Source organism: Neolamprologus brichardi, chromosome 7, assembly GCF_056152115.1.
Source record: "Neolamprologus brichardi isolate AB-2024 chromosome 7, ASM5615211v1, whole genome shotgun sequence".
In the NCBI taxonomy this organism is placed as follows: Eukaryota; Metazoa; Chordata; class Actinopteri; order Cichliformes; family Cichlidae; genus Neolamprologus; species Neolamprologus brichardi.
Genome location: NC_142110.1, coordinates 68690125 through 68832366, shown reverse-complemented (window position 1 = coordinate 68832366; position 142242 = coordinate 68690125). Strand labels below are relative to the sequence as shown.

The window sequence follows — 142242 nt, the reverse complement described above, 5'->3', positions numbered from 1 at the left end:
CAGAACCTGGAGTCATTGTGTCCACCTCAGTCAGGTCTTCGGCTCCCTGCTGAGCTTCTGCCATCAAGTCCAAACTGCTGATCTGAGGCAAGAGAAGCTCGCTTATCCTCCCGATGTTCACTCAGTGATGGGCAGCTGTGTTTTCTGGCTCTGCTTCATCTCTTTTGGATTCTTTATTCCTGTAAAGATCAAAGCTGCCAGTGTGGCTCCTGCAGGTGAGTGAGGGGTTAAAAAGGCCCGAGCAGGCCTGCCGAGTGTCGCGAACAGAAGAATGTGCTGCACGTTTGCGTGCTGACAGACGAGTGCAGGCGGGAGGAAGTTGACTTCAGCAAACATGCTGAAGAGGAAGTGAAATGAAAGACCAGTGTGTCGTAAATGGTGTGTGAGAGAGGTGCTTGTTTTATGGCTGCGCAGCAGCAGGCGGGTGGAGTTAGCTAGCAGAAAGCAGAGTGTTTTGCATGCAGCTCCTCTCTGCTCCTCTAGGGGGAGCTCTGAAAGCTCTTTAAGCTTTAATGTCCATCTGCAGGTGCACAGGCAGGTCAGAGGTCACAGGCAGGTCAGAGGTCACAGGCAGACACCACTGAGTAGTCTTTGGCTGTGTCCCAATTCAGGGTCTGCAGCCTTAACGGTCCTCAAGGGCCGCGTACTCAAAGACCGCTAAGGCCGGAAGTGCGAGGCTTGTGAAATGGGACGGTCTAGCCTCCGTCGCGCTGCCCAGGTTGCCTAGCAACCATGATACTAACAGCTGGAAACGTGTCATACAGCTTTGTTTGACAGAAATGAAGGAGAAAATCTTTTGTTCATTTGTTTGTTTCTACATGAGCTTTGACCATTCTCTGATTAAGCTCAGCTATTGAACGGCGTTTTAAAGTAAAGGCTGTAAAACCAAGTTAGTACAAACGTCACTAATGTCACATAACCAGTGTTGGGAAGGTTACTTTTAAAATGTATTCCATTACAGATTACAGATTACATGCCCCAAAATGTATTCTGTAACGTATTCCGTTACGTTACTCAATGAGAGTAACGTATTCTGAATACTTTGGATTACTTAATATATTATCATGCTGTTTACAACTACATGAATGTACTATTGCTGTGATTTATTACTGTTACTGAAGGTCCGCGGCTCCGAACCGTAGTAAAGGGACCTCTGGCTAATACGGTGGGTTCTGTGTCGGCTCGTAGCTCAAAACTAGCTTTACTTTGTTGTCTGGATCAACTTTGCTAGCAGAGACAGAGAGAGGCGTTGAAAGGCTGCTCCAACAGAACTTATTGTTTCAGAGGAAAACACGAACACGGTGTACAGTCGAGTCTTAATAGCTTACTTACAGCTGGGCTCGTCAGGCTCTCTTCTTGGCTGCAGTGGTTATTATTATATTTACATGCTTCCAGCTCCCGTTTCTGCTCGATGACAGCTCGTACTTTTCCTTTTTCTCCCTCCCTCGCTCACAGACACATAACGTGTATGGCAGTCCATTCTCCCTGCAGCACGGACTACACTGCCCATGATGCTACATTCTTTAGAGCTATACCTGTAGCATTCTGCCTGTTAGCTTAGCACAACAACAAAAAGGCCTCTCTCACCCAGGAAACACACAGAGAGAGAGAGCGTCACCCTGTAACCATGGCAACCGTAACGCTGCCTGGAACAACAGAACGTAGCTGTCAAACAAAACCCAAACAGTCCTGACCCGCCACAATATGAAACAGGGAAGTACCGCCGTGTAATCCATTTATTTCAACAAAGTAACTGTATTCTAAATACCACCTTTTTAAACGGTAACTGTAACAGAATACAGTTACTCATATTTTGTATTTTAAATACGTAACGGCGGTACATGTATTCCGTTACTCCCCAACACTGTGTATAGTGAGTCTAAAATGTCAATTAAAAAAAGAAAAAGAAAAAACTCGTTGTCACCGTCTCCTGTCTGTTAAAGTGGAGTATTTTCAAAATGTGCTTCATCAGTTACACTTTGCTAGTAGCAGGTTGGATCTCCTTTTGCCTTCAGAGCTGCTTCACTTCTTCGAGACAGAGTCAACGAGGTGTCAGAAACATCTTCCACATATTTTGGTCCATATTGACACGACAGATGCTGCAGACACATCCACGATGTGAAACTCCAGCTCCACCACGTCCCAGGTCTGCTGACTGTTTCTACCAGATTCTGACCCGATCACCTCAATGTTGCAGCAGACATTTCAATTCAGTTTCATTCAATACAGCGCCACGTCACAACAGCTGCCTCAAGGTGTGCGACATAGTAAGACCCTACAACAATACAGAGAAAAGCCCAACAATCAGATGAGCAGCACTTTGGCGACAGTGGGAAGGAAAAACTCGCTTTTCAACAGGAAGAAACTCAAAACACTGTTTTTAAATCGGGATCAGGTCAGTTGTGTATTACCTGCTGCTTATTGCTTCATGTTCCTCCTTTTAACTTAGTTTGTGCCTTGCATCGTATCCTCTCTAGGCTGAGGTCTGAGCAGTTTTACAGTAGTTTAAAGACCCATCTGAGAGCGAGCACAGCAAATAAGCCTCGGCTATAAATGTGCTTCTATAAAGTGAAGCAGGAACAAAACTGAAATCCCTGAAATAAGTTTGCATTTTGCAGCATGCAGGCTCTGCGGGGCTGCGGTGACATGTTTGAGAGGTCTCTGATACCAGCTGTCAGCTGACATTTTCATTCAGAGGTGATGCAAGAAACTATTGAAAGTACAAACGTGAAACTATTCACCATCTTTATAAAAACACTTCCCTGTATATGTAACTTAAGCTTCGAAACATTTGGAGCTGCAGCAAAAACAGATCTTTGCTTCAGTCTGCGAGGCAGCAACATCACAACAGCTTCACCTACAACCACTCACCTGTGCTATAGCTCCACCTACTGGACTTATTGGAGCAGACACATTAAAAATAAAACAATAAGAAATCATCCCAACCTTGACTGTGATGGCGATGGGCGTCAGGTAGAGCATTAGTTCTGCTTTTCTCTTCACGAGCGGACACGAGCGTGACGGGCGTCGCGTCATCTGCTGTTTTTAAATGTGCTGCACAAATAACTTTTGAATTGAAGTGAATGTTTGTCCATAAAGCACCACAGCAAAAACGCTGCATCAGTGTTTTGCTGGGATGTGTTTGCTCCTCTGGCGTTCCTGTTAGCAGTGAGTGCAACGATGTCACAGAGGATTTAGTGCAGCATAAACTCCAGCAGATGTTTGTCACTCTGGAGCACATTTCAGGAAAATGAAGCGCCTTGAGGCGACTTTTGTTGTGATTTGGCGCTATATAAATAAAATTGAATTGAATTGAATTGAATTAACAAGAAGTAAATGAAGGAAAGCGACAGAAGCAGACAGGATACGACGAGCGTCACATCTGAGACAATAACCAGGACCGTTTCTGACACCTCATCATTTTTATTGTGCAACAACACGGCAGCAGAGGACGATGTGATTTTGTCTTGGGAAGAAATCACTACTGGAAATCACAGGACTCAGATCCACACACGTCTGCTCTCCAGAACCAGGACGACGCGCTGAGATCACGGTGGGCGACAAATGTTCATCAGCAGAACGATGAGACAGAAACACAGAAGAGCCGTTTGGAAAGGCAGGAGGTGCAGTGCTAACAGGCTGCAAGAAATATGAATACTGACTCACGTCTGTCTCTATAAGTACTTATCATACAAAAGATACGACACACATGTGTGCAAAGAAGTGTCCAGGTTCATCCTGACCATCAACCTTTCTGACTGAAGGTCATTTCTGCCAGCAGGACTTCAGATATAAGCAGTGACGTGATATAAGACAATAACACTGTCAGTCATGGTCTGGCATTCCCAGATCACAAAGCTCAGCAGGACATAAACCGTGTGGAGTCATCAACATCATCAACAGAAGGCAGAAGAGCTTTGAATCAAGAAGTCTGGAGAAGTGTTCCTGCAGGTCCTCACAGAGACACCAGAGAGCTGCTCAGAGAGTTCAGAGTGAGCTGAAGGATGAAGGTCAGACCGTAATATTCCTCCAAAACTGCCTTCATGGACCTGCAGCCGAGAAACCGATGCAAAGTGTTTATGCAGGTGAGAGAAGTTCACCTGAGGGCTCTTTCAGCGTGCATGCCGAGCGCTGAGAGACGGAGGTTGTGCTGCAGGCAGACGTTTGGACAGCGACTCAGACTTGTCTTCTAGACGTCGTCAAATATTTGTCTACGAGACGACGACAAGACAGGTACCGTCCTCCCGAGTGCACAAAAACACACAAGTGAACACAGCAGCACACGAATCCACACGTCTGTGGACACGTCAGTGCCTGCAGAAACGGCTGTGCTTCACTCCAACACTGAGCAAATGAACAAACTGACAATTTGAAAAATGAAAGGATCTCTCTGCTGCTGAAAAGTGTGAAATAGCTAAATGCCTTGGACACGTAGTGAAAACCTGAGATATTTCATGAAAACTTCATCGTGATCACCGTAACGTTAGGAGATCTGTGGCCGAGTCAGAGCACACACGGGTTCGTGCAGATAAAGACACAACGAGGAAGGTTTCTGCAGGACAAATACATCCGATTAAGAGAGCAGCTGCTAAAAGACAAAGCAGCAAACACATATTTTAGAATTAGAATTAGAATTCAACTTTATTGTCATTGCACATGCACAGGTGCAGGGCAACGAAATGCAGTTTGCATCCATCCAGAAGTGCTTTAGTGATATAGATATATTACAGTATATATTAGCAATAATATAGATATGTAAGTATGTTACAGAAATGGGTCTATTATGGTATGTTATAATGTACACGGTATGAAGTATGTTATGAATATTCTGTAACTATAAGTATGTACAGGCTGTAGTGAGTACAAGCTATGTACAGCTATGTACAGCTATGTACAGGCTATGTACAGGATATAAATATGAAATAAAAAAAAACTATACAGAAATGTGAACTATGCAGGTTATAAACAGTTGTAGGATTAAAAACTATCGTATGTACAGAATGATTATTTACACAGAGCTATACAGCAGTGCAGTTAAGATCAGTGAGATATGTGGATAATTTCTACAGAGGCTATAAAGTGCTGGTGGTTGTGAGTGGTGGTTCAGTCCATGTTATTATTGTGTGTTTGAGGGTACAGTTGTCCATGTGTGTGTGTGTAGGTGGTTGTGGGTGTGTGTATGTCCAGTCCATGAGTTTAACGTGGGTCAGATGTCAGGAGGCAGAGTTCAGGAGTCTGACAGCTGTGGGGAAGAAGCTGTTCCGGTACCTGGTGGTCTTAGTCCGGAGGCTCCTGTAGCGCCTCCTAGAGGGCAGGAGGGTGAAGAGTCTATGTGATGGGTGACTGGGGTCTTTGATGATTTTCCCAGCCCTTTTCAGACACCGCTTCCTGTATATGTCTTTTATGGCAGGAAGTGGTGCTCCGGCGATGCGCTGGGCAGTTTTCACGACCCCCTGCAACGCCTTCCGGTCCGAGGCAGAGCAGTTCCCGTACCAGACTGTTATACAGTTGGTCAGGATGCTCTCGATGGTGCAGCGATAGAAGTTCACCACGATGTCTGAGGACAGGTGGTTCTTCCTCAGAGTCCTCTGGAAGAAGAGGCGCTGGTGAGCCTTCTTGACCAGCTTGGAGCAGTTGGTCGTCCAGATGAGATCCTCGGAGATGTGGACTCCCAGGAACTTGAAGCTGCTCACACGCTCCACAGCCGTCCCCTTAATGTGGATGGGTGGATGTGGGTCAGCATTCCTCCTGTAGTCCACGATGAGCTCCTTGGTCTTCTCTGTGTTAAGCAGCAGGTTGTTTCTGTTGCACCACTCAGCCAGACGATCCACCTCCTCCCTGTAGGAGGAGGTGGATCGTTCGATATTTGAAGCTGCTGGTGCCTCTGGAACCCCACCAACATCAAGCTGTAGGATATTTTGGACAATCTATAATCTTCTAACACAAAAACATACAAGTGTTCACTGAAGTAAACACACAGAGCAGTAGCAGATTTTTTTTAAATGTGTTTTATTTATTTTCATTTGCTGCTAACTGCCTTGTTTTCATTTGTAGTTTTTGTAGTAGGAAGAACTACAAAATCTACAAATAAAAAAGTGCAGTTAACAAATGTAGTGTTCTCCACTATGTGAACCCCTCAGCTGAATTTTTAGGTTTTTCAGTTCAAGCCAATTGAATGAAATCCAAAAATTCAGCCCCAACAATCAAATGATCCCCTATGAGCAAGCACTCTGGCAACGGTGGAGAGGAAAAACTCCCTTTTAACAGGAAGAAACCTCTGGCAGAACCAGGCTCAGGGAGGGGCGGTCTTCTGCCATGACTGGTTGAGAGGTGAGGGGCAAAATTAAATCAAACAAAGGAGAGCACAGCGTATTTATGACAGGTCGGTGGACTGTGGCTGGAAAACATCATTACTGTTTTTAAAGGGTAACTGGTCCACATCCACAATTACAGCTGTAATTGTGGATGTGGACCAGTTACCCTTTAAAAACAGTAATGACATTAAACACTATTCATTTAAGATGTGATGGAATCAAAGTAATTATTTCCAATCAAATGCTGCAAAGGAATATTTTCATGTGACACAGCGTAAATGTTTCCATAAACATAAACAATCCACAATTGTCGATGGGACGTGTGCATGCAAGCACACGCAAGCGATCCCCGCTCTGTGAGGTCATGATAATAATCATGACCTCACAGAGCGGGACATTCGCTTCAGCCGAAAATCTTACAGGCGACCCAGAAAGCAGCTGCAGGAAGAACAAAGACAAATGCGACAACAGTTAAACCTTCTTCAAGTAGGTTTAGACACCACGAACCAAAAGATTCTCTTTCTGTTGTCTGCTGCACATTTCCCACAGTTTGTGTGAGTTCTTCCATCTGTTGCCTCAATTGTCTGTTTTCTCGACTGAGTTGTCTGTAGCTTTGACTGAGTTCAATGTAGTTTTGACTGAGTTGTGCGTTTCTTACCCTGAGTCGTGCGTTTCTTACCCTGAGTCGTGCGTTTCTTACCCTGAGTCGTGCGATTTCATGCCTGAGTTCATCTGTCGTACGCTGCAGTGGGTCTGCGTGATCTCCGCTTCTCTGTGACATTTCTTTAAAGGTTTAAAGCTCAAAAGTGTCAAAAAGTTAAAACTGTGAATGATTTAAATGCAAAGGTTAGCTTTGTCTAAAACAACTGGCTCTTTCTGATTAAACTGTTAAACGAGCTCCTCTATTTAAGGTCTTGGTGGGTGTGGCAGAGAATGTGATGTCGACCGTGACGTCACGATGATCATTTAAGAAGATCAAAGGATCAAAGGAGCGCTGTGGCTCATTCTGCGCATGCTCAGATCAATGAACGGGAGAATTATTTGTAAATACTTTGCTATCTAACAAAGGTGCTTTTAGCAACAGCTGCTGGTGATTCATCGTTATCAACCCTTAAACTCGACAACAAGGCGCTCTCTCTCACCCAGGAAACAGAGAGAGCGTCACCCTGTAACCATGGCAACCGTAACGCTGCCTGGAACAACAGAACGTAGCTGTCAAACAAAACCCAAACAGTCCTGACCCGCCACAATATGAAACAGGGAAGTACCGCCGTGTAATCCATTTATTTCAACAAAGTAACTGTATTCTAAATACCACCTTTTTAAACGGTAACTGTAACGGAATACAGTTACTCATATTTTGTATTTTAAATACGTAACGGCGGTACATGTATTCCGTTACTCCCCAACACTGCATATGTATTATTTGGAACCCAGCTTACCTGTAAAAAAAGACAAACAGCAGGTAACAGGAACTACTCGGTGCACCAGCTCGGCACCACTCTTCTTCTAGCGAGGTGTCGGCTACTGATGCGTAAGACACCGAGCGCCCTCTGCTGGCGGAACCTATATTACAGACATTAACAGTAGTTTTCCCCAAAAGAGACTTGAAGCATAAAAATAAAATGGGAGGCTGCAATTTTCATGTATTCATCTATATCATAGTGCCACACATGCCCAAAACTTAATTTATCACATTAAGTAAATGTGAATGGCTAGAAAAATCAAAATCAAAATATGAAACTCCAAAATAAAGTTTATTAAAAGCCACTGAGGTTACAGTGATCCTGAATTATATGTGCATGTGCTTTGCAGTACATTAGGCAGGTCAGTTCTTTATTAACGAGGCCACATATTACTGAATAAAGTGAATAATATATGGATCCACATCCATAAGCACATTTCTCCATTTGTTTTATGTTTTTAAACCAGGAAATATTTTATTCTACACAATGAAACCAGAGTCTGCAAGCTTTGTTTTGAAAGAAGAACCCTTTTTAATCTGAGCGACTCCCTCCTGCCTCCCATCATCCCAGGACCTGAAGACGTTTCACAGCATCAGCTTCTCTCTGGTGTTTTCAGGGAATAAATGAGGACACTGAGCTCGAGCGCTGCTCCACCAGCTACAGGTTTAATATCAGATCAACAACAGTAGAAAAACAGAGGCAGAGACTACCAGACAAAAAGAAGAGTAGGAAATCCAACATCATCCAACAGCTCTTTAAAATAATTCCTCTGTACAGTATTTACACACACACGCACACACACACACACATGCACACACAGAGCATGTTTACAGCTACACACTGAGGAGGAGGAGCCTGTCACTCAGTCAGTACAAGGAAGCAGTCTGAATACTGCCCTCTGATTGGCCGGCCCTCCTTCATCCAGTGTTCTCTTTATTTCACATGAAGCTGAGACGCATCCAGGTAACGGTGTGATGTCATCCGGAGCTGAGCTCGTCCTTCTGAAAGAGGTCAGAGGTCACCCAGTCGTCCCTGCAGGTACGTCACTGTGAGCTCTGCATCCCAGCAGCACCTGTTGGCCAACGGGACCGCCCAGAACCAGCAGAACCCAAAGGGACCAGGATCCGGTCCAGCGAGGGTCGGAGCAGTTGGCTGGACGTCCAGGCAGAGATATCAAACATACACAGAACACCACTGAACTGATGTCACAGGAACAGAAACGCTTCTTCACGTGATCCAGTCACATGACTCGGAGAGGCGGAGAGGCTGGCCAATCAGGTGTGCCTGTGGAAAGTGAGAGGAGATCACGGGTCAGAAGATTTTACCAGGGAATGGTTTGAAATTAAAACAAAGAAGAAGAAGGTGATGATGAGGAGGAGGAGGCTGATGTCCTGTTCAGTAACTCTGGTTTTTTTACACTGAGATTCACTGATCTGACCAGTAGGTGGAGCTGCTGCACTGAGACGCCTGAAGCAGGTCCAAGCATGTTCATGGATGTGATGAGCACCTGCGCAGTCCTCACACATAACTGCTGTGTGTGTGTGTGTGTGTGTGTGTGTGTGTGTGTGTGTGTGTGTGTGTGTGTGTGTGTGTGTGTGTGTGTGTGTGTGTGTGTGTGTGTGTGTGTGTCTTACCGTTCTCACCTCCGTGCGGGCGGGTACATGGACGGGGCGGACGCTTGCTGACTGGCGACGATGGCGGAGGACGAGAGGCCTGAAACAAAGACAGGATGTCAGAACTGAAACAGACTCGCACGCGCCGCTCATTAAAAGCAGCTGCAGGCTCAGTGGGGTGAAGTGGGCGGGCTCAGAGGATCCTTTTCCAGCTATGAATCATGGGAGGTCAGCTTCACCACGGCTGTGTGGCTGGTCACTAAGCTGAGCAGGTTGTCCTCCAGTCCGAGAACACCTGAGCTAAACAGGCAGCAGGCGAGGCTCACCTGAGGGGTAGGACAGGTCGTACAGAGGGTATCCCAGGTGGTGATGGGACTGCATGATGCGCTGCGAGGGCGAGGAGCGTGGCCGGTCGCCCTCCCTTTCTCTCTCCCGCTCATGTGGCGTCTTGCTGTCCTGGATGGACGGCGACTTGCTTTTGTACTGGCTGGCGTGCAGCTGCAGCAGGTCCAGAGCTTTGGCCTCGCTGGACGGCTTCACAGACGGACTTGACCTGGAGGGCTTCTCGCCGTCCTCGCCCGCCCCCACCTTCCCGCCGTACGAGGAGGCGTAGTAACTGGCTGGCAGGTACGAGCCTGGAAAGAAACATAAACAAACAACATGATGTTTATGTTTGAACACAGGCTCGACGTGATGACGTGGCGGCAGCTTGAGGCAGTGACGTTTCAGGCAGCAGCTCTAAAGGTCAGCACGCCATTTCTCAGGTGATTAGTGAGTAACTGTTCTCCAACAAACTCAGAATGAATCCACTACAAATACTGCAGCAGCTCCGTGTCACCAGCTGTGAACACAACAGCTGAGACGGATCCAAACATCACATTTTATGCATGTGGCTAGAGACCGCCCACAAACGCATGACGCCAAAGGCAGAGGAGAGAAATCGTAGGCGTTTAAATTCATGCCTGCATCTTCAGACTGGAGATATGAAACACGAGAGTTTTATCCTTCACCAAACACACAACAGGAAGGAAAGAGACAACGCCACCTTAACTAAACGCCATCCTTTTACTTCTCTCAGTCTATAGCGCCGGATCACAGCAACAGTTTCCACTTACAGTGTGAGTAAAGACTACAACAACAGAGACTTTGATGCGTCTTTGTTGACCAGCATGTTTGTCCCACAGTGGCCACCGTAGCCAGGATTACACATGCAGTGGTGCTTAAAGATCTTTGAACCTGTCAGAGTTCGGCTGAGCTCTCAGCATCGACTCCTCTACAGCGCTTTGAAAGCGTCACGCTTCTTTCGGGGGCCAGTGAAAGTCTGATCATCCGGGTGCGTCGCATTCGTCTAATTTTATATTAACCCTTTAAGACCGACCATAGAACCAAGTCTGCCAGAGCTTATATTATATGTTTACATGCTGTGGAGCCATTTTTGGGAGCATTTCAAGTTGCTATACATCAATACAACCATTACAGCCCAGATTTTAATAATATGTCTGCATTAAGTGCATAGTAATTACATAAATTGCAAAAAAGTGCAATAAACTACAAAAAAATTGAAAATCGTTTTTGTTTTTTTAACATATATTTCTAGTTAGAGAAATTTAAGAGGCTTATCCCTCAAAACTGTAAATACATAAAAGTTGCACAAAATAGTTTCCCACCACAGGAAATTTATTTTGAGTGTCTTCATAGTTTTATTTTTGAAATACACCAATTTTTATACACTGCAGGAAAAACGAAAATAAATATTATAATGCAAATTTGCAAAAAAGCAGCATATGCATCAAAATAAACTATTTCCAGCAGTGCAATATGAGTCCTAAGCATCCCAGAAACCACACAGAAAGTCATAAAGTCAAACATAACTTTTAAAAACACCAGTATAGGCTCATGAGGCCCTGATGGTAAAAAACTACATTTCCGCAAAATGACGTCACTTCCGGTTTCGGGCAGGTCATAGAGGACATGTGATAGTTCGTGGTGACGTCTAATTCAACGTAGGAAGTGTTACAAACAGCTGATTGGATCGGCAAAGCGTGTTTCTGGAATATTATGTTTTTGTTGCTGCAAGTGCTTTTTATGCAGTTTTTGCAAAACTATATGTGGAAGGAAACTGTGACCGAGGACAAGCTGATGGCATAAGATGTAAGTACAACTCTTCCGGTTTCATATGCAAAACAAATTATTGCGCTAGCTCACGTGGTTGCAGAGCTACCGGGATTTAAAAATAGTTACGTAAAACGGAGCGTGCTGCTCTGACCGGCTTTAAAGGGTTAATTACGTGAATGAAAATGAACAGAAGTGAAGTTGAAGCGTCAGCTGGTCTAAAACAGCCTGATCTCATTTGTTTACACAGAAATGTGGAAAAAAGTGAAAATTGGTGGATTTTAGAGGAAGTTGAAGTTCAGCTTCCTGAAGTCGTCACCGTGAACAGCTGGCAGGTTTGACCGGCGAGCTTAATCAGAAACCAACAGCTGGCGCTCGCTCGTCCCTCGGAAACCACAAAGAAATGCGGCTTTTAATTTTCGGTCAAACCAAAACGCTCGCGCTCCTCGCTGGTTTTCACTCGCCGCCCTCGCGCTCTCTTTGCTGCTGCGCCTGCTTCATGTTTGCGTTTCTCACCTGGGTAATTCTGCATCATGACCGAGGGCATGCCTCTGTACCCGGGGTGGCTCGGCTCGTAGCCCTGGCTGTAGGCGTACGGTGCGTGCATGTAGGGCACGTAGCCCTGATGCTGGGCCAGCGGCGAGGGGAATTGCATGTGAGGCGGGCGCGCTTCCTTCCCGCCCCCGCGGAGCTCCTCGGGGGGCAGCTGTGTCCTACCCTCCGCCGCCTCCTTCGCCGCCTCGTCTTTCTCCTTGGGCCGCGGCCTCTCTTCCTTCACCTTCCTGTCCCGCTCGTCCTTCCACCTGTCGTCCTCCTGGAGTTTCGGCGCCTCCGAGTATTTGCTGGGGTAGACGTAGGACCACAGACGCGCGTCGGGCTCCTGCAGAGAGGGAGAAACCGTCATCAGCATCAAACTAACCTCAACCAATCTGAAAACACAAGCGAGGAGGAAAGTGCCGCGACACCTGTACCTGTCTGTACCACATGGCGGCTTCGACGCTCGCCGCTCGGCCCGACTCCACCCCCGACTTTGGCTCTTCTTTCCCGTGATGCCCTCCTTCACTCAGCTTGATCTTCAAACCCTCGGGCTGGGCGCCGGGCGCCTTGGAGTCCTCTCCCTTCGCCATGATGACCGACTTGGCCTGTTCCGAAGCCGTGGCGGGCTCTTTGGGCTTCGCTGGGTTCACGCCTCCCCTGGCGCCCAGATCCGTGAGGCTGGGCGCCCTTGACAGAGTGGGCGGTACCGATGCCTTCTGCTTCCACTCTTCTTTCACGGAAGCCTCGCGCTCTTTGCTCTCCGCCTTCTTGTCGGCGTGGCGCTGTCGCTGCTCCTCGTACTGTTGACGGTAGGCGGGGTTAGAGGCCAAGAGGTGGGCGTGGTAGGCCTGCTCGTGGGAGTAGGAGTAGGGAGGGACGTAGTACTGGTTGTAGTAGAGCGGCTGGGTGTACATGTTGGAGCGCTGCTGGATGACCGATGGCTGCTGTGGCCCTGGCTCCGCCTTCCTCTCCTCCTGAGGCTCCTCCTTCAGTTTCCCCTCCTCGCCCACCTCTAGCTCCTCCTCTTTCTTCACTTTCACTTGTGCTATCTCACCATGAGGTGGTGCTGCGGGCGCCGGTCCCGGGCTGGGGTTGGCATAGGTGGGGGAGTAGTAGGCGTCGTAGCTGGGGTAGTACGGCGACTCTTTATTGGACGGGGGAAACAGCGCCTTCTTGGCAGCCTCACGAGGTCCCTGCTCAGGCTCTGGCTTGACCTTCACCCCCTCTGCCTTACCCTCGCCGTCCTCGCCAGCATCAGAGATGTCAGAGTAGGCGGGGCTACCGGTCTTGACCGACGTGTTGTCGGCTCCGTTCTGGGTCATGTGAAGCGCGGGCGCCAGGCCGGCCTCCATCCTGCTGGCCACGCCGATGGACGGGCTGGGCGCGTTGTCGGAGAAACTGTACACCTTGTCGGCTTCGGCTTTGATGCTGGCGAGCCGGCTCTGCTGAGCTTCCGAGGAGCCGTTGAGCAAAGCGTCCGACGCCTCGGAGTACGGGCTCTTGCCCTCCTCTGGCCTCGCCGCCTTACCCGTGGCCTTCGGGCTGTCCTCTTCCTTCCCGCCGTCCCTCTTCTTTTTGTCTTTCTTTTTCTTGTCCTTGGAATGGGCGGGGCTGGAGGCGGGGTCAGTGAGGGGCGCGGGTTTAGGCTGGACGTTTTTCAGCTGGGGGCTTTTGGGTACGGACTGTACCACTGAGCCCAGAGCGGGGGAGGACGCTTGGAGGGAGTACGGCGAGGGAACTCCGGGCGCGCCGGCGGGGCGAGTCAGCTTCAAGCCTTTCTGTCCCAGTTTCTCAGCTTTCGTCATTTTCTTGACCTTCCTGTCGTCCATGCCGTCGTTACTGGCCTCGTCAGTCAAACACGCCCCCTCCTCGCCGCCGTCCGTCACCTCAGGCTCGGCCTCGCTCGTCTTCTTTTTAACCTTTGATGTCAGCTTGCCTGGTGAGGGGGAGGGCGCGTCGAAGCCCCGACCCTTCGGTGTAGTGGAGCGAGCGGGCGAGATGGCGGCGCCGTTGCAGGAGGTGGGTTCGGGATGGTCGTCCCCGTACTCGCTGTCGCCGTCCTGGTCCAGTCGGACGTCGTGGTCGTTGTGGGCGCGGGCCTGGTGGTACTTCAGTCCGTTGATGTGCTTGTACTTCTTGTTGCAGTTGGGGTGGGGGCAGTCGATGAGGACGGGGGAGGGGCAGGTCCGGTCCAGCGGCGGCGGCGGCAGGGAATCGGCTTTGCTTCCAGGCAGAGGCGTCCCGGCGCCGGTCGAGTTCGTTCTCATGCGCTTTGACGCTTTGGTGTCCTCTGAGCTGGAGGTGGGGTCCATATCCGAGGCGGGCTTCGTCTTCCTCTTAGCGGAGGACGGGCTGGCTTTGGCGTCTTCGCCGCAGCCAGCCGTCTGACTCCCACGCCGCCCTTTGCTGTTGGCTGCGGCGCCGCGCGTCTTACTGCTGCCGCTGCCTTTGTTGTCCGACGAGTTGCTGTTGTCGTTCAACGGCGTGTTGCTGCTGGGACGCATCCTCTTACCCCGACCGCGGCCGCTCCGCATCTCCACGTCACTGGTGGGAGACTCGCAGAACCTAAAAACACAGAGGTGGACGTCAGCGAGCCGAAAGACACACCTGACCTCACCTGTACACAGGTGTCACACAGCTGACTCAAACAACCATCGTACACAGAGCTGTACGATCAGTAATCGAGTATTGATTACTCCATCGAGTAACTGGATAAGACTTATTGTCTTATTAATGAGCCAGGAAGGTCTCCATGTTGTTTTTGTTTACCTGCATGACACCTGCAGCCTGTCACTGTGTTTACGTCTGCAGGTATCGACCTGCAGACGTATATCTGTATATTTTTCCCTGACACGTTCATTCGTGTTTACACGGTGGCGACTGAGCACAGCAACAACGAGCTCGTTTTATACTCGAGGTCTCGGCCGAACGGCGTGAGCCGGAGTCGTTTCTGTACCTCGGCGGCGCCCAGTCGTGCCGCGTGCAGTCCAGCAGGGTTCCAACGTACGTCTTGTTCCTCCAGGTGACGTTCACAACCAGCATACCTGCAGGAAAACACACAGGCGAACCATGAACACGAGACATGTTTGAGCGACTCGGCCCAGCGGCCCAGTTAAACTCAACCTGAGTTTGAATTTCTTACAGCTTTAGTTTAAGAGTGCTGGGCCTGATATGAGCTTACAGTGAAAGAAGCAACGCGGAAACACTTTGCAAACATTATTATGGTGAATTATCAGAAACCACATATATTGTTTAAGTCAATTGAGACAATTTTAATCTTTCTGCTCTCAGTGTTGAGTCTTCACATGAAATGTGTGAAAAGTTTCTGCACTTCTTTATAAAGAAGGTAGCCTCGGCTAGGGCGCGGGTTATTTTGCCCACATCTGACGCCTCTGATCCTCCAATCTGCTCGGCTGTCTTTCAACAGTTTGAGTCGGTTACTCTTGCTCAGCTACAGGAGGCGGTGGATCATCTGAAGCCTGTAGGCTCGCCCTACGATGCTATCCCTCCACGTTTTCTGAAAGAAGCTTTTTCTACCACAGGTTCAACTATTTTAACCATTTTAAAAGCAGCCTTACTTCAGGTGTGGGTCCAAAGAATTTCAAAGATGCAATTGTGCAACCACCTCCTCCACCTCATGATGCTTAATCGATGTAATCAACTTTAATTTGATGCAGTGTGAAAAAAATGCACAGAAATAAATTATTTTTCAAGAATAATTAAATAGATTCAACATCTTTCTTCAACAGAATTGCAGACTGCACAGATGGTTCCCAAAGGAAAAAGTACTATAGCTTATTAGGGTATATTAGACTTAACAGTTACTATATACAGTAATGGACTTCTATACATTTTACATCAGATTAAAACTTTGGGTGTAAGAGTCAGATAATTATTTATTAAAAGCTCGACATTTTAAATGAGAATAAGAAAGAAAAGTATGTCTTTGTGCCCCCTTTTCCCTGTTCATGCCCTATCGGCCCCCCTGGCTAAACTTTGCTAGATCCGCCCCTGCACAGTGACGTCAGCTGTAGAAAAAGATCCTGGTGTAGAAATAATATTAAATAAATTCTAACAACAGCTGATCAAGCTTAAACGTGCTGCTGTTGTTCAGCCGCTGGTTTCCTCTTTCTGGTGCAAAGTGAGACAAAAACAAAGAAGAGAGACGATCAGCTGATCATTGATCAGTTTATGATTGAAGTAGCAGCAAGAAGAGGCAGTCGCTCCATATATCGGTTGTTAAGCTTAAGGTGGGAATGCTTTACAAACATTCAGAGATGAACTTACACACTTGCTTTACTTCTCTCTGGGAAAACTTCCTCGGAGATGAAATGCTGGTTTGAGGCTACAAACACACACAGCCGCTCTATCACGTGACCACACTGCTGCTACAGTTATGAGCTGAGTTACGCCGTGTCACAAGTTTTGTGAGGTGCTTTTGTGATATTTAATGGATCGATTACATTTTTTATTTCTCTCCGATATCCGATCCAGTGATTTACGTCAGTATCGGACCGACACCGATACGTAATATCAGATCGTCCATCTCTAGTGCAGTTATTAAAAACAAACAAACAAAAGAAAAGACTTCACATTGAAGTACAAACATCATTTTATGTTGGTTTTAAAAAGCCAAAGGTTTTCTGACCCCACAATTAGAATAAAGGGATAGGAGTTAAGCTCCTCCCCCTCTGGGGTCTCCACACAAATGAGTCGTCAGAGTAATCCCCCACACTTACAGCTCGTCGATGTGCTGACACGACTGTATCAAAGCACGGACGCTGTGAGTGCAGCAGGAAGCAGACATGTAGATGTGACTTTCCTCCCCGGCTGGGACGCAGATGTCGCACGCTTTCATACCAGCGTCACGCTCAGCGGGTTTCTGAGGTCGAACCACATCAGTGATTGGCTGACAGTGGAGCTAATTAAAGAGTGAGTGCTTCAGCAGAACTTTCCACTAACAGGAGCGCATCTAAGAGCGCTGCTGATGAACAGCTTCCTGCCCGAGTCTATCACCTCCACACAGGTTTTCCTGCAGCTACACGCCACCCTGCATTCGGCGTCCGCAGGACGGGCAGACGCGCTCACAGGACCTCACTGAATAAAAACTGAGATGGGCCGTAATCCAGACAATAAACTGATCTTTTCACAGAGCTCCACACCGGCTCAGCATCAGCAGCTCTGCACGCACAACACACCTGCTCAGATTCATCTCCAATCATCTGCTCAGAGGGGCGGAGTCATGAACGTTCAACCCAAGCTGATAAAACTGATGCATGTGTTTGTTAAAGTATATCAGACGGTGTTTTTTGTACTGATGGACCAATCATTTCATTTTTGTGGCTGAGTTATTGGTGCCAGATTATTGAGGCGATCTCGGGCCTCTGATGAACCTCTGATGATGCTCATTTTGATCTTCAAATAAACACACGTAACATAAAACAGCCATCTACTGCGATAACGCTTTTCTCACCGTCCTCCGTCTCCTGCCACACGATGCCCTCCAGGTTCACGCTGGTTCCCGGCTCACAGGGTCCCAGGCACTCCGGCTCGGTCGCCAGCGCCGCGTCGACGGTGTTCACGGCGATCGAGCGCGTGCGGACCATGATCTGCTCGCAGGGAGACGAGATGTCGCCGCTGCTGGGGACGGAGCCGAGGAGGTGGAGAGGGGGAGGAGCTGGGGTGGAGACCGGAGACTCCATCTGGACGGAGGACAGAGAAGACGACAGAGAAATCAAACACGTGAGTGCAAACACACCAACGTAATGTTTAGTTGGTGCCAAAACAAAGAGAACCACTTATCACGTTAAAGAAATAAAGATCATTTATTCCCCGTGACGGGAACAGCACCTTTGACCTCCTTTCAATCCTTGGCTGCCCATCAAGGCAGCACTCAAACATCTACCGTCTCTCTCTGAGGTAAAATTGCAGCTTTTGTGAATGAAGTCTGGTGCAGAACATCTCCACTTCCTGTCTGACAGCAGCTTAAATGTCTATTTAAACTTCACGCCTTACTTTGTCTCTCTGCTTAGGGGTGTGGCCTACTGCCAAAACACATCCCCAACTGAGAGGAAGCCGTTTTAAAGTCCCACCTTGAGCCACCTGCAACATACACGTTGATTTTCAGGTAAATTTGCTGAGAGCCGATGAAGACGTTCCACACCGTCCTCTTCTTTAAGAATGAGAGCTGCTGCCTGGATGCAGGGAAAACTTCTGAGGAGCAGGAAAACCTCAGCTCTCAAAGACAGAATGACAGGGGGCGGGGCTACACCTCCACTATTGGCCACAGACCATCCTTGCTCCTCCTCATTCAGCCGGAGCAGTATTTATTACAACCCACATTCCTTTCAAGGCCACAGGCAGACCGGCCTCTTCTGGATCTCAGACGGAGGCAGAGGGCTGATGAGTGACCCGACAGAACCTCGGGTCACTCCGCTGGCCGGTGGGTTGACACAGCGCTAGCCTGAGGAGTGAAGACGAGGAGCTCAAAGGTTTCTCTGTTTTGTTGTACAGTCTTCACCTGACAGCATAAACCGCCTTGAGACGTCTGCTGTTGTGATTTGGAGCCATACAAATAAAACTGAGTTTAACAGGAATCAGGCTTTAGGGTCTGGACTAGGGCTGCGCCATATCATACCGTTCACGGTAACACCGGTAAGATAAGAAAATGAAACATGGCGATAGAATATGAGTAAAACGCACATGCGCAGAGCCTTTGTTTTCATACGCACATGGTGGAAAATGGCGGCGAAAGCGGATCGTTGAATGAAACAGATGAACCAGAACTGGTTTGTAAAAATGCTGCAACTTCAATGGTGTGGAACTGGTTTAGCTTTCATCCGTCAGATACACAACAAAGCACTATTTTTGGTAGCGCATGCTAGTGGGCCGTCGTTCTTCATTCTACATGGTTATGCTGAGGACATGTCGGCCAGTTTCCACTGGAAATGCCTTTTGGTTAAACTGCCAGCAAGGATTTGCATTTGCACTGTTACATTTTTTATAACTTTAATGCACATAAAAAACAGCTGCTTGTTTAAGTGAAAATACATTGATGGAGGTTTTTTTGGGAGAAGGGAGCCGGAGATCGACAGACGGATTGGTGCTGCAGCTGCAGTGATGCAGACGCTGCACCGGTCCGTCGTGGTGAAGAGGGAGCTGAGAGTAAAAGCGAAGCTCTCAATTTACCGGTCGATCTACGTCCCTACCCTCACCTATGGCCACGAGCTGTGGGTAGTGACCGAAAGGACGAGATCGCGGATACAAGCGGCAGAAATGAGCTTCCTCCGAAGGGTGGCTGGCCTCTCCCTTAGAGATAGGGTGAGAAGTTCGGCCATCCGGGAGGGGCTCAGAGTAGAGCCGCTGCTGCTCCACATCGAAAGGAGCCAGCTGAGGTGGTTCAGACATCTGACAAGGATGCCTCCTGGGCGCCTCCTGGGTGAGGTGTTCCAGGCATGTCCCACCGGGAGGAGGCCCCGGGGCAGACCCAGGACACACTGGAGAGATTATATCTCTCGGCTGGCCTGGGAACGCCTTGGTGTTCCTGCGGACAAGCTGGAGGAGGTGGCTGGGGAAAGGGAGGTGTGGGCTTCTCTGCTTAGGCTGCTGCCCCCGCAACCCGGCCCCGGATAAAGTGGAAGAAGATGCATGGATGTTTTTTTTTTTTGCACTAATAAAGTTGTGGAGTTGTAAAGTATTTTGTCTCGTGTCAATTATCGTTAGCGTAAATTTTCAAATGTATATGGTGATAAATATTTGTGGCCATATCGCCCTGCTCTAAGCATCGTGTCTGTGAGCCCTCACAGCTTCTCCTCTCAGGGGAATTTGGTGCTTTTTAGACTGAATCCAGCATCCAGACAACAAAACTACAAACAGGAAACCTAAAAATCTAATTTCTCTCGACTCGGAGTAAAGGCGTCCATCCTTTAAACGCTGCCCTGACCGTACGACACGATCAATCTAATCTTGAATTAACAGCTCACTCAGGACTTCAATCCACTGCAACCTTTAATCACAGTTTAATCTTGAATTAGCAGGCTCCGTTTACTCCCCACACCAACTCCAATAAATGGATGAATTTAAGACTTTTTAAGGAACCACACCAGCCCCGAAGCTGAAGCTTCCTGAAGTTATTCTTAAATCCTCTGATGAACAGTCCAGTTAGCTGTGAAGCAGAAGTGTGTTTACCTGAAATCAGCCCTGAAAAACACAAATGATGAGCGGTAGAACCGAGAGGTCCAAAGACTCCTTTGTTAATGACGACATGGCTCTTAGTGCAGAAGCTTTAACAGTGGGATTATCTAAAAACAGAAACTGGGTTAGATTAGACCAAGTTTAACTTAGCTTCACACGGAGGCATTGTCCACGCCGACCGGGTCAGCAGTGACGAGCGCTTTGCTTCTTTGTTCAGAGCTAAACGTGAGCACATTTAGATCCTTTGACCACGAGCAGCTCACCGGGCACGGCGCTCACATACATGTTCAGCGAGCAGCTTCCACTCAGCACGCGGCTCCATCAACAAGGAGACACGATCAGAAACGTTTGTTCAGGCGTCGGCTTTCTTACCTTTTCCCCACCGATCGCTTTCTTCAGATTTCGGCAGTCGCCCCCATCCACCTCCTCCTGCTCCGTCGTCATGGCCTGGCCTATCCCGGCTGAGTCCAGCGGCGTGTTCCCGAGCTGCTCGGCCGTAGCGAGCTCGGGGGCCTGTTGGCCCTCAAAGGGTCCGCCTCGAGGCGCTCCTAACGGCAGCACCGAGGACTCTTTCTCAGCGTTCGCCGCTCCCGCCTCCATTTTCTCCTTCTTGCTTTTCCCAGACACCCCGTCCTTGTCCTTTTTCACCACGGGGAGGATGCGGGAGGGCTTACTTGACTTGTCCGTCCCCTTGCTCGGGGCCGAGTTGGCGTTCTGGGGCGGCAGGTCCCCGGGGACCCGGCCCTGAACCTCTTTTTTAGCTCCGTCTGAGTGCGGCGTCTTCACGCTCTCCTTAGAGTTTTTACTGCGCTTGGATTTGGATTTGCTCTCTTTGCCCGCCGTGGCGGACGCAGGGCTAACGAACTTTATATTGTCAGGTAAAGCTGCCACGGCGCTGGGAGGGGCCGCCATGCCCCCTCCCTCCTTGCTGCTCGACATCTCTAGCTTGTCCTTCTCTAAGTCGGCGTCCAGGTCAATGATCAGATTGCCAACACCGATATCCCACTCATCACCGCTGTCGTACGTGTCCACCGCGTTGGAGTCCACACCTTTCCCGCCTGCAGGGCCGCTGCTGAGGGACATCTTAGTAGGAGCGTCCCGGAGCGCCACAGGAGGGCTGCAGGAGGGCCGCGCTCCTCCCAGCCGCAGGACACCTCCTCAGGGCCGGACCCCACGCCTCCACCCGGCTCCCCGCATCGCCTCCTGCAAGGACAGGTGAGACAAACCAGAAAAGAGCAGGTTAGATCAGCTTAGCCCCGCCTCCTGAGACATTCAGAAGTTATTTTTAACTTGATGACAACACTGTGATCGAAGGCCAGGAAGAGAACCACTTTACATTTTGAGTTGCTCCTCCCAGTTTCACTGTTCAGGCTGGGGAACAAAGGCACATGTTAGGAAGACGTTTAGTCGGAAACCAAACCGTCAGATGTCAAGTCTGGATTTTTTCAGCCTCCAACGAGGGAGTCTGCGCTTTCACAGCGATTTACACCAGCACAAAAAGCCTGAACCCGTCTGCACGCTCGCTGGTTGGTAGGAATCATGAGGTTGCGAAACAAAGGCCCTGAGTGACAGCGAGGACAACGCCCCGGCTTAGATCACACAATAAGGAGGCGCACCTGATTCACAACGAGGGAAAAAAGGTGCAAGAATTAATCTTAATGGTTTGATCATTTTTAGAATATCCATAGAAGAGATGTAGCTGAAAACATGAACTAAAATGAAATGTTTTATTCAGGATCTGAGTCTCAGGTTCATCTTTGGTCCACAGAGCATCTCAGCACCACTGCAGGCGGCGACTTCCTGTTTGCTACTCGTCAGGATAACGGCACGCTGAGGGAGAACATGCACACCTCCTGCTCTAAAGCCTCCTGCAGGCCACTGATCACAGGACAGGAGCTTGTTGACCCCTGACCTTCTGACAATGCAAAGCAGCGGGAGCAGATGTGGGGAGGAGGCGGTGCAATGTTAACATCCTAAAGCCCCACCAACTCCACCCTGAGGCTGAGGAGAGGAGGCGGGCTGAAGCGCTCTTGTTTTATTAGTCACTGAAATATCCGTGACGTGAACGCCCACGATACCGTTCCGCTGCCGCAGCTGATTTTTCAAGTCCCAGCACCGTTTACGAAAACAGGAAGTCGTTCCCGCAGGAGGAAGGAGGGCGGCACACTGCAGACGACCCAGGAAAACAAGTCCAGCAGAGCGACCGTTTCCCTGGTAGCCTGTTGATTAACACTCATCCTGCCTAATTACACCATCGTTCAAGAAACAAACTGCACAAACAGCTTCACAGCTGTGGGTCTGCTCCACCTTGTTTTTGCACGGCAGCCTGCGCACCGTCGCCCTGCGTGCAGCCTCTAAAGGTCAAAGATCGTTAAACAGATTCTGCAGTGATCCTACAGGATGCTGCAGGGCGAGCAGTCTTTACAAAGGTTAATCTTATTATACAGTTATTGAGTAAAATGAACAGCTGCACACCTGCAGGTAAAAAACTGTTAATGGAAACTCTTCTGCTTTTAAATCAGTGTGGTCCAAACTTACACAGATAATTTAAATTAATCATTTAAAGAAAAACGTGCAGATGATTCATGACATGAAGCGTCCAATTATTAAAGCCCCTCCTCACCACCAGCCTCCACACAGACAGGTGAACTCCAGAGTGTTTTAAATCGTGCAGCATCGTGAAGAACCAAAGAGTAAAAGTTACTTCATCTACACCCATCTGAGGACAAAATCAAAGAGGAACGAGACGAGCTCCACCTTGCTTCTCTCAGCTGAGCTTCACCTGAGTTTAACTGCATGTCTCACCTGTTGCTCACAGGTGTTTTTACCTGCACACTAAATTGTCCAAATGCAGTTCGTTTCAGAGCTGCATGAGATTCAGTCCCGACTCCGTGACGCGCGTTTCCTTATTCTTAATAATTATTTGTAAAAAGACCCAACAGTAGATTAGTTTTGTTCTGGTTCTGTGGGTGTTTATGATTACATTTTCCATGAAGGCATTAAAATGTTATTTATTCTAATAATAATAATAATAATAATACCACATACTATGAATATCACAGTATCTCCTGATAAACACAGGCACAGCTGCTACCTGCATTCAGGAAATAAAACTCTCGTCTTATTATCGCCACACCTGCCCCCACCTGCAAGAGCACACACAGAGAAACATCCACCCTTCAAAGCAGCGTTTCCACCCACCACCGAGCGTCTGTGCGTCCGCAGGATAACAGCAAAACAAACACGTTGTGAAATTCATCCAGATTAAGGCCTGACTGGGATTTCCACAAGTTCACAAAGATCTGATTCAAAAATCGTCAACAGAAAGCAGAGTGATGTGTCTGAGGTTTGTGTGGATGGCCGTACAGACGGAGCTCACGTTTAGTTCAAAATCTAACTGCAGCATTTAGAGAAACTCCTGGGATTCACACTTCTGTGACTCTACTTTACACACTGGTTAACCTTTAACCCGTCTGGCAGCAGTGCTACGAAGCACACTAACCGAGGAGGCAGATGGACAGACAGGAGCTGTGGACATAATCCTGCTGCTAATGATTCAACTGCTCTGAGAAAACACACCAGCAACACCGAGCCGAACACACCACGACCGAGGCCGGCGCCGTCAGACGCTCCTCCATCCATGACTCAGTTCAAACTTTACCAAGTGATTATTTTGCAAATGTCACATATTACTATAAAACAGAAACAGAGTCTCAGTTTGACAAACATTCAACCATCGATCACTTAACTGGAAGAGAAATGCTTTTGTCTTATTAATAAACAATAATAAACACCCAAAACCATGTTTTATCTGTCAAAACAACCACTAAACCTTTGTATTTATGCACCATATTAAAAACATTTTCTTAAATGCAAAAATATATAAATAACGTTTAGTAGAGTCAAAGGTCAAATAAAATAAAACAAATATGCAGTCAAAACTATGGCATAAAAACTGACCTGTACCGTCTTCTTGGCTTTCTGACTTTAGTGAAGTTTATGCTGCTGTTACAGCAGCCGGGCACCCCACGCCCACCTTTAGACTCACCCCTGTTTGCCTCTCTGTAAAAGCCTGCCGTCAGCCTTCATCAAGCTTAAACTTAAAAGCTTTCACGTTTCCACAGTAAAGGTTTTAATAAAGCTGGGCGATAGAACGATAACGATGTGTATTGTGAAATAACTTTTTCTTGATAGAAAAGTTAAACTATTGCGATAGGCCTCACCGCTCTTGGTCTCTTAAAAAAAAGAAGAACAGCCAATCCAAATTAAGTAGTGCAGAGCCAAACCAATCACAGCCGCAGCGTCACGTCACGTGACTTGTTACGTACAGCACAAGTGCCAAGCCGCACATGTGTATTTGTTTGGGAAGCAGCCAGCCGCCGTGCCGCCGAGTAATGGAGGAAATGAGTGCTGACTAGAGAAAAACCAACCGAGAGCGTGAGCGAAGGTTACCGAAGAGAAAACAGATGATGGTTCCAACGCCGGAGAGATTATTGAACGGAAGAGCCACAGAAGTTCAGTAGTGTGAAGGTATTTCTGCTGTTTCAAGTCTGACAAAAACAGAGTAGCGCGCTGTAAATTGTGCCGAAAGCAAGTCTGGAGATACAATAAAGCGGTGCATGCTCAGTCTCTGACTGGAAGCGCTAATTCGTCATTCGGCTTCTGTCAGACTAAAGTAACTGTTAAACTGTTTGAAAAGCTCAGCTATACAACAAGGAGAGAATTTCCTTTTAGTTCTCAGTTTATTTGATATTGACAAAAGTTAGTCAATTCTGTCTGTTCTTCTGTAAAACAAACTAAGATTTATTTTTAGAATTAATATTTTGTTTCTAAGTGGAATTGACAGTTTAGTAGTTTTGTTTGTTCTGTTTTGAAACTTAAAGCTTTAGCGGCTGCCTTTTGTGTAGTTTGCAATATTTGTCTTTATTTATCTGAAAAAGTCTCCTTAAGTACATCTACCCTGTTGAACTTATTATGGGAAATAAATATTTAAATCAAAACAAGCTGCTGATTATTTCACATTTTACTTGTGAGCAACGGCACATTTAAATCTTACAAATATAGTTATTTGACTTATATTGTGATATATATCGTTATCGCCTGAAATGAAAAAAACATATCGTGATATAAAAAAAATCTCATATCGCCCAGCTCTAGGTTTTAATCACAGCAACAGCGCTGCTGTTTTCTTTCACTCAGCCTCAACGCAGCGTGACAGTACGCGGTGTGTAAACAGTCTCCGCCCCCACGTTAAACTGTGCCAGCGCCATCGTCCCTGCTGCTGTTGTGTTCTCAGTGTTTCATAAAAATGTTTCTCCTGCAGGTCTGCTTTTAGCAGATGTGGGAGAAACGCTCGTTTTAATAAAACGGCTTAAACGCAAAGAGAATTTTTTATAATCAAATAATTGGAATTACTCGATGAATCACTGGGATCGCACAGGTCGCCTGACAGAAGGGAACCATCTGCAGACAGACATGAGGCTCTGTCACCGAGCACAACTCAAGGGGACTCGGCTCGGCAGCTGGTTGTATCCCGGTTGTATTCCTGGAGAACAGGAAGAGTTAACTGCTGAATAGGTGAACATCACATGCACAGGAAGTCACATTTATCTGCTGTAGTGTCACAAACGTGGCCTCTTTCAATCGCTGACTGACGACAAAAACCAAAACTGAGATAAACTTCTGTTATGGAATAAAACAGATGCTAACCATGTTTAGCTTTGAGGACGTAACTTGCTGTTGGAAAAAAGTGATAAATCTCATGTTAATGCAATATTCGCCATTCTAACATTTTATTCTAACATTCTAACAAAACACACTGCAGCAAACAGAAGCCTGGCTCAAAAACAGAATATGATGAAATCTATTTTACACGTGATGACCTGTGGATAAATAAATATCTGACCTCTGAGGTTTGTCCTTGATGCTCACTGGGCTGTCATTCTCAGCTGATTGTTACTTAATTAACCTCTCATTTCTGATGTGTTCTCTCGTTTGTTTGAGTGTAAAACTGATTAATAAAGCTAGGAAAGCCCTGCTTTGGAGGCCTATCGGGGGTCCTGGCTGGGGGTGGGGCTCTCTGGAGGCCTGGGAATGGCGAGGAATCACCCAGGAGTAACTGAAAGACATTTCTGGAGACAGGAAGGTTCCTTCAGATCTACAGAGACGACCCTGAAAAGGCTAAGCCATCTGTTCTCCTGCTACGGCTGATTGTTGTTTTTTGTTTTTTATCAGTAAAAACAATCAAACTACACATTAAAAAGCTGTGACGTTACCCACGCTGCACCTCCAAAGGCAGCAAACACCATTTTTCACACAGACTCCTAATCTGCCTGTGCAAAAATGACTGAGTGGATTAGCTGCTGGCATTCATACCGCCGGGCTCCTCTCAGATCAGACTTTCTGCTCAACTGCCTCCAATGCCACACTTAATTAAAGGCGGCGAGGTGGCGAGGTGGCGAGACCTCCAGCGGCTGGAGAGAAAGAGGAGCCTGATTTCTGAAAATCCACCCTGAGAAGCTCCGGCACAGAGCTCAGCCAGCCGGGCTTTTCCTCAGCAGCAGGACAGAATCAAACCCGCCGTTCTGACGGAAACTTGGCCCGGGCGTCGCTCTCTACGCTACACGTCCCACACAGGCTGAATCCACGCCGCGGTGATTAACAGGCTGCCGGGCATCCTCTGAAGCACTGCAGGAGGAGGAAGACGAGGCTGGGAAAGCTAGCGTTGCCCCCACATCGGCGGGCGTACTTTGCATCTATCTGTGATTTAAAGGTAAAACTAGGGCTGGGCGATATGGCCTAAAATCCATATTGTGATATAATTTGAAGCACGTGCGGTAACGATATATATCACAATATATTCTTTTCTTCTGTATAACGTATTTTCCACACTTAAAATCCTTTAATTTTCTCAAAAATCGAGAGTGTGCCTTATGTATGAATTCTGGTTGTGCTTACTTTATCGGGTGTAACAATTAAGTTTAACATCCATGAAAACAGAATTTATTAAATTTAACGGAGTTAGAAGTTAACAGGAAGTTAGCTCGCTAGCTTCCACCTAAACATTTCATACCATGTTCTGAGAGATTTTTGAAACCAATTCAAACGTACAGCTCTGCTGTCACTTCCAACATAAATGAAGACAGAAAACTAAACAGCAGTGGCGTTTGTAGGGTTACTGAAGTTGGGCTAGCTGGTATATAATGATGTGCTACGTGATTGCTAGCGACACAGCTATGCTAGCATAACATTAGCACAGTGAAGCTGGAGGATGAACGCCAACTTTTTTTCCACTCGATAAAAGTTAGCGTGAGGGATTCTGGTGGTCAGGGACAAATGCAATCGCACAGCAGGATGCTATACACGGGCCAAACTTCAGTCAGGAGAACAACTGAGATCATTCATCCACAATACGAGGTTAGTTATTAATATACTGCAACAACATGGGAACAGAGCAGCTGGAGAGAATTCAGCATTAATGAATCAATGTTACGGAAGTGGAGGAAGCGCAGTTTTTGGCTTTCCCCATATTTCAAAGTGCTTCATCTCTTTGCTGTGACTGTCGCCATAATTTGCAGATGATAATGGTTGTAGCCGCTGCGATGCTTTAGACCAAAACAGGCGCAGCTTGATGACATCATCAACATGCACTATCGCGATAGAGCGATATAGTCAAAATCTCTATCTTTGGCCAAATTTATATAGTTTCTATCGTACATGGTTTATATCGCCCACCCCTAGGTAAAACAGAGACTTTCCTGCATTTAAACAAGTTTCTGTCTCCACTAGGGCTGGGCCATATCATACCGTTCACGGTAATACCGGTACAATGTTAGACAACGATAAGAAAATGAAATATTGCAATAGAGTATGGGTAAAACACGCATGCGCAGTGCTTTTGTTTTCATACGCACATGGCTGAAAAAGCACGGCAGATCTTTGAGTGAAACAGATGAACCAGAATTGGTTTGTAAAAATGCTGCCACTTCAATGATGTGGAACTGGTTTGGTGTTTGTCCGTCAGATACACAACAAAGCACATTTTTTTTGTAGAACATGCAAGTCCTATTGCCGTATCTGTCGGACTAAGGTGCTCGTAAATCTGGGAGTAATCTGGGTCCTAAACTCAGTCCACTTCAGGTCCCAAAGCCAAACGAACATCACAGAGTTTAAAACTGTCTAAATTCTTTCATCTGTAATAAAATGATCAGCGTTGCTGTTTTACCAGGTGTAACTATGAAGTTTAACATCCAGGCATCCATGAAAACAGAATTTATTACACTTAACGGAGGTAGAAGTTAGCAGGAAGTTAGCGGAAGTTAGCTTGCTAGTTTTGCTAGTTACCTAAAGATGATATAGCATGTTCTGACTGAGAGATTTTTGAAACCAATTCAAACGTACAGCTCTGCTGTCACTTCCAACATAAATGAAGACAGAAAACTAAACAGCAGATTTAGCTGATTTAGATTTAGGAATTTGCATTTGCACTGTTACATTTTTATATAGCTTTAATGCTCATAAAAAACAGCTGCTTGTTTAAGTGAAAATAAATGGATGGGGTTTTTTTTGTGCTAGTGAAGTTGTGGAGTTGTATACTGTCTCGCATCAATTATATCGTCAGTTATATCGTTATCAAAAATGTTCAAATATATATTGTGATAAATATTTTTGGCCATATCGCCCTGCTCAAGTCTCCACTGAAGACATACTGAAGAGAGGTGAGCATGGACATTCACACTCCAGGTGTAGGGATGGGTAGGTTCTGACATAAACGGTAGTAACCAGTTCGGTGCTTTATTTTGGTGCTTTTTTTTCCTGAGATGTCATACACTTTGGATTCTAGCCAATCACTGAATCTTTCAGTAGGCGGGTCCAGGTACATAGGTTCTTTTAGAGCAGAGCTACAGATTAAAATGCCCAAGGCGAAGCGGTCAAACGTCTGGCTGTACTTCACAGCAAAAGATGCAAACTCAGCAGCTGCAACAAGTGCTTTAAGCTGATACTGTGCAAAGGCCGAGAAATGCACCGTATTTGATAGCTTGCTGCGAGACCTCACACCGAGCACATCTACTGCGGGTGTGGTGCCTGTTATCGACCCGGAGTTAGCAACATCTCCCAAAAACCCGAAGAGGAGAGTCCTGGCCCCTAGCCCTGCCAGTGTAGCAGAAATGATGAGGATGATGATGCAGCAGCAGCCGTTCTTCTCTGCTGAGTAGCTTAATGTTGTTCGTGTGTAATTTACGTTGAGTAGGCTAACCACGTTATTACATTAATGCATGTAAGGTGAACTAGCAAACACCATCATAGCTACATGCAGCTGTCTTCTTGTTTGATAGAGTGATACCATATATGCCCTACAGCTGCAGAAAAGGCTAACATTGTTATCTTTTTTGCAGAAAAAATAAGAGACTGCTAAAAATAAAAACATGAGGTTTTTGGACCAATTTTGTGTTCTCCATTCTTTAAGCACCGGCACCGTTTCAAAAGTACCGGTTTGGCACCGGTATCAGATAAAACCTAAACGATACCCATCCCTAATCCAAGTGTCCTAACAAGACACTTTCACAAACACACGAAAAGCTGAACAGTGTGCTTTATTGTGTGAACTCATTATTGTGCAAAGTAAAACTGACTTAGTGATCATTCATGTGTTCAGACTGACGGGGATTCAGCTCATAAATCATGACCCGGTGCTCTGCCCACAGCTGCCTTTATAAGATAGTTACTGGTATCAGTAACTCTGGCTCTGCATTCACATGCTGTCGCATCCATGCTGCACCACACAGCACCAAGTTTGACCGTCCAGTAAGAGAAAACGACAAAATCTGTCACTGACGTAAAACATTTTTTAATTAAGGTTTCATTTATTCAAGCCAAGTTACATTTGGCTTGTAAAAATAAAATAAGTTCACATTTTGACCCCAAAAACAAAGACAAGCCAACTCTGATCGATACTGATATCAGCACCCACGAGGACATCGGTCACCACATATTCAACATTAATCCTGATACTCAGTTTAGTCCAGATGTTTTCCACTTTACGAGCTTTAAATGTTCTTATAGAATCCTCCTTGCACAATTATTAGTGATTACACGGCCATTAAAGCAGGATTCAGGCGTCATTTATCTACAAGTGCTTCAGCTGTTTATTATCCTCTCCTCTGCATTTAAGAAACAAAAATGTGTGGCAGTCTGAAGACGCTATAAACAGAAGAAAAATTCCCAGGCAGCTAACAGCCAGTTCATGTGAAGGCACGGTGCAAACACCCAGCAAAGGGATTTACAGCCAGTGAAAACAGGTCAGACACTGAGGTGCTTACAACAGACACACTGATGATGACGACAACACAAAGTGCTCCTGTGAGGGACAGCTGGCAGAAACAACTTATACTGACAGATGAAGCCACAGACAGGGTTCATTCAAAACCCTGAAATTCCAACTGAGGAACAGAAGCTCTTAAACATCTTTGAGCAGCGTGACGACATCATGTGGTTAAAAACACCTCGAGGCCAAAGGTTCAACCTCAAGCTAAACAAAACATCCCCAACACAACACGAGACCGTGAGGGCGAGCGCACCGGTACAGGTCAGAGGTCAGCCCACGCGGTTCCAGCCCTGTTGCTGTCCACGCCTGATTTCTACCGATTGACATTATGGGTCCTGATACAGCGGCGCCGTGGCGAGCCGCAGCAGCTTCTGCTGTTTTTACAGTTTTCTTGTTCTTTCTAATAATTTCACGTGCAGTCGTTTCCATGCTTTACAGCAGTTTGTTCCAACCCTGTCCATTAATCATGTTTCCTTTCTGGTGTTAATCAGTCCTTTGCTGTGTTTCTCTCATAATTTCCTCTAACTTTGAACAGTTTCCAGTCATTTTAGATTAGTCATTGATTATTGTTCCTTTCATAATTTTCTTGTAGTTTACAATAATTTTCCACCTGCTTTCCAGTTATTTACTCAGTGTCTGTTTTGTTGTCTGTGGACAGTTTGGGAGGCTGACTCTGTTTGTTGACATGCTGCACACGGACGACCACGTCTCATGCACCTAAACTGTCTCTAAGATTAGACTCAGGACGGGTTTGTGACTCCTCCTTACTTACTTTGAAGAATCAAACATCTCTGAACCGCACGTACAAACCTTCATCGGTTTAGTCACAGTTCAGGTGATGAGGGTGAGCAGCAGCGCCTCCTGGGCCCGATGCAACAACCGCCAGAAGACAAACTAAACACAGAACGGTTCACCTGCAGAGCTTTGTCATGCAACTGTCAGAGCCAGAAGTGGAAACACCCGCATCCTGTTTAACCGCTAACGTTTTCAAACATTACAGCGAAAAGTGACTTCAGTCAGAAAATACACTTCATACTCGACATGCTTCCTCCCTGAGAGACAGACCTTTACTGCAGGCGCCTCAGCTGCTGCCCGTCTCTGGGTCTTTCTGTCCACGGTGGCGTCTTCTGTTTGATGCCGAGCCGGCCTGAAGTCCGCTGATCGACTCAGACATTTAACACTACCGCCCTTCCTTCTCTTGGGCTGCTCTTTGGTTGCTTTCTCAGCATGTTTTGGGTCCTTGTTTACTGTGAAGCATCAGCTTATCAGGTCTGAGAGTCAGCAACAGAGCAGTAACTGCCCTGCTCAAGATAACCAATGAGGACAGGGGTTACTAGAATAGGTCTGCATGTTAAATATACACTGAAAAAACTTTCATGCTGTGGTCTAAGGGTTTTTCCTCTAGATAACTTTAGCCACACACGGCTTACAAATTTCTACCTGACGGCTGTGACTAACGTCAACGGTGATTTTGTATAAATCAGGACTTTGGCTGTGAACAAACACAGTGGGAAAAGTCACTCGCTGTGGGCCGGCTATGCATCATCGTACACTGAAATCTCACTTTTAACCAGGAAAAACTTGCAAAACAACCGTTATTGTAGTACATATATACACTTTAATGATTTAAATAAGATATTATTTCATTTGCCTCGACAATGAATTCAATGGGGGTTTCCAACAGGGCATAGGCATTTTTGCAGGCTATATATGGTGAATTTATATGCATAGGGTGCTAGGGCTGGGTGTCACTGATTTCTAGAATCGATTCGATTCCGATTCACAAGGTCCCGGATCGATTCGATCCACAATTTGATTTGAATCGGGGAAATTTTGCCTCAGACAGTCAGAAACATTATAATTCAGATCAGTACATTTACATATTTTTGTATCTATAAAAAGGAAGCTGACACTTTCCAGACTTTATCAAAGGTGTGAGCATCACAGCAGAGGCCTTTGTGTCAAAGTAGCTGAAGATAAAACACAGAAACACATGAAGGTGATTTTCTAACCCTAACCCTTTATCAAAATATTCTGCAGTAGATCAAAAACGAAAGAAACCCATTAACCAGCACATGAACGTTACTTCTGAGTTACAGCGGTTTTATTAGAGACACAGCTGAGCGTTTTGCATAGTTTTAAAAAGTTTACATTTGTTCAGTATTGAACGGCAGAAATGAGGTTTTCTTTTCAGAAGTAAGTAAAAGGGAAAAAAAAAGCGTCCGACAGGCTGCAAACAACGGTAGACTTGTGCGTAACAAGCAAGCGAATAATGAAGAAAACAGATTTTTAGACGGGAAACTGTTCTTGGAGAGAGAGCTGTGCATGAAGTGTGATTTTATCCTGGTCGAAGCAAAACAGTAAAAGTCACAGTGAGTTGATGACGATGTTTATGTGAAGCTTAGTTTGGATCTTCTTTTGCTGCTGGTTCAGTCAATATTGTTTGGAGAGAGATCAAACTAACAGCTTTGGAATCAGCGCAAAAAGGGCGTGAACACAAAGCTCGACCTGCCGAAACATCAGAATCAGCGAGCTGTCGGCTTTCAGCCCCGAGCGTGTCCGTGCCGTCGGGTGAGAAAGGCGACATCTAACTGATTCTGATGCGTCGGTGCTTTGTTTTTACGTCTTTGTGCAGATTCCGTGTTCCTGCTCTCATTTACTGTTTTAAATGTTTGGTGGTTGTTGAAATTTTGTGAGGTTTAACCTGAGATTCTGGCGTTTGGGGCAAAATACATTAATATTAAAAAAATCGATTCAGGATTTTAATGAATCGATTTCACGTTATCCAAGCCAGAATCGATTTTAATCGATGATCAAAACACACTCCTAGTTTCCAACCTAAAACCATCTGGTTCCAAAATTACGGTTGTTCCAGTGTCACAGACGCAACATCGCAACTGCCCGGCCGTCGTTTTTAGACTTCGCATCGAGAAAAAGTTGGTTTGATTTTGAACTAATCAAGAAAAGCAGATTATGTAGCAGGGATGTGTGGGACTAGTTTGCTAGTTGTCACTATTATCACTAGTCAGCACTGGCCATGCTAGTCATTTCAAAAAACAAAACAAGACCTCGGATGCAAGCAGTGGAAATAAGCTTCCTCCAACGTGTTAGCATAGGGTGAGGAGTTATTCTCAAGCAGCTGCTACTCCTCCACATCGATGGGAGCCAGTTGAGGCTCTCAGCTCCGGGGTAAGGAGTTCCAGCTGGGCAGGAGGAAGCCCCAGGGTCAACCTAGTAATGGAAGACGCCTGCCTAACCACCATGGACTTCCACTGTGTGTGTTTTGTCCAGGTGTGCTTTCGCTGCACTGGCAGTGTGTCTGGATCATTATCGTGCTGAAAATGAAGCAGCTGCCGATCAGATGTTCCCAGATGTTACTGCAGGGTGGATCAAACTCTGACAGTACTTTTCTACGGTCACAAACAGGCTGAACAGCAGGCCAAACCACGACAGAGCCTCCACCGTGTTTCACACACGGCTGCAGACTCTCACTGTCGGACCTCTCTCCTGACCACCTCCGTACATACGGACCGTGATTTGTATCTTTCGCTCCATCAGACCCATTTTCAGTCCAGTTCTTGTGTAACTTTCATACCTCAGCCTTGCCTCCTGCTTTACTTCTTTAAGAATGGCTTCCTGAGAGCCGTCCTGCCACTGAGACCATTTCTGATGAAGCTTCAGTGAGCAGTAGATGATCAGCTGAAGGTCCAGATGCATCTCTCAGGGCCTGCTCAGGTCTTTGCTGGATCTGTTCCTCTTTCTTAGGAACAAGAGTTTTTAAAAACCTTTTTTTGCTTCCACTTATCCAGTTTTCTCACATTCATTCACAGGGGTGGCTCTAGCTCAACCTTCCGATCACCTACTGGGTTGGTGGTTCAATCCTCGGCTCCTCCAGTCTGCATGTCAAGTATCCTTGGGCAAGATACTGACCCCAAGTTGTGTCTGATGCATCCATCGGAGTATGAATGTGTGTGTGTGTAGTTAGACAGCACTAAGTATAGAGAAAGTTCTTGTGAGAATGGGTGTGACTGGGAGAATGTGACATGTTGTATAGAGCGCTTTGAGTACACCGGGAGAGTAGAAAAGTGTAGAAAACACCGCACACCACGCTGAGATGTGCAAAGTTTTCATAAACGCTATTATATGTCAAACTGGTATCTTTGTCATAACAAAGAGCTTTAATATGTAACTTAAAACATCCGAGTTATCTTTGCTCAGGCGTCTTATGTACACACAGACACAACACTGGTTCACCCTTTCAGCCCTTTTATGCTTGAATGATTCAGAGTAGAAATGCTCAAAAAAACAAAACAATAACACAATAACAACAAAAAAGCATGACTCTGAAAATGGTCAGGTACAAGGACTGGATTTAAAATGAGTGAAGTGAAAAAGCAGCTAATGTCCAAAGAAGAACTTTGCAAGACCTTCAGAAATCCCAGAGAACAATTTCTCAGTACGGACTGTTTTTTAAATTTTAAACCAAAGTCACTGACAATCACGAGATGAATAAATTCCAGATTCACACTTTTGGAAGTTGCTCCTTTCATGGACACAACAGGAATCAGCACATGTTAAACTCGTGTTAAGGACACAAAAACAAAGGTGGTAAATTCACACCCGTGAACACACATCAATAGATTAGAAGCCACGACCTCCTAATCTATTGATTTCCCCATCAGATTAACACACCTCCCATTAGTGTCAGTGTACTTACTACAAAGATAACGATGCAATGCCTGCTGTGTCCTTTTGTGTGTCTCCACACACGCAGGTGTTGCTTCAGAGCGACATTAGAGCACTACAGTGAGTTCAGTACAGCAGGTTAGCCCACATACAGTACATTTATAGGCCTGCCGTCACCTTCTAATGTTACACCACCACAATAATGTGACATTTATCGTGCTGCTGCTGGAGGTTTAATGAACTCATGCCAACTACAACTTTTCTAGGAACTGTGCATCACAGTGACAAACAAAGCAGATCCAGGAAATCCATCTGAGGGGGGTATTTACATCATGTGGCTAGCTTTCAAACATCGCCTTCGCTAGCACCTCCTGTACATTTGCATGTGTGTGTCTTTGGGGCAGCAAGTCGTACGGTTCTGGGTGTGTGAAGCTGGGTAAAAGAAGGATATGCGTGCTAGAACTAAACCCGGAGCCACCTGAGCTAACTGGTGCTAGCTCATGTTAGCTGGGTTTATCGGGAGCTCAGTTCACTGCATGCTAGCACAAAGCTAACACGCTAACACCGCCCCACAGCGGCTTTAAAGCCCTGAAACTGTCACCAGCCACACTCTGGGGCATCAGGGCTTCACCTCCAGCACCGATTAACACGCAGGTACCGAGCACAGCTTAACTAGCTAATCCGAGGCCCACCGTGGCCCGCTGCAATGCTAGCGAGATCCATTATCGGACGCGGGCTACTTTCAGCCCAGCCAGGTAGAATTTAGCCTTCTCTGCTGAACTTTAAAACAATCATGACGGTCCGCAGCCCTCACAGCAGCCACTGAAGCTGGACCCAGCCCCACCGACAGCACGGAGGACACACTCAGTGCGTGTAACGGGTAACCTGACGTCCTATTGGTCGCCTGGTGGACACAATTACCGATGCGGCGCTTTCAGCCTCCCCGTGATCCATTATCGGACAACCGTTGAACACCACCTCTCGGCGGTTGGCGTTTTCTCATTGACGGGGCAGCTTTTATAAAGCAGCAGGCTACAGTGTCTGACAGGACACCAGAGCTCTGATCAAATCACTCATCAAGAGATAATGAAATACTGCAGAAGCTCAAAAACATCACAGCGATGCTTCAAAAGCTCTGTGCATCAGAGGCAGCTCACTGCGAACAGTTTACCCCGTGACCGCGACGCAAACCGTTAAATATATCCGCAAATATGTCTGGCTTAATACGGAGGTTTTAATTTTTGCTGCTGGGTAAAGGCGAGGGTCAGGCGAGGACGTGTCCGATGATGGACGCATGCTTCCCGGTCTCTCCAGACAAAGACGGCAGTTAGCCTCCTGAGCTAACCCCCAGGATAGCTAGCAGGCTATCCCGCGTTTTAAAGAAGTGGATCCAAAACCCAGACAGGGTGCCCCTCCGAGGCCCCCACTTACCCCGATTGGAATCCCTGTCCGACCAATATTCATGTACACTCCATAGGTTGCGATAAATCCCGGTGAAACGATGAGGACAAGCTCCGAAAGCTGCTGGGCAAACAGGCGGACCAGTCAACGTGCTCCCAGCTCACTGGACCGCAGCCATCACACGGTCACATCCCGGAGAAAAGCGGAGAGCGGCTGCGAACGGCGACGTTTAACGGGCGCTTCTCCGCGCTGGCAGCTAGTTCCAGGCATTCCGTGAAGCACTGTGATATTCCCAGAGTTCCCACATCGGCGATATTCCTACTAACAGAAGCACAGACAGCGGCAGACAGACAAACAGCACCGCGGGGCTAAATGGCTGTTGAGTACAATGCAGCCAAAGCCCGGACAGCTGGATCTGGACCTGGAGTCAGCGCATGCGCACACAACAGCCGTTTTAAGCTTGTATTTCATTCTTACACCTCAGGTTTACAGTAAGCCATATTTTACTTCTTACACATTAATGATACTATTCTGAATATACAATCACACAGTAATTTTCTGAATCTGGGTTAAGTATCTGTTTATAATTAAAACACACCCACACTAGCTCAGAGAGCAACTCCCCCTGAAGGCAGCGGCTACACTGAAACTTCATGAAACTTCATGAAATGTGTTTTATGATGTTCTTAACATGCTGCCATCAGCCTGCTTTGTGGAATTCTGCATGTTTTCATTGGTTATTTGTGCTGATGTCAACACTGGTAATATGTAAATCTGGTGTAGTATATGAATGTTTGTGTTATTGTGAAGCCACATAATGTTTTGAAATAATAATGTTGTAAAGCATTAAAACAAAGAAAGTTATTTTGTGTTTGGAGTTGATCCAGTGGAAACAAAAAGTTTTTTTCCAATTCTTGTGAACCTGACCTTTGACCTATGACCATGACCATGACGTAATAAAACGGTGTAGTGTATTTTATTATCTTTACCTACACGATTGAAGAGAATGGCTGAAATCTTTGGTAAAAATCTGAGTTCAAGATTTATTTATGCAGTGTGTAATTCTGAAAAATGTTATGGTGTTATTGTGATGACGTGGGGCATCTACCATCACACAAAACTTAAAAATGACCTCTACATATTAAAGGTTTTAGTTATTCAATTCAATTTTATTTATACAGCGCCAAATCACAACAGCAGTCGCCTCAAGGTGCTTTATATTGTACAGTAGATCGTACAATAATACATACAGAGAAAAACCCAACAATCATATGACCCCCTATGAGCAGCACTTTGGCGACAGTGGGAAGGAAAAACTCCCTTTTAACAGGAAGAAACCTCCAGCAGAACCAGGCTCAGGGAGGGGCGGGGCCATCTGCTGTGATTGGTTGGGGTGAGAGAAGGAAGACAGGATAAAGACATGCTGTGGAAGAGAGACAGAGGTTAATAACAGATATGATTCAATGCAGAGAGGTCTGTTAACACATAGTGAGTGAGAAAGGTGACTGGAAAGGAAAAACTCAATGCATCATGGGAATCCCCCGGCAGCCTACATCTATTGCAGCATAACTAAGGGAGGATTCAGGGTCACCTGGTCCAGCCCTAACTATATGCTTTAGCAAAAAGGAAAGTTTGAAGCCTAATCTTAAAAGTAGAGATAGTGTCTGTCTCCCGAATCCAAACTGGAAGCTGGTTCCACAGAAGAGGGGCCTGAAAACTGAAGGCTCTGCCTCCCATTCTACTTTTAAATACTCTAGGAACAACAAGTAGGCCTGCAGAGTGGGAGCGAAGTGCTCTAATAGGGTGATATGGTACTACAAGGTCATTAAGATAAGATGGGGCCTGATTATTTAAGACCTTGTATGTGAGGAGCAGGATTTTGAATTCTGGATTTAACAGGAAGCCAAAACAGGAGAAATCTGCTCTCTCTTTCTAGTCCCTGTCAGTACTCTTGCTGCAGCATTTTGGATTAATTGAAGGCTTTTCAGTGAGTTTTTTGGACATCCTGATAATAATGAATTACAGTCGTCCAGCCTGGAAGTAATAAATGCATGAACTAGTTTTTCAGCGTCACTCTGAGACAGGATATTTCTAATTTTAGAGATGTTGCACAAATGGAAGAACGCAGTCTTACATATTTGTTTAATATGTGCGTTGAAGGACATATCCTGGTCAAAAATGACTCCAAGGTTCCTCACAGTGTTACTGGAGGCCAAGGTAATGCCATCCAGAGTAAGAATCTGGTTAGATACCATATTTCTAAGCTTTTCAGGGCCGAGTACAATGACCTCAGTTTGATCTGAATTAAGAAGCAGAAAGTTAGTGGCCATCCAGGTCTTTATGTCTTTAAGACATTCCTGCAGTTTAACTCATTGGTGTGTGTTATCTGGCTTCTGAGCTCCTGAGCCACAAGGTAAACTTACTTGGCGCTCAACAGTTATTTAGCATCAATTATTTAGTTGTTTTGATTATTCGTTTGCAGTTTTGTCGTTGATAACTGCGGCGAATTGTTCATGTTTGAGTCCACAGATTCACCTCACCTGGCACGCATCAGACTAAATAAAGGGCGAGAAAAAAACTGCTTCCGCATCCTTCTGCCCCTCGGCGGGGTGTTTGTGTGGGAAGACGTGATTGATGAGTTAATCACGTGCCACCTGAAATCAGACTGTGAATCAATCACGATCATGTTTGCGTGGTGATTCGGAGTGACAGTCTGCCAGCGTGGCGAATTAGAAATAGAGTGAACAGATAAAGCCCGTGGAGCTGACACAGAGCTCTGCGGGGCTTCATGAGGGAAACTCCAAACCAAATCCATCCATCGTGACGGCTGAGTGAAAACAGGTGGCCGTAAGCCCCACTGTAAGAGGCACTTTCATAAGTCGGTCGATTTTCTTGTCAGACTTGTTGATAATAAACCTGCTGCTCCTCTTCCTACACAAGTGACGCTGCAGCAGAGCTAACTGCACCGTTATGTTCTCACAGATTTGAGAAGAGCATCAGCTACGGCTGTGAAATAGATGACTGAGGTTCTGGTTTCATAGCAGCCGCACCAGCCAAGAAACACAATCCTGTTCAGAGGCAGAGCGCTGGCCGATGCACACTTTCCCCCTTCAGCTTAACTGGAGCTGACGGCTCAATAAAAGGAGAGAGCTGTTTGTCTGCCGTCATTGTTTCCGTGCTGTCTCTGGGCTGCAGCCCGCGGAGGGATCCACATGATCTCCTCAGAGTTTAAACTCCAGCTCTGCTCATGCTTTACATCCCCATCTGCTTGCTGTGCAGCAGCTTTCTAAAGCTGACCGCTGAGAGAAACAGGTGAATGGAAGGGAAACTTATTAAAGCCCGGAGCTAAGATGCCATTTCTCTGACCAGCAGGGGTCGCTCCAAACACTCAGATGGGCTGCAGAAGTTAAAGGTGAACCAAACCGTTCACTGTGGAGAGTCCCAGGAAGTCTGGATCCAGTGAAGCCACAATTGCGTGCTTCCTGTTGTAAAGCAGCCAAAAGGACCTCCAGTCCTCTGTGTTTGCATCATCAAAGATGCAGAACTACCTGTGACTGAGCCCCTGGCCTGATGTTCTTTACGGCTCTAAACGTCGGGAACAGGGCCGCTGGATTATCTAACCAGGGTGGTGGTTCCCCTCTTTAAGAAGAAGAACACCACTCAGCCAGGTCAGCCAGGCTGTCAGAGCTGTGGTCACTGGACCAGCTCAGTATCAGAGAGACTCGAGTCTGCGTGGGAGCCAAAGGTGCTGCTATTCAGGGCTGCTGTTCGTCATTGTGTCTGTTCCTAATTTCTGAGGACAGAATTTCTCGGTGCAGGGTGAAAGGTGTCAGGCTTGGTGATCTCAGGGTCTGCTTTTTACAGATGATCTGGTCTTTCTGGCTTCATCAAGTGACGACCGCAAGCTTGGGTGGGTTGAAGACATGTGTGCAGGGGTGAAGACGATAACCACCATTTCTGAGGTCATGCTTGGTCCTCAGAGAGAAGGATGGACAGCTCGTGTTGGGGATGAGCGGATGCCTGGAGTTTAAGTATCTCAGGTCCTATTCATGACTGAGGGGAGAGACGAGCAGGAGCTTGACAGAGGCATCGATGTGAGTCTGGAGGATGGAAGCAGCATAGACGGGTTTCTTCCAGAGGATTCAGCAGTCGTGGAGTCAGCGAGGACCTCGGTCATTCAGAGCACAGCTGCTGCTCTTTGTTACTGACTGGAGTCAGCTGACCAGGATGCCTGCTAGGTGAGGGGCTCTGGGCACGTCCTACCCGAACAAGACTCCAGGGTGGTTTCAGGACATGATGGAGAGGTCATGTATCTCAGCGCATCCCTGCTGCCCACACGACCCAGATCAGTGACTTAAAATGGACAGATGTTACATGATGTAGTTCCATATGCTCTAACCCAGGGGTCTGCAACCTTTAACACCCAAAGAGCCATTTGGACGCGATTTCCACGCAAAAGAAAACTCTGAGAGCCGCAAATACTTTTTTACACGTAAAATGAAGATAACACTGTATATATTGTTTTTACCTTTACGCTTTATGTGAACAACTAAGGTGTGCTGCTTATGAAATCCATGAAGTGCTACAGAGAAAATTACATTTCATTTATGTAATTAACACATTTTGAACTCTTAAAGAAATATAACAAAAGCAAAAACACCCAGCTGAACTAAAATGATCCAGCAAACAAAAACTGTTATATCACCTTTGGGCTTTTGGAGCCTTGACCTGACTTTTAAAAATAATTGAAAAAAAAAGCACTATGTGCTGAATGAAAATTTGCAAAATTCTGCCTAAATATGTATTTTACCAGGTTAATGTGTGTGGCGGGGCGTGGTCTGCAGCGCCGCTGCAGGGGAGGAGAACACACCTGAGCAGCACCCGCAACTAGTGATGGTAAATTTGATTCTTTTTACTGAATCGAGTTTTAATGAGTCACTCACCAAAGTGAATCGGTTTTTTGAGTCATTTGATTCACTGAGTCAGTCGACCAGAGAGTGCAAAAAATGTACATTTTCACTCAAACTTAATTTGTTTCTCTTTTCATGTAAATCCTACTGCTAAGATGAATGATTGTAAAAGAAAACAGCAATTTTATAGAGCAAAAAAGAGCAAAAACATTTCTAAAATTAAGCAATTTCCTATCAAAATTGCTTAATAAACATTTATTTTGTTTATTTTTATTTTATTAGTATTTTTCTTAAATGTGTCAAATATATATTTTCTCATCTAAATGTCCTCTGAGCTGTGAGCCAGGGGGCGGTAATGCGCCTTAACATTGGTTGCCAACCAAGAAGAAGAAGAAGCTGTGAGCCAGGAGGGAGGGGGTGAGTAGCTCAAATGTGCTGTTAGCATGTTAGCTGTTAGCATGTTAGCAGAGCGATGCTACTGTGAACCGAGGAGCTATTTTCTTGATGTGAGCTTCTGCTCAGGGTATTTTCTTCCAGTTCAGAGCAGAAATGTTTTTGTTAAGATACTGGATGTTGTGTTTTTCTCCACAATTTTAATTATAAGCTAGATATATTGCTGCTAACAGCAACAGGGATGAGTCAGTGAGTCAGTTGGGCTTGTGAATCATGATTCATGAGTCATGAGTCAGTAAAGTGATTCTCGAGTATTGAACGATTCGTTCATGATTTGCCCATCACTACTAGTGATGTGCGATACCACTGATTTCCTTTCCGATCTGATACCAAGTAATATTCAGGGTGGTATCAACGATACTGATCCAATACCGATACTTTGTACAAAAACTTATTTTATTTGTTGTATCTCAAATTATAGCGTCATAATAATTACAGGACATCAGATTACTTGTTCTTATCACTTAGTAATGCAGAGTTCATCATATAGAAATAAAAAAACTGAAGTTGTGTGCTATTTGAACACCTTCCCTGCCTGCAGCACTAAAGGACTCCGTGAGAGACGCCTGTCTCGCCCTAGCAGCACCTGTCCCTGTCCTCCTCTTCAGTTTGCCTCAACATACGTTTGTCATATTCTGTGATACGATTTACTCTGAGGTGTTTGACAAGGTTAGTGATGTTGCAGCAACACCTCACTTTTTTGCCACATGTATTGCAAACCACGTCTCAGCTGTTTGTGGAGATAAAGTAAGTTCGTACAATTAACCTCAGCCATTGTTGTGAGTGCGGGCGCCAAGGGGCTGCAAGATATTTATACAGCCGTATTTCGCACATGACTATGAAAGGCGGAAGAGGAAGTAGTTCCTTTGAATGTAGACAATCCGAATGTTATAGTTTCTTTCCACTGTGTTCCTGTTAATGATAAACTACAAATTTACTCTAAATTACTAAAATATCTATATTTTAATGTGAGAATCGATTCTAGAACATAAATGATTAGTATTGGAGGAATTGATATTTCAGGATCGATCCGCACATCACTAATCACTACCTGCAATCACGCCTCGCCGCCTTAACGTCTGTGCTCTCTATGCTGTTGTGTTGGTGTGTGTCGGGCTGTGTGCGTACAGCAACCGTGTGTGAAAAATGGTCAATAAAGAGATGCTGAAAAACGTGTTCATGCAAACATCGTCGGGTCTGCTGTGATATGTTTACAATAAGACTTCTGCTCCCGAACCTCTGCACACAGCGTCTGCAGATCGGGGCTTTCATCTTTACAGGACTGTAAGCTGTCGTCTGTGAGGCGTGAGCGTGTTTGTTTTAACATAGTTCACGGTGGAGCTGCTGACATAATGTGGATCCAAAGATCCATAACTGGCCTACCTGGGTTGAAAGTCTAAATGCACGGCGTTTCGTACACCGGCTTCTATGAGTGTGAGGCTTATTTTGAGCGATGAAAAAATAATAAAATATAATTTTATATTTATATTTCAAAATCACAATAATCTTCCAATTTAGAACTACAAGTTAAAAAAGAACTAACATACATACACTTCAGCTAAATACTAATTTATTTTCCCAAACCACGCGGAGCCGCACTATAAGGACTAAAGAGCCGCGGGTTGCCGACCCCTGCTCTAACCTTTTGTGCAGATTTTAGATGAACATGAACAACAATCCATGTTCAGCCATTCAAGCCGACTGGAAGATGCCTCACAGTGGTTTGAGCCACTTCTTCTCCCAGCTGCTCTCTTTAGAAGTCACTACAGGAGATCATCTGCCTCCATCTCCAACCTGTTGCAGTCCTCCTTCACTACATCTACAAACCTCCTTGAGATCTTCTTCTTTTCCTCTTGCCTGGCAGCCCCATCTTCATCCTCCTTTCTCCTTCCTCTGCACATGAAGCTCTGTCTGCATTAAAAACGAATGAATTTTAAGGTAGTCCATGACTGACTTTGTTTGGTTCTTATTTATGATAGGCTCATTTTCTTGTGATACCCCATCAACAAACTTACTGCAACCACTTGGAGAATTGGTGAAGTCAGGACCAGAGCTGAGTCAGCAGAAACCACAAGATGAAGTTAAATAAAATGCAAAAGCGTGACGTGTGTTCAGACACAAAGTTAAAAGACAACTCAGCTGGTGTAAGCATGGTCATCCCAGGTGTGTGTGTGTGTGTGTGTGTGTGTGTGTGTGTGTGCTCAGCATAGTTTCGAGGATGAGCTCAGTAATAATTAATAGGAAACTTACCTGGCTGCAATGGCACAAAGGAGTACATCTCCATGGTGACAACCTGCAAGGGCTGCAAACAAACACACACACACACACACACACACACACACACACACACACACACACACACACACACACACACACACACACCTCCTGCTGAGGTGGATGGATGTGATAGAGCTGCAGGTTATCACCAGTTGAGAAACATGCACAAGTCATACCAGCCTCTGAAACCCGTCACCAACCGTTACCTGCAGCAGCGATGGGACCAGATAGACTACGAAAACCACCGCAGGAAGGTAAGGGTGGAGGGTGAACGGTGGTGAGGCTGAAGGGTGGAGGGTGAACGGTGGTGAGGCTGAAGGGTGAAGGGTGGAAGGTGCCACTGGTACACAGGGCTCTGTGGTGGTTTTCCATCAGAGCTGGATGCAGGTGAGGTGGGACTGAAGGAGCTACAGATGGAGGACGGGTGGAAACTGGTTTAGATTAGAGGCCAAACTGGGGCTCGGCATCAGGATATAAACACGGTTATTCCTGCTGTAAAGTTTCAACATGAAAGTCTATGGGGACTGACTCAGTGTGGAGCCCCTGCTGGACATGAGAGGAACTGCAGCTTTGACATACCTCCTGCTTTAAATGCTCGCTTGTCTTTTTTTTTTTTTTTTTTTTTGCCTGTCCCGTTTGGCTCGTTTGCATCAGAATTATTGTCTAAAGCTGAAGAAAGATCCCCAACGGATCTACTTTACCAAATCACCATCCCAGCCTTGCCGTAATGGTCTATTTGATTCACCTTTTATTGTTTATTTTATTTATTTTTTATTTTCACTTGCTAGATACAGGACAGACTTGAATGAGGAAAAGAAAGGGGAGAAAGGAAGAGGGACGGGGATAAAGGGCAAAAAAACAAAACCAACTAAATAAGCAAACAAAAAAATCCATCCATCAATCACCTGGATCACCTGTTGAGAAAGAAAAAAGAAAACAAGCAGAAGAAAACAAGAGTAATACAATAAACAACATCATGATGATATATGGGAATATGACAGTAAATACTAAATATTAAACATTATTGTGCAGCACGTAAGATCGACAGCACACAGTGTGCTTTGAGGTAGGAGCCAAAAAGGGTGTAGTTTGTGTGTGTGAGCACCCGTGTGTACACCTGTGAGCATGGACGCTTGTTTTTAAAAGGTTCCTTCATGTAATGATCTGCTAGAGGGTGTGGGGGGGCCACAGCTCCGTCCTCCAGGGCATGAAGCAGGTATGGAGGAGATCAAAACGCACTGATGTCTGAGGGCGTCTGCCACTGGCAGGGGGAGTGGTGGGGGGAGATAGGCCTCCAAACCTTAGAGGGCCTGAGATGTCCCCAGAGAGGTGGCGTCTGATACCAACCTGACATATAGACACAGACATACAGACACACACAGATACAAACATCCATTCCCACCCTCATGCTCTCATATGCAATTACTCAACACTCACCCAACGTGGAGACAGACATAGAGAGACACTGTTCACACAATCACACTCCCCAAGCGTACTCTAAGCCCCAGGTCTAGGTACCTTTGCCCCTGGAGGGGGAACTGCACCCAGACCCAGGTGGTGTTACCCTTTTCCCCGGGGTGGGGAGAAGCAGACCGCCCCGACTCAGCAGCAGCAGGGAGGCCCCACACTCCAGACAAATGCTCGCTTGTTAACGGAGTTGGTTTTGGTGCAAAGTGAAAATTGATTGGTTTAATTTTTCTAACTGACATTAAATGTCTGCCCATGTTCCTATCATAATATTAGCTCAACTGACCTTCACATTTTCAACCAAAAACAGATAAAATGTAGATGCACATTAATCAGAAACCTGGGTGGAGGAGGTGGGGCCACAGCTGTTATTTTACAGAGCTTCAATCTGAGAGATGATGCAGAAGCTTCTGACGAAGGTTAACACTAATGTGTTAGATTATAGAAACGATAGAAGACATCTCTGAACAGAAGCAGCGACAGACACGGGCCGAGGGAGGTAACCACGGAAACAGAACACAGCTGGACACAATCAAGACAACGAGACGAGCGGGAAGTAAAACTAAGGATAAAGGTCCTACTGACAACCAAAACACAAGAACATCAACCACAGAGACGGAGACTTAATTAAGGAATTAAATATGAATGACTATGAAGAGAAACCAGGTGGTGAGCAAGAAGAGACTCTGATAAGAAGTCTAAACAAGGACTCGGGGAGGCTAACACACCTACACCTCCCCAGGATGATGTGCCGATAAAAACTGGTTTTAGACCATTGCAGACCAGTACATGGGGAAACCATTTGAACACAAGCGCGCCGATCCACACAGGTGTGCACACAGGTGTTCACTGTTCGTAGACTTAAATCACACCTTTCTTGGCTGCTACTTCAAAGCACATTGTGCGCTGTCTGTCCTGCGTGCTGCACAACAACATTCAATATTTAGTATTTACTGCTGTTTACACTTAGCTAGATTAATGCGATGGTGTTGTGTATAGTATGTTGCTTTGTTTTGTTTTTTTGCTTGTTTTCTCTTCTTTCTCTCAACAGGTGATCCAGGAGATATTTCCCCCCCTTTCTCACTGTCCCTCTCCCCTTCTGTTTTTCTTTTCCTTCCTCTTTCTTTCTCCCTTTCCTATCCCTCACTCATGTCTGTCCCGTCTGTAACAACTGAAAATAAAATAAAATTAAAAATTAAAAATTAAAAATTAAAAATTAAAAATTAAAAATAAAATAATTATTTTTTATTATTAAAATAAAATAATAAAAAATAATAAAAATAAATAATAAAATTGCTGTATTGGTCAAATGGACCAATACAGCAATGCCATGATGATCCATTTGGCAAAGTAAATCCATTGGGTCTCCTTGTTGGTCTTCAGACAACAATTCTGACGGCTAAAGAACCAAATGGGACAGGGGGGAAAAAACAAACAAACAATAAAAACGGGTTTTATTGTCCTTCACAATAAATACAGAAAACAAAACTATGAACCGGTGAGTGACCTGGTTCACCTTTGCAGGTGAACTCCGCCCTGCCTGCAGTGGACACCAAGGGCAACAGGACACCAGCTCACATCCAGCTCAAGCTGAAGAAACTGCAGGTCACACACACACACACACACACACACACACACACACACACACACACACACACACACACACACACACACACACACACACACACACACTGAGATCTGTGTTTGTGCTTCAGCTGCAGGATGAGCGTCTGTCGGTCGTCGACAGAGACAATCACCTCCTGGCCTCCAAACTCGCCGACATCTTTTCCTCCAAAGGCGTCGTGGACCACAGGAACCAGTACCACCTGAGGAGGTGTGTTCATGTCGCTCACAGGTATCTGGGTCTGCGTACAGCAGCGTCCTCTGTGTCACGTTTTCTCTTTTGATTTCTCATCTTTTCCAGTCTGAATGCGAACAAGAGGAAGCACGAGCTTCTGTTGGTCACCCATCAGAATCAGGCCATCTACCAACGAATCACATCTCGCCAGTCAGAGTATCGCCGCCAGCTGTGGTTGGATGACTGGGAGAGGACGGAGCGTCGTCTGGACAACATTTCTCGTTACCCGAGAAGGCCAGCAGACAAACAGGTGAGTTGACGGAGGGAGCTCAGGTGTCCTTGTAGTGATACATCCTGGTATTCAAAGATGCTGAATGTAAGAACACAAAATGCTCGTCGGTGCACACTCAGCACTCCCAGGTTCCCTGGATACTGGAACCCTGTAGATGATGATGATGATCACTGGTGTCTCTGTGTCCACAGAGGCCGAGCAGAAAGGTGAAGTTTGCCGCCGTGGAGAGCAGCGAGCCGTCTGCGAGCTGCAGAGACTCCAACACTGACAGCAGCGACTGAGAAACCTCCTGAAACACAAACGTCTGTCTCCAATCAGACCATCTGTCCTGTCCCATAATAAAAGGGTCACGTTTCTGCCTCTCTTCACAGACTGTGCATGGTCACTTTGTTCCACACAAAGGCTCATTCATTTAACCCTTTAAGTCAAGACCGCCAGAGCTTATATTATATGTTTACATGCTGTGGAGCCATTTTTGGGAGCATTTCAAGTTGCTATACATCAATACAACCATTATAGCCCAAATTTTAATAATATGTCTGCATTAAGTTCATAGTAATTACATAAATTGCAAAAAAGTGCAATAAACTACAAAAAAATTGAAAATCGTTTTTGTTTTTTTAACATATATTTCTAGTTAGAGAAATTTAAGAGGCTTATCCCTCAAAACTGTAAATACAAAAAAGTTGCACAAAATAGTTTCCCACCACAGGAAATTTATTTTGAGTGTCTTCATAGTTTTATTTTTGAAATACACCAATTTTTATACACTGCAGGAAAAACGAAAATAAATATTATAATGCAAATTTGCAAAAAAGCAGCATATGCATCAAAATAAACTATTTCCAGCAGTGCAATATGAGTCCTAAGCATCCCAGAAACGACACAGAAAGTCATAAAGTCAAAGATAACTTTTAAAAACACCAGTATAGGCTCATGAGGCCCTGATGGTAAAAAACTACATTTCCGCAAAATGTTTCGGTTTCGGGCAGGTCATGGTGGACATGCGAAAGTTCGCGCTGACGTCTAATCCAACGTAGGAAGTGTTACAAACAGCTGATCGGATCGACAAAGCGTGTTTCTGGAATATTATGTTTTTGTTGCTGCAAGTGCTTTTTATGCAGTTTTTGCAAAGTTAGAAGGAAACTGTGACCGAGGACAAGCTGATGGCATAAGATGTAAGTACAACTCCTCCGGTTTCATATGCAAAAAAAATTATTGCGCTAGCTCACGTGGTTGCAGAGCTACCGGGATTTAAAAGTAGTTACGCAAAACGGAGCGTGCTGCTCTGACCGGCTTTAAAGGGTTAAGAGGTTTTACAAAAGTCCATTTCTGTACCTGCACATCCTTCCTACCACTCTACCCCAAAGGTTAGTGACGCTACCTGCAGGGGGCGCTGTGCACCAAACAGGTTCATCAATGTTCTCTGAGCTTCACTAAAAAGTAAATGTCGAGATGGTACAAAGTATGAAAAACCCTGTTCCTGGTGGGAGTTTCCTGCTCTGCTTTCAGCATGTGCTGTGTCAGCTGCAGATGTGACACACATGCAGATGTGACACACATGCAGCTGTGAGCGGTCAGGAGGAGAAACATGCTGCATGTTTTTGCACGCTCGCACAACATTTTAAATGTGGAAAACGTGCTGCAGACACAGGACGATTTCTTTCTACAACCAGTTCAACAAAATCGCAAAACGGAGCAAAGGAAGGAGCTAAGGAAGGAGCCAAGGAAGGAGCCAAGGACGGGGAAAACATCCTGGGACAGATTTCATATGTGCGAGCGCAACAAGTGCACATCTGGGTCTCACTAGTAAACATCTCACTAATTAACATAGCTGCCTTCACAGTCAGCTGATCTGCATTTTGACAAGTTAATGAGCAAAGTCACAATTTGTCTCAAAGTTGTACTAACGATACTAGTTAACTGTAGGTTAAGTAGTATGTAATCTAAAAGATCAAACTAAAAGAGTAACAAGTTAATCAGCTTAGGATCTTCACTAATTAACTAGTGGCCTTTCCAGTGAACTACACACTTTGAGACTTACTTTTCTTGCTACTTTACTGGTAAGTGAAAAAAGAGCTTAACTAGTTCGTTGCTCATCATTTTTACCTACTTGGATTTTTTTGCTGTAATGAACTAAAATCTCACCTTTAAAGTCAAAACTCGTAACTAGAGGATACTTTGGTTCTGCCTAATTAATGAGTTAGTTAACCATTTTGAGCCTAACTAGCAGAATTAAAAGGAGCTTCAGTTATTAAGGCAGCTTTAGTATTAAACTAATTTAGCAATGATATTGAACTTAAAGGGGTGAAGGTTAGTTTAGTCAGCCTGTTAACTAGCTGCTAGTTTCTGCCCATGATGGACTTGAATGAAATATTTTCATATTTAACTGAAGGAGTCGCTGACTGTAAATGAAAGATCCTGAACTTCGGGTATCTTCTGTTATTAACCCCGTCACTCTCCTGGAGTGAAGGGGTTCGACTTTTGCACACCTGTGTATGAGCCCATAGCGTTATTCTTGTGCCACTATTCTGAGCACATGTAAAAAAGTTTGCAGGTGCAAGTGTTGCATTTTGAGGAGAAATTTATTTTGAGCGAAGAAAAGCTAAATCTGAGTGAACAAAATTCATTGCTGTGTGCAAAACTGTGTTTCAGTGTTTGCTATTATCCACACACACACACACACACACACACACACACACACACACACACACACACACACACACACACACACACACACACACAACAGCAGCCCCTCTCGCTCAGTTTTTGCATGTGTTGCTCGCGCTCTCAACATACACACTGTTATATTTGTGCCACAAAACCAGCCAATCACAGACTTGGATGCAAAAAAATCTGATTGGCTGTTTTGGTCTCCAAACTCGAAATGACGAAATGCAACATCCCAGAATGCATTTGGTCCAAAACTCAAACGAGGCAGTGGCGGAGGAACACAGAGGGGCGGAGTTTGAAATATTACTCTTTCTGGGTCACAAAATAAACTTTTAAGATATTTTCATGTGAGAATGTTTCTGTGTAAACTTCTAATATCTGCTCGATTCATCAAGACATCACATATTTGCATAAGTGCTCTGACGTTTTCGGAGATGCCTGGTGTATAACGGTGTAGAGAAAGAGTTGAGCGTGCACGGGCAGAAATGTTGAGAGTGCGAGCAACACGTTGCGAGTGAGCGCAAATACAAAAACTGAGCGAGAGGGGCTGCTGTGTGTGTGTGTGTGTGTGTGGATAATAGCAAACACTGAAACACAGTTTTTGCAGGCAGCAATGAATTTTGTTCACTCAGATTCAGCTTTTCTTCGCTCAAAATAAATTTCTCCTCAAAATGCAACACTTGCACCTGCAAACTTTTTTTTACGTGTGCTCAGAATAGTGGCACAAAAATAACGCCATATGAACACAGCCCTGGAGTAGTTCATTATAAACTAGGGCACATTTCTGCTGAGGTCATGTATGGACCGGACAACGTCTCAGCTTGTCCCCTGATTTCTCCACTAGGAGGCAGCAGACACTCGTCTCTGCTCAGCGATGAGCAGCGATGGAAATTTCAGAAAGCTCATCTCTGGAAAAGATTACAGACTCATGCTGGAGCCGCACTGAGCTCACACAGAGATATAATGCAAACCAGGGCGCCTAAGCCTCGTATTTGTTGACTTATTATAAAATATTAATTTGCTCTGTATCTGCTGTCAGACACGTCAGCTGGGTGAAATGGTCTTGCACACACGTCTACACTTTACTGCAAAGGAATGCAGGATGATGAGCTGGACCTCTGTCCTGACAGCTTTGTGTTTTCAGGCTTTAAATAGAGTTGATAAGAGTTGATAAGCACCTCCATGAGACGTCTCAGCCTCACCGATGATTATAGGGTGAGCGAAGCCAGATGAGAAAAAGACGTCCAGGTTAAGCTGAAGCTCTGCGCCGCTGTGAGAGCTTCACCTGTTTGTGGAAAAGCCCTTTAACGCTGTGCGCCTGTCCCGATCCCGGGCTGGACCTGAACCTCTGCGGGCCATCTGGGAGCAGTTAACGGCGTCTGTAACCGTAAACCAGGTCCGGGCAACTCTCCCGGCAACAAAAGCAACATTAAACGATCAGAAATGATTGAGTGACTCTCTCCTTTAAATGTTGAGCTGAAATATTCCTGCCTAAAGATGTGCATGTGCAGAAATTTTTCTTTAAATCCAGCATGGCATTGGTTTATTGGAGAGCGGCTGTAGCTCCAGTGTTTTACAGCACTTCACTTTATTAAGATCAGAAGCAGCAGCACTCAGACCTGCTTCATCAGATCTCAGACCTGATGTTCCCCAGAGGAGCAGCAGAGTCACGGTTACACCGCGCAGTAAAAGGAGCCGCTGGGTAAAGGTCAGAGAGATGTTTGCACGCCTGAGACCACGATTCATATTCCACAATCTGATCTGCGGTTAGGAAATGAAAGCACTTTAAGTAAAGTTATGGAAAGAAGGCGGTTTTGTCTCAATGCTGATAAAGTCCCATTCTTCCGGATTAAATCACCACAGTCTTTCCCTGACGTTAACCACGGCTGACAGCGTAAAACCACGACCACGAAAACGTTAAAAATGGGCCTTTCGCGTAGGAAGCTGCTCTCCGTCCACGTCCTGGCCTTTGCAGGGCCGTTAATAGGATTTTTAGAGTGGTGGTGCGTGCAGGGGGGAACCTAGAACTGGTCGTGGGTGGAGGAAGGGATAAGGGGGTCCGTGTGAAATCAGAAACATCTCTCAGACATGTTTCTGATTCTGCTTCAGCAGTTTTAATTGCAGTGTTATTTTAATTTATAATCTACATAGTAACATAATAACAACAACATAATGACAGTTTAATGTCTGTATCGCTTTTATTTTATTTATCTTTTTAGTTTCAAATAGTTGTACAGCACTTTGTTATTATTATTATTATTATTATTGTTATTATTATTATTGTTATTGTTATTATTATTATTGTTATTATTATTATTATTGTTGTTATTATTATTATTGTTATTATTATTATTATTATTATTATTATTATTATTATTATTATTATTATTATTTTTGTTATTATTATTAACTGCATGCCCTGAATTCAGCGTCTTTCCTTCTTGAGCTACAAAAAGGGTGAAAATTTCCAAAATTTCCCTACTTTTCACTTTCATCTCTGACAAAAACCAAAAGCAGTCAGATCGTCAGCATTTCGGATTCATCCCCTCTGGAAGAGAGGGTAGACTTCAGCCGTCCTGGATTTGGAGAAAATGTTGAGCCGCTTATCAAAATTGGCAGATTGTCGGGAACGCTGCCTTGAATCTTAATGCAGAGCAGCCGGGCCTCCAACCAGCAGCCAGCACGGTTTAAGGAGCCCACAGAAGGAGTCTCAGGAGGACCCTGGTTACAGAAGTACACCGAGACACTGGAGCGCTCTTCTTCTGTTACAGCAGTCGACGTGATAGTGATGAGATATTACTAACAGGTCAACACGGGACGATTTACATGCAGATTTTATGGTACAAAGTTTGAACATATATAATGATTTTTTACATTTATTTATTTTAATAAAAGAAGGACGGTCCAACTGGCTTTCAGCCACATTAAAATGTCTCAGAAAGATAAAATCCTGATATTTTCACTGGTCTTTGTTACCATCCAAACGAATCAGTATAGTTTGGGACAGATACATTACAAAATGTCTGAGTCTTGGCTAATTTCTCTGTTATAATTAGATGTGCCATATGGAAACTCCAGCTATCAGTTCTGTTCAGATCAGACTATCTACTGATATTTTAGTTTGTCAGATAAAACTTGTCATATTTGCTCAATCCAGCATGAAAGCTGAATGAAAATAGCATTTTCTTAATTTTGAGACTAAGAATTTCATGTTATATATAATATTGTAATTGAATATTGTCACTGGTTGTTTTTTGCAGTGAGATTTGTTTTTGTATTAGTGTGTGCTCACACATAGGGCTTTACAGGACTGCATTCATTTTGTTCATATTTTAGTTCAATTCAGTTTATTCATACAGCGCCAAATCACAACAACAGTCGCCTCAAGGAGCTTTATACTGTAAGGTCGACCCTAAAAATATACTTACAGAGAAAAACCCAACAATCATATGACCCCCTATGAGCAGCACTTTGGTGACAGTGGGAAGGAAAAACTCCCTTTTAACAGGAAGAAACCTCCAGCAGAACCAGGCTCAGGGAGGGGCGGGGCCATCTGCTGTGATTGGTTGGGGTGAGAGAAGGACAATGGGATTTACAATACTATCTATCTATCCATCCATCCATCCATCTATAAATATACATTCAACCTTTCTACCATAAAACTTTTATCCAATCAGAGATGTTGAGGAAAGTGTTCTGGAAATGCCGCCGACTGCTCTGCGCCGCTGTGTCCACCTCCATGTTTTGTTGGACCAGCCATCTTCACACATACACGGTGTTTAAGTTTTATTTGTTTATTACAGTTTTTCTCACATCACTATTAACATTTGCACAGCAGTTTGTGTATTTCTCAAAACATTTGGTGCAAACTGCAAAACGTCCTGGGACATCAGTGGTTGCTCTCGGTCCAATGCGATGTCTTCCACGCCTTCTGCCTTTGGCCAGACTGAACCACCTCAACAACGTATATGAATGTGTGCAGTGGTTCTCTGGCTTCCAGCTCCACAGAGAGAAATGTAACAACGTTTCCTGTGTAACATGATGCACTCTGTATGTTCTGTGAGTATATACACACAGATTGCTATTCTACTGCATGAAACAGAGTAAAACAGATTACAGTGCTGAACATTAGAGTACAGATAGAAGACGTGTTTCACCCGTACATACTGGTGACGGATCTCCTTCACTTTCACTGATGGGTTCAAATGTGTAAATATCACACTTCATCGAGTTCTTTCGATTCCTCAGAGACAAAACCCTGCTCATAGACCATTTAACAGTTTATTTCACGTTCACAATACTTCTAGAAGGGAGATACGTCCTGCGTTGCTGCGGATCTCAAAATCACCTTATTCTAGTCTAAACAACAGCATTTCAGTAAGTTTCCACTACAAGATGCTTCCTCTTATCTCCTGCTCTACAGGCAAACACGGGCGAGAGTCCTCGACTGAAGGACACCTGTTGTAACGCATTTATTATTCAGGGCTGTGTCCACTTAACACTACTTCTATATGATTATATGGCAGTTTGGATTAATATGAGATTAATATAAGGCCCAGATCATTCCAACAAATGCACTTTGTACAACTGTTTCCTGCACATTTCTTTTCTCTTGAGCACGCTTGTCAATTGTTGCAGTTGACACAGATCCAATATTGCCAAACACACCGTTATCCTCTATGACAGCGCTTTGAATTTGTTTCAACCTTCTTGCATTGTTTGCATTCACCGTTGCATAAATGGCTTCCTCTTGCTGCAGGTAAAAAGGGGCCGTCTTCGGAGACCGAGGTTCCACATCAGCGTTTCCTCGGTGTTTCCTGTTCCACGGAGGCCGAGGTTCAACGGAGGCCGAGGTTCCACGGAGGCTGAGGTTCCACATCAGCGTTTCCTCTGTGTTTACTGTTCCACGTAGGCCGAGGTTCCACGGAGGCCGAGGTTCCACGGAGGCCGAGGTTCCACGGAGGCCAAGGTTCCACGGAGGCTGAGGTTCCACATCAGCGTTTCCTCTGTGTTTCCTGTTCCACGTAGGCCGAGGTTCCACGGAGGCCGAGGTTCCACGTAGACCGAGGTTCCACATGAGCGTTTCCTCGGTGTTTCCTGTTCCACGGAGGCCGAGGTTCCACGGAGGCCGAGGTTCCACGGAGGCCGAGGTTCCACGGAGACCGAGGTTCCACATCAGCGTTTCCTCTGTGTTTCCTGTTCCACGGAGGCCGAGGTTCCACGGAGGCCGAGGTTCCACGGAGACCGAGGTTCCACATCAGCGTTTCCTCTGTGTTTCCTGTTCCACGGAGGCCGAGGTTCCATGGAGGCCGAGGTTCCACGGAGGCTGAGGTTCCACATCAGCGTTTCCTCTGTGTTTCCTGTTCCACGTAGGCCGAGGTTCCACGTAGGCCGAGGTTCCACGGAGGCCGAGGTTCCACGGAGGCCAAGGTTCCACGGAGGCTGAGGTTCCACATCAGCGTTTCCTCTGTGTTTCCTGTTCCACGTAGGCCGAGGTTCCACGGAGGCCGAGGTTCCACGGAGGCCGAGGTTCCACGGAGGCTGAGGTTCCACATCAGCGTTTCCTCTGTGTTTCCTGTTCCACGTAGGCCGAGGTTCCACGGAGGCCGAGGTTCCACATCAGCGTTTCCTCTGTGTTTACTGTTCCACGTAGGCCGAGGTTCCACGGAGGCCGAGGTTCCACATCAGCGTTTCCTCTGTGTTTACTGTTCCACGTAGGCCGAGGTTCCACGGAGGCCGAGGTTCCACGGAGGCCGAGGTTCCACGGAGGCCAAGGTTCCACGGAGGCTGAGGTTCCACATCAGCGTTTCCTCTGTGTTTCCTGTTCCACGTAGGCCGAGGTTCCACGGAGGCTGAGGTTCCACATCAGCGTTTCCTCTGTGTTTACTGTTCCACGTAGGCCGAGGTTCCACGGAGGCCGAGGTTCCACGGAGGCCGAGGTTCCACGGAGGCCAAGGTTCCACGGAGGCTGAGGTTCCACATCAGCGTTTCCTCTGTGTTTCCTGTTCCACGTAGGCCGAGGTTCCACGGAGGCCGAGGTTCCACGTAGACCGAGGTTCCACATGAGCGTTTCCTCGGTGTTTCCTGTTCCACGGAGGCCGAGGTTCCACGGAAGCCGAGGTTCCACGGAGGCCGAGGTTCCACGGAGACCGAGGTTCCACATCAGCGTTTCCTCTGTGTTTCCTGTTCCACGGAGGCCGAGGTTCCACGGAGGCCGAGGTTCCACGGAGACCGAGGTTCCACATCAGCGTTTCCTCTGTGTTTCCTGTTCCACGGAGGCCGAGGTTCCATGGAGGCCGAGGTTCCACGGAGGCTGAGGTTCCACATCAGCGTTTCCTCTGTGTTTCCTGTTCCACGTAGGCCGAGGTTCCACGTAGGCCGAGGTTCCACGGAGGCCGAGGTTCCACGGAGGCCGAGGTTCCACGGAGGCCAAGGTTCCACGGAGGCTGAGGTTCCACATCAGCGTTTCCTCTGTGTTTCCTGTTCCACGTAGGCCGAGGTTCCACGGAGGCCGAGGTTCCACATCAGCGTTTCCTCTGTGTTTACTGTTCCACGTAGGCCGAGGTTCCACGGAGGCCGAGGTTCCACATCAGCGTTTCCTCTGTGTTTACTGTTCCACGTAGGCCGAGGTTCCACGGAGGCCGAGGTTCCACGGAGGCCGAGGTTCCACGGAGGCCAAGGTTCCACGGAGGCTGAGGTTCCACATCAGCGTTTCCTCTGTGTTTCCTGTTCCACGTAGGCCGAGGTTCCACGGAGGCTGAGGTTCCACATCAGCGTTTCCTCTGTGTTTACTGTTCCACGTAGGCCGAGGTTCCACGGAGGCCGAGGTTCCACGGAGGCCGAGGTTCCACGGAGGCCAAGGTTCCACGGAGGCTGAGGTTCCACATCAGCGTTTCCTCTGTGTTTCCTGTTCCACGTAGGCCGAGGTTCCACGGAGGCCGAGGTTCCACGTAGACCGAGGTTCCACATGAGCGTTTCCTCGGTGTTTCCTGTTCCACGGAGGCCGAGGTTCCACGGAAGCCGAGGTTCCACGGAGGCCGAGGTTCCACGGAGACCGAGGTTCCACATCAGCGTTTCCTCTGTGTTTCCTGTTCCACGGAGGCCGAGGTTCCACGGAGGCCGAGGTTCCACGGAGACCGAGGTTCCACATCAGCGTTTCCTCTGTGTTTCCTGTTCCACGGAGGCCGAGGTTCCATGGAGGCCGAGGTTCCACGGAGGCTGAGGTTCCACATCAGCGTTTCCTCTGTGTTTCCTGTTCCACGTAGGCCGAGGTTCCACGTAGGCCGAGGTTCCACGGAGGCCGAGGTTCCACGGAGGCCGAGGTTCCACGGAGGCCAAGGTTCCACGGAGGCTGAGGTTCCACATCAGCGTTTCCTCTGTGTTTCCTGTTCCACGTAGGCCGAGGTTCCACGGAGGCCGAGGTTCCACGGAGGCCGAGGTTCCACGGAGGCTGAGGTTCCACATCAGCGTTTCCTCTGTGTTTCCTGTTCCACGGAGGCCGAGGTTCCACGGAGACCGAGGTTCCACATCAGTGTTTCCTTGGTGTCCGTGGAACCTCGTGTGTCGGCTCCCTCAGGTTAAGTTCATCCATGTGTCTGTTCACCAGGTTAGTTATGGTTCTCACTTCCTGTTTTATTTTGATAGTTACTTGTCACTGTTGTTTTGCATTTATTGTGACTTCCCTGGTGTGATCACCTGTGCCCCGCCCTCATTAGTCCCGTCTTCCTTCTGTTCTTTGTCTCCATGTGTTTACAATCAGGTCACAGTTCTCTTGCTGGACGTCTGTTTTTTAATTTCCTCCTTGTGGACTTTGTGTGTTCTGGACTTTTCTTTGCCTTTAATGAAGTTAGTTTCCTGTTTTACACCCACCTACTCTAAATCTGAATGCCATTGTGTTAAATGCACCTGAGCAGTGAGAGGAGGCGAGTGTGCAGCTGTTACAGCACCATCCACTCCCAGCGTTGGTGTGGATTCACACTGGTCTCACCTGTGACCTGAGGAGGGCCCAACATTCCCAGCACCTTCATCACATGTGAGAACAGCTGATTGACAACCGTCATGTCTGCTCCATGCAGTCAGATCAGTGTTAACCTTCTTCCATTTCCCCCGATGTCAGGTATGACTTATTTTGCTAAAGCTGCAGTCTGACCTGATTGGATGGCTGTCAGTAAATTTCAGTGAGAGGAGCCAATCATGACCAAGTTAGTCTGGAATCAGACTGTTAAAATACAGACTTCTTTATTCTACTGGAACAAAATCCATCATTTTATTCTAATTAATAAACAAAAGAAACAACATACTTACTGGATTCACTGTTTTCCATTTAATGTAAGATGCTTAAGAGCTTTGAGTGAAGTTGAACTGTGATGGTTAGCATTCAGTAAGGTGCACTGATCTCTGTAAGTACACATTCCTGTCTGATTACTGAAGAGAGAAAAACCTGATGATCAAAAACAGGTTGGTGAAGGTGCATCGAACGTTCAAGCAGGTGTTTGATTCATGATCCGGGCGGAGAGCAGAAACCCACAGACGGGGACGCAAGTGTAACCAGAGAAGTCAAAACCAGAATTAACATGAAGCTCTGACACAAGAACCACCAACAGGGTGACAAATACAGACTGAAAACACCACAGCCAAGAAGACAAAGCGCTCTGAGATCATTTCATCCACAGAAATAACCACAGAGCAGACTCATAACTCTGCCACCGAGCCTTTAAACTGAGCTCTTTCATTTCCTGACACCCAGTCAGCTCAGCCAAGTACTGGAAAAATACAACGTTGTACAACACGTCCATAACAGAGGACACAAACACAACATGACAACTAGCAGACTGTTTTACCCAGAAACGAGTCTTTCTGACAGACACAGGCTGCAGGTCTCTGTCACTGAGACTCTGAACCCTGAAAACAGTATGTTGGTGTTGGTGAGCCCTCTTCTTCTTCACTCTTGGCCTCTGCAGCTTTGAATGAGCAGCTCAGGGTGTAACTGCAGCCCACGGGCTCACGGGGGCGCCGACATGAGCTGTGTGAATGCCCCAGGAAAGAATCGCTCTCAGGCCGGCTCGGTTTCAGTGCCGCGCTCACTGACCCTCGGCTGCTCTTCCATCTGTTTCGCTTTAATTCTGCTGCTTTCACTCCCAGTTTCCACTTGTTTTTCCAGACAGAGTGACAGCAGCACGCCGCCGTCCAGCTCGCTGCACGCCAGCATCTTTTTATTGACGGGGAGGGAACGTTTGTGAGTGTGAGCGTGTGTGATTAACAGAGCGGAAAGTGTGCTGACACAGTCACACTGCGGAGCTTCGTCCCATCCAAGGACAATAAGCTTCAGGTTCAACATGTGGAAGTAAACTTCCTGTCACAGACGAATAATTCCTCAAACTTCAATTTTATTTATACAGCGTCAAATCACAACAACATCACCTCGAGGCGCTTTGTGTTGTCAGGTAGACCCCACAATAACACATACAGAGGAAACTCAACAATCACATGTTTGTATTACTCACATGTTTAAATCGTATTAATGTGTAAAGTTTGCAGTATCAGCTGACACCGTCTCACTTCCTCCCACTCGTGGTCACTTCTGGCTCCAAAACCCGGACAAACGAACAAAAAACAAACAAACACGTAACACGCTCACAATCCTAAAATTACGTTACGTCCAAAACAAACAGTCATGGTGACTATGTCCATCTTTTATATACAGTTTCTGGAGCCTCTAGTGGACGTGAGAGGAACTGCAGGCTTTGTGCAGCTTTTTTTGTCAGCAGGTTTGAAACAAAACAATTAAAAACGATAAAGTGCGCTTGTGGACACGTGTGCTCACAGATGCATTTAAAACTGCACAGCGCTGTGGTTGGATGCACTTCCTGACTGTTTATCCATTATCCCGGTGCTCCCGGGGAGTTTTGGGCAGATGCTCACATCTGGGCTTCAGCACCGTGTGGAATCAGACTCACATGGAGGCATTTCCTGTTTGTGCAGCGACTGAGACATTAAAGCTCCTGCTGTGAAAAGAAAAGGTGACCTTTAAGAGGCTCTTTAAAGAATCAGACACATGAGGCAGGAGGAGGTGCATTCACTCCTCCTCCTCTCCTCTTCACACATCAGAGCAGCAGAGCCGGGACTCACTCACTCACTCACTCTCTGTTTATTTCACTTCTCTCTCAGACGCACTCATGGATTATCACCACCTTCTGCTGCTGTGGACCTACAGCTTCCTGCCAGGTGAGCGATGCAACAGGTAACACGGAGCAGGTCAGAGAGGTCACATCAGACAGGTGCTGCTGATCCACCAGCAAGATGAGGACTTTGAGTCCAGGTTTCCTCTTTGAAACTGCAGACGGGCTGCAGCTCCTTCAACATCTGGACTTTTCTTTCTCTACCCAAAATTCATTTCGCTCTGGTTTGTTAAAAATTCTTAGATCCTGACATTTATCAGCCTCTGTGAGACTTTCTAACATTTTCGAGACACATGAGCCTTCATGAGCACGAGTGCACACAGATCCTTTTTGTTTAGTGCAGGTGTTCAGATTAGTTTAATGAAGCCTTCTGCGGTCCCGAAGAGACCCGCATGCGCAGATGAGGCAAAACAAGGACGTCACATGCAGCTCTGCAAAGGCAGGCTTGTGTTTTGCTGCTGAGGCGCAGCAAAGAGTTCCCAGATGAGAAGTAATGAGAGTAATGGCAGCTTCAGACACTCAGGTGTGTGGAGAGCAGTGTGCAAAAGTGGATGTAGCCGGCCGACTGTGGTTTCTGGCTCAAGCTCCTTAATGCAAACTTCAAACTTTAACAGAGTTGGTGTGAAGTTTGTGTGTCAGGCTGCAAACATGTTTATTTCTGCTGTAACGTTTTAACCCCCACATACATATTTTATGAGTTTTTTTTTACTCAGAAGCACCACTGCAGGATACGGAGCCCCGCAGGGGACATGGGAGGAAAAAAAATTAAGACGGACTTTTGCGAGATCTCGCAAAACAAACTCGGGATCTCGCAAAAGTTTTAGCCGCATTCTTCGGTTTTCGACCTTCCTGTCACTACCCGATCCGTACCGGAAAACCCGATCGGTACCCCGCATGCGCGAAAGGTGTCTACTTCCGGTCGTAGCGTTTTACGATAGTTATGGGTCAGAGTATCTGTTAAAATGTTAAGAATAATAAGTATATCTTAAAATGTTTGCAATAATGAAGCATTTCAGTACAATGTTGACAAAAGCGAAAAATAAAAAGATAGTTACCGATCAGGACTCCCCGATCCTTACTGCGCATGTGCAGATGTTTTCTTCTTCTTCTGTTCGTTTAATGGCAGTTTACTCCCCAGTGTACGAGGATACTGCCACCTGCTGACCGAGCGAATGAACCCTATTGTAAACTGAATTGGCGTCATTACAAACGTGTGTTAAATTTGATTTAGTGATAGTTGAGTGTGTTTATGCTTGTCTGTGTGGAAAGGATTGTTGGAATAGTGATGATGATGTCCGCTATCACTGTCAATTGTCAGTAAACACTTAATCTGGCTGCTGAATCTTCACGTGACACATTGCTAAGTCAATATTATTAAGTCTGTAATTAGGCACCATTCTTCTTATTTTACTGCGCTGTTGTTCAATCGGGAAACGCTCTCTGTTGAGGAGAAAAGCATGAATTTGTTTGTATACGGATTATCCATTGTTTAAATGTCCTGGGCAGTCGAAAAGGAGGAAGAGCTGCTGAGATGCTAGGAGCTAACTGGGCGCTAACCGTGTCATTCAAATATATTGAATGTCGCAATGTTGGCAAAGAGAGGAAGTGACGTAAGATTTGCGCATGCGGGGTACCGATCGGGTTTCCGGTACGGATCGGGTAGCGACACTCCCGTTAGCTCGAAGCTAACCCGTTAGCTTCCCGTTAGCTCGAAGCTAACGGGAGGTCGAGACCTACTACAGCCGGGAGGAACACCGCTTTCCCGGCACATCGTGCCTTGACCTCCCGGTCGGCTTCGAGCCGGGATCCGAAGAATGCGGCTAAAACTTTTGCGAGATCTCGCAAAAGTTTTCCTGAGTTTGTTTTGTGAGATCCCGAGTTTGTTTTGCGAGATCTCGCAAAAGTCCGTCTTAATTTTTTTTCCTCCCATGTCCCCTGCGGGGCTCCGTAGCAGGACTTGGTTGTGCAACAAAAAACTTAATTTGAGCCTGAGAGGGTTAACACAGAAGTCTATGGGGACTGACTCGCTGCTGCCTCTGCTGGACGTCAGAGGAACTGCAGAGTCTTTAAAGATCGAGGCCTCAGAGAGGATGTTCAAGAGGTTTATGTTGGTTTTGCATTTAACTTGGTGAAGACAGGGAGCGCTGAAGCTTCACCAACAACTTTCAGACTAAACTGGAATATTCCAAAATCCATTAAAAAGGTGCCATGCTTATTGATCATGGTAAAAAATGACCTGATGGTGCTACAAGAATTCCCAGGTAAAAAGACCCAAATGAAACCCAGGTGTTTCAGTCCAGGCTGGGCGGTCCACCAGGGAAAGCAGGAGTGCGAGGAAACAAACGTACAAAGTAGGAAAAGAAAACTGAGCGAGCAGGAAGCAGCAGTGATCACCTGACCACCTGTGTGGGAAAACAACAAAGGCAGGAAGCTGAGCGCAGTAAGATGTAAACGGAGTGACTTCAAAATAAAACAGGAAATAACAGGAACATCATTTGATTTTGTGATATCTGTTGGAAAGCACGCGAGGCCGTGTTGGCGCTGCTGATGTCTCCATCCTCTGCAGCGCTGCGGTGTAGGATTACAGACGGGCCCTCCTCAGTCCCAGCGGACGGTCGCAGGAACCATTTTTCCTGATTTCTTCTGTTCAAACTGTGTTTCCTGACACTGAAGCCGTCCCTCTCCTCTCTTTGTTGCATTAGTGCAGTTTGGTGTGATGGCTGGAGGGTCAGGATGTTGTCCCCGGAGGTTCGGCGGTCTGCAGGGCGAGGAGGTTTTCTGCAGGATGTCAGAGGATAAAACGATTTAACAGCACGCCGTGGCTTTTAGGCCGATCGTTACGCTCGCTGTTGTTGCTGCTTTAGCCCACTTACAATGAAAATTTAAAAAATCTTGTTCATGTCCTGTAGCATGTTTGGAAGTAAAAATACTCCAATTTTGAAAACAAAACTTTTTGTTTTTTTTTTATTTTTTTTTGCTCTGACTTGTATTCTTAGTCTGTGGTCTGGGAGAGAGTCTGTAACTCTGTCTGCAAATACAGTAAATAATGACCAATGTTGGGCAATTAATGATAGTTACTTCTTCAAAAAAGTAACTGAGTTTTGCAAACAAAGTGTTTTGCAGCTGTTTACCTAAAAATGCAGCCAAGGTGTTTTTAAATAAACATTTCAAACTATTTACAGAACAATCAGCTGTTCTGCATCAAATCTGATGCCACACAAATTATTTGTGTCACTCCAAAAAATAATTTGTGTCACTATGAGATGAAGGAGAACAACAGCCTGATACCTGCAGGCCTGACAGCAGCAGATGTGTCACTGCTGTAACACCTGTAACACTCAGCAGTCGCCTCATTGTTCTGACACACACAACAACACTATTGACTACACTACACGCTAACTACACACTAACTACACACTAACTACACACTAACTACACACTAACTACACACTAACTACACGCTAACTACACACTAACTACACACTAACTACACAACATTTGTGCTAAACGTCTCAAATCTCTCACATCTCAAAACACCGCCGTCACTCCTAAAACTTCCCTCTTCCTAAGCAACTAAATGCCATGCTGCCATATCATTCTTTGATTGGTCCACATGGTACATTTTTCCACCAATAGGAAAGGGAGAGGGGAGGGGTTTGGCGTTGTTTTTGCTCACAGGCTTTCGAGCGTTTTCCTTATAAAACGCCGTTTTTACCGTTTCTTCCCGCAGTAAATATAAACAACGACAGTATTCAGGAAGAAAAACAAACATTGCAGATATTTTATCATAACTCTGGTTTTACGATCAACACAATTTAAAAACTGGTATAAAGTCCACACTTTGTCCGTCAGTTGTTCGTCTGTACTGCTCACATCTCCAATGGTTGTTCACGTTGTCATTAACTTCACTCCACATCAGCCGCTTTGCTAAAACACCGGTGTCGCACATAAGGACGCTGTCATAGCCTGTCAGCCACGTTGATTAGCTGCGTATATACAAATGTGAATCGCATCATTGGCTGGACTTTGGGATAAGGTGGCATCGTTCCCATACAGGAGCAGCCAGTCACTGACTGACACTGCAGAACATGATTGTTAAAGTTTTAATTTTGATTTCAGTTCAGGTTAGATTTTGTTTTTGTGGCAACACAGATTTTCTGTGCCAGCAGTGCGCACGTGCGCACGCGCGCAGCTTAGAGGGAGCATTGCTCCACACCCACCTCCACCTCCAGCCACAGTAACCAAGCAAACTGAAAGCTTCTCATGTGTCTGCTGGTTTTGGCGTTTTACAGAAACCACAGACATGCAGCGTGCTGCTGTGACTTTGTCTGCTCTTCTGATACATAGAAAACTTTTATATAACTAAAGAAAGCAGAGGTATTAACGGCGCAGCCAGCTCTGGGAGCAGCTCGGCCTGGTGATGATCAGCAGGATCTTTGATACGTGTCGTCTTATGTAAGCAGAAACTTTGAAGCAAACTGGAAAAAGTGATGTTTTTGAAGGTCTCAGACTGAGATGGTGACGTGTTTGTGAGGTCAGCTGTTTGTGTATGTTGTAGATATCTGTAGAGTAAACTCAAAGTGCACTTTTTAAATGACGATTTCATTCATTAAGTGATCAAACCTACCTGCCCTGTGTGCAAAAGTAACTGCCCCTAAACCTGGTAACTCATTGTTCCAGCCTCAGCAGTGAGACCTGCAGTCCAGTGTTTGCGATGCCTTCTGTGGGTCAAGGCGAAGCGGTCAAAGTCTGGCTGTACTTCACAGCAAAAGATGCAAACTCAGCAGCTGCAACAAGTGCTTTAGGCTGATACTGTGATACTGTCAAAGGAGGTAACACCTCAAATCTGATGAAATAGCGTTTTTTTAAAAGCCGAGAAATGCGCCGTATTTGATAGCTTGCTGCGAGACCTCACACCGAGCACATCTACTGCGGGTGTGGTGCCTGTTATCGACCCGGAGTTAGCAACATCCCCCAAAAACCCGAAGAGGAGAGTCCTGGCCCCTAGCCCTGCCAGTGTAGCAGAAATGATGAGGATGATGATGCAGCAGCAGCCGTTCTTCTCTGCGTGAGTAGCTTAATGTTGTTCGTGTGTAATTTACGTTGAGTAGGCTAACCACGTTATTACATTAATGCATGTAAGGTGAACTAGCAAACACCATCATAGCTACATGTAGCTGTCTTCTTGTTTGATGGCAGATACTCCCTTCACCCTGGACAAAAAGGCTAAAATGACCAAAGAAAAAGTGGAAAACAGTTAAACATGAGAGGTTTTTGGACAAAGTTTGTGTTTTTTCCATTGTTTAAGCTGCTTCCAGCCAAGAGTGATGCCATATATGCCCCATAGCTGCAGAAAAGGCTAACATTGTTATCTTTTTACAAAAAAACAGCTGAACATGAGAGGTTTTTGGACCAATTTTGTGTTCTCCATTCTTTGAGCACCGTTTAAGCACCGGCACCGTTTCAAAAGTACCGGTTTGGCACCGGTATCGGATAAAACCTAAACGATACCCATCCCTAGGCCCACCTGCTGTTCTCTGCCTCGGCTCACCCTTTTCATGTGTGGAGTGCTGTGATGGAGACCTCGGGGTTTGAAGTGCTAAAATCTGCAGAGTTAGGGGCTGTGACCTCTGACCTCTGCTGATTCATATGTGGCTAAAGAGTTAGCATTGTGCCGTCTGCCTGCCGGCTGCAGGAAGCAGCACAGACGGGCTTTGGCAGCTCGTCGAGCAGCGATCATGAAACGCTCACGTCTTTGAACTGTTCTAAAAAAAGTGGAGATTTCTGTGGAAACAGGAACAAAACTAATCTCACAGCTGATACTCCATCTGGATTCTAATCTGCCTTCAATTATGAGACGCACATAGAAAAACCTGTCGCTGACCACAGATCGGGAGGACCGTCCACATCAGCGACCGTCGATCCCTGCCCGGATTCTTGGCTCAAACAGGACAGATTCCTCTCAGCCACGAGCAAACAAACACGACTCTTCTGGCTTCCAGTGTCTTTCACTTTTGTCCTCAGCAGCCAAACTCGTCACCACTGCTGGCCAACGATCCCGGCAGCGTTCCCAGTTTTCCAATCGCGCCACAGCTGGGAGATGCTCAGGAAATACTTCAGCAGCATACGGACAAAAAGCAAGTGGTCAAAAGGTCACACTGAGATCAAAAGGTTGTGAAGGAATGCCGTATGTATTTTAAACCTGGTTATTTTATCCTGAATGACATATCAGCCAATCAGATGACCCCGTAACCAGAAACGCTCTCAGTGAGAAAGTTGATTAAGTCAGCTGAGTAGGAGGAAAGACACAAAACCAGTGATGACATCAGATCCACCATGACATGTTATGGGATTAGATCAAAATAACAGGACCAACTGTATGTACACGCTGGGGTCTGAGCAACAGGCACAACCAGGAAGTAAAAGGCACAAAGAGAAGAGACTACCAAAATAAAACAGGAAGACAAAATGACAAATAGAGACGACAGAGGGAGACGAAACTAAAATAACAATAAAACGCTCCGTAACACTTTAACATACGGCCCACGACTAAAGGCAGAATTCCCTGTGATTCAAAGGAATGTCAGTGTATTATAATTATGATATAATATATATATAAGTATTATATGTTTACCTGCAAACACACGTCAGGTTTTTACAGGAAAGGAAACACAAATGATGAATTAAGTAAATTTAAGTACAGCACAAGTCACTTTTAGCAGTGTGAAAATAGTATTTCCCATTTTCTGCCGGAGGTTTCTTCCTGTTAAAAGGGAGTTTTTCCTTCCCACTGTCTCCAAAGCTCATAGGGGGTCATATGATTGTTGGGTTGCAACATGAAGCACCTTGAAGTGATTGTTGCTGTGATTTGGTGATATGTAAATAAAGTCTGGACTGCAGAGATACCGTCTACGTCAGCAGCTTGATGATGTTAGCTTGATAGCACAGCTTCTGAGAGCGATAGCAGCCGGCGCTACAGCTGCTTTCACTTTGTTGGGCCGTTTCCAGCTCGCGTGGCTGCAGGACTCACTGCGGACTGGTTTTAATGGGTGGTGAATAAAAACAAACCTTTTTCTGTCTTTCAGATCTTCAGCTCTGTTTCAACTTTGACACGAAGAACTTCAAGATCTTCGCTGGGTCTAAAGAAGCTCAGTTCGGGTACACGGTGCAGCAGCACGAGGCGGGAGGACAGCAGTGGTGAGTGGCGTCGCGTCCCGAACCCGTTCTTATAGATTCCTTGGTTTACTTTAATCCACCTGTTCGTGAAGTGTTTCAGGGTCCAAGTAGCTCCGAGACTCCACGGAGAGTCAGCGTGGCTGCTCTTCCAACGGTCACAGCAAAGTTTAACCCGCTGGCGTCAGCAGGATGGCGCACCGCTGACAGGTGCAGTCAGGTGTAGACTGAAGTGAAAAGATGGCAGCGGCTTACAGGTGTGAACCCAGCCTTAAACCTGCATTACTGTAACAGCCAGCAGGGGGCGACACCTGTAACGTCTGACTGAAGGTTTATGTGAAGATGAGCCTGCAGAGCTCGGTGACGTTTCCCTCGTGAGTTTCAGGCCTGAATTAAACGTGATGTCCGTTTCGACGCAGGCGAGGACTCAGGGCAGGGCCACATCTCTCGGTTTCTTGCTCGTCGCGTCCGTCCGGCGATGTCGAAGCGCTCCATCTCGAGGCTCAAAAGTGGAGAGAGGTTTAGGAAAATGTTCTCGTCTCCTCGGGGAGGCTCAGCTCAAGCTGAACATCTCCTCCAGGTGAGGACAGAATAGATGGTGTCTGCATGTCTGCGTGTCTGAGGATGAAAGATAATGGCGAGGATTTACTGGAGGCCGCGGCCGTCTGACGGCAGCTTGTTCTGGGCCACGGAGCTGAAATACCTTTGACTTGGAACGCCGCTCGTCTGTTTCCGTCCTCCCTCTGCAGCGTGAATTATGTCGAGATGTCAAGATCATGTTAGGATGACACATTTTCCACCAACGAGACTGAAACGTGGAACATTTTTCTGCCGAGCATGTGGACATTATTTATAGTTCTTACTGCTGAAAATCCAGATTTCATAACGCAGGTCGTCACTCTCGTTCTCGTGCAAACACTTGCTCCTGTACAGTTTGTCCTTGGCTCCCCGCTCGGTCTGCTCTCCCATCCTTCATCTTTATATTCTCAGCCTTCGTGGACTCTCAGCGGGCCTTCAGAGGAGATGAGGTGTGTTAAAGTGGGATGAAAGAAGACGAAATATGGAAATACAAAGATATTAGGAACGCTGAGAAACTGATCAAGTCTTGGTGACTAAAACTCTGCACAGAGCTGTGGGAAAGTATCTGATATTAGACAAAGGAAACCACAAAACCACTTTTCAAATCAAACCTACCTGCCCTGTGTGCAAAAGTAACTGCCCCTACACCTGGTAACTGCACCAGCAGAAACAGCAGTGCTGTGTTTGTGATGCCTTCAGTGAGTCTTTCACATCTGTGGAGAAACTTTGGTCGACTCATCTTTGGAGGATTGTTTGAATTCAGACATGTTGGAGGTTTTTCCAGGATGAACAGCTGTTTAAGGTCATTGTCCTGCTGCCCGAGTGCTCTTGAGCTTCATGAACTGATGGGAGGACTTCCCCCTTCAGGATGGCGGCAGCGAGTCGTCCTGGAGCAGCAGAGCAGCCCAGACCACCATCACTGCTGCTGCTGTGATGGCGTCTCATCGGATGTGACGGGGCTCCTCTCTGGGATCATCCAGATGTTTTCTGGCAGATGTGAGATGAGCCTTGGGCAGCAGTGGTTTTCTCCTTAAACTCTCATGGAGGTCATTTCTGCCCCGTCTCTTTCTCATTGTTGAATCATGACCTCTGACCTTAACTGAGCAGAGTCGATGTTGTTCTGCGACCTCCTGGATGTTGAAGCCGCTCCTGCGAAGCTTCCAGTTCTCCTCCACGTGTGGATAACGGCTCTCGCTGTGGTTCGCTGCACTCCCAAAGCAACCTTTCAGACTGATGACGTCACCGACTTTGGTTCTTTAGATCTTTAGATGTTTGAAATCTTTTAAATAAAGTTCAGAATCAGTGGAAAGAAGGAAACGTTTGGCAGCGTAAGCGAGTGTTTGTTCGTCACCTGGGAATCAGAAAATGAAGCAGCAGAAACCTGTGAGCACTTTGTTAATTATCAGAAGGTTACGCTGTTGTTTTCCTCTCGGCGTCTGTCTGCGGTTGCAGGTGAGATTGTCCAACAGTTTTTTTGTTATCTGGAAACTCTTCCAGCCGTGACGCATACCTCGCGATCCTGCAGGATTACAGAATCGCTCTTGCTTTTGAAGTCTCAGGTAAACAAGTGGAAAGTATTTGCATTTGTCTTGCGAGCAGTCTCTCCTGCATCTGGAGGCGGAGCGCCGGATCTGGAAACTATGTGTTGTGGTTTGTTATTCCCCAGCCTCCCTCTGTGAAGCCCATCACGCCGCTCGCCTCCGTGTGTGTGTGTGTGGATCTGACGCAGTAATTCAGCAGGATTGTTTTTCTGCTGGTGATATCTGCATTTCAGGCACAGAGGCATTTTCCTCGCCTTCTGTCTTCCCAGTTATCCTCAATATTCCCGAGTTCATGGGAGAATTCTTTGTACCAATAAACCGTCAGGCTCTGTGACTGCCGCCTGTTTCAGCCGTCATCAGTCGTTCTTCTCATCCCTGCTCTGTATATTGATGAGGTTTAAAGTCCTGTTTGTTCAGCTTAATAAAAAGATTGGGGTTCAGGTCAGAGTAGAAATGACAATTATTATTTTGGTTTCATGAAGCTCCAGATGTTTTCAGTGGGTGGCTGTCTGCAGCTGGACGCGGTCCACTGGAATAGTGAATGGACGCTTTATACTACACGTCTCATTCACACGAGCACTTCCTCTACACCTGCGTACTTTCTATCTAACACTCATCGGGAGTAGCTGGGCTTCACAAACACATTAGCAGACTGGAGCAGCCAGGGATCGAACCGTCAACCTTCAGGCTAACAGATGATCATCTGGTCACTTCCTGATCTACAGGCAGCCCAATCTAAAAGAAATGGGAAAGACTTTCTGTCAAACAGATGTTGTATGGATAGATCTCAGGGATGCTGCTCTGCTCTGAATGCTCTCACCTTCTCTGCTGGAGGTCGGTCACACAAGAGCGAGGCTTTGGTCAGAGGTTGTCCTTTGAACGTATTCGTGTAGCAGCATAAACACGTCAGATTATTTTGGGAGAAAAGGCGGTAGGAGCCCCGGAGTGTTCCTCTCCTCTGTGGACGGCTCAGCTGGAGCGCTCTCGAAGCTCAGCGTGGGTTGGTCGCATTTTAATGCAGAGGGTACCCGCAGGAGTGAAGTGTCCACATGCAGGGTTGAGACAATAATGGATTGCATTTATAAAGCGCTTTTCAAGGCCCTCAAAGTGCTTTACAATGCCACTATTCATTCACTCTCACATTCACACACTGGTGGAGGCAGCTACAGTTGTAGCCACAGCTGCCCTTAATTTATTAAACCCCTCAAAACATGACTATCCAGAGTTGGGACCAGGAAGCAGAGTTGCAGTCTTACACGCCTCTCTGCAGCTTCTCTCCTCCTGCTACCCCCCCAAAAACCCATCTCCATAGAGACTGTGTCTGCTCCCAAAAAGACAAAAAACAAACTAAAAACCAGCAACAAACAACTTAAACATTTACAAAGAAAGAACAATACAGTATCCACATCTGAACCAAAGAGTAAAACAGTGAAATGTGGATTATTAAATATTAGGTCTCTCTCCTCCAAGTCTCTGTTAGTACATGACTTAATAATTGATCAACAAATTGATTTACTCTGCCTTACAGAAACCTGGTTGCAGCAGGATGATTATGTTAGTTTAAATGAATCAACACCCCCGAGTCATTCTAACTACCAGAAATCTCGAAGCACAGGTCGAGGGGGAGGTGTGGCAGCAATTTTTCACACCAGCCTATTAATTAATGAAAGACCCAGACAGACTTTTAATTCATAAATTAAATATATAAATAAAATATATAAATAAAATTGAATTGAATTGAATTGAATTGAATTGCCCTGCAGACTGACAGAGGCGAGGCTGCCATATCGCGCCATCGGCCCCTCTGACCAATGACCATGAAGAGAAGCTGTGGTCTGCTCACTGGCAGCTCCATGTTCCTCAGAGCCTCGCTCACTGCGCAGAGACGCCGACGCTGCCATGAGCGTGAGGACGAGCTGTTTGATCATGAAGCTGTTTTCATCATTAGTTTGACTTCCTTTAAACGTCTCTAAGACAAATGATCCCTGATATCGATGTCGGTGGATTGTGTGAAACCTTTCAAATATGTTGAAGCAAAAACCTGAGTCTGTAACATTCGAGGAAATGTCCTCATGCATCTCTTATCGACTCTATTTGTCCTGTGTGTCCTGGTTTGGATATTTATCTGGTTTTGTTTAACCGTGTGCAACACGAGTTTCACTTTTAGCACATAAATCGCAGTGAAAGCAGAGTAATCAGAGATCCTCGTTTCCCTTCTTTGTTCTGCATTAATCTGATCTGCTGTCTGTGATTCCCTCGAAGTACGAGTGAGGACTGATTACTCACTCACGATTGGTCGTCTTTATTTGTCTGCTCACATTTCAAAATTTCATCAAAATTCATAAAATAACAGCAAAACTGCAACACAATCGAGTGTCGCTCCACAGACAGCAGACGTGTTGCTCATCAGGTTGTTGAAAGTGACAGAGAGCAAACATCTGCCTCGTTTACATCTGTGAGAGCGACGGCTCAGAGTCGCCGCCGAAGGTTTGACCTCAGTTACATCTGAGGTCAAACCTCCCGCTGTGCGTGTGTGTGTGTGTGTGTGTGCCATCAGAGGCCGAGCTGCTACCAGAGGCTCTGACTTCCTTCACTAACAGCTGCAGGACATCTACTCTAATGAAGCTAAATGTGAAAGAGCAACAGAAGGTGCTGCAGGAGACGAGCAGACGCAGGCAAAAATAAAAACAAGTTCATCACAAATCCAAAATAAAATCACAGGAACTGATTATTATTTAATTTTTTTGTATTTAAATAATTAATTATTAAGGAAAATGTGCTTAGTATGAATCTCTACCATGCCACGTACATTTTATTTGACCACACTCGATTAAATTCAATGTTGTAAACAGTGAAAGTTTGTTACTTTTAACAAAATTTACATGTAATTAAATGATCAATGTTGGGCAGGACAGGATGTACACAGAACAGGCTGTTACCAAAATAAAACAGGAAGTGACGGATGGAGAACTCGAGGAGAGACGAGGAGAAAGACAAGCGATGGCCTAAAAGTGGCATCACCAAGTAAAGATATTGGAATAAATGAACACTTGTCTTCATATAAACTGATCATAAAAGCTGTGACGTGAGGTCATCGTCTCTCACGTTCCACACAGCCTGGTTTGGGCTCTTCGGCGGTGGTCAGCTGGGATGTTTGTGCAGGAACAAGGCCAGATCCTGTTTCTTTTCTCCTGAAGTGAGCAGGGCGGCTGAAGACGAAGACGAAGACGTCATAAAAGCAATCAAACCTGTGAGAGGAAAGCTTTGGTTGACTTGTAATCGGATTACTCCACAAAGTCTGCAACACTGTAATTGTCTGATAGAAGATCTTCTAACTCCAGCAGCGTCTACGCCGGTAGATTTATCAGGCTGCACCTTCCAGCTGCTGGTTTCGGGGAAAACATCCCGGAGATCATCAATTACATGACAAAGAGTCCCGTAAAGCAGCAGCAGAAGAGCCCGTGCAGTTTGAAGTTTCACCGAAAGCTAAATAACATCACCTGCTCAGGAAGTGATCAGCATGGCGGGATGATGTCAGAGGCTCGGAGGCGTGCTCCTGTCTGCAGGATGTGAACCCGGGCCGCCTGCGTTCTGGGATGTGGTTTGTCAGCGCTGCTTTTCCGCCGTTTGATGTGGACAGGAGACACTTTAGCAGATTGAGGGTTAGCGCTCTGCCGCAGCAGCTCCTCTGGTATGTGAGTCAGCCCTCTTCCCAGAACCGCCACTAAGGCCACATGTGGTGGCGTTTACGCCGGTTAACACTAATGACCCGCCTGCTGAGTGTAACTGTGGCAGCAGGATCTGTGTCTAACATGACCGCTGCCACGAGGACTGACCTCTGAGGAGGGGAAGTGGAAACGTTTCTGTACGTGGAGAAAAATACCAAGATTTAAAAGCAGCTCATACTGGGCCAAAACCCAACCAAGAGCACGCCAATGAAAGGATTAACAGACCACAAAACATAACATTTTCATATCAGACACACACTGTGGGCTGTTATAGCTCTGAGTGCAGTGGAGGCTGTGAGTGATAGCGCTTGGGCTAATCCTAGCAAACCCTCCTCTTTGCTTCCAGCCTGGACAAAGACAATGACATAATGCTTCAGGTTACACACACTTAAGTTCAGTTGGTAACATAATACAGCTCGCAACTAAGGGTGTAATAATATATTTTATTTATAATTATAAGGTCATTATATTTAAGCTTCGTGAGCTGTATTATAAAGTGTACGTGCAGCCGTCCAACAGCTCGGCTTTGGATATCTAACCATATAAAACCGATACGGCGTTCGTGTAAAAGCCTCGAAGACGAGTCCCTCTTTTTCTAGAATTCGTGACTTTTGCATTATAAATAAAGTTTGTGATTCAAACTGTGTGCGCGGTTGCAGGTTGCTGGTTGGAGCTCCCTTTGAGTCCACGGGGAAGAAGCAGACTGGCGATGTGTACCGATGCCCGCTGGACAGCAAGAACTCTGCAAACTGCAGCCGACTCAACCTGGGTGAGCAGCAGTGCATGAATATTGATGAACAGGTGCTCTCAGGTGTGTAAACTGTCACAGAGGTCAGAGTAAAACCTGCAAGGGGAAGGTCGTGGACCTCATGGTGAAGACATTTTCACCATGGTGTCATCACCTTGGCCTCAGGTTTCACGTCGGTTTGTTGCCACCTCCGGCTCACTGCTTTGTCGGCTCTTTAAAGTGGAAATGCTGCTGCATGTAGGAATGCTTCCATTAGATGTTTCAGACAGCAGGAACTGCTACAGGAAGGAAGATTCAGGACTTTCACAGGAAAACACACTAAAACGTTCAACTTAAAATCACAAAGCATCTGCTCTGGCTGTGATCAGGGAGACTCACTCTGAACAACGTGTCTGAGAGGAAGGACAAGATGAGGCTGGGAATGACGCTGACCTCCAACCCCAAAGACAGCAGCTTCGTGGTGAGTCCCACCGAAAGAGTTCATCACGATAAAGTCAGAATCAAAGCTAAGGTGGAGGCCTTTAAGAACAGAGCAGAGGGAAGTGAAAACAAACACCATTGTTTTAACTGCTCAGATTTTACAACATACTTGTATTAAAAATGGTCAAAAAATGGTCAACTGTCGTGTCCAAATTCATGGCTGCATCCTCCTGAGGCCGCATTTGTAGACTGATTACGTCACAGCGACGCGCCGAAGGCTGTCCAAATTCGTAGACTCCTCCGAATGCAGCCGACAAATGCATCCTCCTTTTCCCCGAATTTGAAGGATGGGTCGGGTGTGTCCTTTGTGGCCTACCATATCCCAGAATTCATAGCGCGGCCCAGCCAAACTCCAGTTTCCAACAATGGCGGCAGATACTAAGTTTTAAAATTACTCTTATTAATCTTTCTGGGCCACAAAATAAACTTTAAACATATTTTCAGGCAAGAATGTGGGTGTGTAAACATCAAATATCTGCTCGGTTTGTCAAGATATGACATATTTGCAAAAGTGCTTCGACGTTTTCGGTGACGTCTGTCACCCCACCAGCTGAACACAAAAAACGGAGAAAGATTTCGGGGTCCATTTTTGATTTTCGTGCCGTGGCGCTGACAACCGGAAATACTCTGAATTAAGGGCGGGAGTAGATCGAGAAGGCTAGACCGTCCAATTCCATAGCCGTTTACTTCCGGCCTACCCGACCTCCTGAGGACCCGGCCCACGTAGACCACAAAGGCTGGGTCCTCAGGAGGATGCAGCCCATGAATTTGGTCACGACCAACGACTCATATTTACATAGAACTTTGAGTACTTAGTACTCTCTTACTCCAAAGCTTAGTCAACCTTTCCCTAAAGTGCTTTTCACCTAACATTTACAGTCAAGGAAACTTTAACATGCAGGCTAGAGGAGCTGAGGATCGAACCCATAACCTTCTGATTAGTAGACAACCCGCTCTACCTGCTGAGCCACTAACAAGCACCAACAGCACAAACGCCAGAGCTTCTGCTGTTGTCACACCAAGTCATTAAGCTTTGATTTTCTTCCTTCCTCTTGTGTTCGTCCACTCGGTGCATGTGCTGCCTCAGACCTGCGGTCCGCTCTGGTCTCACGAATGTGGAAGTTCCCTGTACAGCACTGGGATCTGCTCCAGAGTCGGCCGAAACTTCAAGCTGTCCAACACCATCGCACCTGCCCTGCAGAGTAATCAGCACACTTCCATCCACCTATCGTCCATCTGTCCATCCAGTTTCTAACTTTCTTTTACAATCTTGTAGGGTGTGAGACGTTCATGGACATTGTGATTGTTCTGGATGGTTCCAACTCCATCTACCCCTGGTATGAAGTTCAAGACTTCCTCATAAACATCCTGCACAAGTTCTACATCGGACCAGGTCAGACACAGGTTAGTTTATCTCTTGATCAGAACCAGATAAAGTGAGCGTTTCCTGCCCTATCTGCACACAAAGACTGTACCTTTAACCCTCTGAGGTCTGAGTCATCATCATCTAAACCCCACACAGTCAGAATATGTCATGCCAACACCAAAACTATTCACATTTTCCCCCCAAAAAGTCAATTTTGACCTTCTCCAAAATGTTGGGTTACCACTGATGGCGACTTAGATCTCAGAGAGTTCATCTGTTCATAGTTTGAAGGTGCTGCATGAGTGGTTTATTGTTCATGTGGACAGAGCTGTATTTTGGCTGCAGGTGGGAGTCATTCAGTACGGCTCTTCGGTTGTCCACGAGTTCACACTGGATGAGTATCAGACGGTGGAGGACGTAGTGGACGCTGCCAGGCGCATCGACCAAAGAGGTGGTGAGGAAACGAGGACGGCATTGGGAATCAACGTGGCCCGGTACGACACCAAATTATGACCCCAAACACAAATGGGCAAACTTACCCTTAAATAGTTATTGGTCTGATACCATTACCCAGCTACTCTGAGCAACCCTGAGAATTTCAGCCATTTACTCATGTTGGGAAAATGGATTGAACCAAAGTTTCCAAGTGTATAATTTACTAAACCTACCAAAATCAAACCAGTCAGAACATTAATTACGTCCATATGGTTAGCATAAAAGTTATCAAACATGAACCCACAGATGAAGCATCTCCAGCATTTTTCAGCCAAAGCAAGTTTTTCTTTCCCCATCAGCTCCTGGAGGCCGTAGCTCCGGTTTCTTTTTCTTGGCCTCGTAGCAAAAGGCCAAGGATTTCCAAAAGATGTTTGAGTCTCTCTGAGACGACTACCAAGAAAAGTCCAAAGCAAGCTCTACAAAAGGATGAAAACTAACAAAGTGCCTTCACAGAGGACTTAGATAGAGATAATGTTAGCAACCAAGCTACACCAGCAGCTAAGCAGCTAGCTAAGATTAGCCAGAACGAGCGTTCAGAGAATCTTCTGAACTTGATCCGACGTTCCTGTGCAGATCCGAGGCGTTCCAGCGTGGCGGCCGGCCGGGAGCTCAGAAGGTGATGATTGTGATTACAGACGGTGAATCACATGACAGTCCTCACCTGGTGCAGGCCGTCACAGACAGCGAGAGAGACAACATCACCATGTATGCCATCGCTGTGAGTCTTAGCCCCCCCACCCCCACCCATCGAGCTCTGTTTCTATTGGTTGTCTCTGGACTTACGGAGCTCTGACTAACATCCTGTTTCCTCTGCATCTCCTGCAGGTTCTGGGTTATTACAACCGCCGGGGAATCAACCCCGAAGCCTTTCTAAAGGAAATCAAGTTTATTGCCAGCGACCCCGATGAGATGCACTTCTTCAACGTGACAGATGAATCTGCGCTGAAGGACATTGTGGATGCCCTGGGAGAGAGGATTTTCTCTCTGGAAGGTCAGCTAACATTTATCCTGTTAAACTGTAGTATTTCCATCGTACTAACGAGCATTTCACAATTAACTCTGAAAAGTATTATCTAATGATATTCATTAAAGTGTAACAGGAGGACTGGAGTGTCTGGAGGGAAAAGTTAAGTCATCTCTGTTGTTTGTCCGGTTTGCAGGAACCAGCAGTCAGGGTCGAGGGTTCGGTCTGCAGATGGCTCAGGCCGGTTTCTCCTCACATTTAGTCAAAGTGAGTGACTCACAGCTGCATTCTTACACCGTGGTCGTGATGTGTGATCAATGAAACCTGTCTATGAAAGGAAAACAGTTTTCCTGTCGACCCAGTCTGTTAAATTCAACACGCAGAGCTCTGAGTGCAGAAACAGGTGCATTTGTCACACTGATGTGTTTCAGATCATCAAACTAATTCTAACAGTAGACAGATAAGCAGAGTAAATACAGCTTTTAGAGGACGAGTTCATATTTTAAAAGAAATGAAAAACATCAAAAATGTCATTTAAGTAACAAACGACTTCATGATGGGATATTTGGACGGCACATGGTTTTTATTGAGTGAGAAAATCAAAGGGCAAGGATTACTCTAAGTGATAGAAGTTTAACTTGGATAAAGCGATACAAGAAATTGTGAAGTAAAATGGAAAAGAAGATCTCTGGATTTTCCATTTTAGGATTAGATTTCAAAGATCTGTCCACTCTGGACAGAAAAAATAATAACTTCCATTAAATTACTGCTGAAAAACATCTTCATCTACTTTTTCTGCATAAAAAGGGACTTGGCAAAGTATCAATTATTCAATTTCCTCAAGTTTTCTTCACTAAAGCTGAACCCAGAAAGAAGACAGGAGCAGAGCGGCGCTTTTGCCAACAGAAACTTAAACGCTGGTATCGGTATCATCCTCGAACATCCATCACCAGCCCGGTTCTGGTCCTGACAAATATCTAAAGCTGCAGGATGAGAAGCTTCGAGAAATATTTCTGTTGTTTCTCATCCAGGGAAAATCGTATCCCAGCGTCAGCGAGTGAAAATGTGAGGTGGAAACTGTGTGTGTGTAACAGAGAGCAGATGTTTTCCTGAACGTAAAGCTGCAGGCACGAACTCACTGGAGAATAGATGCAAATCTGCACACACACACACACTGACTGCACACACACAAATATGCAAAGTGTTTCTGCTCTTAAGTTTTGGGATTAAAAAGGTAAAATGAGGCAAACTGATGAGGAAAACAGGCATCATAGCATCATCTCTGCCTGCAGGAAAACCTCAGCTCCTTCCTGCAGGTTTCATGCAGGGCTCAGCAGCTCAGGTCCTGCAGGCGGGACACTTTGTGGCGCTGGCACCGCCAAACATTTGGTCACTCACTGCCGTCCTCGATTTTCTGGCCCGGAGAGACGATGACTCAAAGATTTAAAAACGTTCATATCTGGACTTTACGACGGCCTGGCTGCTCACACGTGTTATGAGACAGTTCAACTGAGTTTAAGGACGATCCAACATTGCCAGCAGGTTTTTTCATCGTGGGGTCTTCAGGTTTGCAGCTCAGAGCTCAATAAGTTTGTCAAACTGGTGCTGAGAGAATGAAACTGATTACACTGGTATTCCCTGTGTAACATCTTGTCACTTGTGAACTGTTTAGGGCCTACGTCCTCATACACCCCCTTATATGGTCTTTCTATCCAGTTTTTCTCAAGATGGAAATCATATAAAACTGCAAGGTTTCATTTAGAAAGCGACATTTCCCAGATTTTTCTTTTCAAATAACAGTTGTTTAACGTGGCTAAAATACGACCGAACTAACCCAGGTGTTTCACCAGCCACCTGATGATGTTACTGTCCTATCAAAAGTACTCAAGTACAGTACTCAAATGGAGTCACGAGCAGTGTTGGTCAAGTTACTTGAAAAAAGTAATCAGTAACTAATTACTGATTATTTCCCCTAAAAAGTAATCCCACTACCTTACTGATTACTTATTTTCAAAAGTAATTAATTACTTAGTTACTTAGTTACTTTTTAAAAACACGATTTACAACCTGAATAGGTGATAAAGCGATAGATCTTTCAGCCCAATTCTACTTTTTCTGTATAATCATCATACAAAATGTAATCAGATGGAAAAGTCTCTTTTTAAAACTTGTTTTATTAGTTTTAATCTTTTAACTTTATGCATCAAGCAAAAATTTAATTATCTGCAACATTCTCTGACTGGAAGAAATTAGTTTAACATTTAAACCTATTTTCTGCACATTCCAGCACATAAAATAAAATATTTTGTGTGTTTACACTCAGTCTTTCAAATAGATGCAAGTAAAACACAGCAGAAAATAAATAAAGTCAAGGACTAACGGTCCTGTTGCTCTATTTTCACCTGTAAAGCAGGAGTGGGGTAGGCGGAGGTTTACCCTGGTGCAGGTGTGCAGCGGTCAGTGGAAGAATCCGCGAGTTTCTCTGTGAGTTTCCCATTACGTCGTAGCTACTCGATGCTTGCTCGGTAGTTTAGGGGTTTTTTCGCTGTAAAAAGAAGTTTTCTTCCCACGCACAAGGGACACTAATGTTTTTGTCACTTTTTATGGAATCAAACTCAAAGTAAGGTCAGTACTTCCACGCTTTAAACGCTGCACGCTCATACTCTCTCTGCACTCGATATATGATCCATTGTTGATCTGCACACAGCTGTTGTCACGAACGTCGCACTCGCTTACGTCACTGTCATGAGACGTTCTCGCAAAAAAATCACGGTTTTAGTAACGCAGTAACGCAGCGTTCCTACGGGAAAGTAACGGTAATCTAATTACTGTTTTTGCAATAGTAATCCCTTACTTTACTCGTTACTTGAAAAAAGTAATCGGATTACAGTAACGCGTTACTGCCCATCTCTGGTCACGAGTGACTAAAGTCCTTTAAGTCCTTTGCAGTGCCAATCAGTCAGGGCCAACTCAGACCTCGCAGATGGGACTCTGTGTGCTTTTCCCAAAGGTTTGGTCAGTCATTGCTGTCCGATGACTCAGTCACAACTTTAATATCTGGACATACAGTCAGGGTTAGAGTGGGTACCTAGAGTTTCGAGGGTCGCCTCTAAGGCTACGTCCACACGTACCCGGGTATTTTTGAAAACGCAGATTTTTCTATGCGTTTGCACGTTTCGTCCACACGTAAACGGCATTTTTGGTCACTGAAAACAGAGATTTTTAAAAACTCCGGCCAGGGTGGATATTTTTGAAAAACTCAGTTTTTGCATTTACGTGTGGACGAGAAAACGCAGAAAACGCAGCGTCAAAGATGTGCGCCTTTTTTGACGTCACACTGTGCGCCATGTTATTGTTTCGGTGAAATGAATTTCTACAATACTATTACTGTTACTTGTCTCCGCAGTGTTTAAATGCTTACATATACACACACAGTTACTGTCCCTCCACACATACGACTCGGTTCTGCTTCTATGTTCTTGTTTACTTTTTCCCACCGAGGCTTCTAGACTTCTGATTGGCCAACATTTCTGCACGGTTAGGAATATAGCGCCACCTGCTGCTTTGGCATGTTCCTAGCAGCGTTTTCCTTCATTTCTGCCTTTACGTGTGGACGGGATTATTTTTTAAAACGAAAACGGAAAATCTCCGTTTTCAAAAATACCCGTGTACGTGTGGACGTAGCCTAAACCTCAGAGGGGGTAGTGGGAGTCCTCAAACATACTGGGTGGTTTAGCAGTGCTTTCCCTTTAAATCCATGTTTTCCTGTAGGATGGTGTTCTTCTCGGAGCGGTGGGCGCCTATGACTGGAATGGTGCCGTGCTGAAAGAAAGCAAACACGGGAAAGTTGTTCCACCGAAATCATCCTACCAGGATGAGTTTCCAGAGGAGCTGAAGAACCATGCAGCCTATCTGGGTAACATTGATATAAAGTGTACAATATGATATGTGATATACCAGCCTGTAGTCTCAGTAAACTAATTGTCCTGTATCTGGTCTGTGGGTCTTCAGAAGGAATGGTGAGCACAGGGGTTGTATAGCTGCGATACATGAGATCACTCTAAGGCTATGCCCTCTATGATGTCATACAGATTCAGTAGTAGAAATAAAACATGATAAACTGACTGTTTAGAGCAGTCTGAAGTGTGTGTTTGGCCCATTCTGGTCACATTACTTCCCCCTTTGGAACAGGAAACATATGACAGGAAATAAGAAAATGCAGAGTCGGTCTACTTTAAGCTTTCTCACCTTGGAAGAATCAGAGGAAATAGGTCTAACAAAATGGAACGGTCAATGTGTGCAAGTCAAACTAATCAGTTTTTCATCTTCAGGGTACTCGGTGGGTTCACTCATTTCATCCCGCGGGTCTCAGCTTTATGTAGCTGGAGCTCCAAGATTCAACCACACTGGAAAGGTGATCATATTCACCCTGAAGAACAGCGGAGACCTGACCATCTGGCATGCACTGCTGGGAGAGCAGGTGTGTTTTAATCATTAGAAACCACTGTGACCATATTTGAATGAATTAAACCTGGTGGACATTCAGGTATCTCTTCCTTGGTGTAATATCATGTTTCTTTACCATGGTTTATTCGTGTTTTTGTCTAGATTGGGTCATACTTTGGCAGTGAGTTGCTATCGATGGACATTGACAGTGACGGACAGACTGATGTCCTCCTGGTGGCAGCACCCATGTACTACAGCCATGGCTGGGAGAGAGGCAAGGTTTACATCTACTCTGTTACACCGCAGGTATAAAAACCACGTACTGCTACAAAGGAGCAACCAATTTCTCTGTAACTGTCATTATAGCAGAAGAAGTTGTCACAAGATGATAACCCCACACAAGAGTCATGGACAAATTATGAGACTAAAGGTCCTGTGCACAGATTGGTAAAAGTACCTCAACCCCCACTGACTGAGCTTTATCTATCTCTTCAGGTTCTCGAAAAAGAAGGAAGACAGACTTCTTTAGGCTCAAACCTAAAGGAGTCCAGCTGTCTTCTTTTTCAAGCTCTTAAAACTAGCATGACCTGGATGACTGAGAGCCACAGAGGTTCAACTGGTGCTCAGTTTGCTGGTTTTCGTGATTATTTTGAGTTTCTCTCTCCTCCTGATTGGTTTCTGTGTCGTTTTGAATGTTTGTTGGACTGACCTTCCAACAACTAATGTGAACTATGACTTCAAACAAAGCCTTGTTCATGCCCCAGCTGTGTGCTGTTAGGCCTGTTCAGTAATCTGTCCACGACTGGATTGAAATTACTTTTTTAAATGAAACCTTGATTAATAAAGAACAAAACCTGAACCAAAGAATGTTTTGTTTCTGTCCAGACGTCGTTTGTCCTGCAGGGGGTGCTGGAAGTGTCTGAACACTCCCAAAACTCCCGTCTGGGCTCAGCGTTGGCTCAGGTACCTGACATGAATGGAGACGGGTTCAAAGAGCTTGTTGTGGGAGCACCACTGGAGGATGACCACCAGGGGGCAGTCTACGTCTTCCATGGCAAAGACAAAACCATCCAGCTTCAGTACAGACAGGTAACCAGTCCGGATGCTAAGGGACCTTAGCTGGAAGAGATAATGCAGCATCAGAGAGCCCAGAGAGTTTTAATCTTCTCTCGTTTTGCTTCTCCAGCGTCTGTCTGCGGCTGGTTTTTCTGCAGGTCTTCAGTATTTTGGCCAAAGCCTTCATGGCGTCTTGGACATCAATGCAGACGGACTTGTCGACCTCGCAGTGGGAGCGCTGGGAGCTGCTGTCATTGTCTGGTCAGAGCCTCATTCATAAACTGACAGATGATTTGACCCTGTAAGGCTGGAAAAATGAATCAAATCTGCGTTCTTTCTAAAGGCCAGCAGGGGGCGACTCCTCTGAAGTCTGGCTGTAGAAGTTTATGAGAAAATGAGCCTCCAGCTCATTTAACCCTTTAAAGCCGGTGGGAGCAGCACGCTCCGTTTTGCATAACTATTTTTAAATCCTTGTAGCTCTGCAACCACGTGAGCTAGCGCAATAATTTTTTTGCATATGAAACCTGAGGAGTTGTACTTACATCTTATGCCATCAGCTTGTCCTCGGTCACAGTTTCCTTCCACATATAGTTTTGCAAAAACTGCATAAAAAGCACTTGCAGCAACAAAAACATAATATTCCAGAAACACGCTTTGCCGATCCGATCAGCTGTTTGTAACACTTCCTACGTCCATCAGCGCGAACTATCGCATGTCCGCCATGCCCTGCCCGAAACCGGAAGTGACGTCATTTTGCAGAAATGTAGTTTTTTACCATCAGGGCCTCATGAGCCTATACTGGTGTTTTTAAAAGTTATGTTTGACTTTATGACTTTCTGTGTGGTTTCTGGGATGCTTAGGACTCATATTGCACTGCTGGAAATAGTTTATTTTGATGCATATGCTGCTTTTTTGCAAATTTGCAAATTATAAGATTTATTTTCGTTTTTCCTGCAGTGTATAAAAATTGGTGTATTTCAAAAATAAAACTATGAAGACACTCAAAATAAATTTCCTGTGGTGGGAAACTATTTTGTGCAATTTTTTTGTATTTACAGTTTTGAGGGATAAGCCTCTTAAATTTCTCTAACTAGAAATATATGTTAAAAAACAAAAACAATTTTCAATTTTTTGGTAGTTTATTGCATTTTTTTGCAATTTATGTAATTACTATGCACTTAATGCAGACATATTATTAAAATTTGGGCTGTAATGGTTGTATTGATGTATAGCAACTTGAAATGCTCCCAAAAATGGCTCCACAGCATGTAAAAATATAATATAAGCTCTGGCAGACTTGGTTCTATGGTCGGTCTTAAAGGGTTAAATACTGACCTTTACTAAACACTTGTGATGAGTTTAAGCTTTAATGACTGTGTTCAAAGCATCTTAAACACAATATGATGTCTGTTCATTAAACAAGGGTCAGAAAGATGAGAAATAGGGGATAATTTAGGGCGTGGCTAACTTGTGTTTGACAAGTCACCTCCCAATAGGTGTTTTTTCCTTCTGACAAACTGAGACCCTCAGATTGAGCCTGTATGAGGTTGTTGCAAAGTTACAGCAACCAGACTCACGATGGGTCACCATCACCTATGAGGGATCAATGTGGTCCATAGGAAACTATAGACAGATAGACTCTTCCTATCAGATTGGAGGGCATTGCACTCACTGAGGAGCCTTTGTGAAACCAAACCCTAGTTTAAGTACATCCAGTAAAGCCGAGTTATGCGGTACCTGACTCTCCACAGTTTGGAACTCCGATACGCACAAACACTCATAATAAGCATGCTTCATCCCTGCAGGTCTCGTGGTGTGGTGCAGATTCAGGCTAAACTAACCTTTGAACCCGAGAAGGTCAACATCTTTAACAAGGACTGCCAGCGAGGAGGGAAGGAGGTCACCTGCATGTCCGTGACCGTCTGTCTGAGTCTGGACTTCAGGACGAAGACCAGGACGAAGACCAGGAAAGATGTTGGTAGGAGTACACAAACATGTCCGCTTATTCACCTGCGTGGGATTTGATCACCACACTGAACAGGTCCTGCCTCAGGTTCAGGTTTTCCTCAGAAATGACATTTAAATCAATCTCAAATGAGTTTTTGAATCAAATCTAAAAACTGGATCCACACATAGAGTTCAAAGATCCAGAAACATTATTATCACTTTGACCCTCTGATTGAAGGAGAGGTCAGAGGTCAATGGTACTTTCTATATGTTGATAACACAGCACAGTTGTAATGATTATAGTTTCTGAGGATTTTTGTTAACTTTCCACTGACAAATCGTGAAGGCGACCTTGAAGATCTCGGTGGATGGAAGTCAAATTTTAATGGATTGTTGACATGACCCCGCTCTACACCTCGACACCATAGTTCCCTCACTGGAGGTAACTATGCATCATCTTATCTCTGGAACCTGGAGACGCAGCACCCATCTGAGAGGAAAATGTACATCCTAGGACTTGTGCCTAGAGACCTGAGCCCAGCAGCAAAGCTGGACGAGGTCCACGGGTGAAGGAGAAGATGACTTTGAACGGGAGGTTGGCGTGATTCTGTCTTTAGTGTTTGTTATTACAAATCGCTTCCTTCTGTTTTTACATCTGACAGCATTCACACTTTCCTGGAAATGAGGTCGGCCGCTAACAAAAGCCAAATTTGTGTCCAAGGGAAAAAGGTAGCAGCTAATCTGCTGTTGTGATGTCATAGTATGAGATCATCCTGGAGTAGCTCATCCAGTCTCTCTCCGAGTTCACGTGTCATTCAGCTCCCAGCTTCTATTTTCAAGGAAAAGACGAGAAATATGAATTCTTCTTCTAACAGCTGTGCAGTGTTGCAGCTGAGTGGACGCAGCTGTTTTCTGTCTGCGTGGAGGGAAGCTTGTCGTGGTCGCAGAGGCCCGTGCTGTTGTCGTGTCTCTGTGTGTAACCAGCTCCAGATGTTTGGGCCGGCTGCGTGGAAACCTCCGTAACATGCTAACGCCAGCCAGCTGTTTAACCGTGTCGCTGCTTCTCTCTCCGTCACCTCAGACCTTCTTCACGTCTCCCTCTCCTCGACCTCCTTACTGCCCACCCGCCTCCCTAAGCGTCTCGCCTGGATTGGACGTTTACAGAAACACAAACACGAGCGTGGCTCAACAGATCGAAGATCTGAGCCGCAGTCTGAACCTGTGTTTGATTGGACTAAATATCGACCCGTTTTTGTCAGTGTGGACGTGGCGTTTCTGACAGCAGCTGAGCAGCAGCTTACCTCGGCTGTCCGCGCTCTCATAAATCAAACTCAGTTGTTAAACAGATGAACACGAGCTCTGCAGTTGCACTTTAAGCTGCTGCATCCAGCAACTAATCAGGACGCAGGAAATGCGTCGCTTCATTACTGTAGATCAAGCACTAAAACGTAGTTGCTGTGTTTTTGCTATTATGAAAGTTTCTAAAGGCTCTCAGACTGAAGAACAGTTTGGCTGCATGCAGTTTCAGACATTTGCTGCACACAGAAGAACACACACCGGCAACGTGTTTGTTAAAGCTCACGAAGGTCCAGATAACAGACTGACACCAGCTGCATTGTCAACATATTTCTTTATTAGGATCTGCTTTCGTTTTGCCTGAAAGCACGATGAGTCCCGTACATAAAAACAAACATCAGCACTGAAACTTCATGAAAAGCTATGAAGGCAGTAATACAACCACATCTGAGTTCAACCTTCACAGGTTTTGTTTTTATGACTTAATGAAGAACCTGAATCAGACCCAGGATCAGGGAGAAGCAGCTGCCTGCTAGTTTGCAGGATCCAGACTCTTCCTCTGGATGGCATTACCTCCAGTAACACTGTGAGGAACCTTGGAGTCATGTTTGACCAGGACATGTCCTTCAACGCACATATTAAACAAATATGTAAGACTGCGTTTTTCCATTTGTGCAACATCTCTAAAATTAGAAATATCCTGTCTCAGAGTGACGCTGAAAAACTAGTTCATGCATTTATTACTTCCAGGCTGGACGACTGCAATTCATTATTATCAGGAAGTCCTAAAAACTTCTTGATGCATTCTCAATCATCCAGGAAAATAAATCTCCAAAAGTTGATTCTGTTCATCTGGACGTAGCGTTTTGTGGGAGAAACGTTTCGTCATCATCAGGTGACGTCTTCAGTCTCAGCTGACTGCAGGTTTCAATCTTATAAACAGGACATTTGCATAATGACTGAAACCAGCCCACTGAAGGAACAATGGGCTGGGAGGTCAGTTCCTTTATGTGAAAAGGGAAAGACCATCTCTGAATCGAGGAGGGGGCCTAAGGGTACATCTTTCGCCATCTTACAATGCTGTGATTGCAGCCATTCCCCAACTCTCTGTGAATGGTACTCGTGGTCATTGATCAGTGGGTTTTGGTCAGTGGTTGTTGATCAAGGGTCATGAGAATTTGCATAATTATGATTAAGGAACTGACCTCCCAGCTCATTGTTCCTTCAGTGGGCTGGTTTCAGGCCCACTGGTTTCCTAAAAACTCACTGAAAAGCCTTCAGCTAATCCAAAATGCTGCAGCAAGAGTCCTGACAGGGACTAGAAAGAGAGAGCATATTTCTCCTGTTTTGGCTTCCTGTTAAATCCAGAATTCAAAATCCTGCTCCTCACATACAAGGTCTTAAATAATCAGGCCCCATCTTATCTTAATGACCTTGTAGTACCATATCACCCTATTAGAGCACTTCGCTCTCGCTCTGCAGGCCTACTTGTTGTTCCTAGAGTATTTAAAAGTAGAATGGGAGGCAGAGCCTTCAGTTTTCAGGCCCCTCTTCTGTGGAACCAGCTTCCAGTTTGGATTCAGGAGACAGACACTATCTCTACTTTTAAGATTAGGCTTCAAACTTTCCTTTTTGCTAAAGCATATAGTTAGGGCTGGACCAGGGGACCCCCTCTAATCTTGAGTTCTCTCTCCCCAGTGTTGCTAAGTGGTGACCATTGATAAGCATCTGACTGTTGTGGTTTTCTCCCTAACACTGTAGGTTCTTTACCTTTGTCATATAAAGTACCTTTGAGGCGACTTGTCAGTGGACTTGTTTCTAATTTATTCCTATAAATGCTCCTAAAACATTTTTGGAAGCATAAGTGGAGCAGTTCAGACTAACGACTACAAAAGATGACATCACTTCCTTTCATATCCTCTGAAGGACCTGTAAAAGTCTGCTCTCTTTGTATTTACAGTCTCATTGTGCCACATTTAAGCCTCTGTTTCACATTTTCCTCCTCCTCCTCCTCTTCAGCGGTCTGGTACAGTCTGCTGTTGGATGAGAGGCGTTTCCCTCCCCGGGCAGTGCTGGACGAATCGGATCGGCAGCAGCCCCGAAGTTTGCTTCTGCAGACAGGAAGTCAGAAATGCCAACGCCTTGGCTTCTCCGTCCAGGTCAGAAACAGCCCGGGCACAATCACGGTCAAATGATTCCCATTATGTGTGAGTCCTTAAACACGAAAATGTAATACGACAAACAGGAGACGACAGATTACGGGCGTCCCATAGTTGTCGTCCTGGAGACGGGATTGCAGAACCCAGACGAGGGGCCGGTGTTGGACCCGGACTGGCAGAGCACCCAAAGAACCGAGGTGAGAGCTTCAAACACGGGTTTGAACTGCCTGATTAGCTGCAGAGTAGAGAAATAGTTTCTGCACAGAACACTTTTTATAAAGTGAAAAAAGGTAAGAAATAAGTTGTTGTTCAGAGCAGACCAGAGTCAGCTTCTCTGAGATGTAGTTTTCTGATGGGAAGATCTGAAAACTTTGGATTTACTGGTCAATCTTTAACCCGCCCTTGTGGTCACAATCTGGGTAACAGCCTGAAGTATGAGGTCAGCTCCTCTGAGTTTCCTCTGAAAGGTGAAGAGTTCATACATCCTGACGCAGCTCGAAGTTGGCTCCAACTTCATGTCAAGAGGAGCCAGTTCAGGGACGTTGGGCAACTAATCAGGCTCTTGCCTGGAGGTCGGGGTACAGTTAGAATTGCTAGATATCTGTTATATACATATATACATATTAGGGATGCAACGATACCAATTTTTTCAAACCGATACGATACCGATACTTGGATCTGAGTACTTGCCGATACAGAGTACAAAAAACGATACTTCTACCACACACACACATACGCAAATACAATGAATTGGAAGACAGGTTTTATTATATTCTCTGCCGATAAAAAATAAAATCTTAATAAAAATGACCACAAAAAAATTTCAAGTGAAAAATAAGCACTTCTGTTAAATTATTGCAGAGTCTCCACATTGTAATTTAACAAAATATCACTGAACTATTGGCACTGTCTCGAGCTTTCAGAATAATAAATAAACACTTCTGTTTGGAATAAAATAAATAGAAATTAGGTTTGAGAATAAAATAAACTTTTAAATTATTGCAGAGTGTCCATATTGTAAACAAACACACGAAATAATTATTATTAAATAAATAATAAAATATAAAAAATTATAAAATAAATAATAAATAAAATAATAATTGCCCCCCTAGTGGCCAATCTAAAAAACTACAACAGAAATGACCAGCCACCATCTGATTAATGAAATAAGTTGGTATCGGTTAACTTTTCCGAGTATGAGTACACACACATTTTACAGTATCGGCCCCGATACCCGATACCAGTATCGGTATCGGTGCATCCCTAATACATATATATATATATAAAAGAGAAAAGAGAGTTTATTACAGAGAAATGTCTCTTTCCAAAATAAAAGCTCTACTATACGCTTCTTCTGGGCTATATTCTCAGCAGCATATTAAACATATCAGGTCCCCATAAGGAGAATCATGTGCTAACGGCTGTCTAAATGACTCGGGTAAAGTTTGTAGCATGCGTCCTTGTTGTTTTTGTCTGCTTCCACTTGTCTTTGCACGAGGATGATGTTGGAGTAAATGTGCAGTCATATTCGTTGTGTTCCCACTAGTGCTGTCAGCATTAATCTGAAATGACGTTAATGCCACAACACGGCAAATCTCCGTTAACGAGCTACCGCGGATCGCCCCGTGCGTGGGGCTGGACAGCCAACACGTTAACGAGCTAACTGCGCTAACACACTAGTTCCCACCCATGTAATTGAGCATTCGTGGCACATCCAACATACTGTTTTACTTTAGTCCATGACGCGCTTACCTTCAGGGTCATACGTCACATGAAAACCAAAATAGTTCCAAACGCCAGATCTGAATGAGGGTGCGGGAGGTTCACGTTGCCATGTTGCAACGAGCTTAGCTTCTGTCTTGCTAGCTTGCGCTGCGCTCAGTGAATCTGCGTTCGACTACTCCGCCTAGGCTGCACTGTCGAGCGCAGATCCACTGAGCGCTCAACACAGACAGCACCGTCAGAAGGAAAGTTGATAAAATAAATTAAACATTTTATATTGTTCGATACATATGCGTACCGAACCGAAAGCACTGTATCGAATGGTTCAATATCGATACGAGTATCGTTGCACCCCTAAAATATATATATATATATATATTTTTTAGGGGTGCAACAACACACTTTACAGTTATTTAGTTGTAAAAAATGTTTGGAATCATGTATGATTTTCGTTCCACTTCTCACGTGTTCACCACTTTGTGTTGGTCTTTCACCTGGAAGTCCAATAACATTTGTTCATGTTTGTGGCTGTAATGTGACAAAATGTGGGAAGGTTCAAGGGGGCCGAATACTTTTGCAAGCCACTGTATGTGTGTTGTCTGTACTGGAAGTATCTCAGAATTCTCCCTTCAGTGTTTATGTCCTCCAACAAATGGATAAATGCGTTAATCCTCTTTTTTCCCTGTAGCTTCACTTCTGGAACGGATGTGAACAGGAAGACACCTGTGTTCCTGACCTCATCCTCCATAGTCACACCGACCTGATGAGTGCTCAGTGAGTAACCCGGTCTCCACTAAACTAATCCCTCACGTGTATCCGTGTAAATTATTAAGAGACTGGTAATTATTTCTTTGCTTCACCTGTAGGCAGTTCTGCAGGTTGAACAGACGGGCTGCCAGCTCCATCTGCAGCCACCAGGGGGTGCCTGAGAAGCAGCCGTTTGTCGTGGAGTCCGAGCGAAGGAGGATGGTGGTGTTTGCCCGACTGGAGAACCAGGGAGAGAACGCATACGGCGCTGCCATCCACATCACCACCTCCTCCAACCTGATCTTCTCCAGCCTCTTAGTGAAGGTACTCAAACTTTCTGTCCTCATCTTAAAAAGGTCAAAGTGCATGCTGGATTCATGTTATGCCGCCTCATCCCTCAGGACCAATCAGATATCCAGATTGAGTGCTCCTCTGAGGACAGACTGGCGACCCGGAGGATCTGCAACATCAGCGCGCCATTCATGAAGTCGCTGTCTCAGGTAGGGCAGAGCTATTTTCATTCAAATTATGATTTTGGGATGAAAAAAGGATCGACCACCTGCAGCTTCCTCATTGTTTATTATTGTTGCCCTGATACAGCAGCCCTTTGTTTAGGGTGATGGAGCTTCTTCCTCCTACATATGTGGACAAGTTTGAACATCACAGATAAACAGCAGATAAACAGGTTATTAGCTCATCATACCGCTGTTATACAGCCAGACTAATAACAGTGATTAAACTGGGCAGAAATATGCTGCCAATGATAGCTGCTGACTAAAATCCTTCATTACCTTAACGAGTGTCCCTGTAAACATGACCGTGATCCCCACCCCTCACTGTGAGGCCCCTCAGGGCTGCTGTGTGCTGGAGATTATTTCCAGCTTCCTCTTAAAAAGGCTCCGGCTGCTGGTTGGGGGGAGAACACAGCCGGAGGGAAAACGGGTTCAGCCGCAGACGACGGCGGGCTGCAGTGGAAAATAAAATAAATAAAAAACAGAAAGCAAAGAAGCTCCACACGATGATGTGATGGAGCAGACATTTAACGTTCTGACTAAAATGTTCTAATTAAGGATGTTAGGCCAGGAGAAGGAGACAATTAAATGTTTTTGATCCTGAGAGGATGAATTTGCACCTGCTCCTTTCCTGTCCAGGTAACTTTCAATGTGGAGTTTGAGTTCAGCCGCTACATCTTCCTGGATTACGTACATGTCGTCATGGTAACTACCAGGTAAGACAACTGAACATGTGTAATGTGATGTCACAGAAGTAAGTTAGGATTATTATTTTCTGTCCTCTGACGAGATTTTATATAACAATATTAAGGAGAACAAAAACTCCATCCTGTGATTCACAGGGTAGGATCGGGGCGATCGGGGTAGGATCGGGGCGATCGGGGTAGGATCGGGGCGATCGGGGTAGGTTCGGGTGATCGGGATAGGATCAGGGCGATCGGGGTAGGATCGGGGCGATCGGGGTAGGGTCGGGGCGATCGGGGTAGGATTGGGAGCGATTGGGGTAGGATCGGGGCGATCGGGGTAGGTTCGGGTGATCGGGATAGGATCAGGGCGATCGGGGTAGGTTCGGGTGATCGGGATAGGATCAGGGCGATCGGGGTAGGATCGGGGCGATCGGGGTGGGATCGGGCGATAGGGGTAGGATCGGGGCGATCGGGGTGGGATCGGGGCGATCGGGGTAGGATCGGGGCGATCGGGGTGGGATCGGGCGATCGTGGCGATCGGGGTAGGATCGGGGCGATCGGGCACTCAGGCACGAGGTTTAAACACAAAGAACTCAGCTTTATTTGCTGGCAGGAGAAAGTCATACAAAGCAAACTAAACTAAACTAAACTGGAAACTCACAAACTAAACTCACAGTGAGACACAGGGCGAGCCGCACAGCTTGAGGGAAAACGCGACACGGACTCAGAAAAACAGGGTTTAAATACACTGGGAAGTAACGAGGGGAATGAGACACAGAAGGAGGGCACAGCTGGGAGAAATCAGGACTGACGAAGCAAAGCAGGACGCATTCACATAAGACACGGACCTTCAAAGTAAAACAGGAAGTATCACACAGAGACGCGAACTTGACACGGTGGAGACAGCAACTAAGAAACACAGAGACATAAACCATAAGGCAGAGGACTCTAAGAACCGAAAGACACAGAGGGAAACTCAAACATGCAGACAGAACAGAGGAGACACATGAAGGGCAAGGAATCGACTAGAAACCATAGAATAACTCACACGAGTACAATAATACAAAAATCACAAAGAACTAAACATGCTGGGTCAGGAGACCCAGGACCCTGACACCTCGACGTCCGTTGGGGAGAACATCATGAAGAATAGATATGACATGAGGCAGCTGTAGTGGAGGTGGGTTGCAGAGAGGCTGACAGCAGCAGCAGCCTAAAATATGATTATCAGGGTCCTGAGTAGGAATGTGCGAACCAAATAAGAAGCATGTGGAACACTGGGAATCTCTGGAAAGCTGCAGGGAAGCAGTTGCTGACGGAATTAGCTCATCGGGAACAGGTGAGATGAAGAGTGTCCATCTGAACCTGATGAGGATGGGCAGACACAGACAATGGGAGAAAACTGACGACCTAAATATAGCAGGAGAAATGTTTGAGCAGTATATTTTTAACTGGCTTGTTATTGTAACGAGTCTTTATCTTATTTATTGTAACATTTATTATATAATATTTTATTATATTAATACTATTCTGATTAGGTCGTATTTTAAACGTAGCGCAGAGATGTAAGTAACTTGCTAGTTCTTCGTGGTCAATGACAAATAATTATTTAATCCCTGATCCAGTTTCATAAAACATCAGCTGGGAATCTGCGCCGTGTTTATTAAAGAGGAAAGAATGAAGTTATGTGAGTTTTCCCCCCGACTGCTGCAGGATTAGAATAAAAGTTATGGATGGATTTGCATGAAAGTGTTCCCAGAGGTAGCGAAGTGATTAACTTTTGGAGCCGATTAACATCTGGATCCAGGAATTTCCAGAAGGATCATTTATGGCTGCGAGACAGAAGACCAGGTGAATTCCTGCCTGAACGTGTGTGATGGTGTTTTGGTGATTACTCACAGATGAATCCAGATCCAGGGACTCAGGTTTCGCTGTTCAGCTTCATGAAGCAGAAGAAATAACAAGAAAACAGATGATATGATTTAAAGATGGAAACAGTAAAACATTAAACAGACGATAAAAACTTGATTTTAAGAAATCCAGTCCATACAGGTTTGGTTTCTAAATGTTTTGTTTAAAGGAGGAAAGAGGAAGTTTGCTCCAAATAAAAGAATCGCTCGATGATTGGTGCGACCAAAGAAACACTTGGATGCATCTGATTGGTCAGATGGAGCCAGCTGTATGTCGTAATTTATGGGCACGTGGTGGGAGTTTAAACCTTTCATTTACTTTGGTGATAGCACAGCCTGGTTTGGTTGAGTTTTTGTAGGTAAATATAAATAAAATACTTTAATTATTTGTAATTACATATTAATTATGCCCTTTGTCGTGGGCTGTATTGTAAAGTGTTACCGTTGAAGTTTCAAACTTTCGTCCTTTTAAGCGTGCTCATCTGTGTGTTACTCAGTGAGGGGGACGAGGGTTACCCGGACGACAACACCAATGACATCTTCCTCGCCCTGAAATACCAAACGGAGCTCCTCTTCACCAGGTGGGTGAAGCTTTGGAGCTTTTTGTGATTTGAAAGTTTAAAAAGTTGCATTCAGAAGAGTTCACGTGTGTCTGCGGATGGTTTATCGAAGCGTTCTTCCTTCTCCGGACAGAGACCCCTACCCTCCTCGTTTTGTAATCAGAGCTGACTCCTCCTCCTCTTCGTCCTGGGACCAATCAGACAGCAGCTCTCACACCTTCAACCTCTCCTATTACGTGAGTGAAACGAACTGTGCATGTTTGCAGGACGTCAGCTCTCATGAAGACGTTCTGATGCGGTTCTCTCGTGTGCAGATCCAGAACCTGGGCCTGTTCGCGGTGCAGGACGTCCTGTTCAGGGCTGATATCTGGGCTGTGACCACGAGAGGAAACCAGCTGCTGAACATTACAGACGTCAGCATCGAACAGGTGACGCTTTTGTTGCTGCAAAGCAGCTTTCACTGTACAGGCATCACTTATTCACTGAATTGTGAGGAGCAGCAGCGCCACCTGCCTGTCACATATTTATCTACTGCAAACGGAGGCTTTTCTGTCCTGTCGCTGTGTTTCTGACTTACTGCGCTGCTTTTTTAATGTTTTGGCCAGATTGGTGAAGCAGCAATTAAAACCAGAGGTTACCATTATAACGGAGTCCTCTTCCTCCCAGCAGGCAGCGGGATCCCACTGCACGCTGCCTCACGTTAGGATGAGCAGTCCTGTCACACCTGAGGATCTGACTCACCTGTCACAGCTGGTAAGGCTGAAGGAGCCTGTTAGAGTGAGGATAACAGTGGAGTTAAACAGTGTTTCACAGTGTGTGTGTGTGTGCGCAGAACCACAGTAACAGCGTGAACATGGAGGTGCGGTGCCAACTGAACCTCCCGCCCTCCCGAGAGGTGAAGGTGACGCTCACAGGAAGCCTTCAGCTCGCCGCTCTGCTCGCCGTGAGTTCCTCTCATCTGCCGTTTTCATAAAGCGAGACAAAGCTCAGGAAACAGGAAGTCCATCAAATTCCCGACTAACCAGAAACAGGCTCGGTTTAGTGAAACTCAGATTAACCGTAGGAGAAACCACAGGTGGCGCTCACTTCCTGTTTAACTCTTTCAGGTGAAGTTCAGGTCTCTGGAGCTGCTGACCGCCGCCTCCATCCAGCTGGAAGCGTCTAGTCCCGCTTTCCTCCAGGAGGACCGACCTGTCAGACAGGTGAGACCAGCATCGCTCTCCCATTGGAGGACAGAGGTCACTCTGGGATAAACAGGTTTAAACTCTTTGTGACTGAACCCAGTGGCCTTCTATCAGCTGACCACAACGTTTAATCAGCTGATCATCAGCGCTTCACCGACACAACCAGAGCTGTGCTGCCACCTGCTGTTAGGAACTATTACACCCTTTTGCTTCACATTAAAAACACATTTCTGCAAAAATATTTAACAATTAATGAACCACGTGGAGTACGGAGGACCAAAGGTGCCAAAATGCAACGAATAAAATATAATTATTAATTGTATATTGTTATTATTGTAATAATTAATTGGTTCCTCTATTTACGTCCTGTGTAATTTAATTTTCTATTTTTATTAATTTGGCGATTTTACATTTATTTATTTCTGCATATTTTTTCAAATGTATTTTCTTTATTGTATCTTGTTTCATTTTTGCATTTCTTCAAACATTTCTTTGTTCTTTGTTACACATGAAGCAACGATCGTGTCTCTGAGGGAGTTTACATTTAAAAATGGTGGAAAAGGGAAGAAAACCTCAGAAACACCCGAACTCTTCATTTTCAGTCAACATTATTTAATTTTGACTCCATATTTCTTTGTTAACTTATACTCTAATATACATATTAACCCTTTAAAGCCGGTCAGAGCAGCACGCTCTGTTTTGCGTAACTATTTTTAAATCCCGGTAGCTCTGCAACCACGTGAGCTAGCGCAATAATTTTTTTTGCATATGAAACCGGAGGAGTTGTACTTACATCTTATGCCATCAGCTTGTCCTCGGTCACAGTTTCCTTCCACATATAGCTTTGCAAAAACTGCATAAAAAGCACTTGCAGCAACAAAAACATAATATTCCAGAAACACGCTTTGCCGATCCGATCAGCTGTTCATAACACTTCCTACGTCCATCAGCACGAACTATCACATGTTCTCCATGACCTGCCCGAAACCGGAAGTGACATCATTTTGCGGAAATGTAGTTTTTTACCATCAGGGCCTCATGAGCCTATACTGGTGTTTTTAAAAGTTATCTTTGACTTTATGACTTTCTGTGTGGTTTCTGGGATGCTTAGGACTCATATTGCACTGCTGGAAATAGTTTATTTTGATGCATATGCTGCTTTTTTGCAAATTTGCATCATAATATTTATTTTCGTTTTTCCTGCAGTAAATAAAAATTGGTGTATTTCAAAAATAAAACTATGAAGACACTCAAAATAAATTTCCTGTGGTGGGAAACTATTTTGTGCAACTTTTTTGTATTTACAGTTTTGAGGGATAAGCCTCTTAAATTTCTCTAACTAGAAATATATGTTAAAAAACAAAAACGATTTTCATTTTTTTTGTAGTTTATTGCACTTTTTTGCAATTTATGTAATTACTATGCACTTAATGCAGACATATTATTAAAATCTGGGCTATAATGGTTGTATTGATGTATAGCAACTTGAAATGCTCCCAAAAATGGCTCCACAGCATGTAAACATATAATATAAGCTCTGGCAGACTTGGTGCTATGGTAGGTCTTAAAGGGTTAAGGACTTTATTAGACCGCCTGACATGAACACTGGTTTCACACACACTCGGGTGTTTTGTGCTGTAACTGCAGATCATTCTGGACCTGAGGAAGGAGGAGGATCACTCCATCCCCATCTGGATCATAGTGGGAAGCTCACTGGGAGGTTTGCTGCTGCTGGCCTTACTGGTCCTCGCTCTGTGGAAGGTAAAAACACACACGGAGCCTCGAACATCATCAGAGTACGTCTCTGTTCTGAGCTCTGCTCTACAGTGGACGTCTGGATGAAACCATAAATCCTTGTTTTCTCTTCAGCTCGGCTTCTTTAACAGACGGAGAAGAAAGGAGGAAGAGGAGCAGCCTGTGGCCAATGGGAAGACAGCACAGGAGCTATAACGTGGCTGACATCACCGCCGCATCATTCCTCGCCGGCCTGCAAAGTCTTAAATTAATGTTCCCGATGAAATTGAACCTGAAAGACACTGAGAAAATCTGACGACCTCACATGGTCACCTGAACGCATCACGTGCCTCCACCCGTCACTCAGGGACTGCGACCCTCACCTTAAACCCGCCTCTTCGTCCACGCGACTTTCATCGATCCTCCCCACAGACTGTATATAAAAGACGGAGTCAGCATTAGAAATATCGGAGGTTGAGGATTCTTCAGCGTCGCCGACGTCGGCCGTTCATGTGAGAACTTCACAGGTGTGACGGAGGCGTCGTGATAGAGGAGAGCGATGGAGTAAATATTTAGACGGAGGCTGACGGGGCAGAAAGCAAACTACCTAACATTCGTCTGATTTCATCTTAAATTGTAAATAGATCCTATTAATTCTTATATATTGTAGCTGATGCACTTTTGTTTAAAAGTCAAACTTGAACTTGTGTAAATATTCACACGTATGACGAATGAGGACCGAGGCGTTACCGTGGAAGCGGTTACCGTGGAAGCGGTTACCGTGGAAGCGGTTTCCGCTCTGCCTGTTAATGTCAGAATAAAGATGAGAAATATTAAAGTCGTGTCCTTCTGTTCGCTCATGTTTACCTTCTTTGTCTGAAATTTGGACTCTTTGATAACCTGAAATGTTAAATCATCCAAAGATCTGATTCAACATTTTTCTTTAAATTTTCTGGATAAATCTCAAAAGTTTGAGTAATTATTTTAAAAGTTTGAATCAGAGATCCTGAAGTTGCTTCCGAGTCGGTTTGTTAAACCATCCATCATGTTCTTGTCACTTTCAGATAAACTGAAATTCTAAATTCAGAATCTCAAATTTCGACTTATTTAGACAAAAATTGAAATTTTGAGACTTTTTAAACTCAAACTTTTAAAAGTAACAGCCTTTACAGGGACGTGTAACTTGACCAGACACATTTATTACAGTTATTATTATTATTTTTAACCAAGCTCAGTTTTTCAGATCTGACCAATCAGATCGCTGCATTTTCTTACTCGCAGCTCAAACGCCACTACTGAATATAAAACTAGTAAAACAGTCACGTGTGACGCCCGACACACCGCTGGCTGCCGCTCCAGGTCGGTCTGCATCCTCAGGTGTGGTCCCGCCTCTCAGTGCTCGACTCAGTCCTGAAACATGGACCAAAGCTTCGACTCCAGGATCAGTTTTTTATTCAATGTTTTCACAAAACTGGTTCTGATCCTTGAAATGTGGGATTTTGTGTCACGCAGAAATAAGGCGTTTATTTATTTATAATTAAGTTCTGACTTAAACATTTAGAAATCTTAAACAGAAGCAGCTTGAAAGTTTGAAACACCCGACGTTTGAATGATTGCAGAATCGTTTCCAATAACTTTTTCAGAAATTTGGACTTAATAATAATAATAATAATAATGGATTGGATTTATAAAGCGCTTTACAATTCCACTATTCATTCACACACTGGTGGAGGCTACAGTTGTAGCCACAGCTGCCCTGCAGACTGACAGAGGCGAGGCTGCCATATCGCGCCATCTCTGGCCCCAGTGGCAGACATAAGGCGGCCATCGCAGACACGAGGCTCCTCCTCAGACAGGCTGAAGAGCTCGGAGTTCAGCCGCTCCTCCTCCTCGCGTTGAGGTGGTTGCTGGGAACCCCGCAGTCCTGAACCCGGACACTTTACTCATCTGAACTTTGTTAGTTTTTTTCTCGAACTATTTCAAAGATGGAAATGAACAACAGGACACAGCAGCTGAGCTCAGACAGAAGACTTTAATTTAACAGCATTCACCCCGCAGGAAGTACCCATCAGCTGACATCTGAGCATCTTTGGCTTCATCTCAGCCACAGAAACCTGCGTTTAATGGAAAAAAGGTCCCACCAGGACACAAACACTCCTGCAATGATAGTTTTAAAAAATTAAAAATGAGTTAAACAGAACGAGCTGTGTGGACGGCTCAGACTAATGCCCCGTGAGCACACGGCTAATAAAAGCTGGAGTTTTATTAGGAGAGCGAACGCTCTCCAACACCTGATTACAGGACGCCAAACGGTGGACCGAGAAAGTTTCCACCATGATCGGCTCGTTAAACCTGATGTTTAACGGTCAGTTGAGGTGCGAGCGCTCCCAGAGTAAAACAACCCGAACGCTTGGCCGTCCTCCCAACTGTTACAATAACGTCTGATGTTGAACACAGGAGGAAACTTTTCTAAATCTCACACCCACCTCAGGTCTACATTTGAACATCGAATTATTGCAATAAACATGCGAGCAGGTGAGATTTGGCACCTGTGCGGAAAATGAGCGGGCCTCTGCTGGAACGTCCACAGCTTTGCTCTCAAACGTCTTGCTGGCTGCAAATCCTCACTTTGGACCAAACGGGCCTCAGCGAGCATCTGAAGCTCAGCGAGCTGAGCACAAATGTTAACGAACGCGACGTTTGGGTTAAAGGTGTTAAAGTGACAGGCAGCTTCAGTACGGGAGGGATGTGAGAAGAGTCAGATAAATAAAACGCCGCAGCGTCGATATTCAACATCCAGCAGGGATGCAAAAAACGCCGCAGAGCATCGATCGAAACCGTCATCCTCTAACGTCCCCCCTGGAGGATTAATCCGCCGACTCCAGTCTCACGCCGCTAAACGATAGCACCGAGTAAGATCACCATTTATTTCTCAACTATTCACTTTAACGACGCTCGTATTAAAACTTAAACCCAGAAACGGCGGATCAGACTGGATGAGTCGGGATTATCCGGACGTTTTCCTTAAAGGCACTGCTGATCCCGGTGAGGTGACGCCTACGATGCAGAAATCTGAAACCTGCACTCAAACTGATTCTTTTCCTCGTTTGGTTTCAGATTAAGTTTTAAAATCTTTGATTCTTGCAGCGTGGCGTTCGCCAACACGGGAGGCTTTCAACAAACGCCAAAACATTACAGTAAACGCCACAGGCGATTCTGCGGATCCACAACGCCTCGGTCAATTTTCAAGTCTGCGAGTGTGCAAGGGTGACGCAGATATGGTCATTGACGCCCAGGCGACGCCGCACCAGCTCCCCACGTGTCCGTCGGAAGGCCGCTGGCAGTCGAGTCCCCCGCCCCCGCTCCCGAAACGCTCGCAGCTTCCCGAGAGTCGGCGTGGAGAAACATCCATCACGGCGAGTTCGAGATGTGCTCGTTATCTAAACCGTAAGAGACCGACTGACGAGGCTTTTGTTGGCTCACTTTTCACATCCTGTCAAAAGTTAGAATAAAATAAAACGTAGATTAATGTCACGTTATGGCATCAAAACGTCTCTCCTGCTGATTCCAACACAGCAGGAGAGACGTCGGTTTGAACACTTCAACTGAATCTGGGCTTCAAGACTCTCAGTTTGACCCTCAGAGGCTTTTTGGCACTTATCCTTTAACTAAAAATACTTTATTAGGACATAAAATCTGCATTCAGACAAATCTGATGAAACTCAGAGTGAAGGTCGGCTGTTTTCTTTCTATCCCTCGATTTCAACACTAAACTTTATTTTTTTATGCTGTTTCTTTCTTAGAGTTTCTCAGAGAGAAAGTCAGAGCAGCTCGTTTGCAGTTATTTTATCAGAAACAAAACAAAACCCGACACAGCTGATGAGAAAGACGCTGAACGCCCAAATAAATACCCACAACTATAAATAAAAGGGCGAGGAAGGATTCAGAGCAGGAGTGTCCGCACAGTTTCTTTAGAGGCAGAAGAAAGTTTAACTCAAATGTGATGAAGCGTTTGGATCGCCGCCCACAGCCAGGAACACCCGATAAAAATCTCTCCAATTAAAAAATAATCCTCTGCGTGGCGGCTGATTGGTGGTTGAGCTCGGTCGTCTGGCGTCTCTTCAGGCACTCGTTCCTTCGGTCCGATCATTTCTTCTTACACAATCGCGGCGACATACGCGGCAGCTTCCTGGCAGAGAGGTAAGGCAAAACAGGAAGCTGCCCGGCGCCGCCAAAAAGAAAAAAAGATTTTTTTTAATATAAAAACGTCGACCTCAGCACCGCGTGAACTGTTAGAAAAACGTTTTTAAAAACCGGCGTCAGTGGAACTCCACGAACTCCTCGAGCGTTTTGGGGATCTGGTTGCGATACGTGATCTGGTGCTGCCGGACGGCGCGCGCCGCCAGGCACTTGAGGCTCATCTTCATCTGCGTCTTCAGCAGGATCTCGGACACGCCCGTCGTGCTCTTGTCCAGCGGCGTCTTGTTCTGCTTGTTGGTCATATCCGTGTGCGCGCCGGCCTCCACTAGGTTGATGATGATGGCGTGCAGCGTGAGGAAGTCGCTGATGGGCCGGTTGTACTGGACGATGACGTGCAGCGGCGTGTTGCCCTCGTTGTCGATGGCGTTGACCTGCGCGCCGCAGTCGATCAGCAGCTTGGTGACCTGTGCGTTGGGGAAGCTGCACACATCGTTGGTGTGGAAGTCATCCACCGGCGTGGTGGAGCTGATGGCGAGGTGGAGCAGCGAGGAGCCCTCGCGTGACCGCGGATCTAGCTGGATCAGGTCGTAGATGTGCTTGTTGATGGCGGCGCGCTCCGCGTCGCTGCAGGTGGTTTTAGTGGAGATGCACGCCAGGTACAGGAAGGTGAAGACGTTGGACTCGTAGTTCTCCATGGCCTGCGGCAGCTCCGATTCAGCGGCGGCCTCCACGCGCACCATGCTGCGCTGGATCTCCAGAACGCTGCAACGCAGCACCTGCTCGACGGCGGCGGCCGACACGTGCTCCTTCAGGTGGACCATCTGCGAGAACACCTGGGCGAAGCGCAGCAGGTCCTTGTGCGTGTTGCGGTTTCCTCTCTGCCGCAGGCGGAGGGCGTGCAGCCACAGCTTGATGCACTGTTCAAACTCCATGTTGTCGGCGTAGACGGCGCCGCGGTAGATTATCGGATGCGACACGTCGATATTGTCCGAGCCCAGGATCCGCTCTCGGATCATCAGTCCCTCCATGTGCAGGGCGTCGCGGTCCACCCTGATGGCCTCCAGGTCCTGCAGCGTTTGACACTCGCGGCGCCCTCCGTACGCCTCGACGGCGGGGAACAGCTCCTTGGTGATGAGGTTGTCCGGATCGCGGTAGCGCTCCATCATGGCCGCGTGGAGGTAGTGGTACGTCCTCTGTATGTCGTAGTTCTCCCTGTCGTTGGCGAACGAGGCGCCCAGCAGCTCCAGGGCCTCGACGCGGCTGTGAGGGTCGCAGTCGGCGTGCGCCAGCAGCAGCTCCACCACGTCAGCCTTGCAGCTCTCCGCCGCCACTTTCAGCGGCGTCATGCCGTGCCCGTTCACCACCATGGACGCCTGGCATTGCGTCAGCTCTTTGACAATGTCCAGATGTCCCGCCTCAGCCGCAAAGTGCAGCGCGGTGGCGCCGCAGTGGGCCTTGGCGTTGGGGTCCGCCCCCTTCTCCAACAGGAACCTCACCACCTCCGTGTGGCCTTTGTAGGCGGCAATCATCAGACAGGTGTTGTTGAACTTGTTGGTGATGCTGATGTCGGCGTCGTGCTCCACCAGGTAGCGAACGATGTCCAGACGCCCGTCGAAGCAGGCGGCTCGCAGGGGGGTGGAGTTTGTGATGGTGGTGTGGTTGACGTTGGCGCGGTGACTCACCAGAAGACGCACCACCTCGAAGTGTCCGGCGCCGGCTGCACACCACAGCGCCGTGGCACCGTCGATGACGTAGCTGCAGGCCAGAGACAACAAACGTTAACGTGGTTAAATGGTCACGATTTAAACAACAACGATAGAAACGACAAGAACAATAGAAACTGATTCAACTGTTGGTTCAATTGTAGTTTTCAGGATTTCTGTCCTTCACCCAGTCAGGGTTTTCTAAATAAAAGCCGTTTACGTAGAGCAGGTCTCAGTGTCCGTTTACTAAAACTCATGAAAACAGAACAATCTCAAGCTCCTTTTGTGTGGTGTTATGAATCAAGCGCGCCCACTTCCTTCACTGCAGAGAGCTCACAGCGGGACTGACTGTGACGTTGATGACTTTGAATACATCTGTCGAACCTTTGAACCGTCACGTTTGGATAGCGGCAGCAGACCTGCGGCACGTCGACCCCTCAGGCTGCTCATCTGTTTCCTAACAAACTGCTCATTAAACGAGCAATAATTTAAAAAGCAAACACCTTCTGCTGAGGTAAAGAGCCGCTGAATGAAACTTTTGGTTTCAATGCCTTTAAAGTGAAACTGAAACCTGATCTTTCCCCGTGATCCGGATTCTCTTATCACTTCAAAGGTGCTCTGATTACTTAATCGAGCCTTCAGCCTCATCACAGCACTGAAGAACATTTAACAGCACGTTTACAGGAAGAACTCGCTGCAGGGAAACAGATCGCTTATATAAACATACAGTACCTCACTTTTTAGTGTATTTGATAGAAACCAGATTATAGTATTCATATATATCCTCTTGATGTGTTTGCATCAACTTAGAATTAATCCATTAAAGTATACGGTATATATGGTTCACAGTGTGTGGAAGTGGAATACAGTGGCTGAGATGGAAATCGTCTTTTCACCTGATCACATTTTATGTATGTGATCAGAGACGCACAGAATACGACTTATACCCAAACACACAAACGCTGTCAGACCATACTATGACTTTTATACGCCTTCATCATCCTTCTCTCCTCCTCCTCCAACAACGATAGATCCATTTCAGTTTCACTAATGCCGACTAACTGCAGCTAACAGCTGTAAAATGTAATAATTGTCCTTTTTAAACATCCTCTAAAACTGTTTCCAACAAATATGTCTTATCATTTCTCCGTCATCATGTCAGACTTTTTTCCATTTTAACCTCTGACCCTTTTTTCAGAAATGCACCAGTTTTGTTTCTGTTAACTTCTGTTAAGTTTATTCATTTCCCAAGATTAGTTTGATTGACACTTATTTAGGGCACTATATGAAAGATGCTGTAGACAGAAGCTGGTGCAGCAGGTTAGCAGGTGAGGACCAGTCAAACTACTTTTTCTTTTAACAAATACTTTGAGTTTTGCGTGACCTTTGTCCTGCCTGACTTCATCACACTGGTGATATCTGAGTAATAAACCTGGCTGTGGAGCGCAGGTAGCCTCGGGTGAGCTCGTACCCGTCAAACCGAACCGTGCCGGTCTGCTCGGTGTCCACCTTGTAGTGGTCCAGGAGGAGCCGGACCACCTTGTCGTGGCCGTTCCGCGCCGCGATGATCAGCGGGGTGGACCTCTGGCCGCTCAGGTGGGTCACGTAGCTCAGCAGGAACTGCGTCTCCGCCTCGGAGTGGTTCAGCAGCAGCGCGGCCAGGGTCAGGACTCGGCCCTCGCTGGCAGCCTTGTACACATACCCGGCCAGAGACTCCATGAGAGCCCGAGAGGAAGCCAGGAGCTCCGCGTTCTTCCAAACTGACAGCGTCCACTCCCCCGGAGCGACCCGCCTCCCATTAAAGAGTCCACACCGGCCCCGGGGGTGACATGAAACAGCTCTGTCCTACCTACAGCCCCGGAGGAAACGTTCAGAGGTCCCGGCTGGTTTGACTATAAGCACTGGACTCAGGGTGTGCGTCTCCGGGCGGCAGCAGAGCGAGTGGACCGGTTAGCTCCGACGGCTAACTGCTAACGTCAGCGAGCGGCTTCCAAAGCGTGTCTGAGGTCAAAGGTCGGATAAATGACACCTCCTGTTGTTGCTGAAAATAAAAACGACGTCCCGGAGCGTCAAACACTCAGAAACAAACAGCTGATTTCAGCGTTCACGGAAGTTTCCGCTTTAAAACACCTCCGACAGGAACGTTGTCCAGCAACTTCTGTTCCCGCCTCTTCTTCTGCTGCTCACCGCGAGAGAGCCCGCACTGCAGCGCCACCGTCTGGTCCGGGTTAATTACTGCACCTGCTCATCAAAACAAAAACCGTCATGATAATCTGAATTGGTTTAGTATAAAATAATGACTTTAACTTGAATTTTAAATTAAGATAAAAAATAAAAAATTAAATATATAGATATTTTTTTGCCAGTAATTTCCCAAACTTCAGATTATTTTGAAATTTGTCTAAATATTTCATATATTTGGCAGTTTGTTTTTTAAATTGCCTATAATTTTTTGTTATTATTATTATTATTATTATTTATTTTTTTTTTTTTTACATTTTTAAAAAGAAAATCTTCCGGTTTTTCTTTTGCTTATTTTTAAATTTGCAATTTTTATATTATTAATTTTTGATATGTTTCATTAATCAATTTCTTTCCTGTGAGCTTTCAATTTCTTTCTTATTAATTGCCATACAGTTTTTTTCTCTAACACTTATTAAAGTGTGAGTGTGGTGTTTTTCTTGAGAGGCCATCAATGTGTTATGTTCTGTACATTCCCTGATACATTCCCAGTCAGCCTGATGTCACCTGACTTTGAGAAAGTAGTTCAAACTACAAAGTGCTGATTTTCAGCAGAGCAAGCTCAGTCTGAGCTCTGCTCAGTCAGATGCTGCAGGTTCATTTTTTCCTTTTCAGTAAAATGAAAACATGTTTTTGAGGTTTTTATCTCTTTACACTGAACTCCAGGACCATAAGCTCTGAGATCAGCTCATCTAAACCAGATTAATCTAATAAAAACTGGGAGGGGGGTTTGTGCAGATTAATGCTAATCTGCTGACAGATTAACCTGCTGGATGGACTTCCTGTAGAAGCTCTGTGTTTGTGCTGGTGAAATCATTTGCTTTGATTTATTTCATATGAAGAGAAAGTGTTTCTGGAGCACCGGTGCTCGCTGTGGGACTGACGCCTCGGTGGGAATGAAAAGGACAATAACGCAGAGAATATGACTTTACAGACAGACACGAAGACGAGGAAGAGAGAGAACCCAGCTCTGCGTGCAGCAGCTTTCATGTGCAGGTTTGTGCAGTTTCTCATAATTCCCACCCATAATCAGTTATTCACCTTTAATCAATGTCACAGCTTTGGACCAATGATTAAAAGACATCTACAGACGTCTCTACAGAAAAATCTAATTTTTATTTACTAATTTATTCATTAAATGAAAATTTAACCTCTAAACTGTGCCATCCATCCTTCCATCCATCTATTCGTCCTTGAGTTCTCCTCAGGGCACATAAAAGTATCCAGATTCAGCTCAGGGCCTCCTGTTAGTCCGACTTTCATGAAAACACCTCATGATAAAGAAACGCTGCTGTAGTAAATGAAATGAATCAGCAAATGTGTAAGAAATAAACTACATTTTTAACTGTGCCTCATGATGAGGCATGTGAAAAAACAGGAACTTCTGTTAGTTGATTTTCTGTTTCTGTGAAACTTATAAAAAATGTTTAAAACCAACACCTACGTCTGCTTTAACACATCCAGAGCTGTTCATTTGACCAGATTTGGGTCTTTGCTGGGCCACTTCTGGCCCCCAGACCTTTTGTTTGACACCCCTGGCCCAGAGAAAGGTGGCCCCTCCTCCCCAGTCCTGGCTCCAGGGTCAGGGCACTTAATTTCTTCTGTGTGGCCCTCTGGGCCCTCATCCAGGACCAGTTTACCTCAGGAGCCCGCTCCACATCCATAACTCAGCTCCTGAGATCAGTCCAGCGTCTGCGCACAGACGAGGGCTCTGTGAGAGCAGACAGGTCTGAATATCAATTTAACTTCAATGGAAGACAAGCTCTTTTTATTCATAGTCAGTATAAGCTCGTATACGTCTGAGAGTCAGTGGCTTTATTCTGACAGAGTCCACTGCAGCCTCTCTGTGCTGTTGTTTCAGACCTGACGTCCGTAACCTGTGAAGGCTGGAGACATTGTTCACCTTTTGCAATCACCCGAGCTCCCATTTTCCCGTCTTCCTGTTTCAGCTGCTTCTATGTTTTTTCTGTGTTAACGGTGCGTTTACGTTCCTCCGCTCGTCTCTGTGTCCCGCAGCCACTCGGCCGCTTCCACGCAGGTGGAGGCGCTTCTGCCGAGGCCTCGCTTCCACCTAGACCTCTGGCTCAGCTTCACCTTCCAGAACTGGATCCTGGATGTGGGCCGTCCCGTCGTCATGGTAACAAAACGATGACTAGCACTTAATCTTGGGACTTTCTATTTTCACCCAGAGGGAGCCTAACAGGACATTCAGCGTCTGTTTTATTCTGCTGCTGAAACGTGATCGCTTTCAGTCGTCACTATACTTTCATTAAGACGCCACCTCACTCATCTGCATTGGAATAATAATAATAATAATAATAATAATAATAATAATAATAATAATAATAATTATTATTATTATTATTATTATTATTATTATTATTATAATTATTATTATAATAATAATTATAATAATAATAATAATTATAATTATTATTATTATAATAATAATAATAATTATAATAATAATAATAATAATAATAATAATTATTATTATTATTATTATTATTATAATAATAATTATAATAATAATAATAATTATTATTATAATTATTATTATAATAATAATTATAACGATAATAATAATAATAATTATAATAATAATAATAATAATAATAATTATTATTATTATAATTATTATTATTATAATTATTATTATAATAATAATTATAATAATAATAATTATAATAATAATTATAATTATTATTATTATTATAATAATAATAATAATTATAATAATAATAATAATAATAATTATTATTATTATTATTATTATTATTATTATTATTATTATTATTATTATAATAATTATAATAATAATAATAATTATTATTATAATTATTATAATAATAATAATTATAATAATAATAATAATAATAATAATAATAATAAAGCATTAGTGGAATAATGTTGGGAAAACCTAACCATGAAGTGTCTTGTTTTTGGCAGCTCGTCCTCCCTGCTGATTGGCTCCCTCTGCAGCATCCTGGGGTTGCGGACTATCTCCACTTCCTGTACAACGTCACGGCTCCGCTCATACTTCTCAAAGTAACTGTGACGCGCCTCAGGCTCTCCCGCACGACCAACTCCTTCGGTGTTGATTTTCTGAGTTTTAATTGACTTCGCTCCGTCTCAGATGCTCGAACGCAGCCCCTGGATGCTCCCGGGCCTCGCCGTCCGCCTTGGCATCATCGCCGTTTCCATGGGAACCACCCTTCACTTGGCGGCAGACTCCATCACGAGACGCCTGCTGCTGATTGGTTACCAGCTGCACCTGCCTGTTAGAGAGAATCCAATAATGAGGAACCTCAAACCTTCAGCCCTGGTAGGTGCATGACCGATGCATCATCTGCTGTTTGAGAAATAAAACAAATAAATGAATAAAATTGTAAAGATTCGTGTTCATAAAGTTTTTGTGTTTTTCAGGTCGACTTCTTTGAGCTGCTGTTTTACTACGACGACACTGTCGGTCACATGATGTGGTAAGAAGAGAAAAAAGCTGTTGTGTTGTGTTAAGCAATGACAATGACGCCACATGTGGACAAAAATGTATAATTATAATTAAGCACAAGCACAGAAAAATGCTGCAAAACAGACAAAAACAAATGCAGCTTGAAATTCAAAGGAAAAGCCATTTTTAAACAGTCGATGACGTAGAGTGTTTGACATTTATTCTTGTAACGAGGATCCTTTTCCTCCTTAGGTGCGTCCCTTTCTTCCTCGTCCTCGTGCTCTTCTTCAATGGTTGTTTCAGTCGCAGGGAGCAGGAGAGGATGCCACCGTCAGCGTGGATGCTACTCGCTCCAAACGCTGCCTACTACTGGTCAGTCTGCTTTACTACAACGTCCTCTGCACATGCTCTGTCCGTGCTTCAAGTTCAGTCCCTGCAAATCTCTGAGGGAAGAACAAAACTTACTTTTAGGTTTCACTGATACTAATTTAGCTCATAAACAGCATGTGAAGGGCTGGAGGTGGGTTGCAAAGCGGCTTACAGATGTGCAGCAACGTTAATCCGGAGTTTTAGAGAAAAAGAACAACTTGGAATAATAATCGCCAGTTTTGATGAAATGCGTCCGTCTGCCCTGTGAGAGCCAAGACACCGAAAACACATCATTGTCTTTTCATCAACGCTTCGTCATCATCAGGTGACGTCTTCAGTCTCAGCTGACTGCAGCTTTCAACCTTAGAAACAGGACATTTGCATAATGACAGAAACCAGCCCACTGAAGGAACAACGGGCTGTGAGGTCACTTCCTTAATCAATAATACGCAAACTGTCTTGACCACTGATCAATGGCCAGCGTTGTAAGATGGTGACAGATGGACCCTTAGGCCCCTCCTCCATTCAGAGATGGTCTTTCCCTTTTCACAACTCCGCCCTCAAACCTGCGTTCCTCCCTGTCCAAGATGTTACATCCTCATCATTGAAGGCGTGGCCACTGGCCTGTAGGTGTGAATAGACCGCAGAGTCTGCAGGTACATGTTTCAACACCAAGAGGTCACCTGGATGAGTGACGGACCACTGAAAACTGGACGTAGCGTCTTCAGTGCTAGCGTCTTACCTGGATGACTGAGCATCAAGCTGTTATTCTCATCTCAGAGGAACATTAACCACAGAGTTTTCTAATTAAACCCAAAGTAGCTAACAGATGGAGTCACCAAGTGAAGCCTGTGTTGGCTGAAAGTAGTAATTAAAACAATCCAGCAGCAGGTACATAAATCTGCATTTAGTCTGCAGTGAGAGGTTTGTGTACAGTGTGAGAGTCAGACGTGCAGAGGCTCATTCTCCACTTTACTTCAGGACATTTCCATATTTTTTAAACACTCTCGCTCACACAGGCAGGCAGAACAAAGTTAAATTCATTCATAATTAAGAAAATCTAAAGAGCTCAGGGTCAGGTGGCTCCCAGCAGAAACAGAACAACGAACGGAGAAGCTTTGAAGTTACAGAGCATGAAATATTCTCCCAGTGTACAGTCACAGCGGCACACACACATATACACACATACAGTTTAGACGCGTGGACGTGAAAAATATACAGAATGAATTTTGACTAGTGAGTAATAAGTGAGTATAAAATAAAAGCATGTTTTTATTTTTAGTTTAAGACGCCATGTTTGCTTCTGAGTTGGACTGCAGCTGATAAAATAATATTATCATTTTTTAAATACTTGTTTTAATCACAGGTCAGAGCTGAAGTCACAGATATAATCGTGGATATTTTGAGTTTTAATAAAGAAATAGTAAATATCAGTAATCAGAGTAATTATAAGTTAAATCTTCATTATGTTGAATTTCTGACATTTGAAAGCTTTAATCTGCCGGCTGTCCTCCCACCAGGTAACAGCTGAACTCACCTGTAAATAGATCTGAAGAACAACCCGACCACCTGTGTGTGTGTGTGTGTGTGTGATCACCTCCAGCTGTTAGTAATAATTGATTAGCTGCTTCTCAGGTGTTGCTGACTTCCTGGTTTATGCAGTGAGGACAGAATTCAAGAAACGAGTGAAGGTCGACTCAGACCTTTAAATATCAAACGAGTGTTTTACTTTGTACTTCTGCTGGTTGCAGGTTTTAAACCTCTGCAACTTTTTCAGTTCACTGCTTCAACATAAACACATCAAACAGGTGAATGGCTGTTTCCACACACAAACCTAACATTCATCATTTTTCTGACACAAACAGTGAAAGCCAGTCTGCCTCAGACCTCTGAGCCTGTGTGACACAGTGCGTTCTGCAGCTGGAGAGCAAAAGGTTGCTGGCGGCTGCAGGAAGTTTCAAACGATTCACTGAAACTACGGTGACCAACCGTCCTCTTCTTTGCACTTGTTGACGTGTAAATGCCTACATGACCTTTTTTATGTCACTGTTCATTAACCGTACAGAGAAAGCATAGTTCAAATATGTTTTCTTTTAGCAAACAGTGTCATTGAAGTTCTTCATGACTGGTCCAAGTGTCCTATTTTTGAAAATCAAAAGACGGTCACCCTGCTGAAACACTCACGGGGGAAAACTGCCTGATGTGCACTTATGTCGCACTCCGGTCAGTTAGAATTACTACGGAGTCCCGCAGGGGACATGGGAGAAAAAAAATGAAGACGGACTTTTGCGAGATCTTGCAAAAACTAACTCGGGATCTTGCAAAAGTTTTAGCTGCCACCTGCTCGGTTTACAAGACATCACATATTTGCAAAAGTGCTCCGACGTTTTCGGAGATCTGACACCCACCAGCTCGAAGCCGACCGGGAAGTCGAGGCACGATGTGCCGGGAAAGCGGTGTTCCTCCCGGCTGTAGTAGGTCTCGACCTCCCGTTAGCTTCGAGCTAGTGGGTGTCAGATCTCCGAAAACGTCGGAACCGAGCAGGTATCTGACGTTTACACAACTACATTCACGCCTCAAAATATCTTAAAAGTGTATTTTGTGACCCAGAAAGAGTAACATTACAACTAAGTAGCTGCCGCCATTGTTGGAATTCAAGTTTTGCGAGATCCCGAGTTTGTTTTGCGAGATCTCGCAAAAGTCCGTCTTAATTTTTTCTCTCCCATGTCCCCTGCGGGGCTCCGTAAATTACTCTGAAACTGAGTGGAAAACACATTTTTACATGACAGGAAGTTTCCTCACACTCAGCTGGCTCCTCCCCTGCAATGATCTGCTTGGATTGGTCTGCTTACACCAGTGGACGTTTGCAGGGCGATTTCACCCACCGGCCACCTGATGGAGCCACTGAGCTGATTGGTTATGCTTCTCTTTGTCCCTGGCGACAGGTATTTAATCACAGAAGGACAGACCTTCATCCTCTTCACCTTCACCTTCTTCGCCATGACCACTACAGTGATGCATCAGAGGAGGCGGGGCTTGTTTCTCAACAGTGACGGGCGTTTCATGTTCTACAGGTAAAAAAAAAGTTTAATGAGCAAACTGGGAAACATAAATAATTATCTTTTCAGGGTTTTAGTCGACCAACATTAAAGGTTAAGTTGGTACACTGACTCATTCAGACTCTAAGGATCAATAATAGTTAAAACAACATCAGCAGCTGTCCTCCACCCTTTTCTCCTCCATCAGTGGGCCCAAAGCTCCGCTCACACAGGCGGCGACTATTGAGTGGTTGCTGCCTTCCTGCAAAGACGTCCTTTGTTTGACTCTGTGCTGACAGTTTCTCTGCAGCTCTGATCCTGGTGGTGATCTGGGTGGCCTGTCTGTGGAACGACAGCATCCTGAGGACGAAAGTCCCCGGACTGATCTACATCCCACGGCCCTGCACCGTCTACACGCTCCACCTGCACCAGATGAGCCACATATGACAGAGCGACTCGTTCAACAACTGCGTCCTCCCGCCGTGTTCACAGCCAGTTACTGCACCGCTAATCCGCTAAACGTCTGAGGAACCAGAGGCTGCGGTTAGAAAGAGAAGACTGAGGATGTGTCGCAGAATCACAGGAACGCCATGATGAAAGTGTTCATGGTTTTCACTGGTTATTAGAAACACAGCCTCACAGCATCCACACTTTCCCACCTGTTTATTACTGAAAGCAGCTCACAAACCATCAAACACATTCATTCTCCTCAGCTCACGCTCAGAAATGATTTTCCCTCAGAAACATGAAAAATGCAGCTGCAAATATATAAAATCAAATGTTTGTTTAAATATGTGTGGATAAAACTGAACCAAGTAAATGTATCTGAATACCCAAAGTCTCAGGTCTCAGATCTTTTAATTTAACCTTCTTTTTAATTTAATTTGGAGGAGTTGTGCCTCAAAAACATCCTCAAAATGTATTAAATTCAGCGGCGCGCTCTGATACAACCTCAGTTCATGTAGAGAGGCTTCAGGCTCACAGTGTGGTTTATACGAGCACGATAAGAGCGCCGATAAAGACGAAGAACAACATCACAGTCATGAGTTATTTCTTATTAAATCATATTTCTCATTCAGTTCAGTTTTATTTATACAAATCACAACAAAAGTCGCCTCAAGGCGCTTCATAGATACAGAGAAAAACCCAACAATCATATGACCCCCTATGAGCAGCACTTTGGCGACAGTGGGAAGGAAAAACTCCCTTTCAACAGGAAGAAACCTCCAACAGAACCAGGCTCAGGGAGGGGCGGGGCCATCTGCTGTGATTGGTTGGGGTGAGAGAAGGAAGACAGGATAAAGACATGCTGTGGAAGAGAGACAGAGGTTAATAACAGATATGATTCAATGCAGAGAGGTCTGTTAATACATAGTGAGTGAGAAAGGTGACTGGAAAGGAAAAACTCAATGCATCATGGGAATCCCCCGGCAGCCTACATCTATTGCAGCATAACTAAGGGAGGATTCAGGGTCACCTGGTCCAGCCCTAACTATATGCTTTAGCAAAAAGGAAAGTTTGAAGCCTAATCTTAAAAGTAGAGATAGTGTCTGTCTCCTGAATCCAAACTGGAAGCTGGTTCCACAGAAGAGGGGCCTGAAAACTGAAGGCTCTGCCTCCCATTCTACTTTTAAATACTCTACAATGAGCGATTCACTGAGTCTGTGTTTAGACAGAAGAAGTCTCAGGTTTCCAACTAAACAGCATTTTACAGATTTAAGATAAAATGTGTGTAGATCTAGAAACAATATTAACCTTTAATCCTTTTCTGCTCCTTCTAATGAAAACTGAATTTTGTTTTAAATAATTGTTGATCTTGCAGCAGCTTTTAGGCGTTCAGGAGTCCTCCACTGTTCACCTCTGACCCTGGTCACGTGGCTCAGAGGTGTGTAGGAGGCTTTCAGCTGCTCGTATGTGCAGCATGTGTGATATTAAATATATATGCTTTCAAACGTAAACGCGACACCTCAGCAGCAGAGGGATGAGCCCGACTGTCCCAGCCAGCGTCCGCCGTCCGCTCCCGTTACATTCCTCGTCTTTCAGAGCGTGGATCAGTTTTCCTGAGCGCTGACAGCCGGCCGCTTCGTCACAACAGCAGACACAATGGTGAGGTAACGTCCCGCTGAAGCTTCGCGCCGTCGTCCAGATTTCTGTTAATGCTGTTCCTGCTTTCATTGCAGGCAAAGTTCCTGACTCAGGATCAGATTAACGGTAAGAGCCTCGCTGTCCTGACACGGCTGCTTCCTGCTGGAACTGAAACTGATGCTTTCAGATGATGAAGCGTCAACTGTGATGGTCTCTGTGCAGCAGGCAGCAGGACTTTAATCAGACAGAAGAGTTTTGTGTGGCCGCTGCGCCACAAAGCAGCGCTTGTTCCAGTTCAGCTGACCTCCCTGACCCGCTGACGCGATCAGACAGCGAGGGTCCGAGCGCAGTGTTGGCTAATGAGGATCCAAACACTGATTTTCAGTCTGCTTGTGTTTGGTGGTTTCTCATCTACCGTCAGGGCTTCCCACGGGACACAAGTTTATTCTGACACAGGCGAACACGCACACATGCAGCTTTTATTCGCTTATTTACACTCGTTTATTCCCCATGACAGTCGAATCAGCTGGGATGAGTCATTAAAAGATGAAGATCGTGAGATTTCCCTGATGTTCCAAACACAACAATGGAAAGGGAAGAAGTGGCTTTTCTTGTTTGAGTTGTTGAAATCATTAAAATGGCCTTAAGTGTCAAACAGTTTGACAGGATGGAAGAGTGGAAATATCTCAGCTGAGGTCACAGGATGTGTTCTCGATGTGCATCCAGCCTGTGAAAGCCAAAAGTCCCAAGAGCTCCATCTCAGACTCTTCAGACCTCAGTTAGCAGGTTAAAGGTTAAAATCTGTGACAGCACAGCCAGAAACAGACTGAACAAGACTCGTCTCTCTAAAAAGAACAAGGCAGCACGTTTTAGTTTTTCAAAGCCTAAAATACTGCTCCTCACATACAAGGTCTTAAATAATCAGGCCCCCTCATTATACAGTAATTATACACTTCTCACGTGTATAATTACTGTATAATGAGGGGCTGAATAATTACACACACCCCACTTTGCAGTTATTTATTTGTAACAATTGTTTGGAATCATGTCTGATTTTCGTTCCACTTCTCACGTGTGCACCACTTTGTGTTGGTCTTTCATGTGGAAGTCCAATAACATTGATTCATGTTTGTGGCTGTAATGTGACAAAATGTGGGAAAGTTCAAGGGGGCCGAATACTTTTGCAAGCCAGTGTAGTAGGTGAACAGATGTATATGGGCTCAAAATGTGGTCATAAATATTTTGTACTTGTAAATCGGTTTTGTATGTGTAAAAAAGATTTGTACGTGCATAAAAAAGATTTGTGTGTGGACTTAGCCAAAAAAACCCCTGCAAGTTACAAGCACGAATTTTGACCCTATTTTTCTTCCTTTCATCTGATTGGTCAATGTCATGTCAATCACAAATGTAACAATCCAATCAGAGAACAGGTGGGTTTGGCTGTCGGAGGGGCGCTTTTTTGAACTGCAGGTCCTTGAAGGGTAATACAGGTTAAAGCTGGAGGATCTCTGTATAAATATCTGATAGCAGCTAGGTCCCCTAACTTTCAGTTGCTGTTGAAAGGATAAAGTTGTGGTATATCAGTGGTTAGAGATACCATGATTACTCTAGGATTAATTTAACACAAAGTCAGGGCTGACCCGGGACCATTGCTGTGAGTCACATCAGACGCAGGATGTGCTGCTAATGCTAACTGCTAACTAAAAGCAAAGGATCCAGAATTTGTTGCTGGCTGCTGAGCTCTGTGGGTTTTTGCAGCAGCTCTACCTGTACTAGATGCACCTGCTCCTTGTCGTTTCTATCTCTGACTTTATGTCCTTTACAAGAGTTTCTGTTTTTTTTGCTAGTTCTTCAAATGTTCAATAAAAACATCTATGCTAATTCATAACGAAGAAAGCTTTGTAATGAAGACTGTCATTTCCAAAACACTGTCCCCACCCCGCGGTCCGCAGCGCTGTTGAAAAGGCTGTGGAAGTCCCTGTATTAAACACGTCGACCTGTGACACAAAAATCACCAAACTCGGACGACCACAGACTGTTTTCCTTCGTGGTAGGAAAACGCTGGGTTGGCATGTAAAAGGGCATTTATTCCCTTCAAGGACCTGCAGTTCAAAAAAGCGCCCCTCCGACAGCCAAACCCATCTGTTCTCTGATTGGATTGTTACATTTGTGATTGACATGACATTGACCAATCAGCTTAAAGGAAGAAAAATAGGGTCAAAATTCGTACTTGTAACTTGCAGCGTTTTTTTTGGCTAAGTCCACACACAAATCTTTTTTACGCATACAAATCCTGATTTACAAGTACAAAATATTTATGACCACATTTTGAGCCCATAGATGTAACCTTGGTACAGAAAGATAACGGCGCCTTTGAGGCTCATTTGCAGCAGATGGGACGTGCACGCGTGTCCGATCGGTCTCGCCGCCTCTGTGAGCTGTGAGTGAAGTTTACCACGTTTGTCTCAGGAGTGAAGGCTGAAGTTGCTCCTTAGTTTCCTTTGCACCTTGTTAGCATCGTCCACCTTCTCCCAGCAGGTGACGCACTCAGGCTGTAATAACTCAAATCAGGGAAAGTGCTAAGCTACCTCACAGCCACACTCTTTACATTTGCTTTTATTGCTTTAATATTTGCTCATTTCATACACACTGAGTGCTACTCTCTCCCCCTGCCAGTAAAAGCAGATCTGTTTTCTTTCTGCTCACAGCCCGGGAAGGAGAGCTGGACTTCTCCACCTTCCTGAGCATCATGCACCGGCAGCTCCAGCAGGAGGCGCCAGAGCAGGAGATTTTGGAGGCCATGAGGATGGCCGACAAGGAGCAGAAAGGCTTCATCCTGGCTTCTGAGCTGCGAGCCAAACTCACCGGGCTGGGAGAGAAACTGACGGACAAAGAGGGTGAGTGTCTCCTAAACCCACTCACATTTAACCCTCTCAAGGCTGGCGGTGCAGATTTGCAACAGTTAAACGCTAACAACCTGATCACCCCACATACATATTTTATGAGTTTTTTTACTCAGAAGTACCACTGCAGGTTTTCTTTTGTGCATTAGCAACAAAAACTTAATCCAGTCGCCTCAAGGTGCTTTATATTGTAAGGTAGACCCTACAATAATACATAGAGAGAAAAACCCAACAATCATATGACCCCCTATGAGCAGCACTTTGGCGACAGTGGGAAGGAAAAACTCCCTTTTAACAGGAAGAAACCTCCGGCAGAACCAGGCTCAGGGAGGGGCGGGGCCATCTGCTGTGATTGGTTGGGGTGAGAGAAGGAAGACAGGATAAAGACATGCTTTTGACAACCTAATGAGCAGAGATCAAAAGTGGAAGTGAAGGCAGCAAAGTTACTGCTCATCGAGCTCTGCAGTTTTCAGCATTTCAGACTTTTAATCCATTTCTACACAGAAGTTGGTTACAGTGAAAACTGAGCTCTGCAACATCACAAACCAACAACTCAGCATTTTGCTCCTTTGTTGCCCACAGATGGCTGAGTGAGATTGTTTCTGTAGACTTTAATACCTGAAGCCTCACGTAGCAAGAAGAACGCATGCCTTATGCATGTGGAATGAACACGAGGAGTGTTGGAGCCATATGAGTTGTTCCTGTTTTGATTAAGTGGGTTGGTTTAAATGCACTCACTGTACTGGTGCACGGGCGTGACTCATGGGTGTGTTAGGTGATAAATGTGGTCACCTGTTCACCGCACCTGATGTCGATGAGCAGAAAAGTAGGGTGAGCATGAGGGGAAACCTTCTGTTGACCGCAGCTTGAGTCATTTTGATGCATTTTGACTGTAACTTGATGGTTTATGCACTAATTGATGCCATAGGCCAATGTTGTATTGGGAATTTTTTGTGAGTTGCAGTTATTTTGTTTGTGCAGTCTGTGCATTTGTTTAATAGTTTGATCCCATGTGCTGATTCGTATAGTGGACAGTACCATGTGGAATAAAAGGAGCAAATAGTACAGAAGTGCATCTCATGTGTTTCCTGTTGCGCGTCATCTGTGTCCTCATGTTTATCCTGCCGCAGCCGTTGGTTGGAGGAGCCGCAACAAGGAGGTTCATAATATTTTGTGTTCTTCTCCACATCCTGCAGGGTTTTGGTTTACACTCGTCTGACTAGTTCCCATTCTCCACTTTAACTGTTGATAAAAGGTCGTTTATATCAGAACATGTCACCCTAAGGACGCGTCTAATCCATCTGAATGATTGTGTCATTCCCAGAGAGAGGGAACACCTTACACTAATCGATCCTTCTGTGTTTCTGTTTCATCATTACTGAAACAAACTGGCTGCATCTCTGTTTAAATGATTGGCATGATGATCAAAACCCGTCACTGACGGGTCAAAAAAGGCAACGCTAAAATGCAATTTAACTTGCTAATAGTTATTGAAACGTTTAATGTAAAAACTACAGAAATGGCTGGTTTAGTTTAAGTTCAGTCAGTCTTATTGGTAATTAAAGTATTTTATGTCATCATGTCTTGATCTGAGTAGCTCTCTGAGGCTCTCTAAAGAGAAGGTTGAGAAGCTTGAAAGAGATTTAAAAATGCTCCCAATCATTAGAAATCGATGAGTCCACTGTAAGAACAGTCGTGTGGAAATGACTGCAGAGTCGTCCAGGACCACTGACCCGACTGAGGAGAGCATGTTTTGTGATACTTCAAATAAAAAAAAAAAACAGATGAAGCCTGTCCTAATTTAGAAGAATATTACTGCAAAACTATTTTGCACTGAGCACACTGTGCTTTCAAAGAGCCGCCTTTCTGGAAGAAAGCGCTCTGCACGACTAATTAAAGAAAGACTTGTTTGGCTGAAACAGACCATCGATGTTTTTAGTGCAGACTAAAGGCGCTGAAATCCAAAAACAACTGGAGCCCGATGGAAGAAATGCTCTTTCATATCAAAGAGTGCTTGAAGCTAGCGTGAGGCTATCTGTCCGAAAGTTAAAACAAAAGTCCAAGTTTGAAAGTAATAATGATGCTCAGCACGCTAACAAATACACCAAGGAACGGCTCAGAAAGAAGAGATGGAGGTTATGAAACACCAAGAGCCCCAAAATCCCACCGAGGGAAGAAAAAGACATCATAGAAAGCCTTCAAATACTTTTTGTAACTGATGAATTTGGAAAACTTCAGCATTTCTGATGCCTGGCTGTGCTGTTACTTTTTGAACCCAAGAATAGTAGCAGCCACAGTTTCTCCTGTGGTGGTGTTCAAGCACTCGGCTGTTAAGTTTAATCTGCGATGCCAAAAACCCAACACAGGCTGTAAGGCAACATTTATGAACAGATATGACTTTCTATGAAAACTCAATGATAGGATCTATTACTCAATGTCAAACATATGTTGTGTAGCACTTTGCAAAAATCTCGAGCCGCTCTTCATCCATGTAGCTTCAGTCATTCAGGTCCTGGAGCTGGAAAAAAGGAAACAGAACGTCCTTTAGTTTGTGAAGACTTCTTCATAAATGCCACGGCTTTATCAAGAGGCTGTTTGGTGTCTCCAGTGTCTGAGCACTCCTCACTGCACTGACACGACGTTGTTTAGTTTGTGTCTGAGTGTGTAGCGTGGTCTGAAGTACACTGGGATGTCGAGACTCTCCTGAGTTTCTCTGATAACCTGCTACATCAGGGATGAAGCGTTCTTCTGTTTGTCCTTCTCATCCTCCATAGCTGGTGTCTGATCTTCTTTTTTCTGCATCTTTGCTGATTTGATGAGAACCACAAGTTACACATGCTTCCTTTACGTGCGTTCCTTCTTTCTCCCTTCAGGCTGAGAGGGAACATGTTCTGCCTGGTGTTGTTGGGTCCTGTTACTCCAAGAGGGTGATGGGAGTCAGAGAGGAGGTACTGGTCCGTGTGTGTGGGCCTCCGTAAACTTCAGTGTTGAGGTTTCCATTGTCCTCGGTGTTCATGGCACTGTTATCTTTGTCTTCCCTGGTTTACTTGATGTTTCTATCCACTTCTTGGGTTTTGATTTTGACCCAGGTGTCGTCCATGTATCGGTATCATCGGCTAGGTGCTGTCCCTTCCTGCATGTAAACGATGGGCGATCGTGGCTCAAGAGTTGGGAGTTTGTCTTGTAATCGGAAGGTTGCCCGTTCAAGCCCCGGCTTGGACAGTCTCGGTCCTTGAGCAAGACACTTCACCCATTGCCTACTGGTGGTGGTCAGAGGGCCCGGTGGCGCCAGTGTCCGGCAGCCTTGCCTGTCAGTGCGCCCCAGGGTGGCTGTGGCTACAATGTAGCTGCCATCACCAGAGTGTGAATGTGTGTGTAAAGCGCTTTGGAGTCCTTAGGGACTAGTAAAGCTATACAAATACAGCCATTTACCATTTTAAAGGTTGAACACACCAGGGAGCCCATGGCGCATCCATGTTTGTGTCTGTAAAAACCCTCGTTGTACATGTGTGGAGGTGTAGCAGTGTGCAGGTCGGATCAGGGTGAAGCTGGTTCTGTTTTCTGTCTGCAGTTGTTTGCTGACAGTCTCTGCTGCCTCGGTTGTAGGGATACAAGACTGAGACCACATCAGAGGACACAATGGTTTCATCTGGATCCAGTGCGAGTTTCTGGACCTTGTTGGTAGAGTTGGTGGGGAGCTAGCATGGTGGCGAGGCTGAGTTTATACTGATACCCTGTCAACCGCCATCATGTGGGACCTGTGAAATTCTCTGTAAAGAATTAAGGAACCTTAATGATCAGAATAAATCTGCTTCGTTCATGTGACATGAATTCACACGCTTATATGGCCCTGAAACAGAATATAAAACTAAATATCAGAATTTGCTTCTAATTACAGACAAAAGCTGATGATTGGTTTGCTTTTCTAAAACTGGAGCTGCTGACAGGAAGAAGAATGGATACACACTTTCTACAGGTTTCTATTACATCTGGAACAAATGAGTTAACTGTGATTGACAGCTGTGTCTGTGTTTTCAGTGGACGAGCTGCTGCAGGAGGCGGGTGTTGGAGCAGATGGGCGAGTCCACTGCGAGCAGTTCGCTAAAGTGGCGACGCGCTGCCACGCAAAGCACTGACGTCACAACTGACATCATCGCTGCTGTCGAAAACAACGACACTGTGCTCAAGCGTCTCCACGTAGTCAGTGTAGATAAAGTCAGACGTTTGGGGGCTGGTCCGCCTTTCACTGCATGTGACAAACAAAAGGCTTGACTGCTGGAAGAGCAGCCTTTTATTTTTATTAGAAGAGAAAGAAAACAAAGGGACCATCTGACGTACAACACAAAAATAAAACCTTTTGTTCAGAACATACTGCCTCCTTTGATTATTGTTGATATACTTCAAGCTTTAACTTTACATGAACTGGCAGCCAAGTGTCTCATCGTAGGCAAGGCAAGTTTATTTGTACAGCACAATTCAACAACAAGGTGATTCAAAGTGCTTTACAGATATATTAGAAACAAAAACAATGATTTAAAATTGATTAAAACAAACAAACAAACAATCAAAACAGATAAAATCAGTAGTTAAAATGTAAGTTTTGAAATTTAAGCTTAAGTGCAGATTTGGTGTTTTATTCAAATGCAGCTGAGAACAGGTGAGTCTTCAACCTGGATTTAAATAAACTGAGTGTTTCAGCTGATCTGAGGCTTTCTGGGAGTTTGTTCCAGATATAAGGAGCATAAAAGCTGAATGCAGCTTCTCCGTGTCTGGTTCTGACTCTGGGAACTGATAAAAGACCGGATCCAACCTGAGGGATCTGGAAGGTTCATACTGGGGCAGAAGGTCGTAGAGACCATCACCGTCATCATCATCTCAGGTCGCTGTGTTTGCACAAACTGACATCAGTCAGAGGAGAGTCTGTTCCCTCACTCGGGGAGTTCCTGCTCTTACACAGGAGCAGGAACTGGGATGGTAAAACTGACACCTGACTGGCCCCATTAACTCATTTCATTTCGCTTTTATCAGTTTTCCCAATTTATTATAATTTTTTGTAACTACAAGTTACTCAAAATAGTTTAAAATGGGAACAAACCAAGAGTTGATTCGTTTGGGACAAAGAGAGTGAGTCCGCTGCCAGACTGATGCCGTCAAACTTACAGATGGTGTGTTGCACATTTTCCACGAGGACCTGGAAGAAAAAAACCAAGACAACTGGAAAATAAACGATGACACTTTGGCGATCCGATCTGTGGAGGCGTGGACGCTGAGGGTGTGCTGTGGTATCCGCACCGACAGATGCTTTACCTCCTGTAGCTGTGAAGTTTTTGTCCTGCACGATTGGACTGAGCCCCGGGAATCTGGACACTTCTTGCTCCCTGACACCTGCAAACAGGATGGAGAGATGATCAGTGCATTCACTTCACCTGTCACTGTATCCACTCTAAAAATAAATATAAATGAAACAAAAAACACTGATGTCAGCAGCCTTCACCTGTCAGGAGAGGCTGCCGACGCAGAGATGGCACCAAACCCCAAATTTCAGTCTGAGAATAACTCAGAGCTCCAGACCTGAACCAGAGCAGCACGGCTGCTGCTGGGTTATGTAAAAGTGAGTGATCAGGTGACACTTGTGCAGAAAAGTCAAGAAGCTGCAAACAGGCTGTCAGGAGAGGATGATGAGCAAAGTGACTTTGATATTTTGTAAAGATATCGAGACGTTTAATAGGCCGACATCAAAGAGAGACGACAAACATCAGCTGTGTGATCATTTCTCATGTCAGCATCAAATGAAGAGGATGATGAGGCACGAAACAGAAAACCTTTTCATCTTTTCGTGTATTTATTTTTAAAAAGAAAAACTAAATGGAGTCAAGCTGGAGGATTATTCTGCTCAGAGGAAGTTATTCCATTCGATGTCTCTATCCTGGACTGCCCCTGATTCTGTTTTATTTTAAGACTTTATCAGTTAGTCAGCATCGATTCAGCCAGAGTTTAATCGTCAGAGGAACATCTGTAACAGGGACGTGAAGTCGGCTCTGAACGTGAGAACGTGAGGTCCTGGAAACAGCTGACAGAGAGGACGTCTGTGTAGAGGTGAGCCTCTGTTTGTACGGCTGGAGTTACTGCTGCCTGTTTGAGTATTTCTGTAACACCAGCACACAAAGTGAACTTGCCTGATGTTATAACTGCTTATTGGTCTTGACTCACATTTTTGACACTATAAAGTTTTTTTTACAGGCACAATGAGCCGAAAAAGACAAACTCAGAGGAGAAATCTGGGAATATCAGAGACAGGCAGAAGAAAGCGATTTGGATCAGAGAGCAGGGTGTAGCTGAGCTCCGGTCGTCTGGCTGCCAGATGCCAGCAGGCTGATGCAGACGGATGAGCGAGGCAGATTACTGAGGATCGGTGGTGAGGAGGTCGAGGGGTGCAGGAAGTGGGTTACAATCAGACAAACAGATCCTTTAATTGGTTATTTGGTCAAAGTGGAGCAGAAGCCGGGGCAGGTATGACAGGCTGCAGGCTGATTGGACGTCAGGTGCTGAGTGAGGGACTGAGCGAGATGGTAATAAGAGGAGATGATTAAAGGAGAAGAACACAGCATAAAGATAACAAAGTATTGGAACATAAACCAAACAGTATTTAAACTGTTTTGTCGTACGGTGACGTCAGACAGACGGCAGGTTTCGGTACATTGTTGCTTGTTTTTTCCCACATCAGTGTGTTTGTGAACAGGAAGTCCTTCAGGATTTAAATCCTGACAAAGAAAGATTTCTGTGAACAGAGCAGTGAAACTCAAACACTAGAGGAAGTGCAGCTTTTGCTGCTTTACGTCTGCACCCTGGAGGTTGGTGCTCGGTGATCAAAGGCTAATTCAGCTGTGACACAGTCTCAGACTCGGTGCTCTTTGCTCCTCAGGATAATATTCCACACTAAACCGTCCTGTCATTTCCTGTTAGCAGAGTTTTATGTATGGAAAACCCATCAGCCATGTTTGGCTGCAGTCGAGACAAACCTGCGTCCTCTCGTAATTCACAGTGACATTTCTTACAGCGTTATATAATCTCTGGAGGAGGACACAGGTTTAAAAGCATTGCTCTGTCAGAGTCCAGGTTTGTGACGGATGTTTGGATGACGGCACTCGACTTTCCTTTCCACTCTTCTGTCTGCAGAAGTGCTGGATCTGCATCGTGCTGCACGCCTGCTATTATTCACTCTGACCCACAAATCGTCTGCAGCGGGGCTGAATAACCTCGAGGCCTCACCGGCCTGCTGTCTCTGCCCTCATTAATACTGATTATCACACAGTTCACCCACACAGAGTCGGCGCTCGGCCGCTCTCTGCGCTGCATTTTCCCCCATCGTGTGACGAACCTCGGCTCATGCTGCAGTCACCGGACGGCGCAGGTTTGTAGAATGGAGTAAATTACTGTAGTTAATTAGACGGACTTTTCCCAGCAGATGTGCCCAGATGTCCGTCTTCCATCCACCTGCTCCAGGTGTTTGTGCCTGAGTCTTCCCAGGAGCTTTGCTGTTGGCGCCGTTTGCCCCTGGTTGGGTCTACAAAGCCAAATCAGACCTGGGTGAGGGGCTAGCCTAAGCATAGCTTGCATGAATACTAGTCTGTGGATCAGGGTCCCACACTGCAGCCAGGCCCAGAGGAGCAGCTGGTCCTCAGGTTTCTGATCTGTTATTGGAAGAGTGCGCTGCACAGCTGCACAGAGTCGAGACGCAGTTTCAGTGTGAAGAAAACACGTCTTGGTTCACTGATAAATGATGAACTTGCTCCTTCAGCACAGGCATCGAGTGATGCATGAACAAAACTGTTTCCCAGCACTTTCAGTTATTTTGGACTCGGACTGAGATCCATTTATTTTTGCTGATGTTCACCAGCTGCACAGCTGTCACACTGCAGCACGTGGTGCACACAGCTGTGGTCACTCATCGTGGGCATCAATGTCATTTTTTTAATGATTTCTTTGAGCAGATCTTTTTTCAGGGTTCGTTTAGATTAGTTGGTTTCCTGGACCCGAATTTAAGTGTAGTCCATAAACTTTTGAAAAGACAGAAGCTTCATGCTAAGCTGCTTTATCCAAAACCAGCTCTGATGTGTGTTTGGGATCATTGTCCTGCTGGAACACCCGACTGTGTCCACGTTTCACCGTCCAGCTGCTGATCTGAGGTGTAATTGAAGATTTTGGAGTCCGTCCTCGTTCATCACTCCAGAACCACGGCCCAGAGCGTGATGCTACCACCGCCATGCGTCACAGCTGCAGTGTTCTCAGGGTTGAAAGCCTCACCTTTGCTCCTCCAATCAGCTCCATCTTTGTCTCGTCTGAACATCAAACTTTTGGCTCGTCCACGTGAGCTCGTTGATTTTGGAGCAGGAGCTTCTGTCTTAGTCAGTCCATGGAGATGTGAGACTGGCTTCACTGTGGAAGTGACACTGTGATGGTGGGACAGTTTGGGTCTTCTTCCTTTCATAAAGTGGCACATCTGAATAACTTGTTCAGAAATGATTCACAGACCTTCACAACTTGTGTAAATGTGCAGTTCATCTTCTTAGAACGACTCCAAGAACCTCGGAGAAGATCTGAGACGAGTGTTGTCAAACAAATGCTTTTAATTTAAAGTGTCAACCACGATCACCTATGAGAAGCTAACAGACACCGTAGAACCTTCAGCTCCATTTATTAAAGATTAAAGTGAGTGTTTGTGAATATTTGAGCCTGTTTGCGTTTGACCAGCAACTTCTTGTTTGTCATTAAAGATGTATACTGTACAATCACTCCACCCTGGAAGGAGAGAACTTCAAAGTAAGAATGTGAAATAAATTCACACGACCTCTGCAGCGAGGTCACACAGCAGCAGGTTTTCACCAGCTTGTCTTCATGAATATTCTCAGCTCTGTCTCTGCCGTGGTCACAGAACAGTTATTACAGTGTAATAACAGACAACTCGCACATTACATTCATCTGAAAGATTACATGCAAAGAAGAACGCAATACGGAGCCTTTCATCCAGTGATGTCAGCGTGACGCAACTGTTTCCAAATACGACCCAAATATCTGCACAAAGGTCATCACTGTGTTACTGTCAGCATGTTAGCATGTTAGCACGTTAGCACGTGGCGCAGGCGTCAGTGCGCTGACAATAAAGTGTCTGTCAGGTGATCAGAGCATCTTCTGCTCTGTTGCTCCAGAAGCAGCAAATCCTGATAAAGTGCACCTCCCTCACCTCCCTCACCTGCCTCACTCCCTCACCCCCCCACCCCCCCACTCCCTCACCCCCCCACCTCCCTCACCTCCCTCACCCCCCCACCTCCTTCAACTCCTCACCTCCCTCACCTGCGTCACCTCCCTCACCCCTCACCCCCCCACCTCCCTCAACTCCTCACCTCCCTCACCCGCCTCACCTCCCTCACCTGCTCACCCCTCACCTTCCTCACCTCCCTCACCCCTCACCCTCCTCACCCGCCTCACCTCCCTCACCCGCCTCACCCTCCTCACCTGCTCACCTCCCTCACCTGCCTCACCCACCCCACCCCCCCACTCCCTCACCCCCCCCACCTCCCTCACCCCCTCACCCCCCCACTCCCTCACCCCCCCACCTCCTTCAACTCCTCACCTCCCTCACCTGCGTCACCTCCCTCACCCCTCACCCCCCCACCTCCCTCAACTCCTCACCTCCCTCACCTTCCTCACCCCTCACCTTCCTCACCTCCCTCACCCCTCACCCTCCTCAGCCGCCTCACCTCCCTCACCCTCCTCACCTCCCTCACCCGCCTCACCTCCCTCACCTGCTCACCTCCCTCACCTCCCTCACCCCTCACCTTCCTCACCTCCCTCACCCCTCACCCGCCTCACCTGCTCACCTCCCTCACCTCCCTCACCCCTCACCTTCCTCACCTCCCTCACCCCTCACCCGCCTCACCCTCCTCACCTGCTCACCTCCCTCACCTGCCTCACCCTCCTCACCTGCTCACCTCCCTCACCTGCCTCACCCGCCTCACCTGCTCACCTCCCTCACCCGCCTCACCTGCTCACCTCCCTCACCTCCCTCACCCCTCACCTTCCTCACCTCCCTCACCCCTCACCTTCCTCACCTCCCTCACCCCTCACCCGCCTCACCCTCCTCACCTGCTCACCTCCCTCACCTGCCTCACCCGCCTCACCTGCTCACCTCCCTCACCCGCCTCACCTGCCTCACCCGCCTCACCTCCCTCACCCCTCACCTTCCTCACCTTCCTCACCTCCCTCACCTGCCTCACCCGCCTCACCTGCCTCACCTCCCTCACCTGCTCACCTCCCTCACCCGCCTCACCTGCCTCACCTCCCTCACCTGCTCACCTCCCTCACCTGCCTCACCCGCCTCACCTGCCTCACCTGCCTCACCCCTCACCTTCCTCACCTTCCTCACCTCCCAATTCAGATTCTTTATTGTCCCAAAAGGGGAAATTAGTTTAGCAGCAGGACAAAAGTAAACAGAACAGTAATATTAAATAATAATTAATAATATTAAATAATAATGACAATAATAGTGATAGAAAGTCCAAGGACGCTTATTTGCCATTAAGGTGACAGGATGCAGTGGGGATAAAAGAGACCTGGAGTCTTTTAGTCTTCCTCTACAACAACTCAAACTCACTGTGAAGTGGACGATTAATAATGGAACGAGTCTTTCTAAGCACATTTTTATTGTCAATGGCCAAAAGTCCATCTTGCCAGCGCCCTGAACTTTTGCCAGCAGTTTTTACCAGAAGTCGATTCTTATTCTTCAGGATGTGTCTGTTCGTGAAGTTGCTGTGACACTCACTCGTGTACAGAATGAAGGGCAGAGAGGCAGCACGCTGGGCTGATGCAGGAGAGGAGAGCACATCAGAAAACACATGATTCACCCTCACACATTGAGACCTGTTAGTCTGAAAGTCTGTCACCCAGCCAAAGAAACTAGTTGATTGTAAAGCCTGTCAGCAAGTAAGAAGGGTTGAATTGTGTTGAATGCTGATGAAAGGTCAGCAAATAATAATCTTGCGTGGGTGTGGGGGGGGGGGGGGGCCTCAAGATGCTTATACAAGATGCAGGAGTGTGACAGCAGCGTCCTCCACACCTCTCCCTGCTCTACAGGCGAACTGGACGGGGTCAAGATGGTGTTCAACCTACATTAAAATCTCCTTCTTAATTATCTTCTCAAATGTCTTCATCACTAAAGAAGTCAGAGCCACAGGCCTAACATCATCCAGTGCCTTAGCAGACCTGCCCTCAGCAACTGGAACAATGATAGCATGTTTCCAAATCTTAGGTACCGTCTGTAAAGAAAGTGAGAAGATATGGTGGAAAATCCCACTCAGCTGATCAGCACAAGTCCACAGATGTTGTCAGGTCCAGGACTCTTATTCTTAGTGTGTCTAAAGAGATTAGCTACCCCCCCCCTCACCTCACATCAATACAAATAGATGGGGGAGTGATGGTCTTTTCCCTCAGTGTGCTGGTCTGCCCAGAACAGTCAACGTTCTCAAAACGAAGGTAAAAACTGTTGAGACTGATGCCAGATGTTTGTCAGAGGTAAACCCCTCTAAGGTAATGCTACTTTTACATCACTTTTACTTTTTTACTTTTACCTTTGGTCTGTAGCCCTGCCATTGTTTTCATACCAAGCCAAGCTCTGAGGTTGTTACTGCTGAGTTCTGCCTCAATCTTGTTTCTATACCTCATCTTGGCGATCTTTATTGCAGCTCTCACCTCCTTCCTCAATATTCTCACAGTGGGAACGTCTCCCTCGTTAAAAGCAATTTTCCTTTTAAGAATCAGATCCTTAATATCTTTAGAGAGCCACAGTTTGTTATTAGGGAACGTGTTATTCTCTGACTGGAACCACAGAGTGTTTGCAAAAACAGATGTAGCTACACACCACATCAGTGATGTGCTCTCTTGAAACAAGGACCAGTCAGTGCAATCAAAACACCCCTGAAGGGCAACACAACTGTCTTTTGTCCAGACATTAGTCCGCTTCACACAGGCCTTCTCCCTCCTAACCACAGATCTGTAAGCAGGGAGGAGGTGAACAACATTGTGATCCGAGGAATCGAGCGCAGGTCCGGCCACAGACTTATTTGCCCCCTTAATTGGTCCATAACACAAATCCAGCGTTTTGTTATTCCTTGTAGGACGAGTGACATATTGAAAGAAATTGTTCAGTGATTTCTTAAAAGATTACAATTGTTAAAATCACCAAGAATAAAATGTAATAGTCTGCAGATTGTGGCGTCAGCAGCAACTTTAACGTCAGCTTTAGGATGAACGTAAACAACAGTGACAAACATTTGAGTGAACTCCCTCGGTGAGTAAAACTGACAGATACTTAAAGGAGCTCGATGTCAGGAAGACACAGTACAGTCATTGCACCAGCCCTGGTTGATATACAAACAAACCTCCTCCGTGGGATTTGTGTGTTACTCCACAGATCCGATCTGACAGGGCTCCCAAAGCCGCCGATTCACAGTGAAGTGTCACTGTCATATCGGTCAGCCACGTCTCGGTAAACGCCATCAGCCTCCCTGTGTTCCCGTAGATGAAGCACATTTTCTTGTAATTCATCCGTTTTGTTCCTAATAGACTGGACGTTGGCCAGAATCATAGAAAGCAGAGGAACACGAGTCTTCCTCCGAAGTTTTCTCAAGCGGCGGGGCTTTCCAAAATTAGTCTTTGACCGGGTAAATAAATCCTCACCAAGATTCACATCTGTCCGAGCGTTAGAAGAGTCGTACATGGACAAACAGGACCACTGCAAGTAGTTCCTCGCATGTGTGAGTGATTGTCAGTGAGAGTGAAAGACAACAACAATAAAAATAAGGTGATCTCCATCTCGACAAAGAACTTATAAGAAACGAGTCAAGGAAACAATTCGTTCACTAAAAGTTAAAACCACAGTTAAGAACAGAGTTAAAAAGAAAACGCCAGTAAACACCTGCTGCAGGTCGCCGCAAGAGCAGCGCCCCTCGGAGCTATCCTCACCTCCCTCACCTCCTCATTGTTCAGCGAAGTGGAAACTTTACTTCCTCCTGTCTCCTCTGGTTGGCTGTCAGGTTCAATTCAATTTAACTTTATTCATATAGCACCAAGTCACCGCAGCAGCCGCCTCCACGTGCTTCATGTGTAAGGTAAAGACCCTGCAGTGATACTGAGACGTGCTGTGGTTGGTGGTCGGCGTGCTGTGGGCTGTCCATGTGTGGTGGAGGTGGAGGTAGCTTTGAGTCGTCCTCCTGAACCTGAAATGTTTCCCCAAACATGCAGAGCGCCGACAGCTCCGTCTCTACATCGTCCCGTCACATAAATCACGTCTGGAGAAATCCACGCAGATCTGGACCTGAAGGGTTTCTTTACCTTTACTTGTTTCACAAATGTGCAGATTTCTCCGTCCGATGGGTTTAGATCTGTGATCGTCACCACGACTTCAAACCGAGGTTGTCACACTGATGGTAGCTTTTCTTCTTCTCTGACACGAGCCTCAGCAGCCAACGTGTTTTTGACCACAGGAGTATTCGTAGATCATCCGTGTGCGCTGGTCACAACACCGAGATCTGACCAGCGCACACGTGGTTTATCCGAACTTCACTACAGACGCAGGAGGCTGATGACGCGGCTGAAGGATGACTCTCCGGCTCGGTGATTCTGATTGGTCTCAGTGTGCCATCCATCATCGGCCTGCAGCAGCTTTGGCGGCCTCAGCAGCAGGACTCTGACGTGCTGATGAAGATGAGGGTTAATGCGCTCTGAGGGCATTAAAACGCCGGTGCTGAAGCAGGAACATTAGGCGTGCGGCGTCTGCGCCGGGCTTTACATCAGCGCTGGATCTCACAGTGTCGTGCACAGTTTGCTCTGCGGCCTGAAAGCAGGACGATGCCGCTGAGCTGATGTTTCATCGTTTGCATGTGAAATCAATGCGTCTTTCGGCTGTTTTCTGAGGAAAATTCAGACCTTCGTGTTCTTGCATTAGTCATATGTGAGACTTCATGTTTCCAGTATTCGGTTGCGTGTTTGACCTTTTCTGCTCTCAGAGCTTCAGCTTCTGTGGGACACCTGCCCGGGCTGAAGACATCGATGGATGGAAACTGTCCTTCTGTGAAATGCTCACCCCTGCTTCCCTCCTGTCTCGTAAACATAATATAATCTACATTTGTCAATCAAATGACCTCCAGATCTCTCATTTTTCATGTGATTATTAAGTCATTCATCCATTTATTTTATAATACTTTATCAATACATATCAGCGATCAGAAAAACAAAATATTAATGCGCTGTCTCGTGATGAGGTAATGTCACGGCTCTGGATTATGATGAATTATTCTCTGCTGAGCATAAAATGAGAAGATGTCAGTGAGAAGTGAGACAAATAAAAGTCGTACAAACTCATTTTGTTTTAAACCCAAGGAGTAAAAACGGGTTTTGAAAGTGTCTGATGTCCTGATGTGAAGGAGCAGTTTGTTCCACAGTTTAGTCCCAGCAAAGACCTGATTTAATCTGGACCTCAGGACAGCTTTGACCCGCAGACCTCAGCGATCTTGCAGGAGTGTACCATCAGAAAGGTATGAGGGTGCTAACTCGTGCAACGCCTTAAAAACAAATAATTAAATCTTAAAATCAAATCAAAAACTAACTGGCAGCCAGTGTAAGGATGCCAGTGTGGGAGATATGTGTTCTTGCTGGCGTGTAGCAGTTAGTAACTGTGCTGCAGCATTTTGGAGCAGCTGCAGACAGCAGACTGACACCAGAGTGAAGACAGCAGTCGAGGCATGAACAGCTCAGAAACAGAGAAATGGTTTCACTTTCACAGCCAAAGATGAAAGAAACTGGACTTGATTACAGCGTTAATCTGTTTATCAAACGTTAGATTAGAGTCAGAGATCACTCCCATGTTCCTCACAAAGCTGCAGTGGTCACAGGGACCAATCACAATCACCTCAGTTTTCTGTTCATTTAAACTAATAGTTTAAAGTTCCCTTCTTCCATGTTTTCCAGTATTTGCTTTTCCTGGTCCTGTTCCTGTTTGTCATTTTGTTTCCGTGTTGAGTTACTTGTGTTTGCATCTACATCCTGTCGCCACACAGACGCCCGTCACACTGTCATCGTGGGTCACTGTTGGCTGTTAGCTACAGGCTAACACCTGCAGACAGGTGTCGCTGCTGGATGCAGAGCTGCTCCCACCTGCCTTCGCAGCATCACCTCCTTTGTCATTCACTTCTTATTTTCTTTGAGTCTTTTAATAATCCTCCTCTGCTCACACAGCGGTTGTCCTTGCTCTGTGTCCGACCACGTTGGATTTCTTCCACACAAACCCGTCTGTGCAGTAAAATATGAACATAACAACGTGCACGAGCCTCCAAACATCTTCTTTATGGCCGACTGACAGACGTGTCTCTGGGAAGCACAACAAAATGTAAGTGAGGATATTACTCAACATACACATCAAGGAGAGGGAGAGCCAATCGGCGTGCTGCTGTTTACGCCTGGTTTTATGCCACAGCGCGACAGATTTGTGGATATTTCCCTGTTTTTATAACATCGTTAAAACAATGAGTTTATTTTTCAGTTTGACGAGCGGGAGTGAATCTGTCACGATGAACATGCTAGAAGCTCTCACAGTCTCTGAATCAGCATCCTGACTTTGTGAAGTCCTTCTCCACCTCCTCTTCACCCACGCCTTCATCATTTTCCTTCAAAAATCTTTAGCTGGAAAGCCACCACATCAACCTGATGTGCAGCATCAACGACTGGTGAAGGCTGAGACGTTCCTCTGGGCTACAAAGAAATGAAACCTGGTGTTTTAACAATCATTTGGTGCTTTAGAAGCGATCAGGATCCAGCAGCTGAAAGCACTTTGCAGTGAGGGATGAGCTGAAGCACAGCAGATGGATGAGAGTGCGAGCTTCATGCATCAGCGTGGCGTTAACGAAGCGCTGGTGTTTGTGGATCACTCTGATGAAAGAGCTTCTCCTCGCGCCGCGTTGTGAATATAAAAAAGCATCGAGGCGCCCCGTGGAGGGTTTGGATCGCCAAGGTCACCGAGAGGGGGCGGGGTTCAGTTTGCCCAACGGCTCGAGGGAAATGTGACATGTGTTGGGGTGAAGATAGCAAACGACTTTGGGCGGAGCTCACATAGAAACAGTAACGTCCTGGAGCTCGCTGCTCGTAAGCCAATCAGCTGACCTCCTAGCACAGCACGTCTCAACCATAAAACAAATATTCAAATATCTGTTTCATCATCTGCACTTTATTACTGACACCGAGATTTTACGACATTTACGTCATTTTTATACTTTATTTAGAAATAAATACCCATCATTTATGAGGATTTACATTAAGAACAAACAACTTATTTAGAAAGTCTGTAGGATTATGACAGAGACGAGCAGCAGCAGTCACAGGGTAAAGTACTGAAGCTTACTCATTTAAGGTTAAAGAGTTTAGTTGAGCTTTAGTCTAGTTTCTGTTTCTTCTTTGTCCCCTGATTTATGAGTCTTTCCCTGTGCAGTCTGTGTCGTCATGTAAATGGTAAATGGCCTGTATTTGTAAAGCACTTTACACAACCAGTCATTCACACACACACAGATGATGGCAGCTACATTGTAGCCACAGCCACCCTGGGGCGCACTGACAGAGGCGAGGCTGCCGGACACTGGCGCCACCGGGCCCTCTGACCACCACCAGTAGGCAACGGGTGAAGTGTCTTGCCCAAGGACACAATGACCGAGACTGTGCAAGCTGGGACTCGAACCGGCAACCTTCTGATTACAAGGCGAACTCCCAACTCCTTAGCCACGATCGCCCGGAAGGGACAGCATGTCTACGTTCCACTATATTTCCTGTTTTATTTTGAAAGTCTTGTGTGTCCATGTTCAGTGTGTTTAGTTGTACTTCCCCTGCGGCGCTCAGGTGCATTTGTGTCAGCTGTGCTTCCACTTCCCTCATCACCCTCGGGTCCTTACCACAAACACACCTGCTACTCAGCCGTGACAGTCATCACACTACTTTAGGCTGCTCGCCTGTGCAAATGCGTCACCTGATGATGCAGGAAATTGTCTCCAGAGTATTTACGAGTTTCTTTAGTTTACTCAGGTAAAGTCAGGTGAACAGTTTAAGCTCATCTCTGCAGATCACTGTGTTCATCTTTCCTTTGACCCTGACGAGTCTCTTTGTTCTTACTGCAGAAAAACATCCCTGCAGCATGATGCTGCCACCACCATGCTTCCCTGTTGGTGATGAGCTGCCTGGTTTCCTTCAGACATGATGCTCAGCATTCAATCTCAGTCTCGTCACACCAGAATTTTGTTTCTCGTGCTCCGAGAGTCCTTCAAGCGCCTCTTGGTAAGCTCCAGGTGGGCTGTCAGGTGTTTTTTACTGAGGAGTGACTTCCATCTGGCCTGATTGGTGGAGTGCTACAGAAATGATTGTTCTTCAAGAAGGTTCTCCTCTTTCTAAGGAGCGATGCTGGAGCTCGGTCAGAGCGGCCATTGGGTTCTTGCTCACCTCCCCGACTAAAGCCCTTATCCCCGGCGAGCAGATCTAGGAAGCCTGGGACCTTTTCTGGACTCGTCCCCAAATCTGTGCTCGATACAATCCTGTGTCGGAGGTCTACAGACAGCTCCGCTTGGTTTGTGCTCCAACATGCAGCTATGGGACCTTATACAGACAAGCCTGTGGCTTCCTAATCTGTCCAATCAGCCAGATTTAGAAACATCCGGCAGATGATCAGTGGAAACAGGATGCACCAAAGCTCAAACTGTCTGGATTCCCTGCTCTTCGCACAAACAACAGATGAAGAGGCTTCTGTTTGAGGTAATAAGAGACGACGACACACAGGCATCACAAACACATGAAAGAGACGAATGTTCATCATCTGGAATAAGTGAGACCGTGAATCACAATTAAAGTGCTTTTCTCGTGTCTCTCTGTTCATGTCCTCGAATCTTCTCAGCTCTTTAGTCACGGACACCTCAGAGGGACTCCACCTGTTCCTCCACCTTTCTGCTTCGATGGCATCCTGTTTACGTTTTCCGTGTTAGCATCCATCCTGTGAAGCGAGCACTTGGCTGCGTTATCATCAGCTGTTCACGTGCTCTTTTCTTTCCAAGATTGAGCTGAAGGATGTCAGCTCACGACGTCACGATGTTTGATTTCTGATGATGGGACAAACCCACCTTTGTCTGAGGGTTACAGTCAGATCAGTGACAGGATGGAGAGCGGTGTATCTGAATGTGAGGGACAGACTGCCGGAGAAATGCTGATTAATGTGCTGTTTCCATAACTGCTGCTGAAGTTTAAGGCCTCACGGGGCGGTCTGTGACCCTGATGACCTCTGTCACAAAGAAGTATGAAAGCTGCATCAAAACCTCTCTGCGAGAGAGAGGTCAGTGATTGTCTGCTGTTTGCTATTATGGGATGAAGTATGCGTAGGAAGGTCACAGGTGAGGCGAGGCTGTTACGTAACATCACCAGTAATGTTTTGCAATGACCTGAAATAACTCGCTTTCCTTCAAACGTTTTATGACACCAGGCGGAAAAATGAGCGCTGACACGTCCTGCTCGCCTCTGCGTTCAATCCAAACACAGGAAGCTCCACAGGCTGACCTCGTTAAACTCACAGCGCTGCACTCTGTGTGTGTTTTTATCTGATAATGTGCAGCTGTGCTTTCACACACCACTCGCTCGCTTTTGGGCCTCTTGCAGCTTCATGTGATGAAACATTGATGAAGTCGCCCTCGCAGCTCAAACCGACGAGCAAAGTCCAGCTCGATGGCTCAAACGCTGCTGTGCTGATCTTTGCCCACCAGCTTTTTTCCTGTCTGTTTATTTTTCTAATTGTTTGTTTATGTGGTTTATTTGTTTATAATCATCAGCAGAAATCAAACACCCGCTGACGCAGTTCTTCATTAACCACATAATGAAGTTTCCATCAATTTAATGACATTTTAACTCATTTCCACTCAGGATTCAGGGAGAAACAGAAGGAGCGCAGCAGTCTGCGGCTTTTTATAGATGTCAGAGACAGTGTTGGTCAAGTTACTTGAAAAAAATAATCAGTAACTAATTACTGATTACTTCCCCCAAAAAGTAATCCAGTTACTTTACTGATTACTTATTTTCAAAAGTAATTAATTATTTAGTTACTTAGTTACTTTTTAAAAACACGATTTACAACCTGAATAGGTGATAAAGTGATAGATCTTTCAGCCCAATTCTACTTTTTCTACATAATCATCATACAAAATGCAATCAAATGGAAAAGTCTCTTTTTAAAACTTGTTTTATTAGTTTTAATCTTTTAACTTTATGCATCAAGCAAACATTTAATTATATGCAACATTCTCTGACTGGAAGAAATTAGTTTAACATTTAAACCTATTTTCTGCACATTCCAGCACATAAAATAAAATATTTTTTGTGTTTACACTCAGTCTTTCAAATAGATGCAAGTAAAACACAGCAGAAAATAAATAAAGTCAAAGACTAGCGGTCCTGTTGCTCTATTTTCACCTGTAAAGCAGGAGTGGGGTAGGCGGAGGTTTACCCTGGTGCAGGTGTGCAGCGGTCAGTGGAAGAATCCGCGAGTTTCTCTGTGAGTTTCCCATTACGTCGTAGCTACTCGGTGCTTGTTTGGAAGTTTAGGGTTTTTCGCTGTAAAAAGAAGTTTTCTTCCCACGCACAACGGACACTAATGTTTTTGTCACTTTTTATGGAATCAAACTCAAAGTAAGGTCAGTACTTCCACGCTTTAAACGCTGCACGCTCATACTCTCTCTGCACTCGATATATGATCCATTGTTGATCTGCACACAGCTGTTGTCACGAACGTCGCACTCGCTTACGTCACTGTCATGAGACACTCTCGCAAAAAATCACGGTTTTAGTAACGCAGTAACGCAGCGTTCCTACGGGAAAGTAACTGTAATCTAATTACTGTTTTTGCAATAGTAATCCCTTACTTTACTCGTTACCTGAAAAAAGTAATCGGCCCATCTCTGGTCAGAGACAACAACAAACGTTGTGCAGCCCTTTTATTGATCTGTCCAAGGCTTTCAACACAGTACATCATACAAGATTAAAGCAAACAGTTGTTTACAGGGTTTTCAGGAAAAAAGCTGCAGAAGAAGAACTTTCAGCTGGGCGTACCCCAGGGATCCATCCTGGGACCGCTAACAATTATAGACACAAGTGGTCATTTTAAATCCATTCAAAGATGGCTGTAGCCACCAGCTCCTTGTGATTGACAGGTCATTAACCAATGAGGATACCCGGGTCGTCCTGGTCTTTAATAATCACCAAAACTTACACAATGAACTAAATATTGCATTCAGCAAGACTTCAGACGAGTCAGAGACGTGTTTACTGACGTCAAAGATAAAGTGAGCTGACGGCCTTTTTAAATGATAAATAATTCTTTTTTGTGATTTTAAGTCCACAGGTGAAGCCTGAGACCACCGAGACCAGAATGAGAAAGCATCCAGATTATTTATCTCACTGGTTAGTTTATGTAATCAACTTGCGAAATAAATGTTTGTTCTTGAGATTCAAATGTTCCTGGCAAAACAAATTGTCCGTGTCAGAGGAGGAGTTCAAGTAAAGGCAAAGTTTAACACTTTCAGTCACGACTTCTTTAATGATCTCAGCACCCAAACTACTCACTGTTTAACCACCACTGTTAATGATTAGAGCAGCACCCGCTCAGTGATGCCAACAGTTTGGACAAAAATCCACATTTTCGGATGTTAAAATGAAGAATATTTAACACAGATCAGCGCCACACTACGCGCCGGCCTCCTGGGAGACTGGCCTGAAATCAGAGCAGGTGGAGGCGAATCAGACGGCAATGTTTCAATATGCTGAGAAGTTCAAGCACGAGTTTTTCTTCTATTATGACACCACCCCAGCTTCTATCTGTAGGAATACATTTACTGCATGTGTTCCTTGTTTAAAACCTCCTCCATGCTTTGGATCTTTGCGGTGGACCGCTTGCTTCATCTGGTCTTCTTTGTTCGTCCCAATGAATGAATTTCCTCCCACTACTGAATCTCTGAGTGTTCTGATCTCAGTTTAAAGCTGAGGACGAATAAAACCACAGAAATACTCGTCGTGGTTCCTGTTTGAGAAGAGCTTCAGTTACTTTTGGAAGGTTTTAATGTGTCAGCAGAACGTGAAGAACTAACGTCTGTGACTTTACCTCCAAACACGTGTGACGTCTTATGAAGAGATATCAGCTTCGAACAAGAACAAAAGAGACAGAAAGAAAAAACAGGTTTGCTGGAGTAGCTTTCTCTCAAGATCGCTCTCAGAGCACAAAACAATGAACGATCAGAAACTTACATCGTCAGAAATCCTGTCAGTGTCCCAGTTTCACATCGCCCGTCCTCATTTCACACATTTCCTCTGTTGGAAGCTGCAGGCTGTGTGCTACTGCAAATTCTGGCTTTGATGCAACACACAGACAGATCCCAGTAACTCGGTGCTCTCAGCTGCAGAGTCATGATTTATGAGTTCACACAATAAAACAGGCCTTTAGAAAGCTTCAGATGTGTTTCATACCGCAGGCTCTGTGATAATTTTTCATTTAAACTCAAATGAACATCAAGTGGGCAGTGTTGAAATATAAATACTGATCTGACACCAGCGTTGGTGTTCGTACTATAGATCGATCCGCTCACCTCGCTGCTCTGAAGAGAAACTCTGTTCAAATCTGAGATATGAGCTCAAAAGTCACAGTGGTCGTTTCTTCGGGTTCTGTTCACAGCTTTAGTTCATCTGGAAGGTTTTAAACGTCTTTTAAAGGAAGTGACAGAAAGCGTCTGTGTGTGGACATGAGCAGAAATCCACCCGAAACACATCTGAGTGGGTAAAGTCCAGGAGCGATCATTCAAACACGTTTAAACTAATCAGGTTTGACTCGCATCTGGAACCAGGCGGTGTGTGTGCAGTAAAGTCTGAGAGCTTCACTGTATTAGAGTTCAGACATCGGGGGTTAAACGCCTGAAACAAAGTGTGAGACTCGCCCGGCTTTAGAAACGCTCATGTTTTGATCGGCAACATCAATGATCCCGAGCAGACACCTGGCGCTTGATTCTGAAGCTTCCACGTGCTCACTGCATCTCCGGGAAGAGAAGAGTTCACTAACAACGGGTTAAATGAGGCGGCTGAGGTTGTCAGCAACACTGAGCATCATCTCAGTGAGCAGAGGGGCCGAGACAGCAAAGAGCCCAACAGGAGCAAATGTTACATTGTAAACAAGCACATTTGGACTTTTTAGGTCACACGTGTCATTTTTATGGTCAATTACAATGAAAATCATGTGTATGTGTGAATTTGATTTTCCATATTTACGACCAGATCTTCTCTTTCACTGCTGGCTGTGATCTACAGTTAAATTCACGTCTGTGCCTTTCGTGTATGTTACCTGAAATTAAGATCCAGATTTTAATATGTCACAGATGCGCTTCAGTAAGATTTCTGCTCAGGTCCGAAACCTTCCGCGCATTCACAGCGAACGAGGACTTCTAGGACCGGACGGAGCGGAAACACGCACCGAGAACATGATCCCCGGTTCAGCAGAAAATCTGACGCTTCCAAACTCAGGATCCAGTACCTCCCAGCTCCCGTGGGTTCTGAGAGGAAAACATCCTGAGTACTTTTCCGTGTGGAGAGCAGAGGCTGTGCGCGCTGATGGATCCAGACATGAACGCGGAAAATTCTTCTGCTTGTCACAGGTTTTAATTACTGCTGCCGTCACCGGCAAAGGAAACTATCTAATCTATAAAACATATGCGGGGTCACAGAAAGTCCACCTGCGGACATTCAGCGGGGATCGGTGACCACAGCGGGGTCATTTATCAGCGTTTCCCACGTTTCCCTGGTTCCTCTCCATGAACACTGCCGAGATGGAGAGAGAGGAACCGCAAGCGCGCGCCTGTGAGTCATGTGAGCGAGCAAGCAGTCAGTGGACCGGACCCCTCCCCTGCCTGCCCGCGGTCACCAAACAGCAACGACACTGATGCCAACACTGATGCTTTTATTCTGAAACATGTTTTTAAGGTTTCTTTAGATTTTTTTTTTACATTCATGTAGTTACAGAACACACAGCAGCCACGAGCGCCAAAAACACTCCACAGAAGAACGCGCGAAGCAGCATGACCCTCACCCGACACCCCCCACCATCAAGACTGCACAGAGAACTGATCCTGAACACGTCACAGGACAGAGATGGTTCTGTGCGCTTTTACGCACCACCGCGTATTTACGCACGGCCCCGCTCTCTGTCCACGCCACAGCTTCAGACTGTGAGCGTTTATAAATCCCTTTGATGCAAAGTCACAAAAGTCCCGAGCCGCCCGTCGAGCAAAACACGTCACATCCTCTGCAGCTCGGCGCGGTCTGTCCATCTCTTCACCTGCGCATCGCGTCCGTGGCGCACTGGTCCGTGAGCACCGACAGGCGGCAGTTCTCCGTCTCCACGTTGTTCAGCGGGATGGCCACCTGCGTGTCATCCGGCTCCGCCCTTACCGTCCCCGAGAACGGCCGCAGGTGGCACATGCTCGGCCCCGAGGGAGAGGAGATCCTCCAGAAGAGGTCCTTCATTTTCTTCCGGAACTCCCGGCGCATGAGGCAGTACAGCACCGGGTTCAGGCAGCTGTTGGTGTGCGCGAGGCACACGGTCACCGGGTGCACGTACGTATGCACCATGTAGAAGGTCTTGTCCCAGTTGACCACGTTGAACTTTACCAGCACGCCCCAGAAGGTGATGGCGTGGTTCGGCATCCAGCACACGAAGAACGACAGGACCACGATGGTGACGGACCGCGTGACCCTGGACCTGCGCTTCACCTGGTTGTTGTTCATGCTGCGCAGACGCACGAAGCGCAACAGCAGCAGGTAGCACGCGCTGACGATGAGCATGGGGAACACAAAGGCCACGAGGATCTTCTGCAGGTGGTGCAGCGCGAGCCACGCCTGGCCATCCGGGAAGGCGAGCAGGCACAGGCGCTCGCCGGCAACGCTCTTCACCGTGGAGAAGATCGCCGTGGGCAGGGACGCGAGCGCCGCGGACAGCCATAGCGCGGCGATAACCCACCGCACCGGGCACACGCGCCGCCGGGTCCGGTCCTTCAGCGCCGAGGCCACCGACCAGTAGCGCGTGACGCTCATAGCCGTGAGGAAAAAGACGCTCGCGTACATGTTCATGACGGTGACGGTCAGCACGATCTTACACATGGCGCTGCCGAACGGCCAGCTGAAGTCCAGCGCAGTGTCCACGGCCCAGAACGGCAGCGTGAGCACGAACTGGAAGTCCGTGACGGCCAGGTTGAGGATGAACAGGTTGATGCTGGAGCGCTTCTTCCGGCCGCCGCGCGCCTTCATCAGGAAGAAGACGAGCAAGTTTCCCAACAGCCCCGCGGCGCACACCAGCGAGTACACGGCCGAGATGAGGATGCGCAGCGCCGCGGAGCCGTCCGCGGGAACGTCGATGTCGTCCAGGCT

At 45.7% G+C, this 142242-nt stretch overlaps 8 protein-coding genes across 10 annotated transcripts in view; 4 read left to right on the top strand and 4 right to left on the bottom strand.

Moving 5' to 3' along the window:
- The window catches only part of snx20 (sorting nexin 20), a 2920-nt gene extending 2232 nt beyond the window's left edge, over nucleotides 1-688 (bottom strand). Inside the window, exon 1 of the mRNA XM_087844582.1 lies at nucleotides 7-688. Within this exon, the coding sequence (XP_087700708.1) occupies nucleotides 7-64 (58 nt within the window). The 5' untranslated portion in view covers nucleotides 65-688. The remainder of the gene's footprint in view (nucleotides 1-6) is intronic.
- A 7730-nt stretch (nucleotides 689-8418) lies between these two features.
- LOC102790631 (zinc finger protein 609-like) lies at nucleotides 8419-37069 on the bottom strand. Of its 3 annotated transcripts, XM_087844239.1 has the most exons (10): nucleotides 36677-37069; nucleotides 20608-21438; nucleotides 17516-17744; nucleotides 14999-15086; nucleotides 12820-14607; nucleotides 12477-12504; nucleotides 12022-12385; nucleotides 9720-10028; nucleotides 9424-9493; nucleotides 8419-9064 (listed from the first exon to the last, which is right to left on the bottom strand). In XM_087844239.1, the coding sequence occupies exons 2-10, from the start codon at nucleotides 21316-21318 to the stop codon at nucleotides 9055-9057; spliced, it is 3597 nt and encodes a 1198-aa protein (XP_087700365.1). In that variant the 5' UTR covers nucleotides 21319-21438; nucleotides 36677-37069; the 3' UTR covers nucleotides 8419-9054. The 3 variants fall into 3 exon arrangements, with proteins under 3 accessions (XP_087700365.1, XP_087700364.1, XP_087700363.1); XM_087844238.1 differs by having other exon boundaries at nucleotides 9415-9493; nucleotides 12477-14607; XM_087844237.1 differs by having other exon boundaries at nucleotides 12477-14607.
- A 4945-nt stretch (nucleotides 37070-42014) lies between these two features.
- LOC148102348 (sperm axonemal maintenance protein CFAP97D1) lies at nucleotides 42015-48124 on the top strand. Its single transcript, XM_087844581.1, has 5 exons — nucleotides 42015-42062; nucleotides 47278-47358; nucleotides 47469-47587; nucleotides 47678-47861; nucleotides 48035-48124. Exons 1-5 carry the CDS (start codon nucleotides 42015-42017, stop codon nucleotides 48122-48124), a joined length of 522 nt encoding a protein of 173 aa, XP_087700707.1.
- Nucleotides 48125-60661: 12537 nt separating this feature from the next.
- Nucleotides 60662-98549, top strand: LOC102790346 (integrin alpha-11-like). Its single transcript, XM_087844580.1, has 30 exons — nucleotides 60662-60740; nucleotides 67780-67891; nucleotides 74375-74484; nucleotides 74832-74923; nucleotides 76031-76145; nucleotides 76220-76347; nucleotides 76655-76803; nucleotides 77378-77522; nucleotides 77630-77795; nucleotides 77965-78035; nucleotides 81540-81684; nucleotides 82100-82248; nucleotides 82377-82520; nucleotides 83100-83303; nucleotides 83401-83531; nucleotides 85076-85248; nucleotides 88533-88672; nucleotides 88759-88869; nucleotides 91083-91168; nucleotides 91261-91465; nucleotides 91543-91641; nucleotides 92293-92369; nucleotides 94747-94830; nucleotides 94943-95045; nucleotides 95124-95237; nucleotides 95479-95562; nucleotides 95642-95752; nucleotides 95916-96011; nucleotides 97641-97754; nucleotides 97863-98549. The coding sequence occupies exons 1-30, from the start codon at nucleotides 60692-60694 to the stop codon at nucleotides 97941-97943; spliced, it is 3588 nt and encodes a 1195-aa protein (XP_087700706.1). The 5' UTR covers nucleotides 60662-60691; the 3' UTR covers nucleotides 97944-98549.
- A 1502-nt stretch (nucleotides 98550-100051) lies between these two features.
- On the bottom strand, nucleotides 100052-105804 carry fem1b (fem-1 homolog b). The gene is made up of 2 exons (XM_006807880.3): nucleotides 105102-105804; nucleotides 100052-103682 (listed from the first exon to the last, which is right to left on the bottom strand). Exons 1-2 carry the CDS (start codon nucleotides 105347-105349, stop codon nucleotides 102047-102049), a joined length of 1884 nt encoding a protein of 627 aa, XP_006807943.1. The 5' UTR covers nucleotides 105350-105804; the 3' UTR covers nucleotides 100052-102046.
- A 937-nt stretch (nucleotides 105805-106741) lies between these two features.
- Nucleotides 106742-113460, top strand: LOC102786424 (ceroid-lipofuscinosis neuronal protein 6 homolog). Its single transcript, XM_006807879.3, has 8 exons — nucleotides 106742-106867; nucleotides 107888-108008; nucleotides 108821-108919; nucleotides 109008-109196; nucleotides 109298-109353; nucleotides 109575-109694; nucleotides 112637-112765; nucleotides 113029-113460. Exons 1-8 carry the CDS (start codon nucleotides 106794-106796, stop codon nucleotides 113174-113176), a joined length of 936 nt encoding a protein of 311 aa, XP_006807942.2. The 5' UTR covers nucleotides 106742-106793; the 3' UTR covers nucleotides 113177-113460.
- A 1425-nt stretch (nucleotides 113461-114885) lies between these two features.
- LOC102790050 (calmodulin-like protein 4) lies at nucleotides 114886-121853 on the top strand. Its single transcript, XM_087842743.1, has 3 exons — nucleotides 114886-114940; nucleotides 117523-117711; nucleotides 121756-121853. The coding sequence occupies exons 1-3, from the start codon at nucleotides 114886-114888 to the stop codon at nucleotides 121851-121853; spliced, it is 342 nt and encodes a 113-aa protein (XP_087698869.1).
- Nucleotides 121854-140925: 19072 nt separating this feature from the next.
- Nucleotides 140926-142242, bottom strand: part of LOC102790250 (relaxin-3 receptor 1-like) — a 1470-nt gene continuing 153 nt past the window's right edge. The window contains exon 1 of the mRNA XM_006809795.3: nucleotides 140926-142242. This exon is cut by the window's right edge and continues 153 nt beyond it. Within this exon, the coding sequence (XP_006809858.3) occupies nucleotides 141151-142242 (1092 nt within the window). The 3' untranslated portion in view covers nucleotides 140926-141150.

Coding starts and splice junctions, on each gene's coding strand:
- LOC102790631 (XM_087844237.1), bottom strand. CDS start 21,318: ATGTCCCTCAGCAGCGGCCCTGCAGGCGGGAAAGGTGTGGACTCCAAC. Junction 17,745..20,607: donor AAGCGATCGGTGGGGAAAAG/GTAAGAAAGCCG, acceptor TCCTCCGTCCAG/ATGGAGTCTCCGGTCTCCAC. Junction 15,087..17,515: donor GTGGCAGGAGACGGAGGACG/GTGAGAAAAGCG, acceptor GTTTTCCTGCAG/GTATGCTGGTTGTGAACGTC.
- LOC148102348 (XM_087844581.1), top strand. CDS start 42,015: ATGTTAGCAGAGCGATGCTACTGTGAACCGAGGAGCTATTTTCTTGAT. Junction 47,359..47,468: donor TCAAGCTGAAGAAACTGCAG/GTCACACACACA, acceptor TTTGTGCTTCAG/CTGCAGGATGAGCGTCTGTC. Junction 47,862..48,034: donor GAAGGCCAGCAGACAAACAG/GTGAGTTGACGG, acceptor CTGTGTCCACAG/AGGCCGAGCAGAAAGGTGAA.
- LOC102790346 (XM_087844580.1), top strand. CDS start 60,692: ATGGATTATCACCACCTTCTGCTGCTGTGGACCTACAGCTTCCTGCCA. Junction 81,685..82,099: donor GAACCATGCAGCCTATCTGG/GTAACATTGATA, acceptor TTTCATCTTCAG/GGTACTCGGTGGGTTCACTC. Junction 88,673..88,758: donor GCCTTGGCTTCTCCGTCCAG/GTCAGAAACAGC, acceptor TACGACAAACAG/GAGACGACAGATTACGGGCG.
- fem1b (XM_006807880.3), bottom strand. CDS start 105,349: ATGGAGTCTCTGGCCGGGTATGTGTACAAGGCTGCCAGCGAGGGCCGA. Junction 103,683..105,101: donor GGCACGGTTCGGTTTGACGG/GTACGAGCTCAC, acceptor TCTGGCCTGCAG/CTACGTCATCGACGGTGCCA.
- LOC102786424 (XM_006807879.3), top strand. CDS start 106,794: ATGACTTTACAGACAGACACGAAGACGAGGAAGAGAGAGAACCCAGCT. Junction 109,197..109,297: donor ACCTCAAACCTTCAGCCCTG/GTAGGTGCATGA, acceptor TGTGTTTTTCAG/GTCGACTTCTTTGAGCTGCT. Junction 109,695..112,636: donor CCAAACGCTGCCTACTACTG/GTCAGTCTGCTT, acceptor CCCTGGCGACAG/GTATTTAATCACAGAAGGAC.
- LOC102790050 (XM_087842743.1), top strand. CDS start 114,886: ATGCTGTTCCTGCTTTCATTGCAGGCAAAGTTCCTGACTCAGGATCAG. Junction 114,941..117,522: donor GACTCAGGATCAGATTAACG/GTAAGAGCCTCG, acceptor TTCTGCTCACAG/CCCGGGAAGGAGAGCTGGAC. Junction 117,712..121,755: donor GAAACTGACGGACAAAGAGG/GTGAGTGTCTCC, acceptor CTGTGTTTTCAG/TGGACGAGCTGCTGCAGGAG.